The 134,279-nt window shown below is 47.1% G+C and overlaps 3 protein-coding genes across 14 annotated transcripts; 2 read left to right on the forward strand and 1 right to left on the reverse strand.

Moving 5' to 3' along the window:
• Positions 1-47,744: 47,744 nt before the first annotated feature.
• LOC128347680 (grpE protein homolog 2, mitochondrial-like) lies at positions 47,745-69,834 on the forward strand. 2 transcript variants are annotated; one of them, XM_053302644.1, is made up of 4 exons: positions 47,745-47,869; positions 53,684-53,840; positions 64,956-65,037; positions 66,181-69,834. In XM_053302644.1, exons 1-4 carry the CDS (start codon positions 47,793-47,795, stop codon positions 66,549-66,551), a joined length of 687 nt encoding a protein of 228 aa, XP_053158619.1. In that variant the 5' UTR covers positions 47,745-47,792; the 3' UTR covers positions 66,552-69,834. The 2 variants fall into 2 exon arrangements, 1 of the variants encoding a protein (XP_053158619.1); XR_008317655.1 differs by lacking the exons at positions 47,745-47,869; positions 53,684-53,840 and adding an exon at positions 60,168-63,935 and having other exon boundaries at positions 66,181-66,196.
• A 3,212-nt stretch (positions 69,835-73,046) lies between these two features.
• On the reverse strand, positions 73,047-77,867 carry LOC128342386 (GPI mannosyltransferase 1-like). Of its 4 annotated transcripts, none has more exons than XM_053289646.1 (2): positions 76,526-77,867; positions 73,047-74,617 (listed from the first exon to the last, which is right to left on the reverse strand). In XM_053289646.1, the coding sequence occupies exon 2, from the start codon at positions 74,605-74,607 to the stop codon at positions 73,318-73,320; it is 1,290 nt and encodes a 429-aa protein (XP_053145621.1). In that variant the 5' UTR covers positions 74,608-74,617; positions 76,526-77,867; the 3' UTR covers positions 73,047-73,317. The 4 variants fall into 4 exon arrangements, with proteins under 4 accessions (XP_053145621.1, XP_053145619.1, XP_053145620.1 ...); XM_053289644.1 differs by having other exon boundaries at positions 76,414-77,867; XM_053289645.1 differs by having other exon boundaries at positions 73,047-74,790; positions 76,526-77,866.
• Positions 77,868-83,977: 6,110 nt separating this feature from the next.
• GALNT4 (polypeptide N-acetylgalactosaminyltransferase 4) lies at positions 83,978-113,387 on the forward strand. Of its 8 annotated transcripts, XM_053298892.1 has the most exons (7): positions 85,791-86,008; positions 92,135-92,341; positions 93,428-93,602; positions 93,796-94,007; positions 94,215-96,981; positions 99,480-99,545; positions 113,170-113,387. In XM_053298892.1, exons 1-5 carry the CDS (start codon positions 85,921-85,923, stop codon positions 94,415-94,417), a joined length of 885 nt encoding a protein of 294 aa, XP_053154867.1. In that variant the 5' UTR covers positions 85,791-85,920; the 3' UTR covers positions 94,418-96,981; positions 99,480-99,545; positions 113,170-113,387. The 8 variants fall into 8 exon arrangements, with proteins under 8 accessions (XP_053154865.1, XP_053154866.1, XP_053154863.1 ...); XM_053298893.1 differs by lacking the exon at positions 92,135-92,341; XM_053298894.1 differs by lacking the exons at positions 94,215-96,981; positions 99,480-99,545; positions 113,170-113,387 and having other exon boundaries at positions 93,691-93,930.
• The last annotated feature ends 20,892 nt before the right edge of the window (positions 113,388-134,279 follow it).

A 134,279-nucleotide genomic window follows, 5' to 3' on the forward strand; every position in this document is an offset into this window, starting at 1 on the left:
CCTGTACATCTGAACTCAGCAAGTCCCCATCCAGGATGCTTCCCCAACCTTCCTCACCTCTCCCCATCATAACAGTATCTGGGCCAGCCAAGTGTACCAGTGGCCAATCAGAAGGGGAGATGTCCGTGCACACAGTATTCCATATCCCAGCAAAGTGGCATCTCCAGAACCCTCCTAAGAGACTGCCTGGGAAAATCAGATACTGGTTGGAGGCTGCAAGAGCCTTCCCTGCCTCAAAGAAGTCAGCAGTCACTTATGCTAACCAGCCGTACCACTCTTCTTGCCCTTTCCCAGGCTGTGGACCTGGCAGAAGGCTTCCTCCTGAGCCAGGAGGAACCAGATCTCAGCTTTAACGCTCCATCTCCAGAGGCAGGACAGTCAAGAACTGCTCCAGGATCATCAAGTTCAGTGTGTGTGTGTAAGTGTGTGTTTCTGCTTTGAGACACTGACAACAAGTGTCATGGACTCTGTTACAACCCCGCTAGGGCTCCTCAGTCTCCTGGTAGCAGAACTGCTTGAGGTGTTGGCCCTTTACATCTGAACTCAGCATGTCCCCATCCAACATCCTTCTCCAACCTTTTCCCATTGCTCCCCCCATTCATGATAGTATCTGGGCCAGCCAAGTACACCGGTGGCCAGTCAGAAGCTGTTGTGCCAGCTCTGGTTGAATTTGGATGACTTTAAGCTGTGACTCACAGTGACAGCAGCCTGTGCTTGGGATATGTCCTGTTCAACTTGTAGGACAACACCAGATCATTCACAGAAAGGATCTCTTAGATGATGGGTTTAGTGAAGAGGAGGAGGATTTTAGTGAGGAAGGTGAGTTCACTGAAGAGCAAGAGCTCTCCCATATTGAGTCAGCCATACAAGGTCTACATGGGGTCAGTGGCAAAAGTTAGGAGGAATAGACAGCTGTTCCCCTCCACAGTGTCATTCTGGTTTGAGAGACTGACAGCAAGGATCATGGAGTCTCTTATAAACCTCCCAGGGCCCCTCAGTCTCCTGGTAGCAGAACTGCTTGAGGTGTTGGCTGTATACATCTGAACTCAGCAAGTCCCCATCCAGGATCCTTCTCCAGCCTTCCTCACCTCTCCCCATCATGATAGTATCTGGGCCAGCCAAGTGTACCAGTGGCCAATCAGAAGCTGTTGTGCCAGCTCTGGTTGAATTTGGATGACTTCAAGCTGTGACTCATAGTGATGGCAGCTTGTGCTCGGGATATGTCTGTCCAACTTGCAGGACAAGACCAGGTCCTTCACAGAAAGGATCTCTTGGAAGGTGAGTTTACTGAAGAGGAGGAGGATTTTAGTGAGGAAGATGAGTTCACTGAAGAGGAAGAGCGGAGCTCACCCGGATCGAGCCAGTCAGTAGTTTGTTTTTGAAGTATGTATTATCTCCTTGCATAGTAGCATTCTCCAATACTCAGCCTCTGGTTCGTGGATTAGACACAGAAGACTGTTCTTCTGAGCAGGAACTGGTTTGAAAAGCTCAATCACCGCTACAGCCTCCACAATGTAAAGCTGTTGGGGGAAATAGCACTGGCAGACCATGAGGCAGTGGACCGTTAGCAAGCAGAGTTCAAACAGAGTCTGGAGGGGACAGGCCAGAGCAGGTCTTCAGTGCTAAGATAGGCCAGTTCTGGAAGCAGATGCCATTCCGCTCATTAATCAGCAAGGAAGAGCAAACCACTCTGGGTTTCAAGACAAACCCGGACAAAAAATATGTCAGAAACATATGCAGGAAGCTTCCGTGTTTGAACCGCAGTTTGTGCACATCCCTAGGCTCAAGAAATCTACTTGGGATTCAAGGCATAGTTGCTTCTTATTGAAACTGTTCACATGAACAGCCCTACCCAGGTAGGGCTGCTTGTGTGGAGTGCTGGGATCAGGCCTGATCCCAGCACCACCTCGCAAGGTAGCCCAAGGTTTTTATTGAGGCTTTTTCTTAGAAGGTCATTAAAATGATCGACAAAAATGCCCGTCGATATAGTCAGATCGTCCAGAATCTGCTCCAGCTGGAATTGAGACCCCGGCTGCAATACCAACATCGATGCCTCCTGACGGTATGCCACCAATGGTATCGCAAACTGTGGTTGGAACTGAGGACTTGCAGCGATGTCCTCTGCCAGCAGTTCTGGAACCTTCACCAACCTCTGCTGGGTCAAAGCAAAGAAGAAAAAGAAGAAACCGAAGGTCCCACATGATCTTCCGGTGGGACAGCACCTTCCCCCGATACCAAAAAAGAAAAAGGCCGTGCCAAGCGCCGCGCCAGAAGGCCCGTTGGCCAAGAAGCTGAAGCAGGACAGGCAGAGCCTCTAAAGCCTGACGTGGATAACCCCTCCCCAGTTCTTATAGTCCTGCGTGGCTCCTGGGTAGGAACTCCTGTTGTAAGAACTAATTACACCCCTCTCTTTTCTTCTCCCCTTGCTCCTAGCTTTCATTTTCGTCTGTGTTATTTGTCGTCTCTACGTGTGTTGTCTTTAAAAAAAAAATTACCCTCTCTGTTCCCCTCTTTTCCACCCACCTCTCCTCCCCTTTCCCTCCCTAAGTGTATTGAGAAATGAGGACAGAGAATTGTGTGGGTTAGAGAGCCTAAGGGACGTTACCATTCTCGCCTCCCATGCACTCAGCCTCCCTGCGCGCCCATAGCCACTACCCTACCTGAGAATCAGGCTGTGTGCCTTCCGATCCTCCCTGTTCCCCCCAAGGCCGGTACTCTCCCGGCTGAACGGACAGAGCCAGAGGGCTACAGTCTGCTCCCACCAGCGGGTGGTGAAAACCGAGCCTCAGCAACGAACGAGCTCTCAGCGGCCCCACCGGGGCGCTTTATGCGCAGCAAGGCAGCCACCTTGTCAGAGGCACAGAGGGCAGAGAGAGAGCAGTTTGAACGCCTAGCGGCTAGTTTGACGGCGGGAGTTCCCCGCTCGGTATTTTCGGTCGCTCCAGTGTTGCCGGAGTCCAGAGACGTGGCTGAAAGGGGCGAGATGGCGGAGCGGTTCTCAGAAGCGGAGGGGTCCCAAAATGGCGACCGGGCTCCGATTACAGTACAAAAGCCCGCCAAAACTCTAGAGACGACGCCATCTTCGGCGGTGGTATTGGTGAGCGACGGGCGTGGGGGAGGGGACGCGGCTCCGTCTAGGCTCCCTGAGTCCCCAATTTCAAGGTCCCCTGAACGGGCAAAAGCCCAGGTCCCTAAAACTGTGCCTCCTGAATGGCAAAAATGGCTTAAGGAGGCGATTGTAGACACAGTGTTGCACTTAAAGCCAACAAAAAAGTCCAAAAAGACCAGGAGGCGGAGACGCTCCTCCCCCTCCACTTCAGAGGTGTCTTCTGATTCTAGTTCATCTCCGCACCCTCCTAGGAAGGCGAAATATAAAAGAAAACATAGTAAAAGGTCTAAAAAATCTAGTAAAAAGACCATTTCTCTACACTCTTCTGATCTCTCAGGAGAGGAATCTGGGGAACCTAACCAGAGAGAGATAAGACCTATAAGGCCCACAACGGTCCCTCAACAGGTTCCCTTAATGGGTGAAGACACTGCTCCACAAACTACGGGTTTTGGGGCTGTCGGGCAAGACCCAGACCTGGAACCCTGTCCCGATAAGGAGGAAGGGGAATGGTCGGGGGCAGAGGAATTTGAGCGAAACCAGGTGTCCCAAAGGCTGTTCTCCTTTGAGGACTTGAACCCTTTTATTCACTGAAGTAATTAACACTCTCGGCTTGCAGTCTAAAGTAGCCATGGAAGAGAGCCAAAATCCAAAAGGAGACCTGGTGTTCCCCAAGGCCAAGCCCCGGGACGTCCTGTTGCCATTGCCTGAGTGTTTTGCGGAAACTATAAAGGCAGAATGGGCTCTCCCTGCAGTACGCAAGAAAACCTTGATAGCCACAACAAGGCTATACAATTTCCAACAGGAACCCTCAGAGTTATTAAAGACGCCAAATACAGATGCACCCATTCCGCAACTGGTGACTGGTTCTTTGATTCCCAGAGATGGGGAGACCTCCCTTAAAGACCCCTCTGAGAAGCGGGCAGAATTCGCTTTCAGAAGAGTCCATGATAACTCTTCCCTCGCAACAAGGGCAGCTGCAGGGGCTTCCATGGCGGCACGAGCGAGCCTCCTGTGGATCAATGACCTACTTGATGAGCTGCCTCCTGAGTCCTCCCACCTCAGACAGCAACTAGTGAAGCTTCAAAGGGCACAAGCCTATGTGGCAGATACAACATTAGATTCTATACGCTTCGCCTCCCGAGCTTCGGCAGCGGCGGTGGTAGGCCGTAGACACCTCTGGTTAAAGGGTTGGCAAGCTGACCCCACCTCCAAGAACAATCTGGCGGCTGTGCCCTATGACAGCTCGAAACTGTTTGGAGACTCGGCTCTCGAGAAGGTTCTGGTCCAGTCAAAGGACAATAGAAAGACCATGCCCACGACATTCAAGAGAGGAGAGAGGCCCCCCTTTCGAAAACCCTTTAGCTCCTTTCGCCCCTATCGAACATCCTTCAGGGGGCGAGACAGGGAATTCAGAGGCCCCAGAGGTACATGGCAGTGACAACACTTCCATGCTAGAAATGCCACCAACCGTCAAGCCTTCCTCCAAGGGAAGCAACAAGGCAAGCAGCAATATTAACTCGGGGGCCCTCAACCTGGGGGGGTGCCTGACCCTATTCCACAACGAATGGGAGCAAAACGTTTCGGATGCTTGGGTCCTGAACTTAGTAAGATCAGGTTACAGAATAGAGTTGGACTGCCTCCCCCATCCCCGCTTCCTGCCAACCCCCCGCTCCGCCTCTTCTACCAAACATGCGGACGTGGCAGCGGCCATTCAGCACCTGCTGGACACTGGCGCAATAGAAAGAGTTCCGGCGGGCCGGGAGGGAGAGGGAGTCTACTCTATTCTCTTTACCGTCCCCAAAAAGGACGGTTCCAAGAGGGCAGTACTGACCTCAAGTATCTAAACAAACACATCAAACCCAGAAAATTCCAATTGGAGTCTCTCAGATCCATTACAGAATCATTACACAAAAGGGAGACCTACTGGCTTCCATAGACCTCAAGGAAGCATACTTGCATGTCCCAATCCACCTGGACAGCAGGCGGTTTCTGCGCTTCAAATATGCGGGAATCGACTGGCAGTACAAGGCCCTTCCTTTTGGACTCTCAACAGCACCCAGGGTCTTCACGAAAGTCCTAGCCCCTCTCCTGGAACACCTGAGAATGCTGGGAATTCATGTTTTCACATATCTGGACAATCTTTTAGTGAAATCAAGGGTGCAGGAGAAGGCGACGACGGACTTGCGAACTACCATTTCCACCCTGGAACGCCACGGCTTCGTGATCAATTTCCAGAAGAGTGTCCTGTCTCCATCACACAGGTTACAGCATCTGGGAGTTGTGATAGACACCATTCAGGGTTGCCTCTTCCTCCCAGAGGAAAGAGAAGGTTCCTCTTCTTGCGCTGGCACGTCTATTGGGCCTAATGGTGGCAACCCTAGAGTCCGTTCCATGGGCTCGTTTTCACCTAAGAGACTTACAATGGTTCCTTCAGAGGTACCAGAACTACATATCCCAGAAAAAGAACATAAGGGTACAGCTATCTTGCATAGTGAAGAGGTCCTCCGGTGGTGGCAACCCACGCAACACCTGCGCAAGGGGAAAAGCTTCCTGGAAGCCCCGAAAATTATTGTGACCACGGATGCCAGTTTCAGGGGCTGGGAAGCCCACTGTCTTCAGTGGACAGCTCAAGGCAAGTGGACCAAAGAGGAGAAACGTCACTCCATAAATTGGTTAGAATTGAGGGCGATTCGACTGGCGCTCCTACAACTGTGTCCCCAAGTCTCTCAATTAGACGTGCTGATCAAGACAGACAATACGACTGCGAAAGCACGTCAATCGCCCATGTTATCTAAACGTACCGAAGCGAGAAGGGAGCAGTCAGCACCAACAGATAACCAGAGGGTGCTTTGTCAGGCGAAGAGATCTATTCACCTTATCATCCAACTGAGGCAGCATCGTGGCTCCCTCGTCAGCACTCACCTATTCGTGGGTGACCACATCAGTCCTGGCCAAGGGATCATGGTGCTCCTTGCGACTTGGACAGCTCCTCAGTATATAAACAGAACAGGGACTGGGGGACATCATGCTTTCCCCTCTTCTGACTGATACCGCTCAATGGAGCATCATTGTCCACTAGAGGATTTGGCGCATTCGTACAGCGCTTGGCTAGAGATTCTTATGATCGGTACCGAGATGACACTTGTTCAGACCACTCAGACTATAACCGTTTTCACCACAGCTGCTGATATCAAGAGGGACGTGCTTCGAACTATCCTCGTAGACTGAAGGGAGACTGCGTTCCCACTCCCCATGTAACCACTATCAGCATCCTGGTTCGCCCCGGTGTCTACAGCCATGCAACAGGCTTCTCAACAAGAACAGGGCCTTAAGGATTCTGCCTCTGCAGAAACCGACCAAGGCGAAAAACCTGATTGCCCTTCGGATCCTTTAGCCACGGCCCCAAAGACCCGTGGGGTCAGACTTCCGTGGGGCGCACAAAAGGGAAGAATAAGAACCAGCTTCCCGTCTTCTGCAGTGCAAACAGGAGAGCATATGTAACCGCAGCAGTGTTCACAGACTCGGTGAACAGTTGCTTTCTTCATAAGGTGCAAAGGTACCGTGCCACTAAGAACTTGGCCTTCAGAGTTGTATTGGTGTTGGACAATGGCCTTGCAAAGAGTGCAGAAGTGCTTGAGGTGTTGGCCCTGTACATCTGAACTCAGCAAGTCCCCATCCAGGATACTTCCCCAACATTCCTCACCTCTCCCCATCATGACAGTATCTGGGCCAGCCAAGTGTACCAGTGGCCCATCAGAAGCTGTCTTGCCAACTCTGGTTGAATTTCAATGATTTTAAGTGGTGGCCCCTAGTGACCCATCAGCCTGTGCTCAGGATCTAGCCCTGTCTATCTTGCAGGGAAACACCAGATCCTTCACAGAAAGGATCTCTTAAATGGTGAGTTCACTGAAGAGGAGGAGGATTTTAGTGAGGAAGATGAGTTCACTGAAGAGGAACAGCTGAGCTCCCCCCTATCAAGCCAGTCAGGAGTTCGGTTTTGAAGTATGTGTTATCTCATTGGATAATAGCATTCTCAAATACTCAGCCTCTGGATTGAGGTTGTGATTTTATCGCTGCAATTTAGGGCTATAATGCTGTATGTCCATTGGAAGAAACCCCAGATGTATTTTTCCGTTCTAGGATGTTTACAAGTCTGTTTCAGCATTGTAAGGGGTGGTGTGTGGATTGTTCAATCTGGGCGGTGGGGTGCTGGCTGTTCTGAGCTGCTCTTCCAAACTCATCCCCACTGCACACATACTTGCCGCTGCCCATGCAGCTGATTTTGCCCACCCCACCCCATCCCCACTCCCCACAACAAAAAGCAGGCTGAGCATGGAGACTGTTCTGCCTCTGTGGAGCTGACTGCTGTCCGCCCCAGCCTCACTACCGGGACCCGGTCCAGAATTAGGGCTGCCCCCTTTGGGGACCGCTGCTGTTCCTGCTGCTGCCCCCGTGCCTGCAGCGAGCAGCCAATACACAGACGGTGGCGCCAATGTTCTTCCTGGTGTGATCATCAGCTGCTTGGGGAAACTTTGCATGTGACACTTCTGGGAGCCACTGGGCAAGTACAAAACGAGACTGTAGAGGTGGGAGCCCTGCATGGAGCTCAGCAACCAGCCTGCAGCACGGAGGGCTGGGAAGCGCTGGTGCTTCCCCTTTAAGGCCAGAGTTTGGTGGTGTGGATGCCAAGAGGGCACAAGAGTTCATCTCCTCGTCCCCGAGAGACACAGCAGCCCGCAAACTCCACCTTCCTGGCAAGGAAATGGTGGAACTGTAGTAAGCACAGCAAGATGGAGCATGAATCACTCGCAAACTCGTTGGGAACGAGGAGGAGAGCCAGCATCTGGGACCTGGTGTCAATGGCAGAGCTGTGCAAATGGAGTGGGTTTCTAAGAAGAAGAAGAAGAAGAAGAAGAAAATGTTCCGGGGCTTGCGCAATTACTGCTTTGCTCAAAGTCTCCAGGAAAAAGAAAAGTTAAGCAACAAAAGCCAAGCCTCACACGTCATCGTCCTCCGCCTCCTCTGTGACCTCACTTGCCCAAAATGGGGTACGGAGAGCACACAGTATGGACAGTTCCTGCTGGAAAAACATGTCCTTCCACATTCTATGCAACAAAGGGCTCCAACTCTTTCTTTACATTTCCAATATCATCCTGCAAAGATGAAGCATTTTACACGCCCCAACCTCTGTAGACCATGCTATTGTTAACCTCCCAGAGATGACAGTTTGGGGTGGTGTACAAATTTGATATATAAAATTATAAATAATAAATAAAATAAATAATAATCTGGAAAACGCCTAGAAGCGCAGCATCCAGGGCAGCTGTGCCAATGCAGCAGGCAGTTCCTCCCGCTCATTCAGCCCAGGGGGTCAAGCAGGGGTGCCTTGGCACCTTGCCCGGTTTGCAGTAGGCTCAGCCAACCGTGAGTGAAGAGCAGAGCAATGCATTGCACAGTACCTGCAAGAGCTTGTCGAGGAAGACCCTGAGATGGACCGTGCGCAGTTCTGGGCAACCGACCATGAAATCTGGCTGGACCTGGCGGCAGATGCTGTGCACCTCCTCTCCTGCTGCCCAACTAGTATCCAGAGTGAGCAGGTGTTTTCATGTGCTGGCAACGTGCTAACAGGTGCTCCTTCCCAGTTGGACCCTAGCTTGGTCGAGCAGTTGGTCTTCCTCAAGATCAACCTCCCCATGCTGGTCCACCCCAAGCAGGAAGTTGAGCTGGGTGAGTGATTGGCCCATGCTCAACCTAACCCGACCTCCCTCTTTCCTAAGCCGTGCCACAGCATACCACTAGTGCTGTGACATGACACAACTGCAGACACACCCACTGGAACCAGCCATGATGCGGACATCCCATGATGCTTAACATGATGTGGGTTTGTTGGTGTGTAAACAGCTGTATGTGTGTGCATACTTGCATATAATATATTTGTACAGTACTATATAGGTTCCAATTTCTTTACCCTCCTCAGTTCGTTTTATCATCTACACGCATGCACCGCCAATGAGTTAGTGGTCTGGTGCCACCATGTGTCTGAGTAGCCTTGCTATGCAGCCTCTCATCAAAGATGTGGTGGACCTGCCAGTCAGAGGTGGGTTTCCCTTTATTTTAGCATGCATCAAGAGAAGAAAACATCTCAAGGTGCGTTATTTAAATTTTTTATTGAATGTGGGTTTCTAATATTTATTTGCCTCTTGAATGTTTGCATAACAGCTTGGTTTATGCTGCCTTGCACTATCTTCCAAGGTTTGTCTGGCTGGACGCAGGCTAATTGTTGTCTTTAGTATTGTTTCCTCTCCTGATAGTTCTCCTGGTTTGCAGTTGTCATGATGATGTCAGTTAGCCCACATATCTTGGGTGGGATACTTCACAGTCTGGCTGGGTCTTCACCTTCTCCCTGCTTCCCAAATAAGACAAGTGGCTAAATGGGGTACATGAGGGGACTTGCTATTTGGGAATTCCAAGGTTCATCACGCACGTGAACCCAGCATGGTCATTCAGATATCAGCATTTCCCTTATCCACTGTGTTGGCTTTTGAGCACTGAATCCTCTGCCCCACTGTTTCAGTGTGGTATGCTTCTTGAGAGTGGGAGCTTTGGAGGCAGAGGAGACTAATACCCAGACAGCCTGACAACAACTAGGCTTAAATCAAGGGGTGATATTTTAGGACATAGTGGACCATCCCCAAGCTTGTGGTGTCCCTACTGCTCTCTCCCAATCTTTGCCTTTCACATGTGGCAGGTGGCAAAGCATCCCCAAGTCCTAATTATGTCCTTAAAAGGGAAAGCTACAAGGTGGCAGTGGCAGCACACCAAGCGGGAAGAAGTAAATGGGAAACGAGGCTGTGGTGGCTTAAAGGAGTCTAGGTTTGCACTTCCCTGCTTTCTTCTCCAGATTCAGATTTCAGCAAGGATCCTTGAATGCTATATAAGTTCTTCATAGGGGTTCACTGAAAGAACTGTCAAAGAGGCAAAAAAACTAAATAAGTAATTTTTAAAAATATCATTCATCCCAATGGCTTGGGGTTTGAGGGGGGAGTTGTTGTCCAATAAGCCAAGGGCGGGCAGCCTCAAATCCCCATTATTCACTATAGAAGAAATGATGAAAATTGAAAAATGTTTTTTTTTAAAAAAAAATCTCTAAAAATTGCAAGAGTGCCCTATTGCTTTGGGGCTTGGGTACTATTTTGCACCCATGGGTGCCTACCACCCAACCCAGTTTTGTGCCCCTAGGAGGTCACAATCCAAGAGATAGTGACGCAACTAAAGAGACACCAAACTGTAAACCAAAACATTACAACAGAGAGACAGACCTGCATTATAACATGAGACTGCATAAAGTGGCAGCATAAAGCAAGCTGTTACGCAAACATTAAAGAGGCAAATAAATATTAGAAACCCACATTCAATAAAAAATTTAAATAACGCACCTTGAGATGTTTTCTTCTCTTGATGCATGCTAAAATAAAGGGAAACCCACCTCTGACTGGCAGATCCACCACATCTTTGATGAGAGGCTGCATAGCAAGGCTACTCAGACACATGGTGGCACCAGACCACTAACTCGTTGGCGGTGCATGCGTGTAGATGATAAAACGAACTGAGGAGGGTAAAGAAATTGGAACCTATATAGTAGTGTACAAATATATTATATGCAAGTATGCACACACATACAGCTGTTTACACACCAACAAACCCACATCATGTTAAGCATCACGGGATGTCCGCATCATGACTGGTTCCAGTGGGTGTGTCTGCAGTTGTGTCATGTCACAGCACTAGTGGTATGCTGTGGCACAGCTTAGGAAAGAGGGAGGTCGGGTTAGGTTGAGCATGGGCCAATCACTCACCCAGCTCAACTTCCTGCTTGGGGTGGCCCAGCATGGGGAGGTTGATCTTGAGGAAGACAAACTGCTCGACCAAGCTAGGGTCCAACTGGGAAGGAGCACGTTGCCAGCACATGAAAACACCTGCTCACTCTGGATACTAGTTGGGCAGCAGGAGAGGAGGTGCACAGCGTCTGCCGCCAGGTCCAGCCAGATTTCATGGTCAGTTGCCCAGAACTGCGCACGGTCCATCTCAGGGTCTTTCTCGACAAGCTCTTGCAGGTACTGTGCAATGCATTGCTCTGCTCTTCACTCACGGTTGGCTGAGCCTCGTGCAAACCGGGCAAGGCGCCAAGGCACCCCTGCTTGACCCCCTGGGCTGAACGAGCGGGAGGAACTGCCTGCTGCATTGGCACAGCTGCCCTGGATGCTGCGCTTCTAGGCGTTTTCCAGATTATTATTTATTTTATGTATTACTTATAATTTTATATAGCAAATTTGTACACCACCCCAAACTTTCATCTCTGGGAGGTTAACAATAGCATGGTCTACAGAGGTTGGGGCGTGTAAAATGCTTCATCTTTGCAGGATGGCATTGGAAATGTAAAGAAAGGGTTGAAGCCCTTTGTTGCATAGAGTGTGGAAGGACATGTTTTTCCAGCAGGAACTGTCCATACTGTGTGCTCTCCGTACCCCATTTTGGGCAAGTGAGGTCACAGAGGAGGCGGAGGACGATGACGTGTGAGGCTTGGCTTTTGTTGCTTAACTTTTCTTTTTCTTGGAGGCTTTGAGCAAAGCAGTAATTACACAAGCCCCGGAACATTTTCTTCTTCTTCTTCTTCTTCTTCTCCTCCTTCTTCTTCTAGGAAACCCACTCCATTTGCACAGCTCTGCCATTGACACCAGGTCCCAGATGCTGGCTCTCCTCCTCGTTCCCAACGAGTTTGCGAGTGATTCATGCTCCATCTTGCTGTGCTTACTACAGTTCCACCATTTCCTTGCCAGGAAGGTAGAGTTTGCGGGCTGCTGTGTCTCTTGGGGACAAGGAGATGCACTCTTGTGCCCTCTTGGCATCCACACCACCAAACTATGGCCTTAAAGGGGAAGCACCAGCGCTTCCCAGCGCAAGGGCTGGAGCTGCCCTCCGTGCTGCAGGCTGGTTGCTGAGCTCCATGCAGGGCTCCCACCTCTACCGTCTCGTTCTGTACTTGCCCAGTGGCTCCCAGAAGTGTCACATGCAAAGTTTCCCCAAGCAGCTGATGATCACACCAGGAAGAACATTGGCGCCACCGTCTGTGTATTGGCTGCTCGCTGCAGGCACAGGGGCAGCAGCAGGAACAGCAGCGGTCCCCAAAGGGGGCAGCCCTAATTCTGGACCGGGTCCCGGTAGTGAGGCTGGGGCGGACAGCAGTCAGCTCCCCGAGGCAGAACAGTCTCCATGCTCAGCTTGCTTTTTGTTGTGGGGAGTGGGGATGGGGTGGGGCGGGCAAAATCAGCTGCATGGGCAGCGGCAAGGATGTGTGCAGTGATGATGAGTTTGGAAGAGCAGCCCAGCACAGCCAGCACCCCACCGCCCAGATTGTACCATCCACACACCACCCCTTACAATGCTGAAACAGTCTTGTAACCATCCTAGAACGGAAAAATACATCTGGGGTTTCTTCCAATGGACATACAGCATTATAGCCCTAAATTGCAGCGATAAAATCACAACCTCAATCCAGAGGCTGAGTATTTGAGAATGCTATTATCCAATGAGATTACGCATACTTCAAAACCAAACTCCTGACTGGCTCGATAGGGGGGAGCTCAGCTGTTCCTCTTCAGTGAACTCATCTTCCTCACTAAAATCCTCCTCCTCTTCAGTGAACTCACCATTTAAGAGATCCTTTCTGTGAAGGATCTGGTGTTTCCCTGCAAGATAGACAGGGCTAGATCCTGAGCACAGACTGACGGGTCACTAGGGGCCACCACTTAAAATCATTGAAATTCAACCAGAACTGGCAAGACAGCTTCTGATGGGCCACTGGTACACTTGGCTGGCCCAGATACTGTTATGATGGGGAGAGGTGAGGAAGGTTGGGGAAGCATCCTGGATGGGGACTTGCTGAGTTCAGATGTACAGGGCCAACACCTCAAGCACTTCTGCACTCTTTGCAAGGCCATTGTCCAACACCAATACAACTCTGAAGGCCAGGTTTTTAGTGGCACGGTACCTTTGCACCTTATGAAGAAAGCAACTGTTCACCCAGTCTGTGAACACTGCTGCGGTTACATATGCTCTCCTGTTTGCACTGCAGAAGACGGGAAGCTGGTTCTTATTCTTCCCTTTTGAGGGCCCCGCGGAAGTCTGACCCCTCACGGGTCTTTGGGGCTGTGGCTATAGGAACCGAAGGGCAATCAGGTTTTTCGCCTTGGTCGGTTTCTACCGAGGCAGAATCCTTAAGGCCCTGTTCTTGTTGAGAAGCCTGTTGCGTAGCTGTAGACACCGGGGAGAACCAGGATGCTGATAGTGGTTACATGGGGAGTGGGAACGCAGTCTCCCTTCAGTCTACGAGGATAGTTCAAAGCACGTCCCTCTTGATATCGGGCGCTGTGGTGAAAACGGTTATAGTCTGAGTGGTCTGAACAAGTGTCATCTCGGTACCGATCATAAGAATCTCTAGCCAAGCGCTGTACGAAGGCGCCAAATCCTCTAGTGGACAATGATGCTCCATTGAGCGGTATCAGTCAGAAGAGGGGAAAGCATGATGTCCCCCAGTCCCTGTTCTGTTTATATACCGAGGAGCTGTCGTCCAAGTCGCAATGAGCACCATGATCCCTTGGACAGGACTGATGTGGTCACCCACGAATAGGTGATTGCTGACGTGGGAGCCACGATGCTGCCTCAGTTGGATGATAAGGTGAATAGATCTCTTCGCCTGACAAAGCACCCTCTGGTTATCTGTTGGCGGTGACTGCTTCCTCCTCGCTTCGGTACGTTTAGATAACATGGGCGTAGAAGACTCTGCCTGTCCTGCTTCACCTTCTTGGCCAACGGGCCTTCTGGCGCAGGGCTTGGCACGGCCTGGGAAGGTGCTGTCCCACCGGAAGATCATGTGGGACCTTCGGTTTCTTCTTTTTCTTCTTTGCTTTGACCCAGCAGAGGTTGATGAAGGTTCTGAAACTGGTGGCAAAGGACATCGCTGCAAGTCCTCAGTTCAAAAGTAAACTTTATAATTCTATAAAGATTAAAAGCGTGTTTATTTGTCTCCACCGCATGCTTATAAGCCTTTCCACTTTTGGGCCGTGGGGTGTAATTCTTGGACAAAGGTGTAAGGGCTATTGACCAAGCCATACAAAAAGTCTACATGGGGTCAGTGTCAAAAGTTAGAAGGAATAGACAGCTGTTCCCCTCCACAGTGTCATTCTGGTTTGAGACACTGACAGCAAGGATCATGGAGTCTGTTACAAACCTCGAAGGGCCCCTCGGTCTCCTGGTAGCAGAACTGTTTGAGTTGTTGGCTCTATACTTCAAATACGTGGGAATCGACTGGCAGTACAAGGCCCTTCCTTTTGGACTCTCAACAGCACCCAGGGTCTTCACGAAAGTCCTAGCCCCTCTCCTGGCACACCTGAGAATGCTGGGAATTCATGTTTTCGCATATCTGGACAATCTTTTAGTGAAATCAAGGGTGCAGGAGAAGGCGACGACGGACTTGAGAACTACCATTTCCACCCTGGAACGCCACGGCTTCGTGATCAATTTCCAGAAGAGTTTCCTGTCTCCATCACACAGGTTACAGCATCTGGGAGTCGTGATAGACACCATTAAGGTTGCCTCTTCCTCCCAGAGGAAAGAATCCGGACCCTACAATTGGAAGTGAAATCTGCCCTTCAATTAGAGAAGGTTCCTCTTCTTGCTCTGGCACGTCTATTGGGCCTAATGGTGGCAACCCTAGAGTCCGTTCCATGGGCTCGTTTTCACCTAAGAGACTTACAATGGATCCTTCAGAGGTACCAGAACTACATATCCCAGAAAAAGAACATAAGTGTACAGCTATCTTGCATAGTGAAGAGGTCCTCCGGTGGTGGCAACCCACGCAACACCTGCGCAAGGGGAAAAGCTTCCTGGAAGCCCCGAAAATTATTGTGACCACGGATGCCAGTTTCAGGGGCTGGGAAGCCCACTGTCTTCAGTGGACAGCTCAAGGCAAGTGGACCAAAGAGGAGAAACGTCACTCCCTAAATTGGTTAGAATTGAGGGCGATTCGACTGGCGCTCTGACAGCTGTGTCCCCAAGTCTCTCAATTAGACGTGCTGATCAAGACAGACAATACGACGGCGAAAGCACGTCAATCGCCCATGTTATCTAAACGTACCGAAGCGAGAAGGGAGCAGTCAGCACCAACAGATAACCAGAGGGTGCTTTGTCAGGCGAAGAGATCTATTCACCTTATCATCCAACTGAGGCAGCATCGTGGCTCCCTCGTCAGCACTCACCTATTCGTGGGTGACCACATCAGTCCTGGCCAAGGGATCATGGTGCTCCTTGCGACTTGGACGACAGCTCCTCGGTATATAAACAGAACGGGGACTGGGGGACATCATGCTTCCCCCTCTTCTGACTGATACCGCTCAATGGAGCATCATTGTCCACTAGAGGATTTGGCGCCTTCGTACAGCGCTTGGCTAGAGATTCTTATGATCGGTACCGAGATGACACTTGTTCAGACCACTCAGACTATAACCGTTTTCACCACAGCTCCCGATATCAAGAGGGACGTGCTTTGAACTATCCTCATACGCTGAAGGGAGACTGCGTTCCCACTCCCCATATAACCACTATCAGCATCCTGGTTCGCCCCGGTGTCTACAGCCACGCAACAGGCTTCTGAACAAGAACAGGGCCTTAAGGATTCTGCCTCGGTAGAAACCGACCATGGCGAAAAACCGGATTGCCCTTCGGATCCTTTAGCCACGGCCCCAAAGACCCGTGCGGTCCGACTTCCGCGGGGCCCTCAAAAGGGAAGAATAAGAACCAGCTTCCCGTCTTCTGCAGTGCAAACAGAAGAGCATATGTAACCGCAGCAGTGTTCACAGACTGGGTGAACAGTTGCTTTCTTCATAAGGTGCAAAGGTACCGTGCCACTAAAAACCTGGCCTTCAGAGTTGTATTGGTGTTGGACAATGGCCTTGCAAAGAGTGCAGAAGTGCTTGAGGTGTTGGCCCTGTACATCTGAACTCAGCAAGTCCCCATCCAGGATGCTTCCCCAACCTTCCTCACCTCTCCCCATCATGACAGTATCTGGGCCAGCCAAGTGTACCAGTGGCCAATCAGAAGCTGTCTTGCCAACTCTGGTTGAATTTCAATGATTTTAAGTGGTGGCCTCTAGTGACCCATCAGCCTGTGCTCAGGATCTAGCCCTGTCTATCTTGCAGGGCAACACCAGATCCTTCACAGAAAGGATCTCTTAAATGGTGAGTTCACTGAAGAGGAGGAGGATTTTAGTGAGGAAGATGAGTTCACTGAAGAGGAACAGCTGAGCTCCCCCCTATCGAGCCAGTCAGGAGTTTGGTTTTGAAGTATGCGTAATCTCATTGGATAATAGCATTCTCAAATACTCAGCCTCTGGATTGAGGTTGTGATTTTATCGCTGCAATTTAGGGCTATAATGCTGTATGTCCATTGGAAGAAACCCCAGATGTATTTTTCCGTTCTAGGATGGTTACAAGACTGTTTCAGCATTGTAAGGGGTGGTGTGTGGATGGTACGATCTGGGCGGTGGGGTGCTGGCTGTGCTGGGCTGCTCTTCCAAACTCAACATCACTGCACACATCCTTGCCGCTGCCCATGCAGCTGATTTTGCCCGCCCCACCCCATCCCCACTCCCCACAACAAAAAGCAAGCTGAGCATGGAGACTGTTCTGCCTCGGGGAGCTGACTGCTATCCGCCCCAGCCTCACTACCGGGACCCGGTCCAGAATTAGGGCTGCCCCCTTTGGGGACCGCTGCTGTTCCTGCTGCTGCCCCCGTGCCTGCAGCGAGCAGCCAATACACAGACGGTGGCGCCAATGTTCTTCCTGGTGTGATCATCAGCTGCTTGGGGAAACTTTGCATGTGATACTTCTGGGAGCCACTGGGCAAGTACAGAACGAGACGGTAGAGGTGGGAGCCCTGCATGGAGCTCAGCAACCAGCCTGAAGCACGGAGGGCAGCTCCAGCCCTTGCGCTGGGAAGCGCTGGTGCTTCCTCTTTAAGGCCATAGTTTGGTGGTGTGGATGCCAAGAGGGCACAAGAGTGCATCTCCTTGTCCCCAAGAGACACAGCAGCCCGCAAACTCTACCTTCCTGGCAAGGAAATGGTGGAACTGTAGTAAGCACAGCAAGATGGAGCATGAATCACTCGCAAACTGGTTGGGAACGAGGAGGAGAGCCAGCATCTGGGACCTGGTGTCAATGGCAGAGCTGTGCAAATGGAGTGGGTTTCCTAGAAGAAGAAGGAGGAGGAGAAGAAGAAGAAGAAGAAAATGTTCCGGGGCTTGTGTAATTACTGCTTTGCTCAAAGCCTCCAAGAAAAAGAAAAGTTAAGCAACAAAAGCCAAGCCTCACACGTCATCGTCCTCCGCCTCCTCTGTGACCTCACTTGCCCAAAATGGGGTACGGAGAGCACACAGTATGGAAAGTTCCTGCTGGAAAAACACGTCCTTCCACAGACTATGCAACAAAGGGCTTCAACCCTTTCTTTACATTTCCAATGCCATCCTGCAAAGATGAAGCATTTTACACGCCCCAACCTCTGTAGACCATGCTATTGTTAACCTCCCAGAGATGAAAGTTTGGGGTGGTGTACAAATTTGATATATAAAATTATAAATAATAAATAAAATAAATAATAATCTGGAAAACGCCTAGAAGCGCAGCATCCAGGGCAGCTGTGCCAATGCAGCAGGCAGTTCCTCCCGCTCGTTCAGCCCAGGGGGTCAAGCAGGAGTGCCTTGGCGCCTTGCCCGGTTTGCAGGAGGCTCAGCCAACCATGAGTGAAGAGCAGATCAGGGAGTTCCTCCGCTCGTTCAGCCCAGTGAGTCAAGCAGGGGTGCCTTGGCGCCTTGCCCGGTTTGCAGGAGGCTCAGCCAACCATGAGTGAAGAGCAGAGCAATGCATTGCACAGTACCTGCAAGAGCTTGTCGAGGAAGACCCTGAGATGGACCGTGCGCAGTTCTGGGCAACCGACCATGAAATCTGGCTGGACCTGGCGGCAGATGCTGTGCACCTCCTCTCCTGCTGCCCAACTAGTATCCAGAGTGAGCAGGTGTTTTCATGTGCTGGCAACGTGCTAACAGGTGCTCCTTCCCAGTTGGACCCTAGCTTGGTCGAGCAGTTGGTCTTCCTCAAGATCAACCTCCCCATGCTGGGCCACCCCAAGCAGGAAGTTGAGCTGGGTGAGTGATTGGCCCATGCTCAACCTAACCCGACCTCCCTCTTTCCTAAGCCGTGCCACAGCATACCACTAGTGCTGTGACATGACACAACTGCAGACGCACCCACTGGAACCAGCCATGATGCGGACATCCCGTGATGCTTAACATGATGTGGGTTTGTTGGTGTGTAAACAGCTGTATGTGTGTGCACACTTGCATATAATATATTTGTACACTACTATATAGGTTCCAATTTCTTTACCCTCCTCAGTTCGTTTTATCATCTACACGCATGCACCGCCAATGAGTTAGTGGTCTGGTGCCACCATGTGTCTGAGTAGCCTTGCTATGCAGCCTCTCATCAAAGATGTGGTGGACCTGCCAGTCAGAGGTGGGTTTCCCTTTATTTTAGCATGCATCAAGAGAAGAAAACATCTCAAGGTGCATTATTTAAATTTTTTATTGAATGTGGGTTTCTAATATTTATTTGCCTCTTTAATGTTTGCAGAACAGCTTGCTTTATGCTGCCTTGCACCATCTTCCAAGGTTTGTCTGGCTGGACGCAGGCTAATTGTTGTCTTTAGTATTGTTTCCTCTCCGGATAGTTCTCCTGGTTTGCAGTTGTCATGATGATGTCAGTCTCATGGTATAATGCAGGCCTGTCTCTCTGTTGTAATGTTTTGGTTTACAGTTTGGTGTCTCTTTAGTTGCATCACTATCTCTTGGATTGTGACCTCCTGGGGCACAAAACTGGGTTGGGTGGTAGGCACACATGGGTGCAAAATAGTACCCAAGCCCCAAAGCAATAGGGCACTCTTGCAATTTCTAGAGATTTTTTTTAAAAATTTTTTTTTTCAATTTTCATCATTTCTGCTATAGTGAATAATGGGGATTTGAGGCTGCCCCATTCCCCCCCCCTTGGCTTATTGGACAACAACTCCCCCCTCAAACCCCAAGCCAGTGGGATGCATGGTATTTTTTAAAAAATACTTATTTTGTTTTTTTGCCTCTTTGACAGTTCTTTCAGTGAACCCCTATGAAGAACTTATATAGCATTCAAGGATCCTTGCTGAAATCTGAATCTGGAGAAGAAAGCAGGGAAGTGCAAACCTAGACTCCTTTAAGCCACCACAGCCTCGTTTCCTATTTACTTCTTCCCGCTTGGTGTGCTGCCACTGCCACCTTGTAGCTTTCCCTTTTAAGGACATAATTAGGACTTGGGGATGCTTTGCCACCTGCCACATGTTAAAGGCAAAGATTGGGAGAGAGCAGTAGGGACACCTCAAGCTTGGGGATGGTCCACTACCTCCTAAAATATCACCCCCTTGATTTAAGCCTAGTTGTTGTCAGGCTGTCTGGGTATTAGTCTCCTCTGCCTCCAAAGCTCCCACTCTCAAGAAGCATAGCACATGAAACAGTGGGGCAAAGGATTCAGTGCTCCAAAGCCAACACAGTGGATAAAGGAAATGCTGGTATTTGAATGACCATGCTGGATTCACGTGCATGATGAACCTGGGAATTCCCAAATAGCAAGTTCCCTCATGTACCCCATTTAGCCACTTGTCTTATTTGGGATGGAGGGGGGAGGTGAAGACCCAGCCAGACTGTGAAGCACCTCACCCCAGATACGTGGGCTAACCAAGGTGGAGAACACTCTTATTTTTCCCCTCACCATCCACTGGTAGGGGAAGAAACAGCAATGCTGCTACTGCAAGTGGGCCTTCCATACCAAGGCATTTGGTAATGCCTAATTGTGAAAGATAGAGACGATCATGAATTGCATGGCAGATGAATGGTTCCACAGGCTGCCTCATCTGACCAGCAGCTTGATGATCACCAATAAGGAAGCCAATATTGTGAGGGAGGTGCATGACACCAGATTCATGGGCAGACAGTGCACAGCTCACGCACTGAATCTGGTGTTGACCAAAGCAGTTGGGTTGTATATAAGCCAATTCTCCACTGCCACCAAAGGGAAGATGTCCGTGCACACAGTATTCCATAGCCCAGCAAGGTGGCATCTCCAGAATCCTCCTAAGAGACTGCCTGGGAAAATCAGATACTGGTTGGAGGTTGCAAGAGCCTTCCCTGCCTCAAAGAAGTCAGCAGTCACTTATGCTAACCACCCCTACCGTTCTTCTTGCCCTTTCCCATGCTGTGGACCTGGCAGAAGGCTTCCTCCTGAGCCAGGAGGAACCAGACCTCTGCTTTAACGCTCCATCTCCAGAGGCAGGACAGTCAAGAACTGCTCCAGGATCATCAAGTTCAGAGTGTGTGTAAGTGTGTGTTTCTGCTTTGAGACACTGACAAGTGTCATGGACTCTGTTACAACCCCGCTAGGGCTCCTCAGTCTCCTGGTAGCAGAACTGCTTGAGGTGTTGGCCCTTTACATCTGAACTCAGCATGTCCCCATCCAAGATCCTTCCCCAACCTTCCCCATTGCTCCCCCCATTCATGATAGTATCTGGGCCAGCCAAGTACACCGGTGGCCAATCAGAAGCTGTTGTGCCAGCTCTGGTTGAATTTGAATGACTTTAAGCTGTGACTCACAGTGACAGCAGCCTGTGCTTGGGATATGTCCCGTTCAACTTGTAGGACAACACCAGATCATTCACAGAAAGGATCTCTTAGATGACGGGTTTAGTGAAGAGGAGGAGGATTTTAGTGAGGAAGAGGAAGAGCTCTCCCCTATTGAGTCAGCCAGGAGCTCTATTTTGGAATAAATATTATCTCCTTGGAGAGGAGCATTCTCAAATAATCAGCCCCTGGATTGAGGATGAGACACAGAAGAATGTTCCTCTGAGTGGACCAGTAATCCACAAGAAGGCTCTAAGGTTATACAGGCACTTTGTGGGAGAGGCAGTCAAGGCAACACCAGAAGGCGCTGGGTACAGTTTTCAGGCCAGCAGGAGCTAGTTTGAGAAGCTCCATCACCACAACCTCCACAATATCAAGCTGTCAGAGGAAGTAGCACTGGCAGACTATGTGGTGGCGCAATGTTACCCAGCAGAGTTTGAACAGCTGGTAGAGTCTGGAGGATACAGGCCAGAGCAGGCCTCCAGCGCAAGGATAGGCCTGTTCTGGAAGCAGATGCCATCTCGCTCATTCATCAGCAAGGAAGAGAACACCACTCTAGACTTCAAGGCAATGAACGACCTCCTGATTCTGCTTCTGTGTGGCAATGCTGAGGGCGACTACATCATCAAGCCCACGCAGCTTTACTGAGCCCAGAACCCTTGAGGCCTCTAAAGGGAAGAATAAGAACCAGCTTCCCGTCTTCTGCAGTGCAAACAGGAGAGCATGCGTGTTCAGAGACTGGGTGTCAGCTGCTTTCTCCGTAAGGTGCAAAGCTACCTTGCCACTAAAAACCTGGCCTTCAGAATCCTCTTGGTGTTAGACAACGGCCTTCCAAAAAATGCTGGCAAGGTCAACAGTTCATTCCTGGTTTTTCTTTGGATTCACATTTGGATTGGCAGCAGCTACTGTCCAAGGAGATTTGGGAGTTGGGTTTCAAAAGTAAACTTTATAATTCTATAAAGATTAAAAGCGTGTTTATTTGTCTCCACCGCATGCCTATAAGCCTTTCCACTTTTTTGGGGGGGGGGTAATTCTTGGACAATGGTGTAAGGGCCATTGACCAAGCCATACAAAAAGTCTACATGGGGTCAGTGGCAAAAGTTAGAAGGAATAGACAGCTGTTCCCCTCCACAGTGTCATTCTGGTTTGAGACACTGACAGCAAGGATCATGGAGTCTCTTACAAACCTCGAAGGGCCCCTCGGTCTCCTGGTAGCAGAACTGCTTGAGGTGTTGGCTCTATACATCTGAACTCAGCAAGTCCCTATCCAGGATCCTTCTCCAACCTTCCTCACCTTTTCCCAATCATGATAGTATCTGGGCCAGCCAAGTTTACCAGTGGCCAATCAGAAGCTGTTGTGCCAGCTCTGGTTGAATTTGGATGACTTTAAGCTGTGACTCACAGTGATGGCAGCTTTGCTCGGGATATGTCTGTCCAACTTGCAGGACAAGACCAGGTCCTTCACAGAAAGGATCTCTTAGAAGGTGAGTTTACTGAAGAGGAGGAGGATTTTAGTGAGGAAAATGAGTTCACTGAAGAGGAAGAGCGGAGCTCCCCCGGATCGAGCCAGTCAGTAGTTTCTTTTTGAAAAATGTATTATCTCATTGCATAGTAGCATTCTCCAATACTCAGCCTCTGGTTCGTGGATTAGACACAGAAGACTGTTCCTCTGAGCAGGAACTGGTTTGAAAAGCTCAATTGCCGCTACAGCACCCACAATGTAAAGCTGTTGGGGGAAATAGCACTGGCAGACCATGAGGCAGTGGACCGTTAGCAAGCAGAGTTCAAACAGAGTCTGGAGGGGACAGGCCAGAGCAGGTCTTCAGTGCTAAGATAGGCCAGTTCTGGAAGCAGATGCCATTCCGCACATTAATCAGCAAGGAAGAGCGAACCACTCTGGGTTTCAAGACAAACCCTGACAAAAAATATGTTAGAAACATATGCCACCCTAGCAGGAAGCTGGAAGGGCAGCTTCCGTGTTTGAACCGCAGTTGGTGCACATCCCTAGGCTCAAGAAATCTACTTGGGATTCAAGGCATAGTTGCTTCTTATTGAAACTGTTCACATGAACAGCCCTACCCAGGTAGGGCTGCTTGTGTGGAGTGCTGGTATCAGGCCTGATCCCAGCACCACCTCGCAAGGTAGCCCAAGGGTTTATTGAGGCTTTTTCTTAGAAGGTCATTAAAGTGATCGACAAAAATGCCCGTCGATACAGTCAGATCGTCCAGAATCTGCTCCTGCTGGAATTGAGACCCCGGCTGCAATACCAAAATCGATGCCTCCTGACGGTATGCCACTAATGGAATCGCAAACTGTGGCTGGAACTGAGGACTTGCAGCGATGTCCTCTGCCACCAGTTTCAGAACCTTCACCAACCTCTGCTGGGTCAAAGCAAAGAAGAAAAAGAAGAAACCGAAGGTCCCACATGATCTTCCGGTGGGACAGCACCTTCCCAGGCCGTGCCAAGCCCTGCGCCAGAAGGCCCGTTGGCCAAGAAGGTGAAGCAGGACAGGCAGAGTCTTCTACGCCCATGTTATCTAAACGTACCGAAGCGAGGAGGAAGCAGTCAGCGCCAACAGATAACCAGAGGGTGCTTTGTCAGGCGAAGAGATCTATTCACCTTATCATCCAACTGAGGCGGCATCGTGGCTCCCACGTCAGCAATCACCTATTCGTGGGTGACCACATCAGTCCTGTCCAAGGGATCATGGTGCTCATTGCGACTTGGACGACAGCTCCTCGGTATATAAACAGAACAGGGACTGGGGGACATCATGCTTTCCCCTCTTCTGACTGATACCGCTCAATGGAGCATCATTGTCCACTAGAGGATTTGGCGCATTCGTACAGCGCTTGGCTAGAGATTCTTATGATCGGTACCGAGATGACACTTGTTCAGACCACTCAGATTATAACCGTTTTCACCACAGCTGCCGATATCAAGAGGGACGTGCTTTGAACTATCCTCGTACGCTGAAGGGAGACTGCGTTCCCACTCCCCATGTAACCACTATCAGCATCCTGGTTTGCCCCGGTGTCTACAGCCACGCAACAGGCTTCTCAACAATAACAGGGCCTTAAGGATTCTGCCTCGGTAGAAACTGACCAAGGCGAAAAACCTGATTGCCCTTCGGATCCTTTAGCCACGGCCCCAAAGACCCGCGGGGTCAGACTTCCGTGGGGCCCTCAAAAGGGAAGAATAAGAACCAGCTTCCCGTCTTCTGCAGTGCAAACAGGAGAGCATATGTAACCGCAGCAGTGTTCACAGACTGGGTGAACAGTTGCTTTCTTCATAAGGTGCAAAGGTACCGTGACACTAAAAACCTGGCCTTCAGAGTTGTATTGGTGTTGGACAATGGCCTTGCAAAGAGTGCAGAACTGCTTGAGGTGTTGGCCCTGTACATCTGAACTCAGAAAGTCCCCATCCAGAATGCTTCCCCAACCTTCCTCACCTCTCCCCATCATGACAGTATCTGGGCCAGCCAAGTGTACCAGTGGCCAATCAGAAGCTGTCTTGCCAGCTCTGGTTGAATTTCAATGATTTTAAGTGGTGGCCCCTAGTGACCCATCAGCCTGTGCTCAGGATCTAGCCCTGTCTATCTTGCAGGGCAACACCAGATCCTTCACAGAAAGGATCTCTTAAATGGTGAGTTTACTGAAGAGGAGGAGGATTTTAGTGAGGAAGAGAGTTCACTGAAGAGGAACAGCTGAGCTCCCCCCTATCGAGCCAGTCAGGAGTTCGGTTTTGAAGTATGCGTAATCTCATTGGATAATAGCATTCTCAAATACTCAGCCTCTGGATTGAGGTTGTGATTTTATCGCTGCAATTTAGGGCTATAATGCTGTATGTCCATTGGAAGAAACCCCAAATGTATTTTTCCGTTCTAGGATGGTTACAAGACTGTTTCAGCATTGTAAGGGGTGGTGTGTGGATGGTTCAATCTGGGCGGTGGGGTGCTGGCTGTGCTGAGCTGCTCTTCCAAACTCATCATTACTGCACACATCCTTGCCGCTGCCCATGCAGCTGATTTTGCCCGCCCAACCCCATCCCCACTCCCCACAACAAAAAGCAGGCTGAGCATGGAGACTGTTCTGCCTCTGTGGAGCTGACTGCTGTCCGCCCCAGCCTCACTACCGGGACCCGGTCCAGAATTAGGGCTGCCCCCTTTGGGGACCGCTGCTGTTCCTGCTGTTGCCCCTGTGCCTGCAGCGAGGAGCCAATACACAGACGGTGGCGCCAATGTTCTTCCTGGTGTGATCATCAGCTGCTTGGGGAAACTTTGCATGTGACACTTCTGGGAGCCACTGGACAAGTACAAAACAAGACGGTAGAGGTGGGAGCCCTGCATGGAGCTCAGCAACCAGCCTGCAGCACGGAGGGCAGCTGCAGCCCTTACGCTGGGAAGCACTGGTGTTCCCCTTTAAGGCCAGAGTTTGGTGGTGTGGATGCCAAGAGGGCACAAGAGTGCATCTCCTCATCCCCGAGAGACACAGCAGCCCGCAAACTCCACCTTCCTGGCAAGGAAATGGTGGAACTGTAGTAAGCACAGCAAGATGGAGCATGAATCACTCGCAAACTGGTTGGGAACGAGGAGGAGAGGCAGCATCTGGGACCTGGCGTCAATGGCAGAGCTGTGCAAATGGAGTGGGTTTCTAAGAAGAAAAAGAAAATGTTCTGGGATTTGTGCAATTACTGCTTTGCTCAAAGCCTCCAGGAAAAAGAAAAGTTAAGCAACAAAAACCAAGCCTCACACGTCACCGTCCTCTGCCTCCTCTGTGACCTCACTTGCCCAAAATGGGGTACGGAGAGCACACAGTATGGAAAGTTCCTGCTGGAAAAACACGTCCTTCCACAGACTATGCAACAAAGGGCTTCAACCCTTTCTTTACATTTCCAATGCCATCCTGCAAAGATGAAGCATTTTACACGCCCCAACCTCTGTAGACCATGCTATTGTTAACCTCCCAGAGATGAAAGTTTGGGGTGGTGTACAAATTTGATATCTAAAATTATAAATAATAAATAAAATAAATAATAATCTGGAAATCGCCTAGAAGCGCAGCATCCAGGGCAGCTGTGCCAATGCAGCAGGCAGTTCCTCCCACTCCTTCAGCCCAGGGGGTCAAGCAGGGGTGCCTTGGCGCCTTGCCCGGTTTGCAGGAGGCTCAGCCAACCATGAGTGAAGAGCAGAGCAATGCATTGCACATTACCTAAAGGAGCTTGTCGAGGAAGACCCTGAGATGGACCGTGCGCAGTTCTGGGCAACCGACCATGAAATCTGGCTGGACCTGGCGGCAGACGCTGTGCACCTCCTCTCCTGCTGCCCAACTAGTATCCAGAGTGAGCAGGTGTTTTCATGTGCTGGCAACGTGCTAACACGTGCTCCTTCCCAGTTGGACCCTAGCTTGGTCGAGCAGTTTGTCTTCCTCAAGATCAACCTCCCCATGCTGGGCCACCCCAAGCAGGAAGTTGAGCTGGGTGAGTGATTGGCCCATGCTCAACCTAACCCGACCTCCCTCTTTCCTAAGCCGTGCCACAGCATACCACTAGTGCTGTGACATGACACAACTGCAGACACACCCACTGGAACCAGCCATGATGCGGACATCCCGTGATGCTTAACATGATGTGGGTTTGTTGGTGTGTAAACAGCTGTATGTGTGTGCATACTTGCATATAATATATTTGTACAGTACTATATAGGTTCCAATTTCTTTACCCTCCTCAGTTCGTTTTATCATCTACACGCATGCACCGCCAATGAGTTAGTGGTCTGGTGCCACCATGTGTCTGAGTAGCCTTGCTATGCAGCCTCTCATCAAAGATGTGGTGGACCTGCCAGTCAGAGGTGGGTTTCCCTTTATTTTAGCATGCATCAAGAGAAGAAAACATCTCAAGGTGCGTTATTTAAATTTTTTATTGAATGTGGGTTTCTAATATTTATTTGCCTCTTTAATGTTTGCGTAACAGCTTGCTTTATGCTGCCTTGCACCATCTTCCAAGGTTTGTCTGGCTGGACGCAGGCTAATTGTTGTCTTTAGTATTGCTTCCTCTCCTGATAGTTCTCCTGGTTTGCAGTTATCATGATGATGTCAGTCTCATGGTATAATGCAGGTCTGTCTCTCTGTTGTAATGTATTGGTTTACAGTTTGGTGTCTCTTTAGTTGCATCACTATCTCTTGGATTGTGACCTCCTAGGGGCACAAAACTGGGTTGGGTGGTAGGCACCCATGGGTGCAAAATAGTACCCAAGCCCCAAAGCAATAGGGCACTCTTGCAATTTTTAGAGATTTTTTTTTTAAAAAAAACATTTTTCAATTTTCATCATTTCTCCTATAGTGAATAATGGGGATTTGAGGCTGCCCCCCCCCTTGGCTTATTGGACAACAACTCCCCCCTCAAACCCCAAGCCAGTGGGATGAATGGTATTTTAAAAAATTACTTATTTAGTTTTTGGCCTCTTTGACAGTTCTTTCAGTGAATCCCTATGAAGAACTTATATAGCATTCAAGGATCCTTGCTGAAATCTGAATCTGGAGAAGAAAGCAGGGAAGTGCAAACCTAGACTCCTTTAAGTCACCACACCCTCGTTTCCCATTTACTTCTTCCCGCTTGGTGTGCTGCCACTGCCACCTTGTAGCTTCCCCTTTTAAGGACATAATTAGGACTTGGGGATGCTTTGCCACCTGCCATATGTGAAAGGCAAAGATTGGGAGAGAGCAGTAGGGACACCTCAAGCTTGGGGATGGTCCACTACGTCCTAAAATATTACCCCTTGATTTAAGCCTAGTTGCTGTCAGGCTGTCTGGGTATTAGTCTACTCTGCCTCCAAAGCTCCCACTCTCAAGAAGCATACCACACTGAGAAAGTGGGGCAGAGGATTCAGTGCTCCAAAGCCAACACAGTGGATAAGGGAAATGCTGGTATTTGAATGACCATGCTGGGTTCACGTGCGTTATGAACCTTGGAATTCCCAAATAGCAAGTTCCCTCATGTACCCCATTTAGCCACTTGTCTTATTTGGGAAGTAGGGAGAAGGTGAAGACACAGCCAGACTGTGAAGTATCCCACCCCAGATATGTGGGCTAACCAGGGTGGAGAGCACTCTTATTTCTCCCGTCACTATCCACTGGTGGCAGAAGCAACAGCAGTGTTGCTACTGCTGGTGTCACTATTGGCAATGGACATCAGAAGAACATGTACAAGTGGGCCTTCCATACCAAGGCGTTTGGCAATGCCCAATTGTGAAAGATAGAGATTATCATGAATTGCGTGGCAGATGAATGGTTCCACAGGCTGCCTCATCTGACCAGCAGCTTGATGATCACCAATAAGGAAGCCAATATTGTGAGGGAGGTGCATGACACCAGATTTATGGGCAGACAGTGCACAGCTCACGCACTGAATCTGGTGTTGACCAAAGCCATTAGGTTGCATAGAAGCCAATTCTCCACCGCTACCAAAGGGGAGATGTCCGTGCACACAGTATTCCATAGCCCAGCAAGGTGGCATCTCCAGAACCCTCCTAAGAGACTGCCTGGGAAAATCAGATACCGGTTGGAGGCTGCAAGAGCCTTCCCTGCCTCAAAGAAGTCAGCAGTCACTTATGCTAACCACCCCTACCGTTCTTCTTGCCCTTTTCCAGGCTGTTGACCTGGTAGAAGGCTTCCTCCTGAGCCAGGCAACAGGCCTCTGCTTTAGCTCTCCATCTCCAGAGACAGGACAGTCAAGAACTGCTCCAGGATCATCAGGTTCAGTGTGTGTATGTGTGTCTTTCTGGTTTGAGACACTGAGAACAAGTGTCATGGACTCTGTTACAACCCCGCTAGGTCTCCTCAGTCTCCTGGTAGCAGAACTGCTTGAGGTGCTGGCCCTTTACATATGAACTCAGCATGTCCCCACCTTCCCCATTGCTCCCCCCGTTAATGATAGTATCTGGGCCAGCCAAGTGCACAGCTCTGTTGTGCCAGCTCTGGTTGAATTTGGATGACTTTAAGCTGTGACTCACAGTGATAGCAGCCTGTGTTTGGGATATGTCCTGCTCAACTTGTAGGACAACACCAGATCATTCACAGAAAGGATCTCTTAGATGATGGGTTTAGTGAAGAGGAGGAGGATTTTAGTGAGGAAGAGGAAGAGCTCTCCCCTATTGAGTCAGCCAGGAGCTCTGTTTTGGAATATATATTATCTCCTTGGAGAGGAGCATTCTCAAATAATCAGCCTCTGGATTGAGGATGAGACACAGAAGAATGTTCCTCTGAATGGACCAGTAATCCATAAGAAGGCTCTAAGGCTATACAGGCACTTTGTGGGAGAGGCAGTCAAGGCAACACCAGAAGGCGCTGGGTACAGTTTTCAGGCCAGCAGGGGCTAGTTTGAGAAGCAGTTTTCAGGCCAGCAGGGGCTAGTTTGAGAAGCTCCATCACCACAACCTCCACAATGTCAAGCTGTCAGAGGAAGTAGCACTGGCAGACCATGTGGTGGCACAACGTTACCCAGCAGAGTTTGAACAGCTGATAGTCTGGAGGATACAGGCCAGAGCAGGCCTTCAGCCCAAGGATAGGCCTGTTCTGGAAGCAGATGCCATCTCGCTCATTCATCAGCAAGGAAGAGAACACCACTCTAGACTTCAAGGCAATGAACGACCTCCTGATTCTGCTTCTGTGTGGCAATGCTGAGGGCGACTACATCATCAAGCCCATGCAGCTTTACTGAGCCCAGAACCCTTGAGGCCTCTAAAGGGAAGAATAAGAACCAGCTTCCCGTCTTCTGCAGTGCAAACAGGAGAGCATGCGTGACTGCATCAGTGTTCAGAGACTGGGTGTCAGCTGCTTTCTCCGTAAGTTGCAAAGGTACCTTGCCACTAAAAACCTGGCCTTCAGAATCCTCTTGGTGTTAGACAATGGCCTTGCAAAGAATGCTGGCAAGGTCAACAGTTCATTCCTGCTTTTTCTTTGGTTTCACATTTGGATTGGCTGCAGCTACTGTCCAAGGAGATTTTGGAGTTGGGTTTCAAAAGTAAACTTTATAATTCTATAAAGATTAAAAGAGTGTTTCTTTGTCTCCACCGCATGCTTATAAGCCTTTCCACTTTTTTTGGGGGGGGGGTGTAATTCTTGGACAAAGGTGTAAGGGCTATTGACCAAGCCATACAAAAAGTCTACATGGGGTCAGTGGCAAAAGTTAGGAGGAATAGGCAGCTGTTCCCCTCCACAGTGTCATTCTGGTTTGAGACACTGAGAACAAGTGTCATGGACTCTGTTACAACCCCGCTAGGTCTCCTCAGTCTCCTGGTAGCAGAACTGCTTGAGGTGCTGGCCCTTTACATATGAACTCAGCATGTCCCCACCTTCCCCATTGCTCCCCCCGTTAATGATAGTATCTGGGCCAGCCAAGTGCACAGCTCTGTTGTGCCAGCTCTGGTTGAATTTGGATGACTTTAAGCTGTGACTCACAGTGATAGCAGCCTGTGTTTGGGATATGTTCTGTTCAACTTGTAGGACAACACCAGATCATTCACAGAAAGGATCTCTTAGATGATGGATTTAGTGAAGAGGAGGAGGATTTTAGTGAGGAAGAGGAAGAGCTCTCCCCTATTGAGTCAGCCAGGAGCTCTGTTTTGGAATATATATTATCTCCTTGGAGAGGAGCATTCTCAAATAATCAGCCTCTGGATTGAGGATGAGACACAGAAGAATGTTCCTCTGAGTGGACCAGTAATCCATAAGAAGGCTCTAAGGCTATACAGGCACTTTGTGGGAGAGGCAGTCAAGGCAACACCAGAAGGCGCTGGGTACAGTTTTCAGGCCAGCAGGGGCTAGTTTGAGAAGCAGTTTTCAGGCCAGCAGGGGCTAGTTTGAGAAGCTCCATCACCACAACCTCCACAATGTCAAGCTGTCAGAGGAAGTAGCACTGGCAGACCATGTGGTGGCACAACGTTACCCAGCAGAGTTTGAACAGCTGATAGAGTCTGGAGGATACAGGCCAGAGCAGGCCTTCAGCCCAAGGATAGGCCTGTTCTGGAAGCAGATGCCATCTCGCTCATTCATCAGCAAGGAAGAGAACACCACTCTAGACTTCAAGGCAATGAACGACCTCCTGATTCTGCTTCTGTGTGGCAATGCTGAGGGCAACTACATCATCAAGCCCATGCAGCTTTACTGAGCCCAGAACCCTTGAGCCCTCTAAAGGGAAGAATAAGAACCAGCTTCCCGTCTTCTGCAGTGCAAACAGGAGAGCATGCGTGACCGCATCAGTGTTCAGAGACTGGGTGTCAGCTGCTTTCTCCGTAAGGTGCAAAGGTACCTTGCCACTAAAAACCTGGCCTTCAGAATCCTCTTGGTGTTAGACAATGGCCTTGCAAAGAATGCTGGCAAGGTCAACAGTTCATTCCTGCTTTTTCTTTGGTTTCACATTTGGATTGGCTGCAGCTACTGTCCAAGGAGATTTTGGAGTTGGGTTTCAAAAGTAAACTTTATAATTCTATAAAGATTAAAAGAGTGTTTCTTTGTCTCCACCGCATGCTTATAAGCCTTTCCACTTTTTTTTGGGGGGGGGTGTAATTCTTGGACAAAGGTGTAAGGGCTATTGACCAAGCCATACAAAAAGTCTACATGGGGTCAGTGGCAAAAGTTAGGAGGAATAGGCAGCTGTTCCCCACCACAGTGTCATTCTGGTTTGAGACACTGACAGCAAGGATCATGGAGTCTGTTACAAACCTCGCAGGGCCCCTCGGTCTCCTGGTAGCAGAACTGCTTGAGGTGTTGGCTCTATACTTCAAATATGTGGGAATCGATTGGCAGTACAAGGCCCTTCCTTTTGGACTCTCAACAGCACCCAGGGTCTTCACGAAAGTCCTAGCCCCTCTCCTGGCACACCTGAGAATGCTGGGAATTCATGTTTTCGCATATCTGGACAATCTTTTAGTGAAATCAAGGGTCCAGGAGAAGGCGACGACGGACTTGCGAACTACCATTTCCACCCTGGAACGTCACGGCTTCGTGATCAATTTCCAGAAGAGTGTCCTGTCTCCATCACACAGGTTACAGCATCTGGGAGTCGTGATAGACACCATTCGGGGTGGCCTCTTCCTCCCAGAGGAAAGAATCCGGACCCTACAATTGGAAGTGAAATCTGCCCTTCAATTAGAGAAGGTTCCTCTTCTTGCGCTGGCACATCTATTGGGCCTAATGGTGGCAACCCTAGAGTCCGTTCCATGGGCTCGTTTTCACCTAAGAGAATTACAATGGTTCCTTCAGAGGTAGCAGAACTACATATCCCAGAAAAAGAACATCAGGATACAGCTATCTTGCATAGCGAAGTGGTCCCTCCGGTGGTGGCAATCCATGCAACACCTGCGCAAGGGGAAAAGCTTCTTGGAAGCCCCGAAAATTATTGTGACCACGGATGCCAGTTTCAGGGGCTGGGAGCCCACTGTCTTCAGTGGACAGCTCAAGGCAAGTGGACCAAAGAGGAGAAACGTCACTCCATAAATTGGTTAGAATTGAGGGCGATTCGACTGGCGCTCCTACAGCTGTGTCCCCAAGTCTCTCAATTAGACGTGCTGATCAAGACAGACAATACGACCGCGAAAGCACATGTCAATCGCTCATGTTATCTAAACATACCGAAGCGAGAAGGGAGCAGTCAGCACCAACAGATAACCAGAGGGTGCTTTGTCAGGTGAAGAGATCTATTCACCTTATCAGCCAACTGAGGCAGCATCGTGGCTCCCTCGTCAGCACTCACCTATACGTGGGTGACACATCAGTCCTGGCCAAGGGATCATGGTGCTCGTTGCGACTTGGACGACAGCTCCTCGGTATATAAACAGAACAGGGACTGGGGAACATCATGCTTTCCCCTCTTCTGACTGATACCGCTCAATGGAGCATCATTGTCCACTAGAGGATTTGGCGCCTTCGTACAGCACTTGGCTAGAGATTCTTATGATCGGTACCGAGATGACACTTGTTCAGACCACTCAGACTATAACCGTTTTCACCACAGCTGCTGATATCAAGAGGGACGTGCTTCGAACTATCCTCGTACACTGAAGGGAGACTGCGTTCCCACTCCCCATGTAACCACTATCAGCATCCTGGTTCGCCCCGGTGTCTACAGCCACGCAACAGGCTTCTCAACAAGAACAGGGCCTTAAGGATTCTGCCTCTGCAGAAACCGACCAAGGCGAAAAACCTGATTGCCCTTCGGTTCCTATAGCCACGGCCCCAAAGACCCGTGGGGTCAGACTTCCGTGGGGCCCTCAAAAGGGAAGAATAAGAACCAGCTTCCCGTCTTCTGCAGTGCAAACAGGAGAGCATATGCAACCGCAGCAGTGTTCACAGACTCGGTGAACAGTTGCTTTCTTCATAAGGTGCAAAGGTACCGTGCCACTAAGAACTTGGCCTTCAGAGTTGTATTGGTGTTGGACAATGGCCTTGCAAAGAGTGCAGAAGTGCTTGAGGTGTTGGCCCTGTACATCTGAACTCAGCAAGTCCCCATCCAGGATGCTTCCCCAACCTTCCTCACCTCTCCCCATCATAACAGTATCTGGGCCAGCCAAGTGTACCAGTGGCCAATCAGAAGGGGAGATGTCCGTGCACACAGTATTCCATATCCCAGCAAAGTGGCATCTCCAGAACCCTCCTAAGAGACTGCCTGGGAAAATCAGATACTGGTTGGAGGCTGCAAGAGCCTTCCCTGCCTCAAAGAAGTCAGCAGTCACTTATGCTAACCAGCCGTACCACTCTTCTTGCCCTTTCCCAGGCTGTGGACCTGGCAGAAGGCTTCCTCCTGAGCCAGGAGGAACCAGATCTCAGCTTTAACGCTCCATCTCCAGAGGCAGGACAGTCAAGAACTGCTCCAGGATCATCAATTTCAGTGTGTGTGTGTAAGTGTGTGTTTCTGCTTTGAGACACTGACAACAAGTGTCATGGACTCTGTTACAACCCCGCTAGGGCTCCTCAGTCTCCTGGTAGCAGAACTGCTTGAGGTGTTGGCCCTTTACATCTGAACTCAGCATGTCCCCATCCAACATCCTTCTCCAACCTTTTCCCATTGCTCCCCCCATTCATGATAGTATCTGGGCCAGCCAAGTACACCGGTGGCCAGTCAGAAGCTGTTGTGCCAGCTCTGGTTGAATTTGGATGACTTTAAGCTGTGACTCACAGTGACAGCAGCCTGTGCTTGGGATATGTCCTGTTCAACTTGTAGGACAACACCAGATCATTCACAGAAAGGATCTCTTAGATGATGGGTTTAGTGAAGAGGAGGAGGATTTTAGTGAGGAAGGTGAGTTCACTGAAGAGCAAGAGCTCTCCCATATTGAGTCAGCCATACAAGGTCTACATGGGGTCAGTGGCAAAAGTTAGGAGGAATAGACAGCTGTTCCCCTCCACAGTGTCATTCTGGTTTGAGAGACTGACAGCAAGGATCATGGAGTCTCTTATAAACCTCCCAGGGCCCCTCAGTCTCCTGGTAGCAGAACTGCTTGAGGTGTTGGCTCTATACATCTGAACTCAGCAAGTCCCCATCCAGGATCCTTCTCCAACCTTCCTCACCTCTCCCCATCATGATAGTATCTGGGCCAGCCAAGTGTACCAGTGGCCAATCAGAAGCTGTTGTGCCAGCTCTGGTTGAATTTGGATGACTTCAAGCTGTGACTCATAGTGATGGCAGCTTGTGCTCGGGATATGTCTGTCCAACTTGCAGGACAAGACCAGGTCCTTCACAGAAAGGATCTCTTGGAAGGTGAGTTTACTGAAGAGGAGGAGGATTTTAGTGAGGAAGATGAGTTCACTGAAGAGGAAGAGCGGAGCTCACCCGGATCGAGCCAGTCAGTAGTTTGTTTTTGAAGTATGTATTATCTCCTTGCATAGTAGCATTCTCCAATACTCAGCCTCTGGTTCGTGGATTAGACACAGAAGACTGTTCTTCTGAGCAGGAACTGGTTTGAAAAGCTCAATCACCGCTACAGCCTCCACAATGTAAAGCTGTTGGGGGAAATAGCACTGGCAGACCATGAGGCAGTGGACCGTTAGCAAGCAGAGTTCAAACAGAGTCTGGAGGGGACAGGCCAGAGCAGGTCTTCAGTGCTAAGATAGGCCAGTTCTGGAAGCAGATGCCATTCCGCTCATTAATCAGCAAGGAAGAGCAAACCACTCTGGGTTTCAAGACAAACCCGGACAAAAAATATGTCAGAAACATATGCAGGAAGCTTCCGTGTTTGAACCGCAGTTTGTGCACATCCCTAGGCTCAAGAAATCTACTTGGGATTCAAGGCATAGTTGCTTCTTATTGAAACTGTTCACATGAACAGCCCTACCCAGGTAGGGCTGCTTGTGTGGAGTGCTGGGATCAGGCCTGATCCCAGCACCACCTCGCAAGGTAGCCCAAGGTTTTTATTGAGGCTTTTTCTTAGAAGGTCATTAAAATGATCGACAAAAATGCCCGTCGATATAGTCAGATCGTCCAGAATCTGCTCCAGCTGGAATTGAGACCCCGGCTGCAATACCAACATCGATGCCTCCTGACGGTATGCCACCAATGGTATCGCAAACTGTGGTTGGAACTGAGGACTTGCAGCGATGTCCTCTGCCAGCAGTTCTGGAACCTTCACCAACCTCTGCTGGGTCAAAGCAAAGAAGAAAAAGAAGAAACCGAAGGTCCCACATGATCTTCCGGTGGGACAGCACCTTCCCCCGATACCAAAAAAGAAAAAGGCCGTGCCAAGCGCCGCGCCAGAAGGCCCGTTGGCCAAGAAGCTGAAGCAGGACAGGCAGAGCCTCTAAAGCCTGACGTGGATAACCCCTCCCCAGTTCTTATAGTCCTGCGTGGCTCCTGGGTAGGAACTCCTGTTGTAAGAACTAATTACACCCCTCTCTTTTCTTCTCCCCTTGCTCCTAGCTTTCATTTTCGTCTGTGTTATTTGTCGTCTCTACGTGTGTTGTCTTTAAAAAAAAAATTACCCTCTCTGTTCCCCTCTTTTCCACCCACCTCTCCTCCCCTTTCCCTCCCTAAGTGTATTGAGAAATGAGGACAGAGAATTGTGTGGGTTAGAGAGCCTAAGGGACGTTACCATTCTCGCCTCCCATGCACTCAGCCTCCCTGCGCGCCCATAGCCACTACCCTACCTGAGAATCAGGCTGTGTGCCTTCCGATCCTCCCTGTTCCCCCCAAGGCCGGTACTCTCCCGGCTGAACGGACAGAGCCAGAGGGCTACAGTCTGCTCCCACCAGCGGGTGGTGAAAACCGAGCCTCAGCAACGAACGAGCTCTCAGCGGCCCCACCGGGGCGCTTTATGCGCAGCAAGGCAGCCACCTTGTCAGAGGCACAGAGGGCAGAGAGAGAGCAGTTTGAACGCCTAGCGGCTAGTTTGACGGCGGGAGTTCCCCGCTCGGTATTTTCGGTCGCTCCAGTGTTGCCGGAGTCCAGAGACGTGGCTGAAAGGGGCGAGATGGCGGAGCGGTTCTCAGAAGCGGAGGGGTCCCAAAATGGCGACCGGGCTCCGATTACAGTACAAAAGCCCGCCAAAACTCTAGAGACGACGCCATCTTCGGCGGTGGTATTGGTGAGCGACGGGCGTGGGGGAGGGGACGCGGCTCCGTCTAGGCTCCCTGAGTCCCCAATTTCAAGGTCCCCTGAACGGGCAAAAGCCCAGGTCCCTAAAACTGTGCCTCCTGAATGGCAAAAATGGCTTAAGGAGGCGATTGTAGACACAGTGTTGCACTTAAAGCCAACAAAAAAGTCCAAAAAGACCAGGAGGCGGAGACGCTCCTCCCCCTCCACTTCAGAGGTGTCTTCTGATTCTAGTTCATCTCCGCACCCTCCTAGGAAGGCGAAATATAAAAGAAAACATAGTAAAAGGTCTAAAAAATCTAGTAAAAAGACCATTTCTCTACACTCTTCTGATCTCTCAGGAGAGGAATCTGGGGAACCTAACCAGAGAGAGATAAGACCTATAAGGCCCACAACGGTCCCTCAACAGGTTCCCTTAATGGGTGAAGACACTGCTCCACAAACTACGGGTTTTGGGGCTGTCGGGCAAGACCCAGACCTGGAACCCTGTCCCGATAAGGAGGAAGGGGAATGGTCGGGGGCAGAGGAATTTGAGCGAAACCAGGTGTCCCAAAGGCTGTTCTCCTTTGAGGACTTGAACCCTTTTATTCACTGAAGTAATTAACACTCTCGGCTTGCAGTCTAAAGTAGCCATGGAAGAGAGCCAAAATCCAAAAGGAGACCTGGTGTTCCCCAAGGCCAAGCCCCGGGACGTCCTGTTGCCATTGCCTGAGTGTTTTGCGGAAACTATAAAGGCAGAATGGGCTCTCCCTGCAGTACGCAAGAAAACCTTGATAGCCACAACAAGGCTATACAATTTCCAACAGGAACCCTCAGAGTTATTAAAGACGCCAAATGCAGATGCACCCATTCCGCAACTGGTGACTGGCTCTTTGATTCCCAGAGATGGGGAGACCTCCCTTAAAGACCCCTCTGAGAAGTGGGCGGAATTCGCCTTCAGAAGGGTCCATGATAATTCTTCCCTCGCAACAAGGGCAGCTGCAGGGGCTTCCATGGCGGCACGAGCGAGCCTCCTGTGGATCAATGACCTACTTGATGAGCTGCCTCCTGAGTTCTCCCGCCTCAGAGAGCAACTAGTGAAGCTTCAAAGGGGCACAAGCCTATGTGGCAGATACAACATTAGATTCTATACGCTTCGCCTCCCGAGCTTCGGCAGCGGCGGTGGTAGGCCGTAGACGCCTCTGGTTAAAGGGTTGGCAAGCTGACCCCACCTCCAAGAACAATCTGGCGGCTGTGCCCTATGACAGCTCGAAACTGTTTGGAGACTCGGCTCTCGAGAAGGTTCTGGTCCAGTCAAAGGACAATAGAAAGACCATGCCCACGGCATTCAAGAGAGGAGAGAGGCCCCCCTTTCGAAAACCCTTTAGCTCCTTTCGCCCCTATCGAACATCCTTCAGGGGGCGAGACAGGGAATTCAGAGGCCCCAGAGGTACGTGGCAGTGACAACACTTCCATGCTAGAAATGCCACCAACCGTCAAGCCTTCCTCCAAGGGAAGCAACAAGGCAAGCAGCAATATTGACTCTGGGCCCCTCAACCTGGGGGGGGGGGCGCCTGACCCTATTCCACAACGAATGGGAGCAAAACATTTCGGATGCTTGGGTCCTGAACTTAGTAAGATCAGGTTACAGAATAGAGTTGGACTGCCTCCCCCGTCCCCGCTTCCTGCCAACCCCCTGCTCCGCCTCTTCTACCAAACATGCGGACGTGGCAGCAGCCATTCAGCACCTGCTGGACACTGGCGCAATAGAAAGTGTTCCGGCGGGCCGGGAGGGAGAGGGAGTCTACTCTATTCTCTTTACCGTCCCCAAAAAGGACGGTTCCAAGAGGGCAGTACTGGACCTCAAGTATCTAAACAAACACATCAAACCCAGAAAATTCCGATTGGAGTCTCTCAGATCCATTACAGAATCATTACACAAAAGGGAGACCTACTGGCTTCCATAGACCTCAAGGAAGCATACTTGCACGTCCCAATCCACCTGGACAGCAGGCGGTTTCTGCGCTTCAAATATGCGGGAATCGACTGGCAGTACAAGGCCCTTCCTTTTGGACTCTCAACAGCACCCAGGGTCTTCACGAAAGTCCTAGCCCCTCTCCTGGCACACCTGAGAATGCTGGGAATTCATGTTTTCGCATATCTGGACAATCTTTTAGTGAAATCAAGGGTCCAGGAGAAGGCGACGACGGACTTGCGAACTACCATTTCCACCCTGGAATGTCACGGCTTCGTGATCAATTTCCAGAAGAGTGTCCTGTCTCCATCACACAGGTTACAGCATCTGGGAGTCGTGATAGACACCATTCGGGGTGGCCTCTTCCTCCCAGAGGAAAGAATCCGGACCCTACAATTGGAAGTGAAATCTGCCCTTCAATTAGAGAAGGTTCCTCTTCTTGCGCTGGCACATCTATTGGGCCTAATGGTGGCAACCCTAGAGTCCGTTCCATGGGCTCGTTTTCACCGAAGAGAGTTACAATGGTTCCTTCAGAGGTAGCAGAACTACATATCCCAGAAAAAGAACATCAGGATACAGCTATCTTGCATAGCGAAGTGGTCCCTCCGGTGGTGGCAATCCACGCAACACCTGCGCAAGGGGAAAAGCTTCTTGGAAGCCCCGAAAATTATTGTGACCACGGATGCCAGTTTCAGGGGCTGGGGAGCCCACTGTCTTCAGTGGACAGCTCAAGGCAAGTGGACCAAAGAGGAGAAACGTCACTCCCTAAATTGGTTAGAATTGAGGGCGATTCGACTGGCGCTCCTACAGCTGTGTCCCCAAGTCTCTCAATTAGATGTGCTGATCAAGACAGACAATACGACCGCGAAAGCACATGTCAATCGCTCATGCTATATAAACACAACTGCAGACACACCCACTGGAACCAGCCATGATGCAGACATCCTGTGATGCTTAACATGATGTGGGTTTGTTGGTGTGTAAACAGCTGTATGTGTGTGCATACTTGCATATAATATATTTGTACAGTACTATATAGGTTCCAATTTCTTTACCCTCCTCAGTTTGTTTTATCATCTACACGCATGCACCACCAATGAGTTAGTGGTCTGGTGCCATCATGTGTCTGAGTAGCCTTGCTATGCAGCCTCTCATCAAAGATGTGGTGGACTTGCCAGTCAGAGGTGGGTTTCCCTTTATTTTAGCATGCATCAAGAGAAGAAAACATCTCAAGGTGCGTTATTTAAATTTTTTATTGAATGTGGGTTTCTAATATTTATTTGCCTCTTGAATGTTTGCATAACAGCATGGTTTATGCTGCCTTGCACCATCTTCCACCTCTGAGTGGACCAGTAATCCACAAGAAGGCTCTAAGGTTATACAGGCACTTTGTGGGAGAGGCAGTCAAGGCAACACCAGAAGGCGCTGGGTACAGTTTTCAGGCCAGCAGGGGCTAGTTTGAGAAGCTCCATCACCACAACCTCCACATTGTCAAGCTGTCAGAGGAAGTAGCACTGGCAGACCATGTGGTGGCGCAACGTTACCCAGCAGAGTTTGAACAGCTGATAGAGTCTGGAGGATACAGGCCAGAGCAGGCCTCCAGCGCAAGGATAGGCCTGTTCTGGAAGCAGATGCCATCTCGCTCATTCATCAGCAAGGAAGAGAACACCACTCTAGACTTCAAGGCAATGAACGACCTCCTGATTCTGCTTCTGTGTGGCAATGCTGAGGGCGACTACATCATCAAGCCCATGCAGCTTTACCGAGCCCAGAACCCTTGAGCCCTCAAAAGGGAAGCAAAAGGACCAACTTCTAGTCTTCTGCAGTGCAAAAAGGAGAGCAGTTTTGACCGCATCAGTGTTCACAGACTGGGTGAACAGTTGCTTTCTTCATAAGGTGCAATGCTACCGTGCCACTAAAAACTTGGCCTTCAGAGTAGTATTGGTGTTGGACAACGGCCTTGCAAAGAATGGTGGCAAGGTCAACAGTTCATTCTTGTTTTTTCTTTGGATTCACATTTGGATTGGCAGCAGCTACTGTCCAAGGAGATTTTGGAGTTGGGTTTCAAAAGTAAACTTTATAATTCTATAAAGATTAAAAGCGTGTTTATTTGTCTCCACCGCATGCCTATAAGCCTTTCTACTCTTGGGGGGGGGGGGTAATTCTTGGACAAAGGTGTAAGGGCTATTGACCAAGCCATACAAAAAGACTACATGGGGTCAGTGGCAAAAGTTAGGAGAAATAGACAGCTGTTCCCCTCCACCGTGTCATTCTGGTTTGAGACACTGACAGCAAGGATCATGGAGTCCGTTACAAACCTCCCAGGGTCCCTCGGTCTCCTGGTAGCAGAACTGCTTGAGGTGTTGGCTCTATACATCTGAACTCAGCAAGTCCCCATCCAGGATCCTTCTCCAACCTTCCTCACCTCTCCCCGTCATGATAGTATCTGGGCCAGCCAAGTGTACCAGTGGCCAATTAGAAGCTTTTGTGCCAGCTCTGGTTGAATTTGGTTGACTTTAAGCTGTGACTCACAGTGATGGCAGCTTTGCTCAGGATATGTCTGTCCAACTTGCAGGACAAGACCAGGTCCTTCACAGAAAGGATCTCTTAGAAGGTGAGTTTACTGAAGAGGAGGAGGATTTTAGTGAGGAAGATGAGTTCACTGAAGAGGAAGAGCGGAGCTCCCCCGGATCGAGCCAGTCAGTAGTTTGTTTTTGAAATATGTATTATCTCCTTGCATAGTAGCATTCTCCAATACTCAGTTTCTGGTTCGTGGATTAGACACAGAAGACTGTTCCTCTGAGCAGGAACTGGTTTGAAAAGCTCAATCGCCGCTACAGCCTCCACAATGTAAAGCTGTTGGGGGAAATAGCACTGGCAGACCATGAGGCAGTGGACCGTTAGCAAGCAGAGTTCAAACAGAGTCTGGACGGGACAGGCCAGAGCAGGTCTTCAGTAGGGGTGTGCACGGAACCGCGGAGCTGCGGTCCGGCAATGGGGTGGGGGGTTCCAAAAGAATACGGGGGGGCTTTACTTACCCCCTCAAGAATTTTGCCGTATTTATTTGAGTAAGCGGGTGGCATACCTCCCTGCTGCCCGCTTCATTCCCCCTCCTTTCAGCGGCGCGCACCGAAGCGAGGAGGGAGCAGTCGGCACCAACAGATGAACCAGAGGGTGCTTTGTCAGGCGGAAAGATCTATTCACCTTATCAGCCAACTGAGGCAGCATCATGGCTCCGTCGTCAGCACTAACCTATTCGTGGGTGACACATCAGTCCTGGCCAAGGGATCATGGTGCTTATTGCGACTTGGACGACAGCTCCTCGGTATATAAACAGAACAGGGACTGGGGGACATCATGCTTTCCCCTCTTCTGACTGATACCGCTCAATGGAGCATCATTGTCCACTAGAGGATTTGGCGCCTTCGTACAGCGCTTGGCTAGAGATTCTTATGATCGGTACCGAGATGACACTTGTTCAGACCACTCAGACTATAACCGTTTTCACCACAGCTCCCGATATCAAGAGGGACGTGCTTTGAACTATCCTCGTAGACTGAAGGGAGACTGCGTTCCCACTCCCCATGTAACCACTATCAGCATCCTGGTTCTCCCCGGTGTCTACAGCCACGCAACAGGCTTCTCAACAAGAACAGGGCCTTAAGGATTCTGCCTCGGTAGAAACCGACCAAGGCGAAAAACCTGATTGCCCTTCGGTTCCTATAGCCACAGCCCCAAAGACCCGTGAGGGGTCAGACTTCCGCGGGGCCCTCAAAAGGGAAGAATAAGAACCAGCTTCCCGTCTTCTGCAGTGCAAACAGGAGAGCATATGTAACCGCAGCAGTGTTCACAGACTGGGTGAACAGTTGCTTTCTTCATAAGGTGCAAAGGTACCGTGCCACTAAAAACCTGGCCTTCAGAGTTGTATTGATGTTGGACAATGGCCTTGCAAAGAGTGCAGAAGTGCTTGAGGTGTTGGCCCTGTACATCTGAACTCAGCAAGTCCCCATCCAGGATGCTTCCCCAACCTTCCTCACCTCTCCCCATCATGACAGTATCTGGGCCAGCCAAGTGTACCAGTGGCCCATCAGAAGCTGTCTTGCCAGCTCTGGTTGAATTTCAATGATTTTAAGTGGTGGCCCCTAGTGACCCGTCAGTCTGTGCTCAGGATCTAGCCCTGTCTATCTTGCAGGGCAACACCAGATCCTTCACAGAAAGGATCTCTTAAATGGTGAGTTTACTGAAGAGGAGGAGGATTTTAGTGAGGAAGATGAGTTCACTGAAGAGGAACAGCTGAGCTCAGCCTCTGGATTGAAGTTGTGATTTTATCGCTGCAATTTAGGGCTATAATGCTGTATGTCCATTGGAAGAAACCCCAGATGTATTTTTCCGTTCTAGGATGGTTACAAGACTGTTTCAGCATTGTAAGGGGTGGTGTGTGGATGGTCAAACTGGGTGGTGGGGTGCTGGCTGTGTTGAGCTGCTCTTCCAAACTCATCACCACTGCACACATCCTTGCCGCTGCCCATGCAGCTGATTTTGCCCGCCCCACCCCATCCCCACTCCCCACAACAAAAAGCAGGCTGAGCATGGAGACTGTTCTGCCTCTGTGGAGCTGACTGCTGTCCGCCCCAGCCTCACTACCGGGACCCGGTCGAGAATTAGGACTGCCCCCTTTGGGGACCGCTGCTGTTCCTGCTGCTGCCCCCGTGCCTGCAGCGAGCAGCCAATACACAGACGGTGGCGCCAATGTTCCTCCTGGTGTGATCATAAGCTGCTTGGGGAAACTTTGCATGTGACACACTTCTGGGAGCCACTGGGCAAGTACAGAACAAGATGGTAGAGGTGGAAGCCCTGAATGGAGCTCAGCAACCAGCCTGCAGCACGGAGGGCAGCTCCAGCCCTTGCACTGGGAAGCGCTGGTGCTTCCCCTTTAAGGCCAGAGTTTGGTGGTGTGGATGCCAAGAGGGCACAATAGTGCATCTCCTCATCCCCGAGAGACACAGCAGCCCGCAAACTCCACCTTCCTGGCAAGGAAATGGTGGAACTGGAGTAAGCACAGCAAGATGGAGTATGAATCACTCGCAAACTCGTTGGGAACGAGGAGGAGAGGCATCATCTGGGACCTGGCGTCAATGGCAGAGCTGTGCAAATAGAGTGGGTTTTTAAGAAGCAGAAGAAGAAAATGTTCCGGGGCTTGTGCAATTACTGCTTTGCTCAAAGCCTCCAAGAAAAAGAAAAGTTAAGCAACAAAAGCCAAGCCTCACACGTCATCGTCCTCCGCCTCCTCTGTGACCTCACTTGCCCAAAATGGGGTACGGAGAGCACACAGTATGGACAGTTCCTGCTGGAAAAGCATGTCCTTCCACAGACTATGCAACAAAGGGCTTCAACCCTTTCTTTACATTTCCAATGCCATCCTGCAAAGATGAAGCATTTTACACGCCCCAACCTCTGTAGACCATGCTATTGTTAACCTCTCAGAGATGACAGTTTGGGGTGGTGTACAAATTTGATATATAAAATTATAAATAAAATAAATAATAATCTGGAAAACGCCTAGAAGCTCAGCATCCAGGGCAGCTGCGCCAATGCAGCAGGCAGTTCCTCCCGCTCGTTCCGCCCAGTGGGTCAAGCAGGGGTGCCTTGGTGCCTTGCCCGGTTTGCAGGAGGCTCAGCTAACCGTGAGTGAAGAGCAGAGCAATGCAGTACCTGCAGGAGCTTGTCGAGGAAGACCCTGAGATGGACCGTGCGCAGTTCTGGGCAACCGACCATGAAATCTGGCTGGACCTGGCGGCAGATGCTGTGCACCTCCTCTCCTGCTGCCCAACTAGTATCCAGAGTGAGCAGGTGTTTTCATGTGCTGGCAACATGCTAACAGGTGCTCCTTCCCAGTTGGACCCTAGCTTGGTCGAGCAGTTGGTCTTCCTCAAGATCAACCTCCCCATGCTGGGCCACCCCAAGCAGGAAGTTGAGCTGGGTGAGTGATTGGCCCATGCTCAACCTAACCCAACCAGACTATAACCGTTTTCACCACAGCGCCCAATATCAAGAGGGACGTGCTTTGAACTACCCTCGTACGCTGAAGGGAGACTGCGTTCCCACTCCCCATGTAACCACTATCAGCATCCTGGTTCAGCATCCGGCATGCCAAACTCTGCCAGGGTGTTAAATATGTGGCGGTGTACACTTGATCTTAGCCAAAAGGCCAAGATTTCCTTTGGGGAAAGGTGGACCCCTTCTTGGATCTCCTACCCCAGGATAAGAAGAATCCAGCCAAAGCCTTCTTTCGGGAAGCAATTCAGGTGACCAATCTTCACCCACTGCCCTTGCTTCATCACCATACCTTTCTCCAGCAACTGCCCACTATTGCTCAGTCACCTCCTCCTCCGCATCCCTCCCTCCCTCCCCCCATGTTTTTATTTGTGCCTTTCTCCTCTAAGCTGCAGGAAATGAAGGGATGCGAAGGGAAGAGAAGGAATGACCTGGTTGGGAAGGAGGCAGCAGCTGACCCACAGTGGGCAGATTTGGGGAAAGGGATGACTTAGAAGGAGAGGACTTGTTAGTTAACAAAGCTGTTACTGCCTGCCCAGCCTGGCTGCAGCACCCAGCAGTGATGCACCACAGAAGGCAAGGCGCAAGAAAGGCAGCTTGGGGGCCAGTGAGGGTTGGCAAGGAGGAAAACAGAAAGATCAGGGGCAGCAGAAACACCGTTGAGGCAGGGCAGTGGCCACAGGCAGGTGGGGCAATGTCCTCTGGTGCACTTGCCTCACATGGCCTCAGAAGGGAGCTGCCCCTGTGAGACTTAACCTGGACTGGAGCCCTTAGAGGACTGGCCCACAGAGCAACAGGGCATATTCCTGGGGCGCCCCGCCACACTCGACAGCAGTGAATACTCCCACTCTTAAGTACCCATTCTGCTCAAAACCTGGTGCCCTCCCTCCATACATTCCACCGCCCTCTCAGTGCCCCCAGTCCGGCCCTGGGTTGCAGCATAGTTGCTTTGGTCTCGCACAGTGCACTCCTAAGCTCATCCCCCACCAAGAAGTCAACCTTACTGTTTTCAGGGGGGATTTTGCCCATTCAAGGATGGATTGCAGCCTTATTTAAACAACCGCAAACATTGCAGCTTTATCTGAATAAGTCCAAAAATATCTTGCAGTTCCAATAGTGCTCATTCTTTCATTTTTGTTGTTGTTTTAAATCACTAGTATGTGAAAATTTACTTTGGTGATTTCCAATTAGAAATATTTAGTATTTTAGAAGCTTATAAAAATTAAAGACATGCCAGTGTTTAACAGTCTGATCCTGTGCCCATTTACTCAGAACTAAGTTCCACGGAGTTCCACTAAGTTCCATGGTGAAGCACTCCCAACTTTATGTGCATATGATGGCAGCCTGTGCTACAAACTCAACTGGACCTGAAGAAGGTTGATAAAAGAAGGAAGGGGGATGTCAGAGCTGCTGTTTACTCGATCATTCCATGACAGGCCCAGAATCAAAGGTGATAGGTGCACCTTTCCCCATCGCTTCATTAATACAGGCCGTGAAATGCCGCGCACCTGTTGAATTTCTGCCTGAATTCATGCCGTGTAGGCAAGGCACAGTAGAGAGGATCCCTCCCTCATCTACATTTTTAGCACTGGATACAAAAGGCACAAGCCCTCACTGTCTGGTTGGGAGCCCAGGACCTACTGGCTGTATTCCCCACATGTCCCCACTCCTCATCTTGCTTGGAAGAAGCAGAAGACAGTGGGGAGCTTTGAGCTGGAACTTGTCAGGCCAGGTGCTCCCCACTGCTGCCTATTTTGTCGCAAGGCTGACATCCTGTGTGACTGTAATGGAAAGGGAGAGGGGGAGGGAGAACAAATGCCAAACACCTTCTCCACATTCCCTCCCCTTCGGCCTGGGGCTCAGTGGAGGGAGAGGGACAGTGGGCAGCCCTCACCTCCAGAGGCAACCCAAGTGTTGAGCACTGCGAAGGCATGGCAGGGGGTTCTTGCGCCCAGCAGTAATTCAGGTGCTAGACTTGGTGGAGGGTGGGGGCAAGCTGCTCTTGTGCCCCCCTCCCCCAGCAGCAATGCAGCTGCCAGACACAGTGGCAGGCAGGCCTCGTGCCCCGTGGTGATCCAACTGCTGGGCATTGTGGAGGGAGTGGCAGGTGGCCCTCAAACCCAGCTACAGCCCAGTAGGTGAGCATGGGGGGGGGGGGGGGAGACTCCAGACCCAGGAATTACACAGTGGTGTGGGCAGCAGGTGGCTCTTGCACCCAATGGCGATCCAGTTGGTGGGCATGGCAGAGGGGGTGGCAGGTGTCCTTCATGCCCATCAGCAACCTAGCTGCCAAGCGTGGTGGAGAGCGGCAGTCAAGGGACGGGTGCGCATCCCTCAGAACCCAGCAGCAACCCAGAAGTTGAGGGTGGTGGAGGAAGGGGTGGCAGGTAGCCGTCATGCCCAGTGGCAGTTCACCTGTTGAGCAGAGGCAAAGGAATAGCGAGCAGACATTTTGTCCACCAGCAACCCACCTACAAGGCTCAGTGGAGAGGGCGTTCTTGCTGTGGGTGGCTCTTTTGTGACCACCACCAGCAACCCAGCTGCTGGACTCCTAGTGGAAGTGATGGTGACGACCCAGGAGCCTTTTTTTTTTTGCTGAAAGCCTCCTGCAAAACTTTGGGTCCCCCCCTCAACCCCGCCCCCCCCAAAACCCTCTTGTATTTAAAATAATGTGCAGCTTAACTGTGCAATTAAAAAACTGAGGCAGCAAAGAAACCAAATATAAAGGCCGAGGGGTGAGATACTAAGGCACAGTAAACCCCACCTCTGAAAATGGCATGCGGTGGCAAGGCCACTGTACAAAGTGATTGCAAAAGGGAGCAAGGGAAATTGGAAAATTAAGCAAGTACTGTGGGGGCCAAACATGTTAGCTGTAACAAGGATGCTGGCTTCAAAAAAATGAGAGAGAGATTTCTTGGTCTGCTTTATAGAGCATGCAAAGGGGATTGACTGTCGGAAATAGGGGGTGGCTGTGGGTACGTACAAATATTTTAAGGACCTAGCAACACCTCCACTGGCAGCCCTAGACTGAGCAAGCACAGGAAATCACTCCCCACCCCAAAGCACCCAATGGCCGCTGCTATTCCTTTGCTTGCCGGCTTAACACACACACCCTCTAGGAGAGTTAAGTTCTGAAGGGTGGAGCTTTCTTTTGGCACAAGGGCTGGCGGGGACAGAGATCCGTGGGCGTATCACGAGTGAGGTGGCTGATGGGAGATGTAGTCACCTCCTCCTCCTCCTGCCCCCCCCGCTTGGTACTTCGTGATCCACCACGCTGCATGCAGCGATGGCAGGAGGCGGCTCTGCGCGAAACTGCCTCAGCCCCTTGTTCCAGCTTAGCCACCGTCCATTTCGCTGCAACAGGTACGGGGTCGCCGCCGCCTTACCGGCCCACCGCTTCTTTGAATTATCCCTACTCCAGCTCATCCTCCTTTGCCTGCCCGGGGTGGGTGGAGAGTTGTTCATTTCACCCCCTTGAGCACTTGCTTCTCCCCCCTCCCCCCACAAACACCTTCCCCCACCCCCCTCAGCTTTTCTTGTTCCCTTGCAGCGTGTGGGTGGAATCTGTCCACCCAAAGAGGCTGCTTTGGGGAGGTGTGCTTGTGTGCCCCCCTTTTTCCAAGGTCAGAATTATGGTGCGATGTGACTGTGTCAGCTGGGTAACGAGGCGCTCCGGGGACTATTTTTGCTTTTAAGTGGGCCCCCCTTCACTGCTTTCCGAGAAAAATCACAAGGCAAAGCCTCCTGCTCTCCTCGCCTCTCCCAGTCTTTTCCTTCACTGTAGTATCTCCTTTCTGCGCTCAGGCATGGCACGCAGCTGGGTGGTGTGAGGGCAGTTGCAAGAGGTGCCATAGCGAGATCCTGAGAATGAAGGCTTCTCTGTGCCCAGTGAAGTGTTGCACAACGCCTAAGGATTGCTCCAAGCAGTGTGTGGGTTCTCTTTTCCCACCCTCGCAGGGCTGAATTCGGGCAGCTGGTGGAGTTTCCCCTTTTGTGCTATTTTTGAAGATGCTGGAGCCATCTCAGGCTCTAAGAAGATCAGGAGAACTGGACCCAGGGCATCCATACAGTCCAGTACTCTGCAAAGAAGCCAGCCAGATGTCTGTTTTCTACGAAGCCTGTGTGCAGAGAGCAATAGCCCTCTCCCACTGTTGCTTCCAGGTACCTCCTCCTCCTATGAATATTTGTATACTGCTTTGCAACGAAAGTTCTCATAGCAGTTTACATAGAAACATAAATAAGATGGTTTCCTGTCTCAGAGGGGATCACAATCTGAAAAGAAACACAAGGTAGGCACTAGCCAACAACCAAGGTGCTTCAAGCTCCATAAACATTGAACACTTTCCCTGACAACCTCAGTGGTTCAAACTGCATATTTGCAAAATTCTGCAAACAACAACAGGTTGGTCAATCCTGCTTGCACTCATTGGCTTTGCTTCTTCTGGGTATTGTGGTACCCAGGTGGGTATTATAGTTACCCCCACCTTGCAGTTTGACAATATTTGCAGCTTATTTTGAAGATGGCTAGAGTGTTGGACTAGGACCAGGGAGACCCAAATTCAAATCCCCATTCAGCCATGAAACTCACTTGGTGACTCTGGGCCATTCACTTATCTCTCAACCTAACTTACCTCACAGAGTTGTTGTGAGGATAAACATAACTATGTACACTTCTCTGGGCTCCTTTAAGAAAGAGTGGGGTATAAATGTAAAAATGCATAGCTGTAAAAGGTCCCAATAAAAACAAATGGCAGGCAAAATATATTTTTTTTGTCAAACCTTTGTCAAAAGGTGTCAAACCTTTTTCTTTATTGTTTTCTGTTACTGAAGAACAATTTCTGACTACCAGATTTGGAGAATTAATTGCTTTTGAAGTGGAGAGTTTTAATAATACATTCTATGTGTCTGGGATTTTCTTAGTAGTCCTGAAAACCTGTAGGTTGCTGATTCTCTGTAACCCTTCTAAAGCTGTGACTTAAAGATCACTCTGTGCATTATATCTGAAAGACATGAGTACTCCCTTGGGAGACATGCCCATGTCTAAGGATCTGCAAAAATGACATGCCTGTACAGTAATGCATTTATCTTATTTCAGAAGCAAAGTGTTTGCAGATATATCTTGGGAAACAGTGCTGGAAGTCCAAACACAGTAATTTTAGAAATATCTTTATTAGGATCAAGCAAATGACTAAAAATCTTAAGCTTGCGAATTCTCCAGAACTCTTCATCAGGTTGGATAAGCAAAGCAAAAACAATGGGGTGTGGGAATGTAGGTGGACATGGTGTAAAGATATCCTTTCATAAACTGCAATTTTTAACAGCCTTAAGTTGAGGTCTTGGAAGAGTTAAGCAGACTCATGTTGCATCATGTGGTATTCAAAGTACATAAAAATCTTACAAGTGTTGGCCTGTATGTTTCGATTTCCACTGGGAACAGAACTAAATGCATGACTTTGTTTTCTAAAAATGGAACAACCACTGTGATTGTCTTTTCTTCATCACGGGAACCCTGAATGCAACCTGAGATGAGTGTCTAGCATTTAGTGAAATTAATTTAGTGAAACTAATCTGCTGCCTTAGCTTTTCTTACATGCCATCTGAACACTGTTATACTTTTAGGGCTATTACAAGTGCCCAGTTTATAAGGTTTTTTAAATCATTTTGCGTGGTCCTAATAAAGCAGGGTTGCAGAAATTCAGCCCTCCAGCTGTCCTTAAACTAGGATTCCCACCATCCCCAGTCCCAGTGGCCAATAGTCAGGGATCATGGGAGTTGTAGCCCAACATCTGGAGGCAGGCAAAGTTGCTCATCCCTGTGAAAAAGGTATTACCATCTAGGGATTTCCCCCCACCTAATCGACCAATGTGGTATGTACTTTCAAGAATACCACATTTAGTCACCCTGCAGAGAGAGCTTAGGACTTCAGGAAAATTATCTTCCATCACCTGCAGATTGGTCTTTATTATTTGAGGGTTGAAAATACAGCTAATACTTTGGCTTCTATTGATTCCCTACCTAGTTTCCCACCTAAAAGTAGTTTCCAGCTTTGCTAATATAATGCTACCATATTTCGCTTTTACTCCTTTTCTTCGCCTTACAATCGGTCTGTGTGCTTTGATTTGTGCTGGAGATGGAACAATGTAACTGCTGACTTTGTTTTCCAAATATGGGGAACAGCCATTATTATCTGTCCTTCGTCCCAGAAGCCTGAGATCTGTGCTTACCACTCAGTGAGGCTTATCAACATGTCTGCTTAGCCTCCCCCTAGACTCTATTTTAAGACGGTTATAAAGCACAGGTTTTTGGTGGTGATTACACCTTATACTCAAATACCCCTCCACCCCGATTTTTTGCATTGCTTTGCATGCATCCTGATGACAAATAATGTCAGAAGTTCGAAAGAAAAAGAAAAAAGGTGAGCCAAGCTGAGAATAAATGGTTGAAACGCAGTTAAGCTCAGCATTTAAGGAAGTGATCTCATAGTAAATTCCAGAGCTAAATTTTTTACTTTATTATCTTTGCAGAGCAATATACCCGTGATAAATAATAATAGCGAGCATGTGATAGATTTCTGTGTCTTGGGCAAACACTCCTGTAGATTATAAAATACTTGGTAGTAAAGGCAGTGTACGTAATTTTTTCAGGAACTTAGTTTTCAGAGCTGTCTGTACTGTTCTGTGCGTGCTCAGGATAACACTTGGGAAGTGTGACTGAAGTATTCCAATTTCTGCTCATGGGATGTGTATTCCTTAAAGAAGTACTTTAAACAAATTGTACTATCTTGGTTGCTGGGCCCATATAATTGAGACAAATTCGGATGTAACAATATACTATAGTTGTATATTATAACAATACTTTTCAGTGATGTTGATGAAACTGCCTCAAGCATGATTAGTTGGCACCCCCAGTTCGGGCAAATGTGGGGAATTTAGCTCAAAAGGGGAGACAGTTCTGAGCAGTCTTAATTTGTGCAAGCGGATGAACTAAAGAAAATTGGCTTGAGAGAGAGGTTTTAATTAAATCAAAAAGGAGTTTATTGAAAGAAAAATAATAAAAGTAAGACTAAGTTACTAGGTGATCCTAACATAAAAGTAATACAAAAATGTTTAAAAACAGACTATTGTAAAGCACATTTAGCTTGAAGTTCCAAATTATGTGTAAATTCCCAGGTGGGCTAGAGAAAGATACTTTAAGATGGGGGTGAGGTTTCAGAAATAAGATTCAGGGATAGATTCAGCTGTGAAGAAGCTGGGCAAGAGGCTATATCACCTGTCCTCACGAAGATCCAACTCAGCCAGGGACTAGCTGGAGACTAGCGCCCATCCAAGGAAGCGAAGTGGGGAGCAGGAGCAGTGAAGGAGTTAGTGGGGTTCCTCGTGAGGAGAGTTCCAGAGTGAGGCCAGCTGGATAGAGCAGCAGGAGGACCAATCTAAAACCAGGAACAATATGCTGAGCCTCGGCATGAGGGCAGCAAATTGGCCAGGCAGGTTGTGATTTCAGTGCGAGTGGCCCCAGTGTACAAGAAGTACTTGTAGCAGTAGAGGCCCCAGTGTAAAGCACAAGGGAGCACACTGGGTCATGGAGCTGATGGATTGATTAAGTGCCATCAAGTTGGTGTCGACTCTTAGCGACCACAGAGAGTCATGGAGTTAGGGATACTTATATCCCAAAACGTGCCTCAGGGGCACCTTTCTGTTGTCATGCTTTGCTGTCTAAAGATGTTCGGGTAGACTTGCTCTGGAATGCTTTGTTACTTATTGTCCTTCCTGGGTGAGACAGTGTGTGGATTGCCTACTGTATTGTATGCGAGGCTGATTGTAATGAAAATCAGAGTTACGTCACAGACTCATCCATATTGTGGTGGAGGCTGCTGCAGCACTTGTCTTTATCTGCTTTCCCTTCCTGGCCCCTAACTGCTTCATTTGCAACAGGTGTTATCTCTCTTGCGAGAGGATGGAGAAGTTAAGTCCAGAATGACCTCGGATGTCAGACAACTCACAACAGTTAGTTCTGGAGTCTGCTTAGCTGGGGCCTCCTCAAAGAAAAGAGGGAGTGCGAATCTAATCCCCTTTCCAATTTGTATTGCTGGTGTTCAAATCTAGGGGTGACCAATACACTAACTAAGCAACTTGTATCATATAAACTGGTTCAGTTTATGTACAGTTCCGTTTATCAGCTTACTGAGAGAAATGTTGAAAGCAGAAAAAGATTCCCATGTTAAGGAGAGTGGAGAAAATATATATGGCAGCTGCTTCTCCTCGGCCCGCCAGCTGGCCCGTCCAGCCCCGTCGCCGATTGGCAGCTCGCTCACAAACTTTCGTGAAAGCTGCCATGCATGGGATTAGCGATGGCTACGTTTAGGAGAATTAAATAGACAGATAGACGTTACAGCTGTAACATCTAATCTACAATAGACTCACAGGTTTGGATCTTACAATAACCATCAAACAGTGCATGCACACTCCAGGAGCCCCATTGATTGAGCAGGGACAGGAACTATTTTCTGGTCACTATCCTTGGTTAAAACTATGTCCCTTGACAGGGGGAATAGAGCCACAAGAAACTAATAATTTTAATTTTAATGTAGTAATGTGCTAAAAATTTACCTCAGCCCCTGCACGACGTTGTGAATGGTTCTCGCCCACCAGGGCATTTGAGTCCTGCAACTAGCAAAGAGATGAAAACCCTGTCCTGGGTTTCCAGCCTCTTGAGGATACCTGTTGCAAATGGCTGGTTCACTGAGGTTGCTGTGTAATTTTAAAGACAGTCATACACTGTGCTTGCCTAAGGGATGTGCACAAACTCCATTATCTTACCTGCCAGCCAGCATTTAACTTTGACATCGTAGTAGAAATGATTTTTTAAAGCTCATCTATACATCAATGAGACCTGAATCAATCTTCCAAGCTGTAGCATTGTGTTCAACTTCCTTAGTCTATTCAGTAAGCTCAGCCTTTCTTTCATGGAAGGCTAAAGAGAAGTTGGTTGCTCAAAGATTAAAGACTTCCATCCAGTAGCACAACACTGAAGTTAGCTCCCTTGTAATGGACCAAAAGGGTTGCCATTGCGATCGCCCCCATCCAGCGTGTGAAAAACCTAAAACTAATATTTACTATTAAAACAGGCAGTGCCTTTATAATTCTGTTTACCTTTTTCTATGTCATTGTATCATTTCAGAGGTTTGCTCTTGGCCTTCAGCACTGCTGCACAGCAAAGGAGCACAGGGGATGACTGTGGACCAGAAGAGCCCCCTGATGAACCTAGGCATCTCCTGAATGAGAACAGTTCGGAGCACAAAGCTACCAAATTGGAAGAACAAGTCCGTGTCTTAACAGTACGTACCCTTGGTGACTTAGGAGCTTGTTCTGAATGTAACTCTCGGTTTTTAGATTTCAGTGTGTGTGTCCTGAACATTCAGTAGCTTCATCTTTAGCACCCCAAATAAAGCTTGAGAGCAGATAAAGGTTTCAAAAGATTTATTAACAATTAGAAATGTGCCAGTCACAAAGTGATGACAGTGATGTGCCAGGTTATTTCTCACATCAAATAACAGAAATTTAAAAGTCGAAGTTGTGTGGAAAAATGATTTCAACCTTAAAAGACCAAAATAAAATGACTAAGGAGGGACATATTAAAGAATGTGGCTAAGCAAGCAGAGGAGTCTATAAAAATTATTCTTAGAAATAAAGGGTTGGAACTTCAAAAAGAGTATTGGAACTTGTCATCTGCTGGCCAGGTAATGACAGATAAGTACTTATAAATTACCTGATAAATCACTTTTAGAATGGCAACTGACTCATAGTTCTTACCTTCTTTTTTATTAGCTAATATAATAAATGTTCTTTGAAAACACCTGGCCTATCTGCAGAAGATCATTAGTCAATGTGCAGTACTAAAAGGTCCAATTGTAATTTGTTCCATAAACCTAATTAAAAATAAATAAATTATTTCCCTCATTTATCCCGCCCACCCTTTTCTTTGGTGGTTCATTACACGGGTCACTAGGTATGAGCTTTTTGCTATTCTGATACTGAAACCTCTGCATAGTGGTGTGCACAAATCAATTCGGTGCGGCATGCTGCATCGTTTCGGCAGGGTGGGGAGAGATACCTCTAAGCATGAGTAAAACAGGTCCAGTGGCCATGTGCATCCATCGCCATGCACAGCCTGCTGCGAGAAGCTCTGCAGCTGTGTGTGAACTTCTGAGGTGCAGTGCTGTGCCTAGCAGGGTGGTGGAAGAGCAGGTAAGGACCTCCTTTACTCTTCCTTAAAGGTACTGCTCCCCACCCTGCCAAAACATTTGTTCACATCCATACCTCTGCATGGGAGAAGGTTTGGTTATCTGGAGTTCTAACTAAGATAGAAAGCTGCCTTATACAAAGTCAGACCATAGGTCCATATAACTCCATATTGTCAACACTGACAGGCAGCGACTTCTCCAAGGTTTCAGGCAGGAATCTCTCTCAGGCTTACCTGGGACCTTCTGCATGCAAAGCAGATGCTCTACCACACTAAACTATAGCCCTAACCTATGATTAAGTGAATTTAGCAGACCACATCACTGATACTGAAGTTTCCCCATGCCAAGGTCTAAACTCCTTTTCTTTGCCATTGTCAAGTTAACCTCCAAACCTTCCCATTGCTGCCTGGCTGTTCCTTCCCAACACCTTGCCCTGAATTATCCTAGCCAAGAAATGCAGCCCTTTTTTCCACCATAATTATGCAATCAGAGTCGACAGGAAGTTGTCACAGCCAAGTTTTCCTGGAGGCTAGGGTGCGCGCTAATCCCCAGTTCCTTTCCTGTCGCCTTCAGGATCGGCAGCAGAGAGAGAGCTCCCTTAGAACTTCATTCCTTCCTTAATACTTCATACCTTGGCTTCTCGTTTCTTTGGCTTTGCCCCTTTGTCTCTTCGCTCCTCAGTCTCTATCGCCTTGGCTATCTCCACGGCTAACCTTGCAACTTGGAATCTCCCGCCTTTTCTCCCCTCCTCTCTGTTCTGCCCAGCAGCCAATGGAGCGCGCCCATGCCGCCGACGCCATTTTGGTGTCCCTATCGGAGGGAGAGATCGATGCAAACGCCACCCTTAACACGGGGGTGGGCTCTGGAACAGGGCAGCAGAGCACAGCTCTATGTGCCACCCTTTCCATGGGGGCCGACGCTGCACCATGGAAGAAGTCAAAAAAGAAGAAAAAAGAACGGAGGGCGGCGGAGCAGCTGAAAGCTGCCGGAAAGCTGCGAAGCCACCCATCACGCGGCTGAGCGAACGCCTGCTGTTGCAGGCGGTTTGCTAGCAGCGGCAGCCCCGGTGGATCCCATCCCCAAGGCTACTGGCCCACCAGGGAGTGGAGCAATCAAGGAAGGGGGCTGAAATCAAGACGGGCACATCTTTACTGCCCGCGGTGGCGAGCCTGGGCAATGGAGCCTGGGAAAGAAACACCATGGCTACTTCCACAGAGGCACAGCAGGCGGATGCCCAGAATCCTAACTCACCTCTACTCGTGAGTAACACTTTGCTGGGGCAGGGAGGTACAGAGCCACCTATTACTGAGGAAGGGGCCACATGGCTGAGGGGCTTCATTGTGAAGGAGTTTAAAGCCCTTTCCCCAGCCTTGGCTATGGAGGCGGGAACGCCCCCACCCCCTACTAGAGCAGGATGGAGCAGAGACTAGTCCTCCTCTCCAGATTCAGTAATTTACAGGGGGCCCATTCCTGAGGGAGAACGAGGCCGTTTTGTCCCCAGGGCACTCATTCCCAGAAAGAGGAGGCATCACCACCTCCCTTCGTCATCTTCTTCGGAAGCTGAATATATTCCTCCAAAAAGGCCATCCCAAAAGCCCCAACCCATCACCCCTGCGGTCCCAGCCCCACAGGGTCCAAGGGGAAAGCCACTTCCCACAGAGGGACCCGGGGACAACCCGGTGGTACCCCCATACCCGCAGGGACCTGACAGCCCAGATCACTCTTCCTCAGGGACAGAGGAGGAGGAAATATCTGAGGAGGGAGAGCTGCCCCAGCAGGCATCGTGTTCCTCCCGACTATTTACTAAAATCGGATTTTGAGCTTCTGTTGGCAAAGGCATGCTGCACCATCAATGTAGTCTCTCCACTGGAGATCCTGGGGCAGGAGCCGGACCAGGAGGTTTTCCCTACTACCTCCAATCCAGCGCCTGTTATTCCTTTCCCCCAATTGTTCTTGTCCACTCTTACGGCTGAGTGGAACACACCCTTCTCTCACAGGTCTATGGCCTAGTTTTATAACAAGCTCTACATCAGGGGTCCTCAAACTACGGCCCGCGGGCCGGATATGACCCCGCAGGGTCCTCAATCCGGCCCGCCGGTATTTACAGACCCCCCCCCCCGCCGGGGTGTTGGGGGGGAAACCAAGCAGCCGCAGATGACTTCCTGCCACTTAATCCGCGCGCCGGCCTCCGCAGCCCCCAAGCACCCGCCGGGACTGGGCTGGAACCAGCGCCTCGTCCTCAACCTCCCCCCCAGGGGGCGCCTCTCGGCTACAAACTGCGCCGCCGCCCCGTCCTCCTCCTCCTCTGCGATGCGTGGCGGGCGAGAGGCGCGGGCATCTCCTCTGCCGGGCAAGCTCAGTTGGCAGCCTCTGCACTGCGAGGTCCAGCCAACTTGGGCGAATCGCCAGAGCCCCGGCGCGGCAAAGTCCCTTCAGTCCCTTCTGGCCACCCTTTCCGGACTGCGCGGCCGGGCTGAGGAGGGGGACGGTGGCATCAGCGAGGTGGGCGGCTCCCCCGTCTCTCCCTCCCTCCCTCCAGCTCCCAGGCAGGACAAGCAAGCCAGCACCAGTGGGAAGTGCACGCACCATCCATCATGTCCAAAAAAAGAAAAATTGACTCCGAGTGCAGGGTATTCCAAGAAAAGTGGACTTCTGATTATTTTTTCACAGAGTACAAAGAAAGAGCTGTTTGTCTGATATGCCAGAATTCAGTGTCTGTGTTCAAGGAATACAATTTGTATCGACACTACGAAACTCAACATAAAGATAAATATGATTCTTTGGTCGGACAAGTGAGAAAAGATAAAATATTAAGACTGAAACATGGATTGACAACTCAGCAAAATACTTTTGTGAAGCAAAAGCAGCTCAATATATCATCACTTCGAGCAAGCTATCAAGTTGCCAAGCTCATAGCGCGCACTGGCAGAGCATTCATAGAGGGAGAATTTGTTAAAGAATGCCTTCTTTCTGTTGCCAAAGAGATGTGTCCAGAGAAGGCGGATTTATTTAGTACAGTGAGTCTTTCAGGACCTACAATTACACGAAGGATTGAAGAAATGGGGGGAAATTTGAATCTGCAGTTGCAAAACTCCTCAAAAAAACTTTGCTATTTCTCATTGGCACTCGACGAAAGCAATGATGTTCGTGATTCTGCACAACTTCTAATTTTCATTCGTGGGACAAATGATTCTTTCGAAGTCACAGTGGAGCTTGCTACACTGAAAAGCATCAAAGGAACAACTACAGGAGAGGATATCTATGAGAAAGTTTGCCAAACTATGAATGATTTGGAGCTGGACTGGGGTAAACTATTCAGTGTGACAACTGATGGTGCTCCTAGAATGGTGGGGTCCATGAAAGGAGTGGTTGCACGCATTAACAAAGAGATGGACAAACGCTACCATTCACATCCAATAGCCATACACTGCATCATCCACCAACAAGCACTGTGTTGTAAAAAATCACTGAAGCTGGACTCTTGTCATGAAAATTGTGGTTTCTTGTGTTAACTTCATTAGAGCTCATGCACTAAACCACAGTTAGTTTCAGGAATTTCTGTCTGAGCTAAATGTTGCCTATGAAGATATTCTGTACCACACAGAAGTCCGTTGGCTGAGTCGAGGGAGAGTTTTGAAACGATTTTATGACTTACTTCCACAGGTTTATGATTTTATGCTTTCTAAAAACAAAGAAGTACCAGAGCTCAAAGATGCAGAATGGAAATGGCACCTTGCGTTTCTGACAGATGTAACAGAGCTACTCAACAATCTCAATGTCCAACTTCAAGGAAAGGGGAAGCTCATCTGTGATATGTATTCACATGTGAAAGCATTTCAAGTCAAAATAGACCTGCTCATTAACAAAGTAAAGGAGGAAAACTTCTGCCATCTCCCCACAACTCAAAACCTGTCTGCAGAAAAACCAGCAGTTGCATTCCCAAACAAAACATGTATGGATGTACTAGAAATGTTGCAAAAGGAGTTTCAAATTAGATTTAAAGAGCTTCGTCTCCATGAACAGGACATACATCTTTTCCGGAACCCATTTTCTGTTGACCTTGAAACTGTTGATCCGATTTACCAAATGGAATTGGCCGAACTACAGACTTGTGACTCGCTGAAAGATGCATTCAAATCAAGCAGCCTTACTAATTTCTATGCATCTCTCCCCTCAGAGACGTATCATAATCTCAGGAACCATGCACTCAAAATTGCAACCATCTTTGGCAGCACCTATGTCTGTGAGCAGACTTTTTCCCGAATGAAACATCTGAAATCTCCAATCAGATCCAGACTAACTGATGGACACTTGTATCACTTGCTACGACTAGCAGTGACAAATATGGAACCTAACATCAACCATCTCATTAGCCAAAAGCAGACCCATAGTTCACATTGAAATATTATTTGTTTTTGTTGATTACAATTGTTCTTCATTTTAAATATTGCATTCTCTTTCCTGTTTTTTGTGCACTACTACAAATAAAATATGTGCAGTGTGCATAGGAATTCGTTCATTTTTCCCCAAACTATAGTCCGGCCCCCGACAGTGTCTGAGGGCAGTGAACCAGCCCCCTGTTTAAAAAGTTTGAGGACCCCTGCTCTACATGCTTCCACAGGAGGCGTCATCCTTGCTAGCACCCCCAGTGGTGGATCCCCCAATCACGCAACTGGTGTCAGGCCCCATACTTAGCAAGGAGGGAGATGAACAACTAAAGGCCCCGGAGGACAAGAAGTGTGAATCCCTTTTGAAGAAGGCTCACAAAGCCTCAGCTAACGTAGTACGAGCAGCCGTGGCTAACTCTATCTTCGCCAGGGCTTCCATTCTTTGGGCTAAGGAACTAGTCAAGATGGTTCCACCCGAGAATACCAAATTGCGGCAAGGCATCAACAAAATGGCTAAGGCAGCTGCCTTCATGGCAGATTCCAGTCTGGACTGCATCCAGCAATCTTCAAGAGCCATGGTATCGGCAGTGGCAGTACGACAATGCCTTTGGCTGAAGCACTGGAAGGAACTTCCAGGTCCAAACTCAATTTGGCCTCAACCCCCTTTAAAGGTAAAAAGTTGTTTAGGGACTTGCTGGAACCCATATTAGTGGACACCAGGGAAAAGAAGAAGGTGATGCTCTCTGCAAGACAGAAAGGTCAGAGACCATTCAGGACGAGGGGGCAGGCATGAAATTTACGGCCTTGTTTCAGACAGTCCAGCTTCTCATCAGACGGCTCCTTTCATAACTACTGTCAGCAAAATCAGCGACCATTCATTCAGCCAGGCCCAATGGCAACAGCGACAGAGAGGGGGCGCTCGCCAACCTTGCAACAAACAATTCAGATCATCCTCCTTCCAACAGCGCAGACAATGACGCCACACCAGTCGGAGGCAGGCTTCAGTTATTCCAAAAGGCCTGGGCCACGGCCACCTCCGACCGCTGGGTTCTCCAGATGGTCGCGCGCGGCCTTTTCCTAGAGTTTTCATCTACGCCCCCCGACAGTTTCCGTCCTACACCTGTTCCCAGGAATCCGGTAAAGAGACAGCTGATGGAGCAGGCCATACACCACCTCCTCACGATCGGGGCAATAGAACAAGTCCCGGCGACAGAGTCTGGGAGTGGTGTATACTCACTGCTGTTCTTGGTTCCCAAGAAGGATGGTTCGTGGAGAGCAGTCCTAAACGTAAGACCTCTGAACCAATACATAAGAAAATGCCCATTCAGAATGGGGTCTCTCAGGACAATCAAAGAGATGGTCAGGAGCCAGGAATTCTTGGCGTCAGTAGACCTATCAGAGGCCTACCTCCACATTTCCATCCAACCACAACACCGGCGATTTCTCAGATTTGCCTTCGACAACCAGGGATACCAATACAGGGCGATGCCTTTCGGCCTGTCCTCGGCCCCCAGGATATTCACGAAGGTTATGGTGGCACTGATTGCACACATAAGGGCCAAGGGAATCTACATCCATCCGTATCTGGACGATCTTTTGATATGCTCGCACTCGCTACCGTGGGCCAAGAAGGACATCCAGAGGACACTGGAGACCCTCACCTCGCACGGCTTCGTTATAAATCAGAAAAAGAGTCATCTGACACCCACGCAAAGACTCCAGCATCTGGGGGCAGTCTTCGACACAGCCAGGGGCACTATTTATCTAGCACCAGAAAGGAAGGAGAAGATTCGCCAGCTCGTGACTACGGTACTGGCAACACGCTCCATGACAGCATGCATAGAGTGCACGCCTTAGGCCAGATGGCGCTCCTGCAGCCTCCAGTGATTGCTGCTCCCTCACCAGGACAACATCATGGCACGCTCACGAGTTCGAATCCGGATCCCAATTACAGTAAGGGTATCCCTCCAGTGGTGGAGATCCAGGGCCCTATCCAGAGGCCACCCATTCAGCATCCCAAACAAAATAACTATCACAACAGACACAAGTCTAGAGGGGTGGGGAGCACATCTGAGACACCTTTTTGTACAAGGAAAATGGCACCCATGGGAAAGCAGAAGGTCAATCAACCTTCTGGAGCTCAGAGCAGTACGCCTAGCGCTGATTCACTTCTGACAGCACATAAAACTCCACCACGTTCACATTCACACGGACAACACCACAGCAAAGTCCCATATCAACAACCAGGGCAGCACGCGATCCAGGCTACTCATGCAGGAGTCAGCCAGACTGTTCACGTGGGCAGAGAGGAACCTCCTGTCCATTACAGCCGAACACCTCACCGGCTCCTCAAACCGCAGGGTGGACTGGCTCAGCAGGAGGCAGGTAGACGCAGCCGAGTGGTCCCTGAACCAGGAGACTTCCGAGAGGATGGCCAACGCCCTAGGCCGACCAGAGGTGGATCTGTTCTCCACCAGAGAGAATAGGAAGGTACCACGCTTCATGACACGCTTCCATCATCCACAAGCAGAGGGGATAGATGCCCTGTCCAGCAGCTGGCTGGAGGGCCTGCTCTACGCCTTCCCCCCCACGGCGATAATCACCAGAGTGATTCAGAAAATACGGCAAGAGGAGGCCAACATCATCCTAATCGCCCCCCGGTAGCCACGCTGACCGTGGTTTGCCAACCTACTAGCAATGTCAGCACGACCACCCTGGCGTCTCCCAAGGAGACCAGATCTGCTCTCCCAGGGTCCAGTCCTTCACCCCGATCCAGAATGGCTCCAACTCTACGCCTGGATGTTGAGCAGGAAGCCTTAGCGGCTCTGGGGTACAACCACAAGGTACAGACGATGATCCTGGCCTCCAGAAGGACATCCACCAATAGAATTTACCAGACCACTTGGAGGGCATTTTCACTATGGTGCAGTAGAAAAAAGATTACACCCATCGCAGCAAAAGTGCAGGACGTATTCTGGTTCCTGCAAGAAGGTCTGGACCAGGGGCTGAGGGCTAGCACACTGCGTAGACAAACCTCAGCTCTGACATCCATATTCGATCTACATTCCAAGGGCTCAATTCGTCTTCACCCACACATTGGGCGTTTCCTGAGAGGGGCCTCAAACTTAGCCCCTCCACCACTACCAAGATTCCCGTCATGGGATCTGAACAAGGTCCTCAACGCGCTCACTAGGTCTCCGTTTGAACCCATGAGAGAGGCATCCCTCAGAGTACTCACAGGCAAAGTACTATTCCTGGTGGCAATTACTTCCGCGTGCAGAGTGTCAGAACTTAACGCCCTTTCAATACGAAAGGAACTGTGCATCTTTCAGGAGGAAGCAGTGGTCTTGTACCTAGACCCAACATTCTTACCAAAGATAAACTTGGTTTTTCACAGGTCGCAACCATTAATACTTCCTTCCTTCTGCCCAAAACCATCACACCCAAGAGAGAGATCCTGGCACTCCCTGGACGTCAAGAGGGCTCTGCGCACATACATTAGGAAGACAAGACCCTTCCGCAAGACAGATTCCTTATTTGTATCTTACAATCCTTCAAATATGGGAAATAAAGTATCGAAGTCCACCTTGGCAAGATGGATACGGGACACCATCATATTGGCTTACAATACCTTGGAGATTCCGGTCCCACGAGGCATTACAGCACACTTGACAAGGAGTGCAGCCACCTCAGCGGCTTTCTCAGCCAGAGCCTCGCTTCAGACTATATGTCAGGCAGCTACCTGGACTTCAGTCACCCCGTTCATAAGACATTACAAGATCTCAGCCTTCCATGAGAAGCAGGCGGCCTTCGGCCGGACGGTCCTTCAGCAAGTGGTTTAGTACACTTCCGGACTTCCGCAACCCACCCAGGTTGACAATACTTATCATCTGCCTGCTTGGGTATGTCCCTATCTGAAGGATGGGCTCCGATTACGGTGGAATAAGGAACACTGGGTCTTACCTGTGAAGGGGTCCTTTTTCACCGTAATCGAAGCCCATCCAGCCCAACCCGCGGAAGCCCATCACTAAGCAAACAAGGCTGGAATGTATACATAGATATAGATATTTGTAGGTAGGAAGATAGATCTTGAGGAACATATTGTTATAAATTAGGAATGTTAAGAATTTTTTCTCCAATATAGTTCGGAGACATTAGTAGACATTATCGTTCCACAAGGAACTGTGATGTTTCTTCCAAAAACAAAAAAACAAAAACGGGATCAGGCGGAAGGGTGCATCAGTTGGTAGGGGGTGAGTCCAATCTGTTTCCAACTTTATAAACTTTTGCCTAACATAACATTAACTTCAAAACAGAGCTCTCTCTCGCCATAGTTGTTCACAGCATCCTTCAGCATGACAGTCGGAACTGGGTATTAGCGCGCACCCTAGCCTCCAGGAAAACTTGGCTTTGACAACTTCCTGTCGACTCTGATTGCATAATGGAAGAACCCTATCTGAAGGATGGGCTCCAATTACGGTGAAAAAGGACCCTTCAGAGCTAAGACCCAATGTTCCTTTCTCTCTGAGGGATTATTAATAAACTTTATATTCTACTGAACTTAACCCTTGAATGTTTTGTACCCAGGCTTTGCTTAGATGGCTTATGATGTGTACACTGGCTGGTTCGAATTAGGAGCTTTCTACACAGCAGTAATCAGGTCTGGCTAATAATATGCAATGGCAGACACTTGCCCAACCATCTCTCACCGCTGCCACTGTAGAAGTATCACTTCCCAGGCCTTTTAAAGCTGATTCAAGCAGCTGGAATACCTGAGCATTCTGGAGGTGTCTGGAGTGGGGTATGCATACAATGTTTTTCATCAACACTTAGCAACCAAAAAAATAGGTTAAACCCAATCTGCATAGCACAGACACGCCCTAATGACTGGACTGCTAAAGATGAATGACCAACAGTTACTAGAGGCCTTCACTGCATGCTATCTTGGGTGGGGCAATACAATACACATGTATGTAGAACTGGTAATAATAATAAATAATTTAGGTTTCTGTTGCAGTTGTTCTTTTTTTAGTGGAGGAGTGCATTGAAGTGCTTTTTTTAGTGGAGGAGTGCATTGAATACCAAAAGAAGATTCCAAAGCAGGTGTGTTTTTTAACCAGGCCCTCATAACTGCAGTCACTTCGGCAGCAAGTAACAAAAGCATTAAGACTTCTCACCTAAACTAATATTTTGGTCTAAAGCAGGCCTGCACAACCTAAGGCCCTGGGGCAGGATATGGCCCACGGGGACTATTTTGCTGGCACCCAGGTATCTTGCAGCAACACAGGAGCTGGAAACTGCTTTATAGTGCCATCCTGTGCATGCTTTCTCAGAAATATGCTCTATAGTATGCCCTGTGAGGCTTACTCCTGTGTAAGCATGCCTAGCATTGCAGCCTGAAAGCAACAACAATTTAGGGAGAGGAGAGGACTTGGCATTTGTTTAGGGCTGGCATGCACTCTAGGGGCCCAACTGATTGAGCAGAGACAGGACCTATTCTCTGGTCACTATCATTGGTTTAAACTATGGGTCCACTGATAGGGGGAATAGATCCTCAAGTAACTAATAATATTTTTAATTTGAACATAATAAATGTACTAAAAATTTGAACTTGGCCCCTGCATGCAAAGTTGTGGATGGTTCTGGCCCACCAGGGCATTTGAGTTGTGCAGCCCTGGTCTAAAGTACCCACTGAAGACTGCAGTTGTCTAATAAGCTGCATTGAACTGTCCTTTTCTGGCTTTGTAGCACAGTAGAATGTGCATTGCGCTATTGCTTCAGGTAATGTTTTGTGTCTGACTGCTTCTTTCTGTGTTTGCAGGAAAGATACCAGAGGGCCCAGACAGATTCTGAAAATGTCAGGCGGAGGACCCAAAAATTTGTAGAAGATGCTAAGCTGTTTGGTAAGTCAAAGGGTACTGCTGATGCCATGCAGATGCAGAGCTTGCTACTGCACCTGACCACAGAGTATCAACTTCGTGTTCCGTTTTCCAATCTCCGTACCTTGATTTTCTGTCACTCTTTTTTGCATTCTCTGGGTTAGTTGTCCAGACTCTTAGTAGCTGTGATTCTGGAGAGTTATTCAGTTAACAAATAATCTTGGTTTATCACAGTTTTCACAAGTGTGTGTTCACATGTGAGCATTTTAAATAAAATATAATCCATGCTATATTCTATGCTTCCAGTGCCTCTGCCAAACGAGGTGAGGCAGGTGGCTACTAGGGAGACGGCCTTTTCAGTGGTGGCACCCTGTTTATGGAAGACTTACCAGTGAGTCTTGCCTGGCACCATCATTTTGTTGTTTTAGACTCCAGGTGATTCTGTTTACTCGTGATTTTTAAAATTGATTTTCAAGATTTGATTTTTGGTATTTATTTATTTTAGTTTTAAAGTATTTTGTATTGTATTCCGGGTTGGTTTGTTTTTGTTTTTGCTTTGTGTTGTGATTTTTTCTGTTTTATGTATTGGATGTTTTTAATGTAGTGTTGTGAGCCGTCCAGAGATCAATTTGTTATGGGGCGACTAACAAAAGTTGTTGTTGTTATGTTATAGGATAAGTGGAGGGTGATTGATACATTTATGGCTGCTCTGGAGGTTAATTACTTTAATTGGAGCTATTCTAGTTTTATAGTGAAAGTCTAGGATAGAATGGGCATCTTCTGGACTGCTCTGAGATGTTTCATATTTCCTTCTTTGAAAAGTAAGAGGATTGGAATAACTGGCAAGCCTAACTATTCAGAGTGAGTAAGCAAGAATGTTGCTTACTCCCTTTTTGTAATGCTGGAGCAGTTCCATGGGAAAACTACATCTGGGAAGCGGAGCTGCAGAATTCTAACCATAACGTTTGAAAGCCACTGAGCAGAGAAAAGCTGGGAGGAACTCCACTCCTCCTGAGTGGAAATTAATGTCTATATTGCTGCCCCTGAAGTGCAGCTTCTGTATTCCCTGGAGCCTGTATTAATATTCTCTGAACCAAAAACTGCTATGTCTTCATGTGCCTCCTGAACTGTCCTTGTTTTGACCTTTGTCTATTTGTGTATTTGCAGGGATTCAGAGTTTCTGTAGAGACTTGGTAGAGGTAGCAGATATCCTGGAGAAGACCACTGAGACTGCTGTAGGAGAAGAACAGTATGACCCGACTTTGACTCTGAAGAGGATCTGTGAAGGCCTTTCACTCATAGAGTCCAAACTACAAAGTATATTTGCTAAGCATGGCCTGCAAAAAATGAACCCCATTGGTAGCAAATACAACCCTTATGATCATGAAACAGTATGTCATGTGCCAGCAGAGAACATGCAGCCAGGCACTGTGGCATTAGTGACTCTGGATGGCTATAAACTCCATGGCCGCACTATCAGACATGCACATGTAGGTGTAGCAGTAGAATCACAGGAATATGATGAGCATGCCCATTAGAACTTTAATGAACTGATTTATCTGACCACATTATTGCTGCTACAGCATGTCTTATCTTTTTATTTATTAAGACGACTTAGCATTATGTTGTGGCCTCTCAGGAGTACAGTTGTCTGGCCTTGACTTCCCAGATATACAGTTATTTAATGTTGCTTTTTCTGTGTTATAAATATTTCCAGCTGTGAATAGCTGTATGACATTTTCTGTTGGTTTCAGGTCTTCATTAAATATTGAAATGGGTTGGAGGAGGGAATTTATTCCAGGGAGTAATCTGGAGGCTAGAAATGGCTGTGTCTGAATGAATGCTGCTTTTCCTAAAGCTTTGGACAAGCTGCTTTAACCTCTGCTTTACTCTACTTGATGTGGGATTATGATACTTGCCCACCTCACATGAATGCTTTGATTCTTTAACAGTTACTTATGCTTTGATTATTTAACACTTTGAAGATGAAAGTCTCTTTGAGTGCTGAGTAATATCATATGCAGCAGAACAGGGGGGAAATACTGGAAGAGCACAAAAGGGGGAAAATTATTTTGGGTGACCGTGAGCTTTGTCCCACTGATTTCTGAAAGAGGACAGTATGTTAACAATCCCAGTTAAGTTTTTTCTTGCCTATGCCAATTCTATCTCAACAGACAGGAGAGAGCCAATGAATATTTATTATTGCTCTATGTATATTGAGCAATAATAAATAAAAAGCTGTCTGAATATGTGAAAAGTGGCTTTCCTTCAAGTAACCACCGGCGAGTAGCAAAGGGAGCAGGTGGAGGCAGAGTTAGCTACTTGTCAGGAGGACTTTACTGTTCTCATACTCCTTTTGCCGTTGCCTGTCATAAGTTCATTATCAATATGGTTGAAGCTGGCAGGAACAGACTCGGGAGAGAGAAAAAAAAGCAGCTGGAGAACATGTGCTTTTTATCCAGGTTTAATTTCAAGCATCTCAAAGGATCTCTTGGATAGCAGGGTTGGGAAGGACCTCTTCCTGAGATCTTGCCTCTGTCACTCACAGTAGACAATACTGGGCTAGATGGTCTATTTAGTCAACTATTGGACCACTGTCCATCTGTAGGAAAGCTTCCTAAACTCTTTGGTGAAAATCTAGGCCTGTTGGCTCCGCAAATTTTTGCCATGGCTTCTAAGCACAATTTGATATGTGGATCAGTCCTGGAAGAATCCTGGCTCCAAATGGAAAGTACAGTCTTCCATTTTACTTGAACTGTCAAGTAATCGATTTGCAAATAATATTATGAAATCTCCTGATTCCGAGAATACATGATTAGATAACAAACCTGCTTTTTTCCATTTAGTATTTTTAAAAAAGATGAAATACCTGAATAAGCATCTGAAGTGTTATTGAACTGTCTGCAAAATAGTGTGTCCATAGAGAATGGGAGCTGACTTCATTTAGCTACAGAAACTGATACTATTGAGATGAAAGAAAAGTGAATGTTTGGCTCCGAAAAGTGAATGTCGGTTTCTGTGTAGTATGCAAGCTAAAAATATATGGTCTTCTTATTTCAATTCTATACAGTATATAGATGGAAATAAAGATATCCTGTGAGATATCCATTTGATATCCAGCTCCATTTGATATCTTAGCTCCATTTGAGAGACAATGAAAAAGACCCAAACTGTTCTTTGTCTCATTTGAAGACCAGGTGAAACTACAATGAAATGATTCTCATTGGGGACAGGTTAATCTCAGACTAATGGAAGTCACTTTTTCTTTTCCAAACTAAATTTGACATGGCAAAATGAGCAGGTTGACTGGTTAGGCTGATTAGATTCTCACCTGGCTAACTAGATTCTGTCTTCTGACGGTTGTTGACTTCCATGCTGCTCGAGTTAGTTATCAACCGCCCTGAGCCATTTTTGGAAGGGCGGTATAGAAATTGAATAAATAATAATAATAATAATTATTATTATTATTATTATCATCATCATCATTATTTATGATGTTCCAGAGGCATTTCTTTTTGACTTCCTGAAACTACAGGAATGAAAATTCCATCCCCGTTGGTATTTCTCCCCAGTCACTTTACTGGGCACTTAATTGACGTTAATTGACATGTTGCTATTAATATAGAGTGTGCTGGGAGGAACTGGAGCTTCATATGATTGCTTAAGAAATTTCTCAAGCAGGTGTACTAAAATCAAATTCATGTCCAACATATGTCTGCAGCACCAAATGGGAATGAATTCTCCTCATAGCAGTATAAGAGGTCTAGTGAAACACTTTAATAGTTTAATTTAAAATATGTTTAAGATTGGGGTATTCTTGTTAGCAAGCACAAAGTGTTTTGATATCCCCTTTGCCAAGCAAATTAGCAAAGTATTGCTGCACTTCAGTGCAATATACATTTACTCAGAAGTAACTCCCACATTCAATAGACTTTACTCCCTGGTAGGTGTGCATATGAAACGTTAGTCTTCCAAAGTTGGATTGCTCGAGAAGGCAGTTGGCATTTGCATGTCTCGTATAAATCCATACACTTGAAATGCTGCTCTTATTAGCCCAAAGTTTCTTGCTTGATGGGAGTGAGAGAGGGAACCCGTGTTGTATAGACATAACATTGTCAAAGCTCCCTGTGCTACGTTCTTCCAAATAAGCCTGTCTGCGGAAACATGTTTGCTGTGGATGCCTTATGAATAGGATGCCTTTATGTCCAGTGAGGGGCTTGGGATGGTGACTTATTTATTGCCATTTTGAAATAGGCAGCAGTCTGGGGAGGAAGGGGGTTTAAGTTACATGGGTGCTTTGATAGAGTCAATATGTGCTTTTATATCTTTGCACAAACAAATCATGAAGTGTATATTCTGCTGGCTCAGTGATAGTGGCCACTATCCAATATTTAATTTTCTAAAGTACTAAATAAAACGGAATTGCAGTGCCGGGACCACCCTGTGGTTGAATGCTTTCAGCTTGCACCATTCCCCCCACCCCCAGCCCATAAAATCTTATGCCACAATACATGTGTTTAAATCATCAAAAGGATTCTTTGTTGTGCTAAAACAGATTGAATTTCTTTTCACAATCAGTGAGAAGAGCTTCTTCCGGGTCTGCGGGGAAAGCGGGCTTTGCTATGTATTTTTCTATGGAAACTGCTTTGAGAACTTTTGTTGAAAGGGTATGTAAATATTCATTGTAGTGTGGAGCTTTAAACATATGAAGGAATCAACTGAGGCTGCATAAAATAAAACCAAAAAAGGTAAAGTATTCATTTAAAGATACTTGGTAAGATGTATTAGGTATTTTACAGAATAAAGCAGGTTTGTATATCGCGAAGCTTCTTATTTTAAGTTACTAGGTAAGGATGGCTAGGGTTAGGACTTCCATTCAATCCCTATCACAGTATAAAAGTCAGTTGCCCTAATCTCTTCACCTCAGTGGACTCACTGATATTGCCTACTGTAATAGGATTCAAGCTTAAGTGTGATGCAGTAATCCTTGGACTGCAAAAATGGCCAATGATGTGTGCTTTGTGATTCTTCAGTTTGCCTGATATGATCTTCAGGCTCTGATGTTTTTTGCTTGAAGATGCTGTTCTGGTCCAGTGCCTTCATGCCGTCAAGGGTGCCTAGCAATGTTTCCTCTTGTCTAGTTCTCCCTGCTGCTTAACCATTCTTCCTCTGGTATGTCCCCACAAGGCAGTGTCCTAGCTATAGAAGACAATAATGACTTGACCTAGAGAAGCTTTCCATAGACAAGTCACCTAGAGTATTGCTTTCTGACCGTGGTGTGAAGTGATTCTGGCTTTTTGCCTTCAGCCTTCCCTTGGAATCTTCTGGCTTTTTGTTGGACAGTTTTTTTCTTTTATGTGCCCCTTGAAATACCACAGGATCTCCCTCCTCGGGGCCTTTGCAGGGCCCTTTTATAGAGTTCACCCTCAGAATCTCCAGGTGCTGAAGATCTTTCAAATCTGCTAGTACAGATTTGGATGTATTTGGCTGAATATATTGCCTGTCCAAAATGTTTTTGAGGTGGTATTGTTTGCTCATTTCTGTCTTTTGTGGGTTTCAATTTATGGACTAACACATTAGAAGTGTTCAGTGGCTTTGTCACAGCTCCACTGTGACAAAGCCACTGAAGAGGAGAGCTGGTCTTGTGGTAGCAAGCCACTTGGAGAGGAGAGGGTCTGCCCTGGTTGCATCTGAATGGGAGACTTGATGTGTGAGCACTCCAAGATATTCCCCTCAGGGGATGAAGCCGCTCTGGGAAGAGCAGAAGGTTTCAAGTTCCCTCCCTGGCAGCGTCTCCAAGATAGGACTGAGAGAGATTCTTGCCTGCAACCTTGGAGAAGCCGCTGCCAGTCTGTGAAGACAATACTGAGCTAGATAGACCAATGGTCTGACTCAGTATATGGCAGATTCCTATGTTCCACTGGAAGGATAACATATCTTTGATACTCCACTGGAGCCTGCTTCACATGCATAAACCAATATATTTTTCTTTTGCATTCATTAAACTTTTTAAATAAAATTTATGTAGAAGATCTTACTTATTAAAATGATGCAAGGCTGCTGCCAGCATTTTTACCAGCTTTTAAACATCCCTGCATGGTACAGGACACAAAAGCTGTGTCCACATCCTGTGTGGTCTGAGACTTCCAACAATTATGCCACCTGCAGGTCATTTTAATTGATTTTACTATGTGACTAGCAAATGAAGTTTGTATTCTGCAAGCACAGATATATATTTCTTGCTTCAACTAAGTGTCTCTTCCAGCCATGTCCAATTCAAGGATATGAAGATGCAAAAGAATCCTCACAGCCTTGCGTTTCACCTCACATACAGCAATGCTTGCTCTTTGCTGCAGTACCTCAAATGCCCCAGGCATCATCAGATGTAAAAATGCAAATGGATTTTTGGAGGTCTGGCCAATGCAAGTTTCTTGCACTGCTTTTGTCTACACCAGGGCTGCACAACTTTGGCCTTCAACTCCCATCATTCCCAGTCACAGTAGCAACACTAGTGACCTCTCCAATTCATGGAGAACTTTGAAACCTACAGTTTGAAGCCTACTCTGGAAAGAGCAGGAGCAGCTTCAGGAGGTGAGCAAGCTTTTCTAATCAACAACATCTAGCCTTAGCAGTCACTAAGGCGACAAGTACATGTGTGGATTGCTAACTAGTAGAAGGACAGGAAACAGAGGGTAGGTATAAATGGAGAGTTTTCACAATGGAGGGTAGTAAGAAGTGGGGTCCCCCAAGGATCTGTACTGGGACCGGTGCTTTTTCATTTATCCATAAATGATCTAGAAGTAGGGGTAAGAAGCGAGGTGGCCAGATTTGCAGATGATACCCAACTCTTTCGGGTAGAGAAATACAAAACGGATTGTGAGGAGCTCCAAAAGGATCTCTCCAAATTGGGTGAGTGGGTGACCAAGTGGCAAATGCGGTTCAATGTTGGCAAGTGTAAAGTGATGCACATTGGGACGAAAAACCCCAACTTCAAATATACGCTAATGGGATCTGAGCTGTCGGTGACTGACCAGGAGAGGGATCTTGGGGTCGTGGTGGACAGCTCACTGAAAGTGTTGACTCAATGTGCGGCAGCTGTAAAAAAAGGCCAATTCCATGCTAGGGGATCATTAGGAAGGGGAATGAAAATGAAACAGCTAATATTATCATGCCCTTATACAAAACTATGGTGCGGCCACACCTGGAGTGCTGTGTACAATTCTGGTCACCACATCTAAAAAAGGACACTGTAGAACTGGAAAAGGTGCAGAAGAGGGCACCAAGATGATCAGGGGCCTAGAGCACCTTCCTTATGAGGCAAGGCTACAACACCTGGGGCTATTTAGTTTAGAAAAAAGATGACTGCAGGGAGACATGATAGAGGTCTCTAAAATCATTCATGGTGTGGATAGAGAGAAATTCTTCTCCTTCTCCCATAACACTAGAACCAGGAGTCATCCCATGAAATTGATTGCCAGAAAATTTAGGACTGGTAATGGAAATATTTTCTCACACAACGCATAATCAACTTGTAGAATTCTCTGCCACGAGATGCGGTGACAGCCAACAACCTGCATGGCTTTAAGAGGGGTTTGGATAACTTCATGGAGGAGAGATCTATCAACAGCTATTAGTCGGAGGGCTATCAGCCACCTCCAGCCTCAAAGGCAGGATGCCTCCGAGTACCAGTTGCGGGGGAGTGATAGCAGGAGAGAGGGCATACCCTCAACTCCTGCCTGTGGCTTCCAGCGGCATCTGGTGGGCCACTGTGCGAAACAGGATACTGGACTAGATGGGCCTTGGGCCTGATCCAGCAGGGCTGTTCTTATAACTTGGTGGTGGTCTATATGCTGCTGAACATCCTCAGATGATGGATGGGGCAGTTGCCCCCAATGAGTGGATTGTTGAGGTCTGGCCAACATTCCTGAATGCTAATTTCTTTAAAGGGGCTTTAAGGCATCAAGGAGAAAATCAAGTGGTGTTTAGTACCCACACAGTACTGTAAGAAAACAATATAGTTTTTTAAAAACCTGTAAAATGGTTGATGCACATTATTTAATATGGTTAAACATTTGCTTTCCAGTAAAACAAAAGTACAAACAAGAACCCACCACTTCGTAAAGATTTGAAGGAGATCTCACTAAAATAGTGGCTTATTTCCATACTTGGTCAATGTACTGAAAAACAGGATTCACAGTCATTAAAGCAGCAATTTAAGATCATGGTTGTTACCCAGTCTTGTTCAAGTGACTAACTCCACTCAGGTAATACCTACAGGATGTCACCTGCCCAACAAGGCAAGCCTTACTGTTGCTTTATTTTGCTGGGTATCTGCTGAGTATGATAGTGAGAAATAATCTGATAAAGGACTGCACAGTTGATGAAGAGGAAGAACAACCCTGCTAACCATATGAGCAAGAAAGTGTTCTGCCCCTTAAACTCTAGAAAGTATGCAGGTGCAAGCCAAAGGGCCTGTCCAATAAGCCACAGCAGCAGAAGCAATGCAGCCCGCTGCCAGGACATCTTCAAAAGAGGCATTACAGGTGGAAGGAGGCAAAGGTACCACAGAAAATACTGGGAGGTGCACACTTTGTTAAAACTCACAAAAACAGCAGTGTGCAGGAAACAGCAGAAAACAAGATCTTTGTAATAAGCTAAGGAAATCACTAGAAGCAGCAGGAGCTGAGGAAGGAAAGCTGCAAGTCCAAGGAGAAAACTCCATTTGCTTTCTGCAGTCAAGTACAGCATATAGAAATAGGGTGAGAAGTTGTGGCGAATATCTCTCCTGGTCAAGTGGTAGAGATATGTATGCTCCAAAAATTCCCAGCCATAATAGGAATAAAACATAAGGCCAAGGGCAGCAAATGTACAACTAGCCACAAGTCCAAAAAGCAGAACATCAAAATTCAAGAGCCTTAAGAAAAGCCACCAGAAGTCATTCAGAAAGTGCATTTTTTGCTTCTTTAAAGGAAAAGCACCTGTTTCTCCTCTCTCATCATTTTGGTTACTTTGCAAATGAAGAACTAATGGCAACGCATAAGTCACAGGGTAAATTTTCATATGTACAGATAGGCCATAAAGAACTGCTGCTTTCATTAGGTTTCTCTTTTCCATATAATACATGGTGCCAAGGACGAGGCTTGCGACAAGAGATTCTGCATTTCCTCGGCTAGATACAGTCATTGGCAGGGGATTGAGGAGCCAGAATGCACAACACCCACATGCCTTCCTGCTGTCCAGCCCTCTGAGAAACAAAATTTGGTACATGAGGTATGCAGCAACTATATCCCCAGCAACAAAGATAATCTTTCCATACAGATCAGCAACATAAATGTTTGGTGTTAAGATCCAGCCCAGGAGTGGAGTATAACGGTAAGTAGCTCTTAGGTACGGAGATTTTCCCTCTGTGATGTATTTTGCTGCATCGGTGAATACTTGGTAGTCAATGTCTGTATATTTGACCAACATTGTTCTGTCCTGATAAACTCCATAGAAGACCAGCGCAAGCCTGATTATGAAAGCACTACTGAATAAAACATCTTTCCTGAGGAATCTAGCAAGAACTTGTCTCTTACACAGCTGATCGGATTCCATATTTGATTTCCTTGAAGAGAAATTAAAATTAGAGATCCCACCATTGGTCTAGACTTGAGGCATCCTTCAGTCATACCACTGTCTAAATGAGAATTTGAAGACAGTCTTTAATCTTTCTTTCCATGCAAATTTCTTAAGATGTACATAGACTGTAGAAGAACTCTGAATAGGTAGCAAGCATCCCTGCTCAAAAGACAAAAACCAGTGTCAACAAGTTACTTTCCTCTCAAGGTCAAAATAAAAGACAGACAAGAAAAGGTAGGAACACTGTCTCTGTTCATACCAGCATAACATCCTTTCCATTAGCTGTTGCTTCTTGTGTTTCTCTTTAGATTGTGAACATTTTAGGGGAAAGGAACAATTTTCTCATTCCTTTTGCTATACACCAGTAAACATCGGAAGGGGAAAAAATACAGGTGTAACATTTCAATAGGGTGTATGCATGCAGGCCCAGATAACAACCGATTCCCAGATGTTGGCTGGGGTATCAACTGTGCTGTTAAGGCCTATGTGTGCTGGTTTTTATAAGCATGCATCCTATTGTTACATTCATACTGTCTGCTGACCCGGGATGCAGAATACTGTGGTATACTAAACAGCGGTGTAATGTGGTGTAGTAACCAGTATGGTGTACTAAGTACAATGTTGGACTATGACTGGGAAGACGTGGATTCCAATGGCCATTCAACTATGAAGGTCATTGAGTGACCTGGGGCCAGTCACTACTCTCAGTCTAACCTACCTCTACAGGATTGCTATGAGGGTAAAGAGTGTGTGTGTGTGTGTGTGTGTGGGGAGAATAGAGAAGAGAGCCATGTGTTCTACTTGGAGAAAGGGTGGGACAAAATAAATTATATGTAGTTATAGTTATTTTAAGAAGTGCACCAGGGGAGAGTAGAGCAATCAGGTAAGAGTACAGTTGAAACTAGATCAGGGTCCTCTTTAAGCACTGGACATCACTTAAGTATTATATATGGATGGAAAGTGCAACTGCTTCGCATAATTTTTAAAGATTCTGCCATTCATTTCAAAGGGGCATCGACTGCACCCATTCTACATATATGGAAATCCACAGCTGCCAAGATGCTAAAATAGTGTGCATTAAAAGTTACCCTGATTAACGCTATGTAGGAGGCTCCCTATAATATTTTATGCAAGTTATCTTTGGAGTGAAATACATATTTTAAAAATAAAATACTGAAAAGGCTAGTTGCTGAGAGATCAAAAAGTTATTTTTTTAAAGTTCACACACAGGCAGATCAATTTTACATGACTTAGTGACTTGAATGTTGGTGTAGACTTAGCTCAAATCCCTGCACAGTCATGACACTACACATGAAGGCCTTAGGCATGTCTGAGGCTAACCTACTTCACAGGGGTTTTGCAGAGTTAACACTCTAACCTGAGCAAGTTAGATTCAAATGCAACAAAGAAGAAAAGTTCTTTTCTGGTCTGAACATGCACAGTGCCATTGTATTGGGGTAGCAAAGCAGGTCTAGTCTTGTAAACTCCCTGGACGGGAATCCACACTCTGAGAAGATAGAACAGGATATGCAAGGAAGATTCCTTCTCCCTCTTTTCAACATTCCATGCCACTTTCCTGTGACTGAGGCAGAGCCCAGGACTGGGTTTATATAAGCAAAGGAGCATACTTTGTTCTCAGTGACTGGGGCTACAGTTAAGCAGGAACAAAAAATCGGCTTAGCCCCCTCCACCCACACCCGTTCCCAGGCACCCTTTACTTTCTTCATTCTGTGAAAGGTTGCCAATCACTGCCACAGGGAAAAGCAATGCAACAGTACGTACCCCAAACACAACGCAGGGAGGGGGGAACCTGTTTTTCAGCCTTTGCAGTGCATAATCCAGCCCTCAGTGAGCGGGATCTTCCCTTCACTCACGCAATTTCAAGGACACTCACACACAGAACCGCTGTGGGGTTCTTGCAATGTACAGACCCTCCTTCCAAGCACATGCAACCTGTCACGACGATGGTCATTTTCCGTGCCACCAGCACGGCGACGGAGAGAGAACAGGGGCTGATCTATCCTTAGTCACACCTGGTTGCTCCTGTTCTCTCTCGACCCTGCGCTTGTGAGAGATAATGCTGTTAACTTCTTAACAAAGAAGAAGTCTCTAGCAGCGGGGAAGAAGAGAAATAACTCCTCCTCCTTGCTTTAAAAAATGGAAGTTGATCCAATAAGGGCGTGAGAACCTCCTTCCACCTTTCTTTGAAGTAACTCCCTTACAAGGGAGGGGGAATTCCCCGCTGCGCATACAAATAGGTATGTTGTGCAGCGGAGATTGGAAGAACAAAGGCGGAGGTCCTCCCGGAAGGGAACCAATCAGGACAGCAAATACAGAGTTCGCTGTGTGAGAGTGTATTCCCACCTCCAGCAGTGGTAAAGGATTGGTGCTACGCATGCGCATTAGCAGAACTGAGGTCAACACCCTTTCGCCTTCCTCTGAGTTGCCAGTAGGAGAAGTGTGGGGAGAGTCTGGAATAGAATGAGGAAATCGGAACAGCAAAGGAAGGGTAATAGCTACACGTTGTTGCACTGGGCATGCGCCGAGCTACGTTAGGTTGGATGCTGCGTAAGAGAGTTTTTTAAATTATCTCCCGCTGGAACGGAAAACTGTAAAGGAGAGCATGCAGGCGGTGGTGGTAAATATCTAAAAAAAAAAAAAAAAGGAGGTGCTGGTTTAAGTTTTGCTCGACACCCATAACATCTGCTTTGGAAATTTCGCTTCTTAATCTTAATAGGAAAATATGGTATAATAATACGTTAGGGATGTTAGGAGCTGGGTTAGGGTGTTCGGAATTCCTTTACTGATTGGCTTATTTCCAAAATTCCATTGTCGCTGGGGGTGATGGGAGTTGTAGTCCAAAAACTACTGAGACCCGCTGCTCCGTGGTTTAGCAAGCCATCCCCGGGATCTTTCCATCTCCATGGACTATTGAATATGGATAGGCTAATAGTTGTGTATCAGCTGACCGTCCTTCCCTTCCATCTCTGACTTCTGCCCAATGGTAGACATCGGAATTTTGACCTTTAGCCAATTAAAACTGAGATTTCAGTCCCCCTGCCCACTATAAATAGGCAAGCTCCATAGTCTCACTCCACACACACACACACAGCAAAACCACCCTACAGTACAGCAACTGTGCCACTGTTGCCTAGCAACCAAATTAACTGACAGTTTTGGCAGTTGCGGTTTCATATCTGGTTGCGTAGATTTTCAGCCATCCTGTCATCAGCTGAGCCTCACCCCCAAATAAACAGGTCCCAAACGTTGCACAGATAAACACAGAGCCAGCGTGGTATAGTGGTTAGAGTGCTGGACTAGGACCGGGGAGACCTGAGTTCAAATTCCCATTCAGCCATGAGACTTGCTGGGTGACTCTGGGCCAGTCAATTCTTTCTCAGCCTAACCTACTTCACAGGGTTGTTGTGAGGAGAAACAAGTATGTAGTACACCGCTCTGGGCTCCTTGAAGGAAAAGCGGGATATAAAATGTAAATAATAATAAATAATAAGTGTTTTGCACTTTATTGTCAAGAGTAAGACTGCTGAAAATCATTTCTGTTTCATCTAATGTGTGATGTGGAAGTGTTGTGTGAAAAGGTCAGATTTCTAGATAAACAGCGGCAACCTTAAGACAATTTGACACTTAAAACGGAAGTCAAAATGGCACCCTGATGTTCTGGAGCTCCTATTTGTGCATGAAGCACAGAAGCAGGAAAATAGTGCTCCTCCCCTCAGACCCAGAATTCAACTACTCCACACTGCTTTGTGGGAAGGCCTCTGAGCTCACACATGACAGAGGAATACATAGCTTTTAGGTTTGCACAGCGCTTACTAATCTAAAACCGTGATGATGAACATTAGTGAGATTCTGTATGGTTAGCGAGAGGCAGCTTAAAGTTAGACACAGAGCAGAGATACTTGATATATGTAATAGTCAGATCCAGGGCCCCATCTACCCTGTTGGTATTTTAAGCGCTGCATGCAACTCTGACTCTGTCTGAATCAAAGGGATCTGCAGCCTCTTCTCGAAAAGGGTGGTATCTCTTTAACGAGGCAGCTCTTTTCCTTGTCTGTGCTCCCTGCAAAGGCGTCAGCAATCGCATCTTGCTACACCATTTTAAAGACCACAGAGATGCAGTCACCTGTGTTGCCTTCAGTCCTATTACTAGAATACTTTATTAAGTTTGTTGTTGTAGTGTATTTGAACAAATAATATATGTAGATTATTTTATTTGTATCGCCACAGACAAAAAAGCAACCTCAAAACTCTTCAACAACGTTTTGTTCTGAGGTGTTGCTGATACCCAGGCAGGAGAATTCAGGGATGCCGCACAAAATGACTTTGAGAGTAGAGGATGTGTTAGCATATTCAATGACAAAGTAAAATTTGTTCCCCAACAAGAACACTCTTCTGTGGAATAATTTGCAGTCCATTATTCTATGCTTGGTCAGTAGGTACACACATGGACAAATTTGTTGGCACCCTTACAGCTCATTGAAAAGTGTTTTATGCCTCCTGAAAAGCGATTAAATGAAATGCAATTGTCCCATATATACCTATATGCCTTTGATATGTCATCGAGTACAGCAAAGCAAGTGTGAAAAAGATAAAGTATTGCTTATTCTACAAAGATTTTCTAAAGTGGCCTGGACACATTTGTTGGTACCCCTAGAAAAGATCATAAATAATTGGATTAGAGTGATTTTTCAAATTAGCTCTTTTATTTAATTAGTATCACACGTGTCTCCAATCGTGCAATCAGTCATCCAGCCTATTTAAACGGAGAAAAGTGGTCACTCTGCTGTTTGGTATCAGCATGGATCCCACAATGAACATGGACCAGAGAAAGCAAAGGAGAGAGTTGTCTGAGGAGATCAGAAAGAAAATTATAGACAAGCATGTTAAAGGCAAAGACCATCTCCAAGCAGTTTGATGTTCCTGTGACAACAGTTGCAAAGATTATTAAGAGGTTCAAGGTCCATGGGACTGTAGCCAACCTCCCTGGACGTGGCTGCAAGAGGAAAATTGACCCCAGAATGGGCAGAAGGATAGTGAGAATGGTAGACAAAAAGCCAAGGACAACTTCCAAAGAAATGCAAGCTGAACTCCAAGGTCAAGGTCCACTAGTGTCTGATTGCACCATCTGTCGCTTTTTGAGTGACAGTGGGCTCAATGGAAGAAGACCCAGGAGGACTCCACTGTTGAAATAAAAACATAAACAAGCCAGACTGGAATTTGCTAAAATGCATATTGACAAGCCACAATGCTTCTGGGAGAATGTCCTTTGGACAGATGAGACAAAACTGGAGCTTTTTGGCAAGTCATATCAGCTCTATGTCCACAGATGGAAAAATGAAGCTTTCAAAGAAAAAAACACCATACCTACTGTGAAACATGGACGCGGTTTGGTTATGTTTTTGGGCTGCTTTGCTGCATCTGGCATGGGGTGCCTTGAGTCTGTGCAGGGAACAATGAAATCTCAAGACTATCAAGACATTCTGCAGCGAAACATACTGCCCAGTGTCAGAAAGCTCTGTCTCAGTAGCAGGTCATGGATCCTCCTCCAACAGGATGATGACCCAAAACACACAGATAAAAGCACCCAAGAATGGCTAAGGACAAAACATTGGACTATTCTGAAGTGACCTTCTATGAGCCCTGATGTGAATCCTATCAAACATCTAACATGCAGTCTGGAGAAGGCACCCTTCAAACCTGACACAGCTGGAGCAGTTTGCTCAGGAAGAGTGGGCCAAACTACCTGTTGACAGGTGCAGAAGTCTCATTGAGAGCTACAGGAATTGCTTGTTTGCAGTGATTGCCTCTAAAGGTTGTGCAACAAAATATTAGGTTAAGGGTCCCATCATTTTTGTCCATGCCATTTTCATTTGTGTTATTATTTGAAATATTCTGTTGCATCAAAACTCTAAAACAATAGTCTGATTTTTGTTAAATGTGGAATAAACAATGATGGAATAAACAAAAAAAATACTTTTGTCAGTTTCAAGTTATTTTGGAGACAATTGTGGGTTCTTCTTTTTTCATGGAGGAGTACGAACACATATGTCCCCGTGTGTATTGGGGAAAGTCCAGTGTGGCTTCTCTACTATTATTAGGTCCAATTTGCTTCCTGCACAGTTTGAGCTTAAAATTTCCAACAGTAACTGCTTACTAATTGAAGAACAGCAATACCCAGGTTCCAGCTGCAGAAAATAGTAAGCAATATTGGTGAAACTGTTTGGCCAGTATGAATGTGGGGAATGTTATCTGCACTGCAGGAGATGTTATGGATGAGGCAGATTGGGGGATTTATGGGAGGGAGGGCATGTTATGCTACTTTTGTATATGTATAATGGCTATGGGGAGTGACCCTAGTCTGAAAGTATGTGAGGCAGCAAACTTAATGAAGATAAGCAGTTTTGGTCCGGCCAATGCCGATATAGGAGGCTGGCTGAGAGTCTGGGTTCCAGCATGAAAAAAAGGTGGACTATAAATGTAATAAGTATACATAGCTGAACCCGCACAGAGCATCTGTGCACTATCTTCTATATACTTATTTCTCAAAGACAAGTCATGCGTGGATGAATGGGGATGCATCGCGGGAACTCGCGGAGAGGCAGGGGGAGAAACAAACTGGCCCAGAAGGTTGCGGGGTGGGCGGTGAGAGGGCGGCGGCAGCGGCAAGTGAGACAGAGGCAGGGAGAGAAGCAAGCGAGAGGTGGAGGAAGACCTGAGGGAGAGCAAACTGGCCTGGAAGGTTGTGGGGCAGGTGGCAGTGGTGGCAGCAGGTGAGACAGAGGCAGGGGGAGAAGGAAGCGAGAGATGGAGGGAGTCCCGAGGGAGAGCAGAAGGTTGTGGGGCGGGTGGCGAGGGGGCGACGGTGAGTGAGACAGAGGCAGGAGGAGAAGCAAGCGAGAGACAGAGGAAGACCTGAGGGAGAAAACTGTCCCAGAAGGTTGTGGGGAGGGTGGCAAGGGGGCAGTGGCAGCAGCTAGTGAGATGGAGGCAGGGGGAGAAGCAAGCAAGAGGAGAAGGGAGACACAAGGGAGCAAACTGGCCTAGAAGGTTGCGGGGCGGGTGGCAAGGGGGCGGCGAGTGAGACAGTGGCAGGGGGAGTGGCGAGTGAGACAGTGGCAGGGGAAGCGGCGAGGGAAAGCAAACTGGCCCAGAAGGTTGTGGGGCGGATGGCAAGGGGGCCGGGGGTGGCGGCAAGTGAGACTTGCCGGTGGTGGTGGCGGCGGCGGCAGCGGGTGGCACAGCCGTGCCCGGCGGGGAAGGAAGGCACTGCTGGGTTGGCAGGGGAGAAGAAAAGGTGAGAGCAGGCGGGCGGCAGAGCCGCGCCACCGAGAGGAGCCTGGCTGGGCAGGCGGCGGAGCCATGCCGTTTCCGTTGGAAGGAAAGTGCTGCCGGGAGGCAGGGAGGGAAAGGTGAGAGGAGGCAGGTGGCGGCAGCAGGGGGAGGAAAGTGCGGCGCCAAACTAGCAGTGCAGATGTTATGCGCCAGGTCTGCTAGTAGTACTTTATTGTTCACTCCCTCAACCCAGTCTCCCCCGCCAGCTATTCTAAACCCACCCCTCCCTCACTCTGCCAGAGGGGCAAGCACGGATGACCCTCAGTGAGCTCTTCCGTCCGGGCTCGGCTTTCCTTCTTGCGAGCAGACTCTGCAGGGCAACGGATGCTCAGTATCTCTTCTCCCTGCTCAGCACTCAGCCTTTCCTCCCCCCTCCACCCCGCTCACTGCTTCTCCTTTCCTCACCCCTTCGCCACCCATCTCCAAAACCTTCAAGCCCAGTTTGAAAGTACCAAACTACCCCAACTCTCTCACCGCTGTTTTGCAACCCGGCTCGCCACCACCCACTGCCATTTTCTTCTTTGCCCATTGCCTGCCCCTTCGCTGAGCCGCAGCTCTGCCCCCGCCTTTTCATTGGTTGCAGGGGCGGGGCTTGCCAGGCATCCCCATGCTTTGGCTAAAGAAGTAATTATATAGAAGATAGACAGATTATATAGAAGACTATATAGAAGAATAAAAGATATATAGATAATGCATGGGTGCTATTAAAAATGCATCCCATAATTATTAGGAACAGAACTGCTTTGCTTCCCTTAGGAGATGGGAAAAATAAGGAACCTTTTGCCATCACTTAAAGGAATCCAGAATACAGGACAGATCAGCTGTTCTCAGTCTCTAGGAATGATAGTAGTTAGTCACTATAGGTGGGGGAATGGCTCATACTACTTACTAAATCAAATGATCCTAAATTAGAATTCGCACCGACACTAATTGTCATCCTCAAATGAACTATTTTATAATAGAAACTAGAATGACTGGGTCAAGAATGGAAAAAAACAACAGAATACTTTCTGCAATATGGTGCGACAGAATTACGGGGTCTGTGGCAGTACGGCAGGCCCTTCAGTAGAGTGTCAACTGCTGAAAAGAATGACCATCAGTCAATCCCCTAGATGATAACATATGGAGATGGGATGGTGGTGGAACAATGGCACATCTGTTCCACAGTCATTCCACTCCAGTCCAAACAGCACAATTCCATTGCCATGTTGCTGTCATCTTCTCTCCTGTGTCACTAGAACTTGTTAAATTCCATATTAATCTGGATTAATAATTATTCAATGGTTCCGGTCTTGTCCTTCCTGATGCAGATTACGACCTCCACTTTAGCCACCAGCATACATTGAAGTAAGACTGGTTTGGACAGAGTGAGGCAGACTGCCTCAGACAGCAGATTTCTAGATACCATCAAAGGGCAGCAGGTGGTCATTTATTGTATTGTTTATATTTTGGCACCATAAGGCATGCATTTGGTTTTTCTGCTCCAGGCATCTTTGGAAATCTTTGGAGAGCCCAGGTTTGCGAGGGTCCCTTAAAGTGGTGGCTGGAGCCAGCTCTGATTGTGAGTTTGGGAGGGTGGCACAAGGGGGTTGAGGGACAGGCAGACTATCAGATATGTGAGAATATGCCTATCTGAGAGCTGATGTCAACCGGCTGTTATTCCAAAGTAATGAGAGGATGTCTTGCTGCAGTTTTGCTGTGAGCACCTCACCAAGTTTACTCGGAAACAAGTCCCACCAAGTTCTATGGAGCTAACTCTTCCTTCAGCCCGCCCGTGCAGGGAAGCGCGGGAAAGGCTGCTCCTCTAGACACCGTGATGCTGAGGAGAGCAGGCGGGCGGAGGTGGGGCTGACCCATATGGGGCTGTAGGGAAGCAATGCTGTGGGCTGGGCGGCGCGAAGAGTCGCTGCCTCCTTTCTTAACCGACAACTTTTTGAGCAAACCGCTGGGCGACGGGCAAGTGCCTGTGGGAGGGCTTTGTCCCAGGGAGAGAAACAAGGAAGGAGCTGAAGTGAAGAGCGACGGCCAAGGAAAGGGCTGGTTCTTGGCTGCCTTTCCCCGCTTGTTTGCTTAGGGTTTCCCCAGCCCCCTTTCTGTATCCGGGAAGAAGCGGAGCTACTGCAGAGCCCGGAACTGCTCGCCGCCTCCTCAGAAAGGGGCCAGAAGTCACTCTTGGCAACGGAGCTAGAACTTTGCCTTGCCTGAGGCTGCCTTGAACGCCTGCAATGAGGATCCGGCTGGCGAGAAGGTGGTCCTGGCTTGGCAGAAGTTGCCTTTTACTTGGGCTCCTGACTGTTGTCTTCTTTGTGCTGGAGCTGTCCATCTCCAACTTCCAGACTCCCTTCTCTGGGGACAGAATAACCAAAGGGAGATGGGAGAGGCACTTCTCTGACAAGGCGGAAGAGCCTGAAGAGCTAGCACGTCCAGTTTACCAGAAGGGCTCACCGAATTCTTATGCCCCAGGAGAGTGGGGGAAGCCTGCCCACCTACAGCTGACTTCTGAGGAAAAGAAGCTGGAAGAAGAGCTGGTAGAAAAGTATGCAATTAATATTTATCTGAGTGACAAAATCTCTCTGCATCGTCACATACAAGACAGTAGGCTGTCGGAGTGTAAATCCAAGGTATACAACTATCGAAAGCTTCCCACTACATCAGTGATAATTGCTTTCTACAATGAAGCCTGGTCAACGTTGTTGCGGACGATACACAGTGTGCTAGAAACATCTCCAGCGATTCTCCTCAAAGAAATTATACTGGTAGATGACTTGAGTGAAAAAGTATATCTAAAAAGCGAACTTGAAAAGTACATCAGCAGTCTGAAAAGAGTTCGTTTGATAAGAACAAACAAACGTGAAGGGTTGGTTCGTGCCCGCTTAATTGGAGCTACCTTTGCAACTGGTGATGTTCTCACCTTTCTTGACTGCCACTGTGAGTGTGTCCCTGGGTGGCTAGAGCCACTTCTAGAAAGGATTGCTGAGAATGAGAGTGTGATCATTTGTCCGGTTATTGATACCATTGATTGGAATACCTTTGAATTTTATATGCAGTCAGCAGAGCCCATGATTGGGGGATTTGACTGGCGACTGACATTCCAGTGGCATTCTGTACCTGACTATGAGCGCCAGAGGCGGAAATCTAAAATTGATCCAATAAGATCTCCGACTATGGCTGGGGGGCTATTTGCTGTGAGTAAAAAGTATTTTGAATATCTTGGTACATATGACATGGGGATGGATGTCTGGGGAGGGGAGAATCTAGAACTCTCATTTCGGGTATGGCAGTGTGGGGGCATACTGGAGATTCATCCTTGTTCTCATGTGGGACATGTGTTTCCAAAGCGAGCTCCATATGCTAGGCCAAACTTCCTTCAGAATACAGCACGTGCTGCTGAAGTGTGGATGGATGAGTATAAAGAGCACTTCTATAACAGAAATCCTCCAGCACGAAAGGAAAACTATGGAGATATTTCAGAAAGAAAAATCCTAAGAGAGCGTCTAAAGTGCAGGAACTTTGACTGGTATTTGAAAACTATATTTCCTAATTTGCATGTACCAGAGGATCGTCCTGACTGGCATGGAGCTATCCGTAGTATGGGGATCTCCTCAGAGTGTCTAGACTACAACTCACCTGAACATAATCCAACTGGGGCCCACGTTAACCTCTTTGGATGCCACGGCCAAGGAGGCAACCAGTTCTTTGAGTACACTTCAGATAAAGAAATCAGGTTTAACTCTGTGACTGAACTCTGTGCTGAAGTTCCTGAGCAAAAGGATTTTGTTGGTATGAGAAATTGCCCAAAAGATGGATCTGCTATTCCAGAAAACATTGTATGGCATTTTAAAGAAGATGGGACAATTTATCATCCACATTCAGCCAAATGCCTTAGTGCTTATCGTACTCCTGAGGGTCGGCCTGATGTAGAAATGAGGACATGTAATGCTGCAGATAAAAATCAGGTGTGGAAGTTTGAGAAATAGAATTACTGTTGATCTAGCATCTCTCCAAGAGTACTGCCACCTGAATAGTATGTATTTTCAGAGACATGGCTTTTGCACCACATATAGATCTCTTTTTAAAGGATTTTGTATGAGAGCTGCAATGAACTAGGAATGGAAAAGCAGACGTTGGGTCTTGCAGTTAAAAGTGCCTTTTATACTAAACTTGAAGTGTTCACTTGAAAAAAACAAACACTCCATCATTGATTGTTGTAGTCTTTTGGGAATCAATGCAGTCATGATCAGAACTGTGTATTTCTTACACTGAATGCAAAGATGTTACTGTCGGGGGAAGAGTTAAGAATCAAATGAAATCGAGTGTGTTGCAGCCACAGTATAATGTATTAATGCTTGTTAAACAATATGCACAATATATGGCTAATGAAATGATTTGGGCTGGGGAAGGAAACATCACCCTTAGGATGTTGTTTAATTTAAGTGGTGAACTGAAAAGACTTTGAGTTGGAAGGAAGAATGATTTCCTGGCTTTAGGAAGCAGACAGAAATAGGCCTGGGTGTGTTCCTCCAGTTCCTGATGCACCTCAAGTGTGTGGATTGTGTTCTTCTTTAATTAAATAATTACAATCTATGAGCAAGTGGTAAAAGCAATCAAATGTTAATGTGGGGATGAAGGCAGAAAAATCAAGTTGTAACTGAGTTTGGAAAAACTAGTGGCAAGTGGAGGATATTCACCTTGCTGATATTAAAAAGAGCACAAAGGATGAGAAATTTAGCTCATTTTTTCAACCAAAAGCATCTAAACTCTGAGCTAACATTAGAGGCTCTCTGTTAATATTTGCAGTTTTTGATGGCATCTATTTATGATCTCTGCCTTATCACTGTTTACATAGGGTTTTTTGCATGCTGTCCTCTTAAAATCTATTAATGTGTCAAAGGATGAGGGAAGTAGTTTGTAGTGGCTCTCAATGCAAGCAAAGTGTACAAGGATACAATTGAGCTTTGCTTGAAATCTAAAGCTGTTACTTTGGTTTGAAAGTGTAACATACCTTTAGCTAGCAATCTAAGGTATTGTAATACTTCCTGGTACATTCCTCTCAGTAGCCACATGGCAAATCTACGTTTCTTGTAGTAGAAAGCACCAATTAACTGTTGCATTCCAGATTTAACGTTTGAACAGGGAGACAGGGTGTTGCAGTTTGCAGCAAATGTGGATGGTGCTGACATCTTCAGTCACTTTCTTTGGGTACTTTACAGATCGCATTTTCAAAGATAACATGACAACAATCTAATCTGGGAGAGGTTGTGGGAGAAAAATAAATGGGATACATCAATGTAACATGCTTCAACTGGAGAAATACATAGCAGAGCTCTTGTGTACGAAGAATAGCTCCTGATGCAAGTGCTTGGGTATTTTTCGGGGGGGGGGAGGCGGGGTGTTGGGCAGGAAAGCTTTGAAAGCAAGCTATCTAGATGTGTCTAATTATTAATTTGTATATGTTTGGGCACACTCCAGCAAAAGCTAGTTCTGGTTAAATGTAAAGTGGCAAGTCGGTTTCGACTCCTGGCACTCACAGAGCCCTGCGGTTTTCTTTGGTAGAATACAGGAAGGGTTTACCATTGCCACCTCCCACGCAATATGAGATGATGCCTTTCAGCATCTCTCTATATCGCTGCTGCCCGATATAGTACCAGCGGGGATTTGAACTGGCAACCTTCTGCTTGTTAGTCAAGCATTTCCCTGTTGCACTACTTAAGGGTTAACACCCTCTAAAACTGTTGGATATGAAGTGTACAATTACACGTTCCGTTTTTTCAATGGTTAGTTGCAACTAACCTTTGCTTATTTTGGTCCCTTGTGCTGTGGTTCTGAATGTACTTTCCCCCTCTTTTGGCATTATGGGCATATTTTGGGTACTTTTCGTTTGTTTCAGCAGAAGATTCTGCCTCACCGGAGGGCAGGTGAACTAGAGAACAAACAGGATAGTCACAACTGGCACTGTGTGATTTTAAAGGCTTTATTCATAACTGAGGTTAATTACAGGCTGCCACTCTGTGTTAGGGTGGAGGCAAGCTCACATAGTTGCCAGGACACAACCTGCCCTGATTTTCTATCCATCTTTATGCCATGTACTGGGAATCATGGGCTACAGTATTATAGGCACCACAGCCTACACATAGTGAGGTTCCAAATGGAGAGGAGAGCTGGTCTTGTGGTAGCAAGCATGAATTGTCCCCTTTGCTCAGCAGGGTCCACCCTGATTTGCATTTGAATGGGAGGCTACATGTGTGAGCATGGAAAGATATTCCCCTTGGGGAATGGGGCCGCTCTGGGAAGAGCATCTGCATGTTGGCATGCAGAAGGTTCCACGTTCCCTCCCTGGCATCTCCAATACAGGCCTGAGAGAGACTCCTGCCTGTAAACTTAAGAGAAGCTGCTGTCAGTACTGTAGACAGTACTGAGCTAGATGGACTAATGGTCTCACTCAGTATAAGGGAGCTTCCTATGTTCCTGTGACAAAGGAGGCACTGCAAGAGGCACAGCCAATGAGCAGCTGCCTCTCCTTCCCTCCCTGGTATCTCTGCTGCATCTAGTAAAGTAGTGGAAAGAAACAAGAGAGTCGCCGGGTCACCGCAGCAGAAGTAGAAGGGCAGGCAGACTACTAATCCAGCTTTGCCGTTTGGATTGCATGGATGTGATCGCATGCACTGCATTTGGCATTCTCGCTTTTGCCAAGCACAGCCTCTTCCTCTGCCATCCCCTCCCCTGCTTCCCTTCCCCACTACCACCATGATGGCAAAGGTGCTTCAGCTGTCGGTATGCATCCTTTTATTTCTAGCTGTAGGGGTGGTGTGGATGGAACTCTCCGTCGCTGCAGCAGGGGATGCTCCGCCTGGCAAAATAGATAGGCGTTCCTCTTTACTCAAAGGAGGCTGGTTCATGGTATCCGGATTTTACTGGTTGAATCCCGGTCGCCTACAATAGGACAGGTGCGGAGAGGCAATAGTACGTCTCTGTGTGGGGAGCCCCAGCCCAGCGTGAGAACATAAAAAGTGTGGCGGGGGGAAGCATGAAGATGAGTAGCTGGTGATAGGGCTGAACTTGCAGTAGTCTGACTAGGACTGGACCAGCAGCACTGAGATGGATGTTATTTATAGCTTCCGTCTTCCTGCTAGTCACATGTCTTCTATACCGATATTCTCTTTGAAATTCGTCCTGACGCTAATTGTGGCTACACAAAGCCCAGTGATCCATAATGAGGCAGGATGCTGTGTTTCTTATGTGCAATCCTCTACATATCTAAAAGTAAATCCATCTGTATTCAGTGGGATTTTCTCCCATGCATAGGATTGTAGCCATATGCCTGCTTCCTTTCTGGGACAACTCTGTCCATACTCTTGCACAAATGCTGCCCCCCCACACACACTACCTGCTTCTGGGCTCAGGGACACCTGGTGACCACCTTCGTCTGTCTTGGGATGAACAGTGTAGTGTCTGTTATTAGAGTAACCAAACACCTTAGGAGGAGCAACTGCTTGCCATGGTAATTCCTAGGGTTTGTTGAGACGAAATACAACAGTTGGTCAGTTTGGATGATACCTCCTCAGCCCACATAATTATAAGATGTACTTTTGCAATGTCCCAGCACCCTCCTGGCACATCTCTTTATCTGAGGGAGGGCACTGTTTGTATGTAGAGTTGCTGTTCAAAAGAACAGTCCCCTCCCGTGATAAAGGGATGCCCCAGGGAGTGTCCGCAAGTCCCTTTTTTAATTGTTTCATGGGGGGCCCCACTCCAAGTCCAACTTTCTTGTTGGAGTACTGCAAAAAATAAAAATAAAATAAATGTCATGAGCAATCCAGTGCTGTGGAACTTTTGTCTCAACTGATCTTGGGAATTGCTAACTTCCTGCAGGGAATAATTGTCCCTCTTGAAGTATTTGTTTGCCTGGTGTAGTAACTTGGAACATTAAAGAGCTGCATACCAAAACTTTCTGTAATGGGCTGGAGGTAGTGTCTACCATTGGACTTTTCTGCCTTGTTCCTAAGTGAGTGTAGTGTGTTCTGCCCAGCAGTAAAGAAGCATATTTGTTTAATTGCAAATAAATGTGAGAGAGCACTTCCAGGTGGCATGTTTGGTCCAGGATTGTCACACCTTGTTCACTCACTTTTTACTGGGGGTTCAAATGATATCATCTTCCATCTGTTGTCCACCCATATTCCACCCCCCAACATAAATAGTCACATTTATTAATGGAGGAAATCTGACTTTTTTCAGAACAACAGTATATCAGGGCAAGGACCACATGTGGAGGCTGCCCCCCCCCTTCCTCCTTGTGGACTGTTAGTACAACTGTATTGTCTGTTCTAGAAAGGCATATGCTACTCATGTACAGGAGGAGTAAAGGGTAGATAGAGGATAAAGGACTGCTTAATTTCAGTAGGACTTCCACTGAATAATTTAGTCAGGTTGTCAACCACTATTTATTGATTATCTACATAGTACAGAGGTGCACATACTGCAGTCTCTTGCGTTGTTTAACCTTTTTAGCCTCACTTTTGTTTTTGTTTCAAAAAGCCCAAGATGTGTTTTTCTTCTTCTCTTTATTAATCTTATATCCTACTCCTCCCCAGAAAAATTTGAAGTGGCCAACAGCAAGTTCAAAGGTTATATATACCTTTACACTTAGAGGACTGCTTCATGCATCTGACATGGCCTGTTCTCTCTCTCTCTCACACACACACAAACACGTCTTCTGTCACAATAACTTCATTAATCTTCAGAGTGCTACAGGACTCTCAGTTCTACTCAAGAGGTGGTCATGGCTACCATTTTTGAATCAATCAAATGTTGAAATTATTTGTGATATTATCTGGTTCTGTGTTTGCCTAGATTTTTGGTCACTCCATCATTGTGGGCATACACAGCTTTGCCCGCAACAGCAACAATTTATTATGTAACATTCTGTTGACACACAACTGTGATTTAAGAAGCACAGAGAGTTCATTGAAAGGTTTGGGTCAAAGCTTCCTGTGGCATTCAGCAAACGTATCTAATTGTGTTGTAGCAAAGTTTTCATCTTGCAAATAATATGTAGAAAGTATTTGTACCTATCGACTGGGAGGGAAAATCCTTCTGTTCCTTATGTGACACTTTCCCTACTAGACAAGAAAGCGCTTCACACGATTGCTGTGAAGCGCCTCAATGAGGTCTGCGAGGAGAATGGGCTTAACCCACTCTCCCCACAGACGATCGGCGGTCCTGGGAGGCCAGATCGGCCACCCACACAACTGCCGGTTCTGTCACGGAGCCAGCGGGGTCCCCAGAATTTCCAGGATACCCTCCGTGAGCTCGGGGGGCATCGTGCAGAGACCCCCAAAGCCCCGGAGGCTGCTTGCAGCCTCCAGGTCGGGGGTCTACTCGTGTGTCGCCGCACGCCACAGCAACACAAGAGCAATAAAATGAGGTTAATGGAGCACTTGCTCCGTTAACCTCATTTAAGGGGAGAGTGTTTTAGGTGGGCTATCCACCTTGGGAGCACCGGGCTTGCTTTCTCTTAGCCCATTTTCCATGGAGCATGGGAATAGCCTCAAGAAATGATTATATGATCAGTTTAGCTCTATTCAGACATTGTTGCACATGCATTCGTTTTAAAAGCGAACTCGGGGGACAGACCCTCTCAAATACAGGTACAGATAGGAAGTGTACTGCTGTAGAGCTTTGGTGTGTTGAGCATACTCTGGTCCTTGGGGGAGTAAGACAAACTGTATTCAGGCAAGCTGCATCCCAGTATAGCATCAATGAGAGTGTGCATGTAAGCTCAGTCCCCATACTGACATGCTTTAAAACCCTACCTCCATGCTTACCACGAGGACGGCATTTATCTAAAGAAACAAATGCTATATTCAGGGAGAAACTTTCCCTGCCATGTAGAATGCTTGAACAACAGAATCTGAGACCAATGGAAGAATCTGTCCCCAAATACAGAGTTTATCTCTTCAGACAAATGCTGCCCTCATGACGAGCAGGGGAGGGTGAGGTTTCGAAGCTTGCCAGAATGGGGTGGAGCTGACAGGTACACTTTCATGGGGACTATGCTGGGTACAGTGTCTACAGTTGCCCAAATAGGGCTACAGTCAGACGTGAATAATTGTGCTATTGTCTTCTATTCACTCCCCTCCATTTGCCCTGGCAGCTGTGGTGGGAGCTGGGATTGGTGGCTCATCAGCGGTCCACTTCCTGCAGGAGAACTTTGGCCCACAGGTGCAGCTGGATGTGTACGAAAAGGACACAGTTGGGGGTTGCCTGGCCACAGTAACCGTCAACAAGCAGCAATATGAAAGCGGTGGGGCTTCTATTCACTCCCTCAACTTGCACATGCAGGACTTTGTTAAACTGCTGGGTGAGTATGGACACAGCCAACACATAGGAAACTACTTGCCTCAGGCTGGTTTTTGGTTTGACTTTTCCTCAACATAAGCATGTAAGAACAGCCCTGCTGGATTGGGCCCAAGGCCCATCTAGCCCAGCATTGTTTCACACAATGGGCCACCAGATGCCGCTGGAAGCCTACAGCAGGAGTTGAGGGTATACCCTTCCTCCTGCCGTTACACCCCTGCAACGGGTACTCAGAGGCATCCTGCTTTGAGGCTGGAGACTCATAGCCGTTGATAGACCTCTCCTCCATGAAGTTATCCAAACCCCTCTTAAAGCCATCCAGGTTGTTGGCTGTTACCACATCTCATGGCAGAGAATTCCACAAGTTGATTGTGCGTTGTGTGAAAAAGTACTTCTGTTTGTTGGTCCTAGATTTCCCGGCAATCTATTTCATGGGATGACTCCTGGTTCTAGTGTGATGTGAGAGGGAGAAGAATTTCTCTCTATCCACTTTCTCCACTCCATGCATGATTTTATAGACTTCTATCATGTCTACCCATAGTCATCTTTTTTCTAAATTAAATAGCCCCAGGTGTTGTAGCCTTGCCAACCTATGCGTGGTGGGGTGAACATTGGTCCTTTTTAGCTTTGTTCTTTGGGTATGCTGTTCCTGATAAGGAAGTGTTCTGTTATCTAGGCTAATCTGTGAAAGGAGCTAGGTATGAGACATTCTGTTTGGATGCAGGAAGTTGAACTTAATTACCTTTCAGACGCCTAGCAGTAATACATGTCTGTATGTCTGGCCTAGTATGCCAGAGTTGTGTGGGGCCAGCAGAGCAGAAGGGAACATGTGTGTGCATGTGTGTAGCAGTAAGATGGGAAATGGTATGAAAAAGCATCCAGTTTGGGGATTTGTAAATCTCTCCATTGTCGGGATTTTCTTGGAGTAAATTGCGCACACCAGATCCAAAACTCCAGCGATCAATGCTTAGTGCCATGGTTAGGAGAACCAGTGGTAACCTGGCCGCAATGGTAAAGTCACACCAAAACAGCATGAAGAATTTTTGTCCTCCTAGGGATTCAAATCATTCCCCATTTTCCCCTTCTATAGGACTGAAGCACCACCGGGAAGTGGCAAGAAAGAGTGCCATCTTTAGTGGGGAACAATTTGTCCTAGAAGAGACAGACTGGTACTTACTGAACGTCTTTCGACTCTGGTGGCACTATGGCATGAGCTTTCTGCGCTTGCAGATGTGGGTGGAGGAGGTAATGGAGAAGTTCATGAGGTATGTAACAGAGGCACCTTCTCTGATGCTTCCAGAGGAATGAGAGGAAAGCATAATGATCTTTCTTCGTTTTACACCCTGGACTTAGGTGATGTCCTGCCAGACTGAAGAAATGCAGAACACTACATTGGAGGTAATTGAGATCTGATGCAAGGACAGAGCACCCGATTTTTCTGCTCTTTATGTCCTACAGGATCTACAAGTACCAGGCTCATGGATATGCATTCTCTCGCCTCGAGGAACTCTTGCATTCTCTGGGTGGTGACACCTTTGTCAACATGACACAACGCTCTGTGGCAGAGTCCTTATTGGACGTGGGCATCATGCAGCGCTTCATTGATGATGTCATTGTGGCCATTCTACATGCCAGCTATGGGCAGTCAGTACTGGTGCCTGCGTTTGCAGGTGAGTGCAATCCATTTTCTATTGCTCTAGACCTGCCAAGTAGGCTGAAAGGGCCTCTTTCCAGTAGGCCAATAGCTGCACTTGGTAGGCCAGGGAGTGTTGTATGAGCAGGCAATACAATATGAATTCACCCAGCCTTTTGAAAAGAGGAATATAAATATTCTAAATAATTATTTTGAAATTTATTTTCCTTGTGTGTTTCTTCAGGGGCCATGTCGCTAGCAGGCGCACAAGGCAACATGTGGGCTGTGGAAGGTGGCAACAAGCTTGTATGCTCAGGTTTGCTGAAGCAAACAAAAGCCAATATAATCGAGGCCACTGTGATAGCCATCTCCTTGCATAGTTCAGGTGAGCCAAACAAAGCCAGAACTCTTTCTGGGACTAGAAATGGAAGCGAGTTTTGCCTGTGAGATCGGAGACCTGCTGCTAGTCGGAGTAGACTGTACTGAGCTAGGTGGGCTAGTGGTCTGACGTCATATAACGTCTGACACCAGGGCATGGCTTAGGTCCGTCCCAGTTGCCACCGGTTCGTCTAGTGGTGACACAGAGGCGGGCCTTCTCTGTAGCTGCTCCTGGGTTGTGGAATGCACTCCCGGCAGATATTCGTGATTTGAAATCATTGCTGTCCTTCAGAAGAGCCCTTAAAACCCATCTGTTTGGCCTGGCCTTCCAGGGTTTTAAATGATTGACTAATTGTTTTAAATTATTTCCCTAGTTTCCGGGTTTTTTAGCTGCTTAATTGGCTTTATTGTGTTTTAATAGTTTGATTTTGTTTTTATCATGCTGTAAACCGCCCTCAGCCCTTTTGGGAAGGGCGGTATACAAATCAAATCAATCAATCAATCAAAATATAAAGCCATTAGCCATGTTCATAATCCTGCATGTACTGGCAAGCCCGTGCAACAGGGCTTTAGCAGCCTTATGGAAAGAAGTAATGCCTGGCATCCTGAGCTCAGTGGATTTCTGCTTCACTGGAGACTTCTGCACTAACAAGGCAATCCTATGCATGTTTCTTCAGAAGCAAGTCCCATTGTGGGGTAAGTCTGTTTAGGACCGTGTGTTTAGGACTGTAGTCTTAATGAGCTTGTTGGATGCCTTCCTATACCTGGTTGATTTGCATGGGAAGCCATGAGGCGCAGAAAGGAAGATTAGGGATTGGCAAAACATGATGGGAAGGACACCAGGGCATGGCTTAGGACTTAAGCCCTATTCAGATATTATTATGTTGTACAGCTGTACAGATATGGGTACACTTTTCCATGTTTTTGTGTGAATTTGTACCTATGTTCATTTTAAAAGTGAACCTGGGTATGGGCCCCTCACATGCATGGTACAGACAGGAAGTGGACTGTGGTCCCTGTATAACGCGTGAAGAACTGTACATTCATACAAGTATTGAACATAAAGTACGAACAGGGCTTTAGTTGAAACTATAACCTGATCGAGTGCATTCTGCTTATGAAATTGTATTGCTATGGACCCTTGCTGGTACTGCGACTTGCTTTCATGTGGAAGTGACCAAGATGACTCTCAGTATTGCATTTGCTCATGCCCTGAAAATGGCTGGATACGTATATGGCTGCAGGTAAGGATTTGCATAATGTGGACATGGTCAGTTCTAATCAAAGCTTCCAAGGGCCTTCTGTGTTATTAACTTGCCTGAGGGCCTTTCCAGATATCCATTAACTGCACATGAGAAACATAAGCATTTCTCTCTTTAGTACACATTTCTCTCTAGGTTGCTCTTTTGTTGTAGGAATATTACATTCTTAGCTTGTGCTTCACAGGTGCGCTTCAAGGTTGTGGTGTCAACAGATGTGCACACCCTAATATTCCTTCCATAAAACAATTCTGGCTTCATATTTTGGCCTTGCTTTGTACCATTTCCACCCATACTTATGAAAGCTGAAATTTCCCATCTTGTCCCCATCTGCTTATTTCAGACAGTCTTCCTGTCTGGTTGTTCTCTGCCTTTTGATCAAAATCAATTTGTCAGTTGTACATGATGCTCATTGGCTTGCCTAACTAACCAATTAGGATCTGGAAGTTAAAACCAATAGAGCAACAGGCAAGTTACAGAGGGGACAAGGTTAATTTAAGAGAGCTGTAAGGTCTGGGCAGAATGGCATCATAGGGAGGTCTACCTAGTTCTAGCTCTCACTTGTCCAATCAGTTCCTCTTAAGCCTTCAGTAGGAGGTGATGGTTATGGTATATTTGAGATACTGTTTTGCTCACGTGCTCTCTCTCTCACTCTCTTCCATCTCTTTCCAGAAGGAAAAACCTTTTACCAGGTGCACCATGAGGATGAGGAAGGGCAAGGTTCTAATTTCTATGACATAGTGGTCATTGCCACACAACCAGGGGCGTAACGATAGGGGGGGCAGGCAGGGCACGTGCCCTGGGCACCACCCCAGCAGGTCACGTGGGGGGGCGCCAAAAAGTGCCCCTGCCTGCCAATCCCCTTCCTTTAAAAAAAAATTTTTTTTTTTTGCATCCCGCTGCAGGCGCAGCACTGAGAGTGCACAGCACCAGCGGCTGCAGTCAAGCCGCTCTTCCCTGGGCGGTCCCCAGCGCCCCCCCCGCTCTGGCCCCGCCCGCTCACCACACTGGGCAGGGCACCTAAAGTTTGCTGCGGTTTGAGCAGCAAAAACGGCCGGTTCATTGTTTCATCACTGACTGAGACTCACACTAGCCTGGGCGGGCTTGCTTGCCTCGCTCCGCCTCCGCTCACTCCCCGCCCCTCCGCCATTCACGCATGCGTGAGTGTCCTTCCGGTTGCCGCCTGCACGTGGACTAGTCCGTCCACAGAGTTTGTTTGGGAAGGACGCAGCGTCAGACGCTGCAGCAGGCAGGCAATCATTTGTGTTGCTGGCTGGGCCTGGGGGCTGTGTGAGCGCCGCACACAAGACGGACTCAAAGTCGGAAGAAGGATTCCAGAGGAGGGGAGACCTGACCTGCAAACCAGAGAATAAGGTGTGTCTGTGTGACGATTATCTAAATAAAATGTTTATTTGTTTGAATTAGTGAGATGTGTTTATTTGTTTGAATTAGTGAGATGTTTGAATCAGTGAGATGTGTTTTTTTAACTTGGGCGGCAGGGGCGGGTGGGCATTTTGCTTGTTGGCGTGCCACAACTCAGTGTCTGTCGTCTCTCTCCCCCGTCTCCCGTTCGGTTCCGAGTCAGTCCTGCCAGGAGTTGCCAACCCCGCCCCCCCGCGCTAGTAAGGCAGCTGCAGCCTGTTTCCCCCGTATCCCCGGCGCAGTGGTGGATTAACGAGAGCTCGCCAGCGGGCCCAGCCTCGCCAACTGCCGCCCGCTCCGCTCACCTCTCTCTACCCGGCGGCTCGGCTCTGGCCTCTCTGTCCTTTGTCTCTCGCGAGTCGCGAGAGACTGAGCCTCTCTCACCGAGTCCGAGAGGCGAGCCAGTGAGCCACCCAGGCAGTGACAACGACCCGAGGGCAGCAGGCCCTGCTGCTGCCGCGTGCTGCCGAAACTAAGGAGCCCAGCCCAGCCCAGCCCAACTGCGAGGCGCGCGCCTGCGCAGTTGGAACTGCTTACTCACTCCAGTCCACTCCCCACCCATCTCAAGAGCATCGGCACGGCAGCAGCACAGCACGCAGAACAGACAGCATTCCTGTGTGAGTCAGTGTGACAATATTTAATTCCGTAACTCGGCAGCCTCGCTTCCTCCCCTTCGTGCCCCGCCCCCCCCACCCCTCTCTCGGCACTCCGCATGGTCCTCCTGTCCCGCCCGCAGCCACATAGAAGCACACATCACTCACACACCACACACTCTTTGCCTAGCCTAGCAGCCAGTAGTCCTCCCTCCTCCTTTTCTCCACTGCACTCACGCTGGCTGCTGCTGCTGCTTCCACCTCCTCCTCCCACTCTCTCTCTTGTGGTGATATATCAAAGAGATCTATTGAGACCATTTGAGAATGAGTGTGTGCAAACATTTTCTCAACAAGCAAACTAGTAAACAAGCACACTAGTAAACACTTAAAACAAACATCTTCTCAACAAGTGATGAAAAGGGGAGGTTGTTTATACACTCCAAAAGGGATTGCAAAAAACTAATTTTAACTCCAGTTTGCACCTCAGTGTTCATCCATTTCTTGATTTCAGCCTACACACACAGAAACAAAGATTACTGTTTGCCAGCTGAGTTGAGTAAGGTATACCAAGTTGGTCTCTGGTGGTACATTTTCCTTGTGAGTGTGTTTGTGTGTGCTCTTCAGTCCTGGAACAAAGTGCATTCATGTCCTTTAAATAAATAACTACCATCTGCAGTCTGCAAATAACTATGTCTTCAGTCCTCTCTCTTTCCAATGTGGATTGTAAAATTGGCATGTTTCCCCTACTGTCTAAATAAAGACCCCAACTTAAAACAATCCATATTTTGAAAACATATTTTGCAAAACACTAATCTTGAAATAACCCAACAAGCTGTTGCGAGTTAAGATTGCCTAGTCTTCTTCAATGCCAACATGTCTGATTCTTGTTCAATTTTTGTTTCTTCAAATTTTTAGCTGCAATTTGTGCAGTTTTGCTAAGTTGTAAGTAAGTCCTATCAACTGCAATTGGACTCATTTCAGAGTAAATCTCGTGGGCTATTATTTCTAAGATGTGTGAGTTTCAAATTAAAAGTGACCATTTTATTGTGCATGTTTTTGCCTTTAAGATGGTGGCTTGAACATAAAGTTCCAGTACAAACAAATAGGGATCACTATGCCTACCCTGCAATTTAATATTCCATCTGTATTCTCTATTACCTGTTCTTGAGGAAACAAATTTTAATGGTTGGTGCTTTAAACTATATCTGTGCCATTGTTGTTCACCACTTTGTGCTCCCTGATTGGAAAAAAATACAATGTAAAAATGTAACAAATAAATGCCAGTGAACTGTTTCCTATTTACAGTAAATATCAAGCAGGTTTTTAACATGCTTTATTACAGAACCATGCAATGGCATCATAAAGGATCAATAAATAAACAAGATGATGGCTAAATAAAGAGACTCACCACATTAAAAGTTGCCTATTTGCCCAGTTAGCAGGGGATTCATCAATGCATTTTCCAGTGATCCCCAAAAATACTATCCATCCTGCACTCAACACATGGGACAGGATTTCTTACACTATGTGTGCGGAATTTGGATTAATTTTGCCCATTTTAATGTCAAAAGCTGAGGGGCAATGATACAGCTAACCTCATGGCTTGAGTGGACCTGGAAGTTCATCTGCAATGATACAGTAATGTAGGCCTGAGATCTACCATGAAGTTGCTATCTCACAGTCGTAATTTTGATGTTTGGGACACAAGCCTAATTCACAGGGTTGTTGTGAGGAAAAACCTAAGAAGGTAGTGCACCACAATGGGCTACTTGGAGGGAGAGCGGGATATAACATGTAAAAACAAATAAATTGAAATACAAAAAATTAATACTATTTTCTCTCAAAAAACAATAATAGCAACTCTGCTGACTGGAACTGCAGGCACACAACCAACCACAAACCAGCGCTTAGAACCAGCCTACTGTGAGTAAAGCAAAGCTTTCTAAGTCAAATGAAATCTGATGTTAAGCAGTGTAATTTATTGTACATGGATTAATCTGAACACTTCAATCATGTCTTTCTCCAGTGCTATTAATTGACTTGCATCATCCACAATTTAACAAACCTGTTAAAATATAATTAAGGATGAGGTTCTATTTAATGTTTCTTGACTTTATGAGCTGAGCAATCTGATGTTGAGCAGTGTAATTTATTGTAAATGAGTTAATTTGATATTAATGAAGTCAATATTGCTTGGCTTCATGTGCTGAGCTTCATTGATGGGGGTGAGGAATTTAAAATATTGTCTCTTCTGGACCCACTACAACCTTGCTATGCCTAGACTTCAATGCAGGAACAGTTGTGGGGGTGAGCTGGCTCTCAAGAATTCCAGTATCTTGGAAAGCATTTTTGTGTAACCAGGGGTGTCAAATGCAGACACAGGTGTGGGGGTGCTCTGGGCTCCTTGGAGGAAGAGTGGGATGTTGACATAATGAACAAATTCCCTTAGAGATTCGAACATCATGATGCCACGGAAGAAGGCAAGTGGAGCTGAAGGACGGAAGAGGCGGCGGCTGGAGGCAGAGGAAGCCCAGAGGTCGAGCAGGTTCCTCGAGTCATTCCTTACAAGGCCCGGGACAAGTAGCTCCACACCACCTCCGGCACCACCGCCAGCACAAGTGGAGGAGGAAGTCCAGCCAGATGACGGTGGATCAAGTGCACAGCCAGATGACGGTGGATCAAGTGCACAAGTGGAGGAGGAAGTCCAGCAAGATGAAGAGGCTGCCACAGAGAGTGTGGACGTGACAGGAGGGCAAGCTTCTGCTGATGTCGAGTCTACTGATGAGAGTGAGACTGGACCCGAGAAGGAGGAGGAGGAGGAGGACAGTATGTGCATTGAACCAGTTGCTGACCAAGAGCCTCTAACTCTTAGGCCGGAAGTGATTGAGCGGCATGACATCGGACTTCTGCAGTTTGACCAGGATACTGGAAGACCGATTATCCCTGACACGCTGAGAACAGAAATGATTAAGCTGGGTGCAAAGTTTTTCCAGAACTCTGAGGGGCCTTTCCTACCAACTAGAAACCGTGCGATGAACAAGACTTGGTTCAGGAAGAGATTGGGAAGTGGCCATGGTGAGGAGGTGACTAGTAAGTGGCTGCTCTATTCCCCTTCTAAGAGGTCGGCATTTTGCTTCTGCTGTCTCCTCTTTTCCCGATCAGAGCATCAGTCGACATTGGAGCAGGAAAGTGGATTCAACCACTGGAAAGCACCTGAAAGGATTTGTGTGCATGAGAATGCCAAGAATCATCGGGAGTGCTTCACACAGTGGAAAGAAATGGAAAGAAATATAGCTGGAAACAGAGGACTCATTGATGCGGAACTTCGATCACAGATTGAGAAGGAGAAGCAGAGGTGGCGCGAAATCTTGTCAAGAATCCTTTCCTGCATCAAATACCTTGCAACTCAGAACCTGGCTTTGCGAGGACATAGGGAGTCAATTCATCTAGACAAGGATGACACCAATGTAGGAAATTTCCTTTGCTTAGTGAAATTACTGGCTACTCATGACCCAGTCATGAGAGAACACCTGGCCTATGTGGAAAGTCATCCTGGATCCCCCTCTTATCTCTCACCGGCAGTCCAGAATGAATTCATCCACCTGATGGCATCCACTGTTCGCAAGAGTCTACTGAGAGGCATTTGCAAAGCAAGATACTATGGCCTCATGTTCGACTCGACTCCTGACCTGGCACACCATGAGCAGATGTCACAAGTAGTTCGATATGTAGAAATTGATTATGAGAGTCATACAGTCCGTGTGAGAGAGTCCTTCCTTGGTTTTATCGAGCTAAGCCGGAAGGATGCTGAGAGCTTGACTAAAGACATTTTGGATAAGTTAGAGAAGGACGGAATGGAGCTGAAATATTGTCGGTCACAGTGCTATGACAATGCTGCTGTGATGGCTGGACACAGAAGCGGTGTTGCCCAACGGATACGTGAGAAAAACAACCTGGCTGTGTTTGTGAATTGCGACAATCATTCACTCAACTTGGTGGGTGTACATGCAGCCCAAGAGGATGTGAAGATGGTGACATTTTTTGGAACCATTGATTCCATCTACGTGTTTTTTTCTCGCTCAACACAGCGCTGGCAAAGACTCAAAAACGCCATGCCCGTGTCTCTTAAGTCAGAGTCTGAAACAAGGTGGAGCTCAAGGACGGAAGCAGTGAAGCCAGTCAACAACCACCTGGAGGAGATTCTTCAAGTTCTTCAGGACATGATAGATGATGAAGATGAGAGCAAGGAAAGCAGAAGTGATGCAGAGCAGCTGCGCAGCCACTTGTTGACCTATTGTTTTCTGACTCTTCTAGGTTTCTGGAATAACATCCTCGCTCGAATTGACAGTGTTCAAAAGAGACTGCAGGATCCTAAAATGAACTTCCACAATGCTGCTGTGGATTTGAAAAGCCTCCAGGCTCGTTTTGATGGTGAGAAGTGCTGGTCAGAGAGGCACTCGATGTAGGACATCGTCTCTGTGAAGAATGGGATGTTGACTTTGAAAGACATCCGAGACGGAAAAAACGAATGCCTGGTGAGAAATCAAGAGACGTTGGGTTAACAGCAAGGGAGGAGATGGAAAGAGTCATGAAGGGAACACTCGACCGTCTTAACAGAGAACTGGGCGAAAGGTTCACCCGCCTGCATGACACTGATGCCAAGTTTGGGTTCCTTCTCGATATCGAGGGACTGTGCTACAGTGCTGACAGAGAGAACCTAAAGACGAACTGTGAAAATTTCTGCCAAATGTACAGGACTGATGTTGATGTGCAGCTATATGACGAGATTTTGGACGTCAGAATGTTGCTAGCAGCACGGACCAACATGAGAGTAGCAACACCAGAACAGCTTCTCGAATTTATAGTTGAATATAGAGATGACGCCGCCTTCCCCAACTTCCGCATTGCTCTGCAGATCATGCTGACTGTTGCAGTTTCCGTTGCCAGCTGTGAAAGATCATTCAGCAAGTTAAAGCTGATACTTTCCTGTCTGAGAGCTTCCATGGGTCAAGACAGACTCTGTGATCTTGCTCTGCTGAGCATAGAGAGAGAGGAAACGGACAAAACTAACTTTGATGGCATCATAGACCAATTTGCATCCATGAAAGCAAGGAGGGCCCAGTTATGATTTTAGGTTATATATTTTTGGATATTTATCGCATTTTTGGTTATTTATCGCATTTTTGGTTATTTATTGCATTTTGAATTTTTTTTGTGATTTTTGTGATTTTTAAAATTTTTTAAATAAAAGTTTTCTGAAACATGTGTGTCAGTCAGATGTATGTATGCTGGAGGGGGGGGCGCGGGGGGCGGTGCAATTTCAGTGCTTGCCCCGGGCGCCGTTTTCCCTAGTTACGCCTCTGCACACAACAGCACGATAATAAGAGCAAAATCACCTTCCAGAACTTTGAACCTCCAATTGCAGAGTTTCCAGGAACCTTTCACAACACTGTTATCTCCATCATCCATGGCTACCTCAACTCCTCCTATTTTGGCTTCCTGGATCCAAAGCTCTTCCCCTTTACCAGTGTCCTCACCACAGATGCCCAGCCCTATTTTTCAATTCCATGGATAACATTTGCCCTGTCAATATATCCAGTACTTCCACAGTATTCCCAAAACCCACTAAGCTAGTAACCCAATAAAATAGAGAGATACAAGAGTCTGGCAAATTCAAGTTGGCTTCTACTTGATCACATTGGTATCATGCAGATTTATCTGTTACAGGTAAAACCATCTGTAAGCATCTTGACAGTTTTATGTTCTAGTAAACTTCCCTAGTATCAAAGCCAGACTAATCAGTCATAGTTTCTTGGCTCTTCCTCCCCCTGCCCCCAGTCCACCTTTTGAAGTATGGGAGAACATTAGTCCATCTACAGCCTTTTGGCACCTCCCCCATTCCCTAGCCTTGTCAAAGATGATGGAACAAGCCCTAGGATTCATCCAAACCCAAAGACCTCACTTAAGTACCCCAGGCCCTAGAATCCAGGTCTGACCCAGTTCTACTTCTGACTCCAGCAGACTCTTGTATGTCCCAATCCACTCCAGCAACAACTGGGGTGAGGGCTTGAGGAGCAAGAGGAAGCAACAAGCTTGTATTTCTCTCCTAAAGAAGATATCAAGAAAGCAAACACAGCAAAGAAATAAGAAGAAAGTAAATAAATCACCAAGAAAACAAGAGGGGAAGGAGAAACTAAGATTGTTAGGGCTGGAGATTTTCTAGAGTTTGTTTTCTGGCTGGGTAGAAGTGTTTGTGTCTTTGACCGGAGAGTAGCCTGAGTGGGGGATTCACTCCAGGTGAGTGCCTGCCTCAGCTTGTGGGAGGGCTCACATTCCTGAGCACAGTCATTTTGTCTGATGGTTTTGAATACAAGGGTGAAGGCCTGAGAGCCTAGCCAACACAGCATAGCCAACAGGGATAGCAGACAGGGCACTGGAGTTTTATGGGAGTTTAGCAGGAAGTGTGTGGGGGAGCCTGAAACAAGAGAAGCTCAGAGAGACAGAAAGGAATGCAGACAAGACCTTCAGGGATGTGGTAGAGGCATCCCATTCCAAAGCTAGCTCCTCTACTGTCAGGGAGAATGAAGGACGAAGAAAGTCTGAGGAAGAGGGAAATGCTCCTTTAGAAGGAACCCCTTCCATGGACGATGAGCCCATATCCTCTCACACAGGGGATACTCCTCCAGGGTGGCTGCCTCCTTGTAGTGGACAATTCAATCATTAGAGGTATAGAGAGATGGGTTTGTGACCCGTTGACAGCACAGTGACTCGCCCGGCAGATGCGAAGTTTGCAGACATCACACAGTGTCTAGATAGGCTGTTAGGCAGAGCTGGAGAGGAGATAGCTGTCATGGTGCAAGTTGGCACCAATGAAGTGGGGAAATGTAGTCGGGAGGTCTTGGAAGCAAATTTAGGCTGATAGGTAGCATACTGAAGTCCAGGACCCTCAAGATAGCATTATCAGAAATGCTACCTGTTCCACAAGCAGGTTCAATGAAATAGGCAGAGCTGAGGAGTCTCAATGTGTGGATGAGACGTTGGTGCTGGGAAGGAGGGGGTTTAGATTTGTTAGGCACTGGGATACATTTGGGGGCAAGCAAAGTCTCTACAAAAGTGACATGCAGCACTTGAACCAAGATGGAACCAGACTGCTGGTGCTTAAAATAAAAAAGGCTGCAGAGCAGCTTTTAAAATGATGCCTGGGGAATAGACAACAGGAGCTGGACAGTATCCGGTTTGGCAAATGCCATCCCTTAAAGTGCGAAGGTTCAAAGGATTCAGATAAAACAGAAGGGGACAGAGCAGAACCACATCAAGAGCAGACAGAAGGCTGTTCCAGCTGGTCAAAAAGTCAAATGAAAGATAGCATACATCGGGTGAGAGATTCAGCGTATAGGTGCTTATATGCCAATGCCAGAAACCTCCAAGCCAAGATGGGTGAGCTAGAGTGCTTGGTTGCCAACCCAGAAATAGTGGGCATGACAGAAACATGGTAGAACAGTGAGAACCAGTGGGACACTGTTATCCCTGGATATAAACTCTATAGAAAGGACAGGGAGGGGCCCAATGGAGGTGAGTAGTACTCTATGTTAAGGAATGGATAGAATCTGACAAGAAAAGCTAGGAGAACCAGAGTCCTCCACAGAAACCCTGTGGGTGACAATACAAGGCCTGAAAGGAGATGTGCTGCTGGGGACATTCTATCGCCCTCCAGATCAAAACACTGACAGTGAATGAGAGTTGCAGGAGGAAATCAGGGAGGCGTCAAGGAGAGGCAGGGCTGTAATAATGGGTGACTTCAATTACCCACACATAGACTGGGTAAATTCACAGTCAGGTAATGACAATGAGGTCATCAAATTTCTAGATATGCTGAATGTGCCCTAGAACAGCTGGTCCTGGAACCAACCAGAGAGAAGGCAACCTTGGACTTAATCCTGAGGGGCACCCAGGACCTGGTACGGGATGTCAGTGTCATCGACCCTTTAAGGAACAGTGATCATAGTGCCATCAAATTCAGCATACATGTTGGGAGAGAATCACCAAGAAAGTCTAACAGACATTTTGAATTTCAGAAGAGGAAACTTCTCCAAAATGAGGAATATGGTGAAAAGAAAGCTGAAAGGGAAAATCAGGAGATTCACTTCACTCCAGAGTGCATGGAGTTACACAAAACCACAATACTAGAAGCCCAGTTAGATTGTATACCCAAAAGGAGGAAAAGTAACACTAAGTCCGGGAAGATGCCAGCATAGCTAACAGGTACTGTCAAGGAAGCCATAAAAGGGAAGAAGACTTCCTTCCAAAATTGGAAGGCCTGTCCAAATGAAGAGAACAGAAAGGAACACAAACTCTGGCCAAAAAAAAATGCAAGGCGACAATAAGGGAGAAAAAGAGAGTTTGGGGAACATTTAGCTAAAAGCATCAATGGGGATAACAAAAACTTCTTTAAATACATCAGAAGCAGAAAACCTGCCAGGAAGGTAGTTGGACCGTTAGACAAAGAGGGAGTGAAAGGGATTAATTAAGGAGGATATGGAGGCTGCCAAGAAGCTAAATGAGTTCTTTGTGTCTGTCTTCACGGCAGAGGATACCAAGCATATACCTGTTCCTGAACCAGGCTTCTAAGGGATGGAGGCTAGAGAACTGAGTGAGATAGAAGTGATGAGAGATGATGTTCTAAACTGTCTGGAAAAACTGAAAACTAACAAATCACCAGGGCCAGATGGCATCCATCCAAGAGTCCTCAAAGAACTCAAATGTGAAATTGCCAACCTCCTTGCTATAAAATATAACTTATCCCTACAATCAGGCTCTGTACCAGAAGACTGGAGAGTAGCAAATGTTAACACCGATTTTCAAAAAGGGATCCAGGGGTGATCCGGGAATTACAGGCCAGTTAGCTTAACATCCGTTCCAGGCAAATTGATGGAAAGCATCCTCAAGGATAAAATTGTAAAGTACCTAGAAGAACAGGCCCTGCTGGGAGTGAACCAGCATGGCTTCCGCAAAGGTAAATCTTGCCTGACCAAACTTTTGGAGTTCTTTGAGTATCAACAAGTGTGTGGATCAAGGTGATCCAGTTGACATAGTATACCTGGACTTCCAAAAAGCTTTTGACAAAATTCTTGATCAACGACTCCTGAGGAAACTTAGCGGTATTGGATAAGGGGACAAGTATAAGTGTGGATTGCTAACTGGTTGAAAGAAAGGAAACAGAGGATAGGTATAAATGGAGAGTTTTCACAATAGAGGGAAGTAAGAAGTGGGGTCCCCCAGGGATCTGTACCAGGACCGGTGCTTTTTAATTTATTCATAAATGATCTAGAAGCAGAGGTAAGCAGCAAGGTGGCCAAATTTGCAGAAGATACCAAACTCTTCTGGTTAGTGAAATCCAAAACGGATTGTGAGGAGCTCCAAAAGGATCTCTCCAAACTGGAGGAGTGGGTGACAAAGAGGCAAATGCAGTTCTATGTTGGCAAGTGTAAAGTGATGCACATCAGGACGAAGAACCCCAACTTCAAGTATATGCTGATGGGATCTGTCGGTGCCTGACAATGAGACGGATCTTAGGGTCGTGGTGGACAGCTCATTGAAAGTGTCGACTCAATGTGCAGAAGCTGTGAAAAAGGCCAATTCTATGCTAGCGATCATTAGGAATGGGATTGAAAATGAAACGGCTAATATTATCATGCCCTTATACAAAACTATGGTTCGGCCACATTTGGAGTACTGTGTACAATTCTGGTCACCACATCTTAAGAAAGACATTGTTGAATTGGAAAAGGTGCAGAAGAGGGAAACCAAGATGATCAGGGGCCTAGAGCACCTTTCTTATGAGGCAAGACTACAACACCTGGGGCTTTTTAGTTTAGAAAAAAGACGACTGCGGGGAGACATGATAGAGGTCTATAAAATCATGCATGGTTGGTGTGGAGAAAGTGGATAGAGAGAAATTCTTCTCCCTCTCCCATAAATAACACTAGAACCAGGGGTCATCCCATGAAATTGATTGCCAGGAAATCTAGGACCAACTAACGGAAGTACTTTTTCATACAACGCATAATCAACTTGTGAAATTCTCTGCCATGAGATGTGGTGACAGCCAACAACCTGGAAGGCTTTAAGAGGGATTTGGATAACTTCATGGAGGAGAGATCTATCATCGGCTGCTAGTTGGAGGGCTACAGGCCACCTCCAGCCTCAAAGGCAGGATGCCTCTGATTACCAGTTGTGGGGGAGTAACAGCAGGAGAGAGGGCATGCCCTCAACTTCTGCCTGTGGCTTCCGGCGGCATCTGGTGGGCCACTGTGCGAAACAGGATGCTGGACTAGATGGGCCTCCTTGGGGCTGATCCAGCAAGGCTATTCTTATGAGGCGCAAGCAGGCTAATTTGAGGACTGTCTCATTTGAACCTAATTGGGTACAGTTGCAGTGAGTGACACACATGAGGCACCTCAATGGGATAGGTTGTGATGAAGTCATCCACACTGATTCAAGATGGTGGATGCATAAACATTTGAGGTGCAAGAGACCTAACTTGTGGGCCTTGATCTGAACCCAATTTAGTTCAGTTGGTGTTGACAGTGAAAGGAAAGTAAGCGGATTAGTTCTTACTAGAACAATTAATGTTGCGATTCTCTTTATTTAGCAGGTGGAGAATAATTGGCCCTATCCATCCCCAGCACAGCACACCTCCAGTTACTGTTGCTGCTCTCTATCTTATTTCTTTTTAGACTGTAAGCCCTTTGGAGTCAGAAATCCTTCCTATCTTCTCTATATTTAATTCTCCCTAACTTACCCGTCACTAATCTCATGGGTGGCAACTCTCGCAAGAGCAGCTGCCTGGGGATAACACACAGGGATAGGAAACAATGGTGGCGGCAGACCAGCCTGGCCCAGCCGCCTGCTGGGAAGTGGTGGTGGGCTGGCTTTCCGGCTGGCCTGCAAGCTAGAAAGCGTGGGGTGGGGGCGAAAGGAAACAGGCCAGCCCGTTGGAAAGCGCGTGGGGAGAGAAGTGAGCAGCCAGCCAGAAAGCCGGGCATGCTGGCATGGTGAGGAACAGCGGTGGTGGGTAGGCCGGAAGGAGGTGCAGATGTGCTCTGTGCCCGGCCCAGCTAGTTTATTTATTATTACCCTATGGAAACTGTTTTGGAAACCTTTGTTGAAAAGCAGTATATAAATATTTGATGTTGTCCATTTTGGCTAACAGCAAAGACTAATATGAGCTCTGATGTTTATAAAATATGTGAGCCTTTCTACATGGTCATATTTTCAGTAGATTAAATGCACATTTGCTACTCTGTGGCATGCAGAATGTCTTCCCCACAAGGTTGCGCTAATGTTGTAGGGACATTGTATTATTGTAGCACAGAGTGTGCTATATTTTGTACCTGGGAAAATGACATGCAGTAGATAAGCAGGGCTGTTGCTATCACTTCTGCCCTGTGTCACAAACTGACTAATAAGCAGTTCCGGCGCGTCCATTAAGGCGAACTAGGCAGTTGCCTAGGGCGCCAAAATGGAGGGGGCGCTGGCCAGCCTGCCGCCCCCCCACCCCGTGCCGCTCCTTTTCTTTCACGCGCCACACAGCCTGCTGGCGCCCGCCCACTTCTCTTTACCCGCAGCCCGCCCTCCGGAGGCCGAGGCAGGCGATGCTGCTGTGCTGCTCGTGCCTCGTGCGCAGGCGCAGCAGCAGACCGCAGTTTGGAGTCGCGAGCGGAGGTGCTGGGCTGCTGGCGGAGCTGCGGGCTGGTCGGACAACGAGGTAATAAGGCGGCGGCGCCATGCCAGGAGGCGGTGGGGGCCTCATCAAGGCCACCTGGGGCCAGGGGCGGCGGGTGAGGGGGAAGGCGTGGCAGCAGGGGCCTGGCCGTGGGCGGGCGCACGGGCTGTGGCGCGGCCCGGGGACTCCGCGGGGAGAGGCTTTTGGGCATTCTTAAATATGGTTATTTTCCAAGGGAATTATGGCTGACAGGAAAAAACCATCTGGAGCTCAGTTCCGCAAACGAAAGGCAGAAAGAGCCAAGGAAGACGCCAAGCAAGAGGTGTTCTTCCAGAAATACCTTTGTAAAACAAGTACAGAACAAAAAGATGACAGTACCATTGGTGAAACTAAAACTGAGAAAACTCCTAGTACAAGTGGTATTGGTCTTACTACAAGTGGTATTAATTCTGAGGACAAAGTCTCTCAGTCTGGAGATATTCCAGTGGAACACACAGAGGAAACTGAGGATTTTGAGGAAACTGAGAGTACTGCAATTACTACAAAACACGTTGGTATTGTGCCTAGCTTGGATTACAGTGACCCTGCTAACTGGCCTAACTATTGCAGTGAAAATTTGCGACAGCTTATTGTTCAGCATGGCCCACGGCAGATTGTATCATATAAATTTCCAAAAGACTCCCAAAAAAGAAAATTCTCTCCTGTCTATTACAAGAGGAAACTGGCAAATGGTGAAGAAATGTGCCGTCATTGGCTGATATATTCTACCTCAAAAGATGTGGTTTTTTGTTTTTGCTGTAGGCTGTTCAGCAAAAGAGATGGTGGAGCAACAGCTTTACAAGACCCAGGTTCAAAAGACTGGAAGAACATTGGAGCAATTCTGTCGGCACATGAGAGGAGTACTCTCCATCTATACAGTTACCAGGCGTGGAGAGAACTTGAATTGCGCTTACAGAAAGGAAAAACAATTGATAATATCAACCAACAGAAAATAAGGGAAGAAGAGCAATATTGCCGACAAGTCTTGGAACGCTTGATTGCTGCGGTCAGATTTCTTGGCATGCAAAAACATGGCATTTCGTGGTACAACTGAAAAGTTGTACAGTGAGAACAATGGAAATTTCTTGAAGCTTGTTGAATTTTTTGGCTCTTTTTGACCCTGTCATGACTGAACATGTGCGCAGAGTTAAAGATGAAGAAACTATGGTTCACTACTTAGGAAAAGAGATCCAAAATGAGCTTATAGAGCTTCTAGCAACTTCCATAAAACAGAACACTTTTAGCACGTATAAACTCCGCCAAATACTACTCAGTTATTTTGGACTGTACACCTGATGTTAGTCATACTGAACAAATGACTATGATTGTACGTTTTGTCGATGTAATCATGCCATCAGATACTGAAACATCTGAGCTTGAGGTTACAATAAAAGAACATTTCTTGGGATTTGTTCCTCTAAAGAAGACTACTGGTGCCTTTATGGCAGAAACTCTTCTTTGGCTGCTTGAGCAAATGGGATTACCACTTGAGAATCTGCGTGGTCAAGGTTATGATAATGGGAGTAACATGAGAGGTAAAGAACATGGAATACAAAAGAGAGTTCTTGATATAAATCCACATGCCTTTTTCGTGCCGTGCAGTGCGCACTCTCTCAATTTGGTTGTCAATGATGCTGCTAAGAGTTGCTGGGAAGCAACAGGCTTCTTCATGTTGGCTGAACAGATCTATAATTATTTCTCTGCATCAACTCAGCATTGGCAAATACTAACTAGCCATGTACCTACCATTACTGTTAAGCCTTTGAGTCAAACAAGATGGGAGAGTCAGATTGATGCTTTGAAACCACTGAGATATCATCTTGGTAGTATATATGATGCTTTAATGGAGATCTATAATGAACCACACCCACATAAAACAACAAGTGAATCTCTTGTTGTAGCTAAAGGTCTTGCTGAAGGCATTAATTAGTAAGTTCAAGTTTGTGGTATCCCTTGTTGTATGGTACAACATGCTTTTTGAAATAAATCTGACAAGCAAACTACTACAAAATAAAGAAACTGATTTAAGTTCAGCTACAAGTCAATTACAAGTAACCAAGAATTATCTTGTGGGCTGTAGGTGTGATGATGGTTTTGAACAAGTTTTGATAGATGCTAGTGTGATTGCAAAGGAGTTAGAAATATTACCAAACTTTGAGACAGAACAATTTAGACAAAGGAGAAAGAAAAAACAGTTTGGGTATGAGGCCCCAGATGAGGCTCCACAAAATCCAAAGCAAAAATTCAAAGTGGATTTCTATTATGCTATTTTAGATATGGCCATTCAATCTGTTGAAGAGAGATTCCAACGACTACAACACTATAATTCCGTATTTGGCTTCCTGTATGATATATACAGCATCAACAAAAAATGTACTGAAGATGTACGAAAGGCCTGCAAGACTTTGGAGCAGTCCTTGACACACAATGAAAACAAAGATATTGATGCTGAAGATCTGTGCTGTGAACTTCAAGCAGTTGCTCGAAGGCTTCCAGAGTCTATGCCACCACAAAAAGTACTTCTCTTCATACTACAACACAAAATCCAGAATAGTGTGCCTAATGTTTTTGTTTCTCTTAGGATCCTTCTCACACTTCCAGTGTCAGTGGCAAGTGGTGAACGCAGTTTTTCAAAACTCAAACTTATAAAAACACACATACGCTCAACTATGCTCCAAAAGAGACTAGTTGGTTTGGCAACTATATCAATCGAACATGCTGAAGCATCAGCACTTGACCTGAAGGAACTGTTAACAAAATTTGCAAAGGAAAAGGCACGTAAAATAAGATTTTGATTTGCTTGAAATTGAAACATTAAAGAGACTTAAATTTCAGCATCACATTTAACATTTTTCAAAGTGATTTCTGTGCTAAAACTGTGTTCTGTTTGAGAAAATAAATCAGAAATTGTTTTATGACTTGTTTTCACAATTTTTAAAAAATACATTAACAATTTCAAATTCTGTGCTTTTCATTCTTCCTATAATACATCTGTGTTTGAAATATGATTGGCCGGGGGGGGGGAGCGCCAGAAGGTGATCTCGCCTAGGGCGCAAAAAACCCTAGCACCGGCCCTGCTAATAAGTTATATGTAGTCACTCTGTTACCCAAGGAGCTGGTTGCCTCTGCTTATGATTTATTGGTTAAAGTAAGTCTTTAAGAGAAGGTTTTAGAGTGTTTCTTACTTTGTCAGCTGGGCTCCACCCAGGAAAAAGGTAGTTTTGAATTAGATTTCTCAGTAGTGAAGCAACTGAAGCAGCTGATTGAATCTCAATTTTATACATTAAAGCAAATGTAGCCAGACTTCAAGTAACTAAGAACAAGATAAAAGATGGGAAAGGTTAAACAGTTTACTTCTGAAATAAAAAGCTCAGTAAGTAGGTCGTACTTTGGCGGGGTAGTATGTTTCAGGGCTGTTCTCCAACCTAGTCAGAACTAAAGAGTGAGATGCTCTTTCGTTCTGGGACTAGTAGTTCTCTTGCTCCTAGTACAAACTGCTTCTCATGCAAAGAGTTAAAAACACACCCTAACAAAACCAGCCTGAAATATCAGATTGAAATTAATGTATTCTTGAAATCTGAAACCGAGTAACACCAATTCATTCAAAAACATCTACGAGAGTTCAATCCTAAATTTGGTTTCACAAAGACATGCACACCTACTGGAACTATATCTGGATCCTTAACAAACATAAAATGTATTGCATATAAGGAGATAGATTCAAAAAAGACTATTTCCATCTTGCTCACTCCCTGCCCTGTTCCATTTCCCTCTTCCCACCAGTGACTAGGCAGAACAGCCAACAGCTGTGTTCAGTTTCCCTTCTGAAGTTCAACAGAGCAAAACAAACAAACTTTGTTAACCTCCATTAAGGAGGAGGAGGTAAACTTTGTTAACCTCCAGAAGGCCATCAGCATTTATTAAGAGAGGAAGAAGCTTTGCAGAGCCACTACGAGGAATCAGCAGCTCAACAGGTTGGAAAGGACAACAGTCCCACAGCAACGAGATTGTTTAATTACTGTTTTATGATGTTTTAACTGTTAGTTGTTTTATAATTTGTGTTAATTGTTAATTGATTTTAATGGTTTTGTTTTTAATTGTAAACGGCCCTGAGCCATTTTGGAAGAGCGGTATAAAAATCGAATAAATAAAAAATAAGTGCCAGTAGCTACTGTAGCACACACCAAGAAACCAACCAGTGTCCCCGGCCCAAGGAAATTAGAGATAACCACAGTGGGTTGGAATGCAGATAGCAAAAGCATAATTCCCAGAGTAGGGCACCACCTACTGTCTAGCCATCTGTGTAGTCTTTCACTTAATGGAAAAAGCCACCTGCTTGCAATGAGAAACCCTGCATTCCAGGCCAGCATTTCCTACACTGTGTTGTACTAAGAAGCTGATATAGCCTACTAGCACTCACTTTTTGCAATAATAGCCTGCTCAGACCCCTGGAAAGCTCACAAGCACACCATTAAGCAACAACCTGTGCCTATTGTGAAATCTTGATTTGTTTAGCGGCATTGTTTTTAAATTCTAAATTCAGTGTAGTAGCCCAGTAGTCTTGTGTGGAATTTTATTTCACTACTTAATTATTTTGCAAAAAAAGAGTATGTATTCTTGCATGCCGATATTTCTCTCCAAAATGATGCACTTATTTGTCTGTGAATTGTTGTATACAAATATTTCTACCACAGTGGTTAAAAAATGGTTATCCAACATACTACTTATGAAAATGTACAAATCAGTTTTTAACTACCACTTGCATTGTGGTTTAAAAAATGGGTAAGAACTGTAAAGCTTTAATTTAGATCTCCATACAGGAGGTATTCTTCAGCCTCAATTGCACTGTGATGTTTCATGGTCCCAACTTGTAACATATTGTAAACGGCAGCAAATAATCAGCACTGGGATCTCCTTGTGTCCTCCAATTTTGCTGAACCAGAAACTAACTGCCTAGGTGCATCTTCTGTTAATGCTTATGTACAAAAATCACTGAACCACTATTTTTGCTACTGCTGTATTCCTATACAGCCAAGTTGAAATATTTATTTTGAAACTGATATCTTGCTCACCCGAAGATTGTTTTCATTTTCATGATTCATCGCACACGTGTGTGTGCGCATGTGTGTGTGTGTTTGGGCAAGCGTTTCTATAATGCACCTAGGATGGTAGCCCTATAACTTGGAACTGAAAAAAAGAAAGCCAATGTGGGTGAGCCACACTGTACTCAAATACATTTAGTATCCAGACCTGAATAAAATACATATATTGTATTAAAAAGAAAAAACATAAGTATCGATCTCAGTAATTTTATATAATCAGTTTCAAGAGGCCCATCGCTCAAAAGATAGGAAAATAACCTAGAAATGCAAACTGCTGTAACTATGTGTGCATTAGTATTAAATACTAACATGCTTAACATTTATCAATTAATATATCTAACATATTTACATGTTACTGGGGTGGCATGATTTAATAATCAAAATAGGAGGAGACTGTAGGCTTGTGCCCCTAATCTTTTATGTACCTAGCAGGAATAATCAAGCAGAAATAGTTGAAAGACTAGCTACATGCTTCAGCCATTTTTAGGAGTTTTTCCTAATAGGTCAGGAACAAGGTTTCTGTTTCCATTTGCTGCATTCAGTAGGGTTAAAAATATATATATTTCCCCCAAAGCCTCAACCAGGTATAAAAACTTTTATAAAGCTTAAACATCACTTTTAATCACAGGCCTAGTCTAAAACTCCTATCTTCTTACAACTGTAACCACTGAGCTATTAATCTGCAAAAGCAGCACACTTTTCTTCTATAAATATTTTTGGCTCTATTTATCCTTATTTTTGCCTGTCTGTACCACCCTCACATTTTTAAGCAAGACAGATAAAATGAAAACGGGTTCGGAGAAGGGCAATAAAGAATGGGGGAATCTGGAATCTATAAGAAATGATTGCGCATCACGCTTAGTCCGAGGAAAGGAAAACAAGAAGGAAATAGGAAAACTGTATTCCCGTATCTGAAGGGTGATCACATCAGAGAAAAAACAGACTTGCTCTCTGCTGCTCCTGAGAATAAAACTAGAGCTCCAAATGTCTTTCCAAGTCCTAATAATATATGATTCTACCTTCTACCCAACCCTCCACCACCAAACGCCCAGCCCATCTGATGCAAGTTCCCTGGAGCAGCGAGTGAAAAAGCAGTGGACCATACTAACTCAGGAATGAGAAGGGTGAAAAAGGAAAGAGTTCCTCTCAGTCCTTGTTGTAGAGGAAAATAGTCCAAAGCAGCTTGTTGCCTCTCTCAATATTTTAAATTACCATCCTTTACATATGGGTTAAGTATGTAATGCCTTTGATTTCCCCAGCTAGTGTGTCCTTGAGAACTCTCGCCTCCCCCGCCTTTTCATCATAAAATGGTTTATTCCAAACAACCCGAGACTGTTTTGCAACAGATATGCACCAGGTTCGTGCAATGCTATTTTTGCAGAACTCCAGTAAGAGGATCCGTTATTAACCATTTATTCCCCTGCTATTATGCAATAATGCTCTGATGCAATAATTTTGCACAAGATCTTCTGCCACTAGTTCTCCAGAGTGGTTTAGAAAGCATGCAACTGTGTAGCCCAACTCTATTTACTCATAAATAACCCCTCTTCTGAATTCTGAACTCCCGGTTAAGTGTGTATGAAGTTGCAGTAACAACAGCATGTTGCTAAATAGGTTTACTTGAAGGTTCAATTAGTCTCACTTCCCAGTAAGAAGAATAAAAACTAAAATTTTGCAGCTCAGATCTCTGCAGGGTGAATGTGATGAAACCTGATTTCAACTGGCATGGATGTGTGCTATCTCTGGATAGGATCTGGCAGTAAATTGCTTAAGAGGATGCTGTGCAAAATTATTTTAAATATTATATCCACTGCTTATATCTGCTAGGTTTCTTAGGGTTGTGGTTTTTTTTTTTTAACTTATACCTTTAAAATCTGGAACTTTAAATTGTGGTTTTAGTCTAGTCTTTTAATTTTTTTAAATTATTTTTTATTATTCTGTATTGCATCTATTTTATTAATGTTGTGAGCCACCCTTGAGCAGTAGTGTACTGAAGAGGTGTGGTATATATATTTTAAATGTTTGTTTGTTGGTTTATTAGATTTACACCCCACTCTTTCTAATAGGCTCAGAGTGGCTTACAGCATTTTTGAAATTAATCTTGTCCTGAAGGGATTCACAATCTTAAGAAAAGCAAGGAAAAATATTTTGTTTAAATATATAAAGAAAATTAACTGGGGGTGGGCACATCAGAGGCTCCTCTTCCACCCTTGGAGGCAGGAGGAAGAAGGAGAAGCTGCTGCCCCCCACAAATTCCCCCCTTTGGCGAGAGTGGCAGTTGTCCCCTGTCACTGTCCACCCATAAATGGGGGCAGGGCGGTGGGCATGGTAGTTCAGTGTGTTATGGGGCAGGTGAGGAACCCAACATGCAGGAATGAATCTGAGGCCTAGAAGGATTTTTCCTCCCCACCCCAAAAATATATTTCTTACACCTCTATCCAACTGACTGAAACCTTACAGCAATACATCAGACAATTCAGTGGTAGCATATTATGGTCCTATAACTGGAATTAATCATTTTAAAGGCTGCGGTTGTTTAAGATGCCTCATTCACTCATTCCTCTACCTCAGAACAAGCTGCAGAAGAAAGTGAAGCCAGGTAAACAGGAGACTCATTAATTACTGAATTAATTACATGCGTTACTCATTATGAAAATGATTGCCCAAAAATTTAAGACCGATAAAAGGAAGCGCTTATTCACACAATGCATAATTAACCTTTTGAATTCTCTTCCACAAGATGTGGTGATAGCTTTAAGACAAATGACTTTAAGACAAATTGATGGAGAACAGATCTATCAATGGCCATGAATCTGAGGGTTATAGGCCAGGGTTTCTTAACCTTGGGCCCCCAGATGTTGTTGGACTACAACTCCCATTAATCTCAGCCACAAAGCCCATGTCTGGGGATGATGGGAGTTGTAGTCCAACAACATCTGGGGGCCCAAGGTTAAGAAACCCTGTTATAGGCCATGTCCAGCCTCAGAGGCAAGCTGCCTCTAAATACCAGTTGCAGGGGAACAACAGCAAGAGAGAGGGCATGCCCTTATCCTCTGCCTGTGGGCTTCTCATGGGCAGCTGAGGGGCCACTGTGGGAAACAGGATGCTGAACTAGATGTGCCTTGGGCCTGATCCAGCAGGGCTGTTCTTATGTTCTTACCTTGTCTCTATAAGTACTTCTTGTACAAATCTTTCCTCTCCTAACAATGTTCTTTACCACCCCTTTGCTTTTCTCAGACTAGTTCTAGAAGCACACAACATGCCATGGACAGCCCGCTGCAGGACCTTGCCCCAGGGCCCCCAACAATGAAGTGCCGTCGCTAGTGCCTGCTGACGAGGAAAAATGCACCGACTGACATCCTGACAAATGAAGCAGGAAGACGTGCCTGTGCTGCAGAAATTTCCCACAGTGCTGTGGCAACAGCAAATTTCAGCGATCTGCTCTGCTTCCAGAAGTGCTGTGTCACCCGGAAATATGTCCCTGATGGCTGTATGACCCTCAAGGGCATATCTATGGGTGGCACAGGGCACTTCTAGAGGCAGAGCAGTTTGTTAAAATGTGTTTCCTTTGCCTCCCCACTACACACCTAATGCTATGCAGCTAAGAAAGCTCTCTGCAGTGTAGACGTATCTTCCTGGCGTATCCACATATTCAGGATGTCAGCTACTGAATTAACGAGCTCACTTCCTGGGAAATGAGCTCGAGATGGCGATGTAAAAGTCCATTCTCAACATGTTGACATGGATGTAGGTCTCCTGGTGGTCATTGGCCCTTACTCCCATATAAGTGCCCTTAGGACTCCAATGGCATTTTCTCTTAAGTAAGTCTTTATTGTGTCTTAGTTTGCAAAATGATTGCAAAACGTATTGTTGTTCCCATTTTACAGATGGAGAAGCAAGGAAGAGAGAGAGCTACTTGTCCTATGCTGTGCGAGGAATCCATGATGGAGGTGGGACTTGAACCCAGATCCCCCAGGTCCAAATCCAGTGTCCTTTAACCACAGAATCAGATCAGGCAGCAGACATGCAACTGTAAACACAAGTAAGGAGGTATTACAAGACATTTTATCAAGAATGGAAGCTAGATTGTTTTAGCAACTATAGCATAATACCTTTATTAGTACTGGCTAAAAAGTCAGTGTCCTGGGTAAGCTTTTAAGTTCACCAGAACTCATCTTCAGTCTGGATGTTAAGAAGAAGAAGGTGTGTGTGTGTGTGTGTGTGTGTGTGTGAAACCAGATGTTGGACACAACAAAAAGCCCAAGCCTGCAGTTTGCAACAGGGCCAAATACAATATGATGTAGAAGGCATAGGTATGCCAATGCATCTCCCAGTGTCTTGGAGGGATTTTGAATCAGGACCATGGTGTTGATGAAGGGGAAATAACCCTTTCCCTGCCTTACCATGGCCCTGATCCAAATCACTGCCTGCCATTCTGGCACCTGAGGCCTTAGCCCCCATCATAGATGGGTTGGCCCTGCCTGATTCCAAGCCTGGAACCAGAGGGGCAACTCGATAGGGGCAGGTCTCATAGGAACCTAGGAAGCTGCCTTCTACTGAGTCAGACCCTTGGTCCAGCTAGCTCAGTATTGTCTACACTGACTGGCAGCAGCTTCTCCAAGGTTGCAGGCAGGAGTCACTCTTAGCCCTATCTTGGAGATGCCAGGGAGGGAACTTGAACTTCTGCGTGCAAGCATGCAAGTGCTCTTCCCAGAGTGGCCCCATCTAAGGGAAATATCTTTACAGTGCTCACATGTAGTCTCCCATTCAAATGCAAAGCAGGGCAGACCCTGCTTAGCAAGGGAACAATTCATGCTTGCTAGCGCAAGACCAACCTAATGACATGAGGGGGGGGGCCTTGTTATGGGGCCCAGGGCAGACTTGAGGGCATGCATGCTGCTGCTTATGTTATCTTTGTACATGCTCAGAGACTCTTTCATTCTTGATATTTGTTCATGTCTTCCCTCTTACTTTGTGTCCAACCTGGAGAAAACTTCGCCTGACTAATGTCACCTGATTAATCCACCCACCCCCTCAACAGTAATGTGCATGACTTCAAAGCTGCTTTTAAATATGCGGCAAGAGAAAAATATGAAAAAACTAGCTTAACCCACACAGAGCATCTGTGTGCTAGTACTTGATTGCTCCCCTCACCCCCTGCCACAACCCCCCTCACCTCAAAGATCTCTCCACCCTCACCTGAGCCACACTCCTGCTCCTCCACCTCCATCGCGTTGCTTCCATCCCCCTCACCCCTCTTGTTTACTCCTCTATCCCTTTACTCCATCCCCACAGCTGTTGACAGACCTCTCCTCCACGAAATTATCCAAACCCCTCTTAACGCCATCCAGGTTGTTGTCTGTCACCACATCTTTCAACAAGTTGTGGAATTCCACAAGTTGTTTATGTGTTGTGTGAAAAAGTACTTCCGTTTGCTGGTCCTAAATTTCCTGGCAATCAATTTCATGGGATGACCTCTGGTTCTAGTGTTGTGTGAGAGGGAGGAGAATTTCTCTCTCTCCACTTTCTCCAAACCACACATGATTTTATAGACCTCTATCATGTCTCCCCGCAAGAGTCTTTTTTCTAAACTAAAAAGCCCCAGGTGTTGTTGTCTTGTCTCATAAGAAAGGTGCTCTAGGCCAGGGATTCTTTGGTCCCCAGATGTCATTGGACTTCAGCTCTCATAATCCCCAACCAAAAACCACTGCTCTAGGACCTGATCATCTTGGTTGCCCTCTTCTGCACCTTTTCCAGTTCTACAGTGTCCTGTTGTAGATGTGGTGACCAGAATTGTACGTAGTACTCTAGGTGTGGCTGCACCATAGTTTTGTATAAGGGCATTATAATATTAGTTGTTTTATTTTCAATCCCCTTCCTAATTATCCCTAGCATGGAATTGGCCTTTTTCACAGCTGCCGCACATTGAGTCGACACTTTCAACGAGCTGACACTAGATATCCACTAGGTAGGGTTGCAATGAAGGCCTTGAAAAGGATATTTAGATGCTGTGACATGTCTATACCTACAAAGATTAGAATAGTTTAGACAGTGGTTTTACCCGTGACACTCTATGGATGCAAAAGCTGGACTTTGAAGAAGCAAGATAGAAAAAACATTGATGCCTTTGAACTTTGGTGCTGGAGAAAACTTTTGAGGATACTATGGACAGCCAGGAAAACAAAGAAATGGATCATAGAACAAATCAATCCTGAATTTTCACTCGAGGCACAAATGACCAGGCTCAGACTACCCTACTTTGGACACAATATGCGAAAACCCAGCTCCCCTGAGAATTCCATGATGCTGGGGAAAGTTGAAGGAAAGAGAAGAAGAGGATGACCAGCAGCAAGGTGGATGGACTCGATTACGACAGCAATGAATGTACCACTGCGAGACCATAAAGGCCAAGTTGAAGACAGATCATCCTGAAGAGAATCTATCTATGTGGTCGCTAAGAGTCAACTCTAACTTGACGGCACTTAATCAATCACGTATGCCTTGGTGTGTTGGGAGAGGTTGGGAAACACTACTGTAGTCTTACACTAGATATCCACTGTAGTTTTTACAGTGTGTGTGTGTGTGTGTGTGTTGTGGGGGGCGGCGCTATGCCCACCCTGCCCTTACACAAAAATCAGCAGGGGGAGAAATAATTGTCCCTATCCAACCCCAGGGAAGCATTCCTCCAGTGGTTGCTGCTGGTGTCTACTTTATGCTTCTTTTTAGGTTATGTGCCTGACAGGGAGCCATCTTATTATTTATTTATTTATCTTGGTGAGAAAACTACTTTGAGATTGCTTGTTGAAAAGTGGTATATAAATATCACATAAGAATCATCACATTAAAATATCAGGCCCAAGGCCTATCTAGTGCAGCATCCTTTTTCACACAGTGGCCCACTCGATGCCTCTGAGAAACCCACAGGCAAGAGGAAAAGGCATGGCCTCTCTCTTGCTGTTGTTCCCCTGCAACTGGTATTCAGAGGCATCATGCCTCTGAGGCTGGAAGTGGCCCATAGACACCAGACTAGGAGCCATTAGTAGTAGTAATTGGGAAGAAGGACTGTCCGGATTAGGTGATTGCCTGGAAAATGGAGGCAAAAAGGACAAGGTCACCAAAAAACGAGTTTTCACAACACAAAACACACCGTTTTTGTGACATGGAAGATGAGGGACAACAAAAAGTGTGTCTACTGCCACACACAACACTCTTGGGACACAGAAAATGATTTTTCTGCACAAAGTCACACAGCATATGCCAAAGAAAGTGGTCAAGAGCAGAATCAGATAGGAAAATGGCCCAAAGTCCAGTTCTCTGGACACTTTGGAATATCCAAAATCCAGAATATTGGGGTCTAGAAAATGGTGGTTTCTCTGAACTAATCTCCCCCCACCTCTCTCACACACAGCCAGTAAGATGAAGCTGGTAATTATAAGCATGTTTCCCCCCTCATCAGCAAGATATATCAAAAGTCTTCGAGAATACTCCTTGACTCTACAATACTATAGCTAGAACTCAGGGGAGGGAAGCAAGCAGAGATCTGATGGGGGGGCGGGTAGAAGCAGTATCCAATTTCCATGCATTCCTTCATGCTCTGGCAGCAGGGAGTGGAATGACCACATGTGACTGCTATAATCAGATATGCAAGTTTGAACATATGAAGCTCCTTGCTACTGAGTCAGACCATAGGCCTATCTAGTTCCGAATGACCTGTTTTTATTTATTTGTTTGTTTGTTTATTTGAAATATTTATATCCCATTCCTCCATTGCAATACTTGTTGGGGTGGCTCACAACAATAAAACAAGGGGGAATAAAACTCAGTTGCACTAGACCTGATTAAAACCAGTGTTATAAATTAAAAACCCACTAGTCCAGACAAGAACACAAATTATAAACGCCTCTCTAAAAAGACGTCTGTTCTGAGAGAGGGAGCATAGTGAAGTTTATCCCGGAGGGCATTCCAGAATGCGGAGGCCACAACCCAAAAGGCTCTGTCTGTGTGGTTCCTGCCATTTGGATCTCCACCAATGGCAGAGTTTAGCACAAGCATAAATGCAGGCCTCCAGTGATCTCAAGCAAGATTTTCAATGCCCTGCTAGAATTCAGTGAGTCCCCAGATAACCTTCACTGTTAGTTTCACATGGCTGTTAAAAAGCATGGGTGACAAGACAGAATCCCACAGGGCCTTATAAGCCATTCCCCCAATTATTTTTTAAAACCGTGTTGCTAGTCCATATGGCTGGAAAAACGAAATCAACAGGAAAGGAAAGGTTGTGCCATCAAGTCGGTGTCGACTTCTGGCGACCACAGAGCCATGTGGTTTTCTTGGTAGACTACAGGAGTGGGTTACCATTACCTTCTCCCGTGCAGTATGAGGTGATGCCTTGCAGCACTTTTCTGTATTCGCTTCTGCCCGATATAGGAGTTTCCCATATTCTGGGAAACACACCAGCGGGGATTAGAACGAACAGCCTCCTGCTCCCTAGGCATGTTGCTTCCCCACTGTGCCATTTGGTGGCTGTATAGCCTGAAATGTGAGAAGCCAAAGCTACCGTGTTTCCCCAAAAATAAGACAGTGTCTTATATTAATTTTAGCCCCCAAAAATGCACTAGGGCAATTGGCGGTACATCAGAAATTACTGCTAGGTCTTACTTTCGGGGAAACAGGGGTAAATACCTCCAGGAGTTGGAGGTGTCACCTGCATAGTTGACTGACATTGTTGTCATCCCTGCCTGCAACCTATAAAATCAAGATGCAGTGTGCAAAATAGTGGAGGGTGTGTGTAGGAATTTAGTATGGATTAAGCAACAACATGTGATAAGAAAAAACTGATTTCAGTTTATAGATTGCCAAGTGTAGTGTTTTCTTGGCACAGGATCTGTATTGGCTGTGGGCAGAATATTCATTGCTTCAACAGGTATCTCCACAGGCCTGCTTCCATGGTAAGAAGTCCCATACAGACAGACTGAAGGATGTTCTTTATGGGCATGCAGCATGACCCCAGTTGGGCTATAGGATTACGGCAGGGGTTCTCAAGCTTGGGCCCCCAGCTGCTGTTGGACTACAACTCCCAAGGACCTTTGGCCTTTGTGGCTGGGAATGATTGGAGCTGCAGTTCAACAACATCTATCGACCTCTGGATGAAGGAAAGCTAATAAGCAAGGATGGGATGGAGGTAAGATAAAGGTAAAGATGTGTTGTCAAGTCGGTGTCAACTCCTGGCGACCACAGAGCCATGTGGTTTTCTTTGGTAGAATACAGGAGGGGTTTACCATTGCCTCCTCCTGCGCAGTATGAGATGATGCCTTTCAGCATCTTCCTAAATCGTTGCTGCCCAATATAGCTGTTCCCTATAGTCTGGGAAACATACCAGCGGGGATTTGAACCAGCAACCTCTTGCTCCCTAGGCAAGTCAATTCCCCACTGCACCATTAGGTGGCTTGGAGGTAAGGTATTCAGAACCTAAATGGACTGCATCCAAGGAGAAGAGCTATAGAGTCAGCAGGAGACACACTGGAATATGTGCCCTGGCCCGAAGTAGGTCTCCCTGGAGAAGTTTTGATCTTAAATATCCACCGTGGTTGCAGTTTGCACAGGACTGAGGACTGCCAGCTCTCCTGGTCAGATTTCAAGGTAGCAAGCACTGGGAGGGGGAGGTTGTGTATTTGTTGGAAACAGGAGGGGAAATATTGTTAGCTTTTTATATGTCACAAGTCAAGTGTACACAGTATCCTAAAAAGGTGTCCCCTATAGGGTTACTCAACAAGAAGCCCTGGAAAGAGGGCTGACTATCACCATTGACCTTCCCCTGGGATCACTGGGTTCTAATTATCAGCTCAAATGCTGGTGGTGCTGGTCAGGTCCAATAGGCCCCAGAGTGTACCCCAGAATCTTCCCCAATGCAATGAAATTAATAGCAGATACGCAGGGGATCTTCAGGGTCAAATTATACATTGGTCTTTACCTGGGTCCAGCAAGGCAGCTGGAGGCAAGAGTTCACAAGGGGAGCTGTAGATTCAAAAAAGAACTAGGACAAACTAAAGGGCCTGGTTCATTACAACATTAGGGTATGAATATGACGGATATTTATATACCACTTGTCAACCAAAGTTCCCAAAGCGGTTTACATAGATATAAGTAAATTTTAAAAATGGCTCGCTGTCCCCCAAAGAGCGCACAATCTAAAATAGAAACCTAAGCTAGACCCCAGCAACAGCCACTGGAGAGATGCTGTGCTGGGGATGGATAGGGCCAGTTGCTCTCCCTCTGCTCAATAAAAAGAATTCCCACTTTTAAAAAGTGCCTCTTTGCCTAATTAGCAGCTCTCCTGGTTAGATTTCAAGGTACCAAGCACTGGGAGGTAGGTGGTGTATATGTTGGAAATGGGGGGGGGGATATTGTTGGCCTTTTCTATGTCACAAGCCACCTAATGGTGTAGCAGGGAAGTAACCTGCCTAGAGAGCAAGAGGCTGTAGGTTCGAATCCCCACTGGTGTGTTTCCCAGAAACTCTTATATTAGGCAGCAGCGATATAGGAAGGTGCTGAAAGGCATCATCTCGTACTATGCGGGAGATGGCAATGGTAAACCCCTCCTGTATTCGACCAAGAGAACCACACGGCTCTGTGGTCGCCAGGAGTTGATGGCACAACCTTTCCTCCCCACTGTTTTATATGTCACAGTTCAAGAGAACACAGTATCCTAAAAATGTGTCCCCTGTGGTTGCTTTGGGTAGGAGACGCATCCTACCCAAATTCGGGGGCTGTTGGCACTCCTGTTTCCCAATGGTCTGTGATTAAGAAGCAAGGTGGGTTGGGGGAGAATGATCATCTGCTAAATAGAAGCTGGGTCAGAGGGGGCTTTTCATCCTATCCAGCAGCTGTACCCAGCTCTTTAATGGAGCAAGTGAAAAAGCCTGCTGATGCTTAGCAGATGATCACTTCCTCTCCCTCCTACCTTGCTTTTTACTCACAGATGATGGGAAAATGGGAGCCTGCACAACTCTGAACTTGGGTAGAGCACATCTCCTACCCTAATAACAATCATGAGAAAAGCTCTGTTCATTTGGGTCTAGGTTTAAAGAGGGTTATAACATTAGTGTAATTGTGAGAAGTTGAACTCACGCCAAGGTGGTTTATGGCTTGAGATGAATCTGAGATTCCTGCTTTGATCTGGGTTCACACAATCATGCTAATGTCGGTAACCTACATTAAACCTAGATTTGAACCATTGTGTTACCCAGGCCATAGGAACATAGGAAGCTGCCATATACTGGGTCAGGCAATCTAGCTCATTATTGTCTACACAGACTGGCAGCAGCTTCTCCCAGGTTGCAGGCAGGAGTCTCTCTCAGCCCTATCTAGGAGATGCCAGGGAGGGAACTTGGAACCTTCTGCATGCAAGCATGAAGATGCTTTTCCTAGAGCTGCCCCATCCTCTGATGGGAATATTTTACAGCACTCACATGTAGTCTCCCATTCAAATGCAAACCAGGGCAGACCCCGATTAGCAAAGTGGACAATACATGCTTGCTACCACAAGACCAGCTCTCCTCCCAAGGAGTTATAGCTAGCTAAAGCCCGACCCCTTCAGGCCAGCCCTGCTCTAGAAAACGTGCCTGAGCTGGTCTCCCCCTCTCCTGAATAGGCCTATTAGGAGGAAAGCACCATAAAGTCAGGTGGACACTCCACCTTTGGATCTGGAGCTTTGAGGCATTGCCTCTACCCCTGGTGACTTGGGTGTGATGATGGAGGGGGCTCTAAGGATGGAGCAGGGGCCTTGCTGAGGGGCAGTAGGTCCCCAGAACTCCAGGGCTCCTCTGAGGGGGCAATTTCAGGAGCGGTGACAAGGTTTAGTTTCTTTGTGTCTGCTGGGTCTAAGGGGCTTTTACCAGAGCCGGACTGGGGGCCTCGCCCGGGGCGTGCTTCTCCTCCTCCTCTGAGAGGGTCTCCTCAGTATCAGATTCTGGATGGGTCCTAACAGGAAAATGACCACTGCCTTGGTCCACTGGGGGCATAGCTATTTGTCAGCCTGGTTGCCAGCCTTTGGCCCATCGGGAATCCACTGTCTTATGGGCAAAGCCTCAGAGGCAGGAGAGGAGGTTAGCAACATCCTGTTCCTCCTTCTATGCACCTTTCTGGGTGTTTGTGCTGGCCTCTCTACTCCCTGACTCCAACCAGCCCTCATCACCAGCTCTATCTATCATCTCCATTGCACATTGAGGTCATTCGGAGAGGTCCGTCTCCAGTTACCACCAGCGTGTCCGGTGGCAACTCAGAACCAGGCCTTCTCTGTAGCTGCTCCTAGCCTATGGAATGCACTCCTGGCAGATACCCGTTAGTCTGTGCTCATTGTTGGCCTTGTTTGACCTGGCCTTCCAAGGTTTTAAAATTGTTTTTAAGTATTTTTAATTGGTTTTAAATGGCTCTGAACTGTTTTAGATTTGTTTTTATATTGTTTTAATCTGTTTGTTTTAAATGCAATTTGTTGTAGCATTCTAACTGTTGTGCACTGCCCAGAGCCTTTGGATGGGGCGGTATAGAAGTATAATAAATAAATACATAAATCTATCTATATCATATTTGTTCACTATCCCAAACTTCCATCTCTGAGCAGTTTACAGCAACATCAAACAAATTAAAACAGAAATTAAAACCTTTAAACAATTTAATACCACAAGTCTAGTTAAAAAGCTTGTGTGAATGAATGTGTCTTTAAAGTTGTCAGAGATGAGGAGGCTCTTATCTCAGCAAGGAGCACATTCCAGAGTCTCGGGGCAGCAACAGAGAAGGCCTGTCCCTGTGCAGCCACCAGATGAGCTGCTGGCAACTGCAGATGGACCTCTCTAGATGATCTCAATGGGCGATGGAGCTCATAGTGAAGAATACATACATTTCAGTACCCTGACCTGAGCCTAAGCTGTTTAGGGCTTTATAGGTTATAACCAGCACCTTGTATTTTGCCCAGAAACTTATTGGTAGCCAGTGTTGTTCTTTTAATATAGGAGTAATAAGGTCTCTTTGAGATGACCCAGAGAACAACCTGGCTGCCACATTCTGTACCAACTGCAGTTTCCAGACTACATACGAAGGCAGCCTCACATAGAGCGCATTGCAGTAGTCAGGTCTGGAAGTTACCAGCATGATGTACCACTGTTCTGAGGTCCTTTATCTCAAGAAACAGATGTAGCTGACGAATCAGCCAAAGCTGATAGAAAGCACCTCTGGCCACTGTAGTGGCCAAGCTGCAGATTGAACATCCAAGCTCCACCCCTCCCTCCTGCCCCACCTGGTGCTTTATTAACCCTTTAGGGCTTTCCTGTTCCCCTTGTTTGCCCTTTACTTTAGCCCACCTGTTGTCTTGACCCAGTCCTTCTGCCTCCTGCCCACCTACACTTCCAAGGCTTGACCTGACGAAGAGTGTCAGCTGTCTGACATCATCAGGAGGCGCTGGGGGTATCGCCTGTTCCCAGCAGTCAGTCCAGCCACCTGGGAAGCACGCACCTTCGTGACACTGTGCCGTGGTGTTTGGGGAGAAGGCTGCTCTGCCAAGGGTGCCATACCACACACCAGTTGCTGCTGATACCCCTCCGGCTGGCCCAGTAAGCAGAGGGGCTGGTGCGACTGGACACTGTCAGTTAAAATTAACACACAGCAGGCTTTACCATGAGTTTACTAGGAGGCTTTACTGCAAACCCGAACTTGTCCAAAAAAAAAAGAAAAGAAAAAGTGCAAACTGGATTTTTTTTTAACCCCATATATCAATTGGGCTACACTCGTAACGCTCTGTGAAAAACCCAAATTGTGTGTGATCTGCTCCCCAATTACTCGCAGGGACTTCAGAGTAAATCTGGCCGATATGTGAATGCACCCCCTCCATTCTGGAGGAGATGTGAGTCAAAGGGCTTTAAAAGCCCCATGTGAAAAACCTCTGGGAGATCCGAAGACAGAGTTCCTGCAGAATGTGTAGGCTGTTTCTCCAAAGATGAACCAATATAGAAAGAGTTGCTTCTTTTACAGTAGGAAGTTTGAGAATTGTATCATGACACTCGCAAGACCTAAGCCCCATTGGGGTAGGGGATGGTGGGAGTTGTAGCCCATGGATCTGAGTTTGGTAAGCCCTGGATTGGAGAATCCCTTGCCAAATGCTGTTTTTATGAGCAGGAAGGGGGGATGAAAGAAGAGGAAACACATTCCACAAGGAACATCTAATGTTGAATGGAAACGTTTCCATGAGAAGCATAGCTAACAGTGGGTTGTCTCATGTCTATATAGTGGGCCATTGGGTTCTTCTCTCTGTATCGCAGCCAGATCAGCTGTGGGCCAGACCTCACAGGTTGCAACAGCAGCTGTGAAGGACCCTGGCTCTAAAGAACCAGCTGGGAATAGGGGGAGAGGGAGGGAGGGTGCTGAGGGCACCTAAATTTATCCCCTGTCCTGCGTGCTCTGCATATCAGGATGTAATTTAACCCAACCCTTCACACACGCAAGCATCAGGCTGGCAAAGGGAGGCAGGTGGGGGGGGGCTGGTCAGCGGGGAGCCTTCTTCCTGCCCACCACTACATTTTAGCCAGGATCAGCAGGGGAGAGGGCACCAGACTTGACTTACCTAGACCCTCCGACTCACATTACTCTTTCTGCAGCCAGCCCTTTGGATTATCACTCACAATTATTTCCAGTAGATTCGTGATGAGTCATGTTCAAGAACAGCTGTGCCCCCATTCTTGGCCGGTGTGTAATAGTGAACAGAGAGTCTGTTCCGTCTGGACATGGAAAGCCACTTTGCCAGTGCTTGCATCACCCACCCAGAGGGGGACTTTCTGGCATATTTTGACAACAACAAGTTTACTTGAGTTGGTTGTACAAAGACTTTTTCCTTAAATGTAAATGACACTGTAGTGTTCATGTGTGTATAGAATCATTGCAATTTGGAGTTTGGAGGGGGCTTGGAGGTCTTCTAGTCCAACCCCCTGCTCAGTGCAGGAATCTCTTGCATTATCCCTGACAGGTGGCATTCCAGCCTGTTTGAAAACCTCAGGTGAAGGAGAGCTTATGGCTGTGAGGCAGATTGTTTCACTCTGGAACAGCTCTTACTGCCAGAAAATTCTTCTGATATCTATCCTGATTCCACTTCCTTGCAATTTCAACCCATTGATTCTAGACCTCGGGAACAACAGATAACAAGTCCACTCTTCATTCTATATGACAACCCTGCAGATCTTTGGAGACTGTTATAGTATCTCCCCTTAGCCTCTTCTTTTCCAGGATAAACATAAGCAGCTCCTTCAGCTGTGTCTCACCATTTTGGCTGCTTTCATAGGAAGTTGCCATGTACTGCATCAATATATGGGTCCTCTTTGGTCTGCATTTAAAGGGAGACTACATGTGAGCACTGTAAGTTATTCCCCTCAGGGTTTAGAGCTGCTCTGGGAAGAGCATCTGCATGCTGGCATTTAGAAGGTTCCAAGTTATCTCCCTGGCATCTCCAGATAGGGCTGAAAGAGACTCCTGCCTATAACCTTGGAGAAGCCACTGACAGTCTGTATAGACAATACTGATCTAGATGGACCAGTGGTCCAACTCAGTAGAAGGCAGCTTTCTATGTTCCTATAGACTTAGGTGTCCTAGTGGGCCACAAGTTGAACATGAGCCAACAGTGTGATGCAGTGGCTAAAACAGCAAGTGCCATTTTAGGCTGCATTCACAGAAATGATCACGAGAAGTCATCGTTCCACTCTGTCCTGCCCTTGTCAGGCCTCACGTGGAATTCTGTGTCCAATTCTAGGGCCCGCATTTTAAGGAAGCAAGCATGACTTGACCCCTTTGCTAAGCAGGGTCCACTCTGCCTGCATATGAATGGGAGACTACATGTATGAGCACTGTAAGATATATGGAGTCACTCTGGGAAGATAGGACTAACTCAATATAAGGCAACATCCTATGTTTCTAGCCAGGTTTTCCCCATCCTATAGTTGCGTGTATAGTTTTTCTTTATATTTGCATTTTGTGTAACATACTGGTGCATTTGATTAAAGATGTATTTGCCATGCAACACCATGAGCAGGGGGTTATTTTCCAGAGGGTGTGCCATCTGTAGCATCTAATACTAACCTAACCTTAGTTCCTCTAAAGGGATCCCCCAAATCTCCCAAACCAAAACATCAGTTGGGAGGATCCCTGATAACAGAGATGGCCACTGAAGTAGATGAGGGGTGATGCAGTTCTTGGAAGTCCATGGCATAAACAAGGGTGGAATTTTTGCCCTTTCATGATTGGCAGCAGACAAGTACATGCTATATTTGGACCCGCTCTCTATTTTAGCACAAGGAGGAGAGAGTGGATGAGTGATAAGGTGAGGGTCTGAGTGGTCTTTAATGAGAGAATAATAACCCTCTCCAAAAGTCCTTGATGGCTCTGGATTCTCGCGGATGACTTGCTTCATCCTTGCCATCTCACATGGATGCGGGTGATGAGGTGATAAAAATAGTGCATGGCCAGACAGAGGCACATGCTGGGTGGTTGTGGCGGGGAGGGGTGGGTGTCCCCATTCCACCCTGAGCTCCAGAAAGACGAGTCGGAAGGAAAGTCACAGAGTTTGCAAATGCAGGCGGCCGAGTTCAGAGCACACTCCCAAATGGTTCTGGGCTCAGTCCAGATCTCCAAGTACTCCCGTTGCCCTCTCAGGCTACTGCCACATTGCAAGCTGAGATCCAGTTATCCATATTGAGGCCCAAGCATGGGGGTGGGGGTGGGGGAGGAACAGGTCATGTTGTTCCTCTCCATGTGCTACTTTCAAGAGTGCTCTGCTCTTATAATGGGGCTTCCCAACAGCTTTACCAGTTGCATCTGGGATTGGTGGGAGTTGCGGTCTCTAGAATCCAAGGGAAAGAGTTGTGGTATGCAAGGGAAAAAGCAGTGGAGTGGAATCAGGCATATTAATATCTCAGTATCTCAGGTGGAGGCCATGGCCAGGAGCGCTTTCTATCAGTTTCGGCTGATTCAACAGCTGCGTCCATTCCTTGAAGAAAACGATCTCAAAATGGTGCATCAGCTGGTAACCTCCAGGTTTGACTACTGCAATGAGCTCTACATGGGGCTGCCTTTGTACATCGGAAACTTCAATTAGTCCAAAATGCAGCAGCCAGATTGGTCTCTGGGGTAACCCGGAGAGACCATATTATGCCTGTCTTAAAACAGCTGCACTGGCTGCCAATATGTTTCCGGGTGAAATACAAAGTGCTGGTTATTACCTTTAAAGCCCTGAACGGCTTGGGTCCAGGTTACCTTTGAAAGCGCCTTCTTCGGTATGATCCCCATCGCTCGTTGAGGTCATCTGGAGAGGTCCGTCTCCAGTTGCCACCAGTACGTCTGGTGGCGACTCGGAACCGGGCCTTTTCTGCAGCTGCTCCTGGTCTATGAATGCACTCCTGGCAGATATCTGCAGTTTAGGCTCGCTGTCGGCCTTTAAGAGAGCCCTAAAAACCTATTTATTTGGCCTGGCCTTCCAAGGCTTATAAAGTGTTGTTGTTTTTAAAAGTTTTTTTAATTGGTTTTAAATAGTTTTTATCATTTTTGAATTATTTTTATATTGTTTTAGCATTGTTTTAATTGTGGGTTTTATGTCTTTTTAAAAGTTATTGTACACCGCCCAGAGCCTCTGGATGGGGCAGTTTATAAATAAAAAATAAATTTTAATGAAATGGCTATTATGTACAGAGAGGCAAGTGCAGACTGCTTTTCAGACTGCTGGCTGGCTGTTAGCTCCGCCTCTACTCCAGGACTGGAACACCTGTAACTAAAGCCCCATTCAAAAGCTGACCTGGATCGAGGAATAGGTTAACCAAAAACACCACACAGTCCTCCAACATATGGAGACCCAAGGTTGGGAAGGTACAATGTGGCCCAGGGTACACCTATCCCTGGACCCCAGCGGGGGCACTGGCGGGATGAATGCTTGCTCTTTGCTGCCCCCCAGCCCCCATGCTACCCTGAAGAAGTCAGGGGGGCAGGAGCCCTTCTCCACTTTTTGTCTCAGAGCCCACTGCAACCAGGGATCGACAGTGCTGCAGTTCTGTTTTCCCTTGTAGGTTCTCTGCGGGACAGGATAGAATGGGGATGGAGTGCTGGTGTTGTGGTAGCAGGCATGAACTGCCCCCTTTGCTAAGCAGAGTTAGTCTTGATTTACATTTGGATGGGTGACTACATATGAGCACTGAGTTTTGTAAGATGTTCCTCTGAGGGGATGAGGCTGTAGTTCCGTGCAGAAGGTCGCAGCTTCAATCCCTGGAAGCATCTCCAAGTAGATCTAGGACATACTCCTGCCTGAAACCTTGGAGAGCAGCTGCAGTCAGTGCAGCCAGTTCTGAACTAGATGGACCAAGGGTCTGACTCAGTCGAAGACAGCTTCCTGTGTTCTTATGACACAGCCAGTTAGGACACCCCAGAGCCAGGAATCCTAGTACTGGAGACTATGCAGCCAGCAACACTCTCTGCTTTTGAGCCTGAGCTCCTTGATAAAGAAGCCCTTCCTGCAGCTCAAGCTGCCACAAACCTGCCCACCAGCAACAGGCCAGGAGGGACTTGATAGAGCAAAGGGAGGGAGGAGAACTGGTCTTGTGGTAGCAAGTATGACTTGTCCCCTTTGCTAAGCAGGGTCCATCCTGGTTTGCATTTGAACTGCCAGATATTCCCCTTATGGGATGGGACCACTCTGGGAAGAGGATCTTCATGCTTGCATGCAGAAGGTTCCAAGTTCCTTTCCTGGCAGCAACTCTAAGATAGGGCTGAGAGAGACTCTTCCCTGCCTGCCTGCAACCTGGGAGAAGCCACTGCCAGTCTGTGTAGACAATACTCAGCTAGATGGACCAATGGCCTGACTCTGTAGAAGGAAGCATCCTATGTTCCAGACAAAGAGCACAAGCCAGAGGGTCCCGTTCCTGTCACTATCCCTTTAAATCTCTGGCAGAGCCTGGGTGTGATGGGCTGAACCTGAAGGCATACAAAGCCTCATTCTAGCTCTGTTTCCGCTTAGAGCAAGTTGCTCTCTCAAGTGTTGCATATTAGACTTTTGGGGGCTCCTATTTGTGTGGGGCATCAGTGCCACAGAGTTACTAGCAAAGAGGTTCCCAGGGAAGACAGAGGAGGAGTACCTTCACTAGCTGGGGTGCTATGGCATCTCCGGAGAGCTAGCAGTCCACCCAGTTGCCAGCCTGCTTGAAGGCCAGAAGAGCAGGGTGGCCTTTGCCCAAATGACCATGTCCTGCCCCAATTTCTACATTCTGGATGAGCCAATGAATCACCCCAACATGGAGACCATTGAGGCTCTGGCAAGAGCACTCAGCAGTTTCCTTTTTTGTGGTAGGAGCTAGGGATGTGCTCAGAACTGCTGCTGGGCAGTTCGCAGGCGGAGGGGGAGCCGCTCTAAGGGTGGAGGAGGGTGAACCTTCCCCTCCCACCGCTTTCCCCTCACCGGTGCTCATTGCTGTTAGAAGCCTTCAGGGCGGCAGCGTACCTCCCTGCCACCCCTTCCCCTTCCTCGGCCGGAAGTGGCCGTCACGTGCACGTGTGTGCACATCATGGGCGCGCACAACAGGCATACCTGCACCCGGTACTTCTGGCCACTTCTGGCCGAGGCGGGGGGAGGGGCAGCAGGGAGGTATGCCGCCCTGAAAGCTTTTAACAGCAACAAGTGCCGGCGAGGGAAAAGTGGCGGGAGGGGTAAGTTCACCCTCCTCCGCCCGTAAAGCGGCACCCTCCCCCGTCGAACTTTGAACTGGCCCCATGTTCGAACCT

This window comes from Hemicordylus capensis, chromosome 2 (assembly GCF_027244095.1).
Source record: "Hemicordylus capensis ecotype Gifberg chromosome 2, rHemCap1.1.pri, whole genome shotgun sequence".
Lineage (NCBI taxonomy): Eukaryota > Metazoa > Chordata > Lepidosauria > Squamata > Cordylidae > Hemicordylus > Hemicordylus capensis.

Bases quoted from the DNA above. Each gene is read 5' to 3' on its own strand.
- GALNT4 (XM_053298887.1), top strand. From the start codon at position 100,085: ATGATGCCACGGAAGAAGGCAAGTGGAGCTGAAGGACGGAAGAGGCGG.
- LOC128347680 (XM_053302644.1), top strand. From the start codon at position 47,793: ATGGCAGGAGGCGGCTCTGCGCGAAACTGCCTCAGCCCCTTGTTCCAG. The intron at 47,870-53,683 runs GTACGGGGTCGC...GTATCATTTCAG, and splicing joins CGTCCATTTCGCTGCAACAG to AGGTTTGCTCTTGGCCTTCA. The intron at 53,841-64,955 runs GTACGTACCCTT...CTGTGTTTGCAG, and splicing joins AACAAGTCCGTGTCTTAACA to GAAAGATACCAGAGGGCCCA.
- LOC128342386 (XM_053289646.1), bottom strand. From the start codon at position 74,607: ATGGAATCCGATCAGCTGTGTAAGAGACAAGTTCTTGCTAGATTCCTC.